The sequence below is a fragment of the Pelobates fuscus genome, chromosome 3, assembly GCF_036172605.1.
Source record: "Pelobates fuscus isolate aPelFus1 chromosome 3, aPelFus1.pri, whole genome shotgun sequence".
Classification (NCBI taxonomy): domain Eukaryota; kingdom Metazoa; phylum Chordata; class Amphibia; order Anura; family Pelobatidae; genus Pelobates; species Pelobates fuscus.
In genome coordinates this window covers 236020349-236154588 of record NC_086319.1, presented here as the reverse complement: position 1 = coordinate 236154588, position 134240 = coordinate 236020349, and the positions used below count along the sequence as shown (strand labels likewise).

General features: G+C 42.0%; 2 protein-coding genes across 2 annotated transcripts; one reads left to right on the top strand and one right to left on the bottom strand.

Moving 5' to 3' along the window:
- Positions 1-12849: 12849 nt before the first annotated feature.
- NUDT5 (nudix hydrolase 5) lies at positions 12850-28014 on the bottom strand. The gene is made up of 9 exons (XM_063448222.1): positions 27939-28014; positions 22474-22541; positions 21710-21762; positions 19437-19544; positions 16645-16740; positions 15325-15426; positions 14609-14617; positions 14465-14518; positions 12850-13158 (listed from the first exon to the last, which is right to left on the bottom strand). The coding sequence occupies exons 1-9, from the start codon at positions 27999-28001 to the stop codon at positions 13049-13051; spliced, it is 663 nt and encodes a 220-aa protein (XP_063304292.1). The 5' UTR covers positions 28002-28014; the 3' UTR covers positions 12850-13048.
- A 10443-nt stretch (positions 28015-38457) lies between these two features.
- On the top strand, positions 38458-104751 carry CDC123 (cell division cycle 123). The gene is made up of 13 exons (XM_063445455.1): positions 38458-38555; positions 39493-39564; positions 41027-41084; positions 48235-48267; positions 49505-49600; positions 53745-53851; positions 88889-88937; positions 93546-93621; positions 94779-94901; positions 96231-96259; positions 100886-101014; positions 101986-102123; positions 104011-104751. The coding sequence occupies exons 1-13, from the start codon at positions 38482-38484 to the stop codon at positions 104044-104046; spliced, it is 1020 nt and encodes a 339-aa protein (XP_063301525.1). The 5' UTR covers positions 38458-38481; the 3' UTR covers positions 104047-104751.
- Positions 104752-134240: the final 29489 nt, after the last annotated feature.

Sequence of the window (134240 nt, the reverse complement as noted above, 5' to 3'; positions counted from 1 at the left end):
TGTACCGTGACGTAGGAAGTCAATGGGCGAATCACGTGACCAGAACTGTCAAAAGGGGGCAAACATGCCCAAAAAGGGGGCATGTCTGTCCAAAGAATTGGAAGGCCATCCTGGCATCAGTGTCCCCATGTCGCCCAGTCCCCTAGTCTCCCAGTGTCTGTCCTCCTTTCTCCCCGTGTCCCCATGTCTCAGTGTTTCCCGTGTCACTAGGATACCAGGGAACACAGAGACATGGGGACACAGACTTGGGGACATTGGGAGACATGGGGACACTGGGAGACATGGGGCCAGTTGTGGATACATACATGTGGAGACATGGGGACACAGACATTTGGGGACATTAAGACACTAGCAACACAGATACTGGGAGACTAGGGGACACTGGGAGACATGGGGACACAGACACTTGGGACACTGGCTGGGAGTCATGGGGACACAGACACTCGGGGACACTGGGAGACATGGGGGCACATGTGGACATACATGGGGACACTAGGGACACAGACACATAGAGACACTGGCTGGGAGACATGTGGACACAGATATTCGGGACATTGGAAGACATGGAGACACAGACACTAGGGACACAGAGACATGGGGAAACAGACACTGGGAGACTAGGGGACACTGGTAGCCATGGGGACACTGAGACACTGGCTGGGAGACATGGGGACACTGGGAGACAGTGTGTCCCTAGTGTCTCTGTGTACCAATGTGTCTCCCAATGTCCCTATGTCTCACAGCGTCCCCATGTGTCTCAGCATCATCCCCCCCCCCCCACCATCTTTCAGCCTTTATCCCTGCTCCTTCCTGGGCTACCATACAGTCTCAAAGGCAACATTACCAAACTAGCAAATTTTAATGTGAAAAAAAATGAAATGCAAGCCTTATATTTGACTCTCTAACTTTCCAAAACACCATAAAACCTGTACATGGGGGGTTTTATTGAACACAAATATTAGTGTTTCAAAACCGTAAAACCTCTTACAACAATATCGTCAGTAAAAGTGCTCTTCGTGTGTGAAAAATGCAAAAAAGTAACTTTTATTGAAAATATCATCATTGTAATACAATTTATCATTTTGAAACACTAATATTGGTGTTCAGCGAAGTCTCCCGAGTAAAACAGTACCCCCCATGTACAGGTTTTATGGTGTCTTGAAAAGTTACAGGGTTAAATATAGTGCTTTGCAAATTAAATTCTCTGCACTTTCTGCCTGGGTTGTCAGCCATGTCAATCAAATTTTAATTAGTAAAAATTACATAATTATGTTAAAAGATTACTTAAATATACATGTAGAATTTTAATTTATATATATATATATATATATATATATATATAAATAATGTATAAAAAAGTAATAAACCCTTGCACTCCAACTCAAAAAAATCATGATACCCGGTGCTCTGGTATGGCCACTGCCCCGTCCGCACTGTCTCCCTCCCACACAGCCACTGCTCCCCTCCCCACTGTCATCCCATATGGTCACTGCCCCCTCCCCATGGTCATCCTCCTACACTGCCACTGCCCCCCTCCCCACTGTTTCCCTCCCACACTGCCACTGCCCCCTCCTCTCTGTCTCCCTCACACACTGCCACCCTCCCCACTGTCACTCTCCAACACTGCCCCGCTCCCACTGTCCCCCTCTCCGCTGTCATCCTCCCCCACTGCCACTGCTCCCCTCCCCCACTGCCACCCTCCCCACTGTTTCCTTACCACACTATCACTGCCTTTTTCCCTACTGTCTACCTCCCACACTGCCACTGCCAACCCCCCTGTGTTCCTCCCACACTGCCCCCTCCCCACTGTCACTGCCCCCTCCCAACCGTCTCCCGCCCACCCTCACACTATCACTGCCCCCCTCCCCACTGTCTCCCTCCCACACTATCACTGCCCCCCTCCCCAGTCTCCCTCCCACAGTCACTGCCCCCCTACCACCCTGTCACTGCCCACTCCCGCCCTACCACATTGTCACTACCCCTCTATCCAGCTGTCACCCTCTCACACTTCCACTGCCTCCCTCCCCCCTGTCACTTCCCCCCTCACCGCTGTCTCCCTCCTACGCCTGACACCTGTCCTCTTCCCATACGCTGCCCCCCAAATTGCCACCCTCTTAGCATACTGTCACCCTTCCACACACTGCCCTCTTCCCTCCTCACACTGTTACCCCACACAGTCACCCTCCCCACAAATTAGGCAGAGAAAAAGGTATACATTTGAAATAATAGCAAATATATAAATTACAAACACTTTGCTAATATGGGGGTACAATTTATGGAAATGGTCTGCCAAAGGGTACTCAAGTCAAAAAAGTTTTGAACCACTGATCTAGAGTATTTTTCCTTCTCATTGAAGACTGCAGTGATTTGCCATGGAGAGGTGAGAGATCCCTAGACAGGGGGTGGGAATAAGTCTTCCCAGATATTAAGAAATACTATCAGGCTACAACACTACAACGTATCCTCGATTGGCATTCCTCACGTCTACTGCAGCAGTGGCCTTCTCTGGACTGGGAGGGATTTGACATTCACCTTCATGCTGCGCTATGGTTGGGGAGGTGTGAGACACTGGACCGAACGGCAGCAGGATCACAAGTCAGTCATACACTCAGGACATGGAGGGCTTTACGAGGAGTAACTCACATATCTCCTATACCGAGTCCCTTGATACCTGTACAACAGAACTATCTGGGGGTTGGGGTATTTTACCACCTAGTGCTTGGGTCTCAATAGATAGGAACCCTTTCATCCCAATCCATAAGGTTTTAGGTAATGATTATATGCTAGGACTACGCGACGTCAAAATGGGAGGAAGCTCCGACACTCCTTACTAAAGTCCGACATACACAATTACGACACTACTATAAAAATATATCTAATAGGGCACTATTGCATTGAACCTTGACGTAGTTCAAAGGGATCTGCGAAGGTGATACTACCCTGAAGAAGGCTATTGTCGTCCTTTACCAACATCTACTGGTGGGAGATAAAAACACGAAAACCACTTACAAGAGATGATGGGAAGAACGGCCTGGCAAGACGTTCATTGACACTCAGTGGGAAAAAGTTTACATTTTAAACCACAAAAGCTCAATCAAATCTAGGTACCAAGAAACTCACTACAAACTACTATCGTCATGGTATCGAACTCCATCTCTCCTACATCATGATCTTCCCGCATGCATCCCTATTTTGCTAGAGGGGTGGCACAGGTGGAGTTATACCAAAATAGTACCATTCTTGGAGATAGTAAAGGAAAGATCTATCGACGTCTTCGGAGAACCACAACATACGGGGGAACAAACACTATTGCACCAGTCTCTAGATACAAAAAGTCACTAGACACCTTCTCAATGCAGCAAAATAACTAATACCTGCCCTCTGGAAACAAGTAGAGACCCCCCTACCAGGGAACAGTGGCTAGGGAGAGTGAAGGATCCACAAGCCATAGAAGCAGTGCAGGCAGCATTACTGAGCACCGGTGACAAACACACTGACCGCTGGTGACCCTCTTGTATGTATATGGCTGACCGATTGAGGGCTGGCAATGCAACTGCTGCAAATGTAGCGCTTGAAGTACCATTATATTTGGTTGAGCGTTACGCACCAGAGCACCCTACGGTTATCATCTACAACAAGCATGTCAAACTCGCGGCCCACAATGGGCATCTTTGTGGCCCAGTGAGCCGCGAGTACATGCTTAGTGTTATAGCAGAGTAGGTACCTGCTCTCCCCACATTGCAGGTGTCTGCTAAAACTAACCCGGCCAGGGAGGATGGCCAGCGAGGGAGCTCAGTGTTCCTGCTCCTCTCTGCTACCTCTCGCGCGCCGTCTGTAGTGAAGCCTGGCGCCCGAATATGACGTCATATTCCAGCAACACTAAACCGCACACAGATATCGCAAGTTTTGAGGGAGCATGCAATTGGCATGCTAACTGCAGGAATGTCCACCAGAGCTGTTGCCCGTGAATTGAATGTTCATTTCTCTACCATAAGACGTCTCCAAAGGTGGTTCAGAGAATTTGGCAGTACATCCAACCAGCCTCACAACAGCCCAGGACCTCCACATCCAGCATCTTCACCTCCGAGATCATCTACGACCAGTCACCCGGACAGCTGCTGCAACAATCAGTTTGCATAATCAAAGAATTTCTGCACAAACTATCAGGAACCGTCTCAGGGAAGCTCATCTGCATGCGCGTCGTCCTCATCGGGTCTCGACCTGACTGCAGTTGGTCGTAACCGACTTGAGTTGGGAAATGCTCACATTCAATGGCGTCGGGCACTTTGGAGAGGTGTTCTCTTCACGGATGAATCCCAGTTTTCACTGTACACGGCAGATAGAAGAACGCGTATGGCGTTGTGCGGGTTAGCGATTTGCTGATGTCAACGTTGTGGATTGAGTGGCCCATGGTGGCGGTGGGGTTACATAGCTGAAAAGAGACTTGCATCCAGACTTACATAGCTGAAAAGAGACTTGCATCAGCCTTCCTCACATATGTTTTTGCGGTTGATCCAAAAGAAGGCAAAAAGAAAACCTAGTCTGAAGCGCTTCCAATTTTGCAGCAAACCAGGAAAAAATTCCTTCTTGACCCCAAAATAGCAGTCAGATGTCTCCTTGGATCAAGCAGCTATTACGCCACTAATTAGAAATTATATCCCAGTATGTTATGTTTTTGTAAGTATTTATCCAATTGCAGTTTAAACATCTGTATGGACTGAGAAAACCACCTCTTCAGGCAGATAATTCCATATCCTTATTGCTCTTAGTGTAAAAAAAACCCAAAACCTTTTCTTTGCCTTAGATGAAATCTCCTTTCTTCCAGCCTAAATGTGTGACCTCGTGTCCTATATACAGCCCTGTTTATGAATAGATTTCCAGATGATGGTTTGTACTGGCCCCGAATATATTTGTATAATGTTATCATATCCCCTCTCAAGCGCCATTTTTTTCAAACTAAAGGGATTTAAATTTTTTTTTACCTTTCTTCATAACTAAAATGCTCTATTCCTTTTATCGATTTTGTAGCTTGTCTCTGCACTTTTTCTAGTGCCATGATATATTTCTTTAGAACAGGTGCCCAAAATTGCACAGCATATTCAAGGTGTAGTCTTACCAGCGATTTATAAAGAGGCAAAATTATATTTTCATTCTGAGAATTTATGCCCCTATTTATACATGACATAACCTTACTGGCCTTAGCAACTGCAGATTGACATTGCATATTGCTGCCTAATTTGTTGTCTATAACAATTCCCAAATCCTTCTCGTGTGTGGTTATCCCTAATTCACTACCATTTAGGGTGTAAATTGCTTGTGCATTCTTTTTTTTTTTTATTCTTTATTTTTGTGGTGCTTTGGGATACGTACAGGTTTACAGAGACATTGCAATTGGTTTCAGAATATTATCCAGTAGCATACATTACATGTCAGATGAGCAGCACTTTTTGTTTTTACAGTTTAACATTTGAATAATATCAGAGTGAACATGCTGGTACGGCATACGGTCAGGTTAGGTATGATTAAACGAGGAAGGACAATATGGTGCAACGTGGCAGATATTAACATTGTATGACCAGAGCTGTCTGATTACACTTTTTAGCAACATATTTCTAGTCTGACTAGGCATAGTGTGTGTGATTACATGGTGCGCTAAGCTTAATCTTGACAGATACCTAGTCTAACTAAGAACAGATTATACACATATGCATTGGGACTTAGCCTTGCAGGAGACCATAGTCACAGGATACATGAGGGTATTACCACCCAGAGAAAGTCCACCGGCTGCAGAATATGTGTGCTTATTAGCGGGCTTAGCCTTGTGCCCAGAGTCCTGTGGTCATCCATTTCTCGTCGCCAGCAGGTCATACTATGGCCAGTTGTCAGAGTCTTGCGGCAGGGGTTTCGATGCAGTGGATCTCTGAGCGTGATGGGAGTTGTTGAGGTGGGTCTTCAAGCCGGGGTATGGCTGCTTTCTGGCTCTTTGTTTCGGCTGCAGTGTTTGTGTCGCCGTTCTGTGCCGGAAGAAGGGCAGTTCGATACTCCGCCGTCTTCCCGGGCTGTTGCAGGGTTGGTGGTCCTTGCTGTAGGTCGTGCGGTTAGCGGCGGCGTGTATGGCTCGAGGCAGGCTTCCGTTTAGGCCTCCGCTGTTGATCGCTTGTTTCGTGGCGTGTGCAGTTTTGAGATTGCCTGTTGGGCAGCGGTGAGGTAGAGCCACCAGCTCCTCTGATCCCATGCGCCCCTGCTTAGCAGTCTCGCTGAGTGTTTTGAGCTCCGCCGAAAGGTAGGCCCCTCTGAGGACTCCGGCGCACGCGGCAGCCGCCATCTTAGGTGATGCAGTCGGGCCCTCGAGTTTGGTTGCAGCACCTTTGAGCTCCAGTGGTCTGGTCTCCGGGTGGGGACCGGGATCACCCCCCCGGCCCATGGGGGGGGAAACGGGGCCGGGTCCGCCCAGGTTCATGCCCCAGGCTAGGCGCTGTATCGCAGGATAGTGGGGCGGCGGCCGTCCGCCCCACTCACCTCCGGAGAAGGCCCCAAGTGGGACCACGAAGTTTTCTCCGCCAGGGGACTGCAGCTTGATAAGCCAGCCTCACCCTGGTTTCAGCCGGCCTTCTGCTTTGGGCAGTGTTGCTGTCGGTAGGTTTTGCTGGTGGAAGAAATCTCTTTTTAATCGTTTTTGGAGTTTTGTAGCAGGAGCTCCTTTTGCCTGCGACCGTCCAGCCAGGCAGTCCGGCCCCGCCCCTGCTTGTGCATTCTTAACCCCAAAGTGCATAACTTTGTATTTCTCTACTTTAAATTAAATATAGGAACAACATTTGGTTTCCTCCAATCCTCCTGTACAATACCTGAAATAAAAGAATCTTGAAGGAAGAAATACACAGAGAAATTAATACCCTGAAATCAGCGAAGACACCTGGCCCTGATGGCCCCATAGCTGAATATTACAAAACCCTAAAACTACATCTTAATCCGATCCTCAAAAATTTGTATAACCAAATATACATTGACAGTCTACCAATAGATACTCTCAATCAGGCCCAAGTCATTCTGATCTTCAAAGTAGAAAAAGACATAAGCTTTGGCCTCTTATCGCCCGATCTAATTACTTTATCAAGATGTTAAACTTCTCACTAACGTTATATCAATATATACAAACATTCCTACCCAACTTACTGACATCTCCCCAACTAGGCTTTGCACAGGGCAGATATGCAGGCATGGGAGTCCGAAGAACGCTGGCTGCAGTACCTAGAATTGCAGAGGAGAAGACGCTTGCGATCGAAGTCTCGTCAGACTCGACTGAGAGGGAGTTGGATAGCATCACTTGGCAACACCTGAAGTGGGTCTTGCAACTACAATACTTTAGTTGTGTTGTAGATTTTTAATGAAATTTACAAAGATGTGACCAAATTACTTGTGTTACTACAAATGGCCTTGACTCTCCTTATTTTCCTCTGGAGAGATGGGTGCGACAGGCCTGCCCATTCGCGCCGCTATTATTTAACCTACCAATCAATCCTTTACTACGAGCCATAGACAACCTTCAGGTATTCAGGGTAATTCCAATGGGAAAAGTCACCTTGAAATTCTCAGCCTTTGCTGATGAGCTATTACTCTTCACCTCTGATCAGCTAAATTCTTTGGTGGCCAGGTGGACTCCCCTTGAAATGGGAACTGCAGGCCTTAAATTCGTAGGAATCAAAATTCTCCAAACATCTAATTTCTATACAAAATGAACATACCTCCCATCTTAGTCAATATTTTCTCAGAAGTTGAGTATTGGCACAACTTACCCATATCCTACATAGGAGGGGCCAATTTATACAAATTAGATTCCTTAAACTACTATACCCCCTCCAAGTCCTTCCCCTGCTGCTCTTGAAACAAGAAGTACTGCTAAATAAGAAACTTAGACGATTCGCTTTGGCGGGGATTCAAACCTCTCAACAATATATTGATACATTAAACAAGGGGGACTAAACTAACCAAATGCTAGAGAATACAGTCAAGCAGCGCAACTTGGACCCACATTGGTTTGGATCCAATCCTAACACAAATACTGAACTACCTTTGGAGTCCTTTTTGGCAGAGCCAGACACATTGCCAGCTCTCCTCCACAGGCTTAACCACCTCCCAAACAAAATCCTGACAAATCCACTCAAATACCTCAATCTGAGCCTGGAAACAGGCTCGATATAAAGTACATACCTCTCATCCATAACTCTGACTTTACCCCAGGCACTCAATTCAGATTGCCACAATGGGCTGACTTTAGTCCTTAGTAGACTACATTGGTCAAAAGATTTCTAACGCTTGTGGAGCTCCGGGAGAAATTGCCTTCCAACACCATGGTTTGCTTACTTCCAGGTGTGGCACTACTACCACTCTTTCACCAAAACTTTCGCAGTGTGGCCCAGAGGAAGGTGCAGCCTGTGTATTTATAGGCTGGGTAACAGTATTCATATATTTCTAAAATAAAGGTACTTAAAACTGCTATAACAATCTTTATCAGTTTCCTGAGTGCAGATGTAATTGTGACAGTGAAATAATAGAGTCAATTCACTGCTCCCCTCTCCCTGACTGAGAATTACATAGCCCATTGAAACTTCCAGTACTGTTTGGAAACACAAGGTGAGCTTACATTTTCAGTGACTTTACATTCATGATCAGGAAATCTGGTAGAGAAACGTAATCCCCTTTAAGCTGCTAATCATTCCTAGAAAATTAATTAGAGCAATTGTGAAATGATGAATATCACATAAAACGACTGGAGTGATAGGCAAGTATAGCAGATTATAATACTCACCCGTTGTCTATAAATTTCTGCATGTTTCTCTCAAAAACAAAAATACATACATATAGTGCAACACTGTATGGCAAGTGAATAGATGACGTAAAAAGGTGTGCAAATTTAAACTCACATAAACAGAGCCTATCAAGTTGGCTCTGAACACAGTCACTTCTGTACTCTAATGGCAGAACTTTTTAAAAGGTGAGCAGAACCATTAAGTGATATACATTATATTTGTGTTCAACAGGTACAACACTAGAATATCCTCTTTTGCTTTTTATCATTCTGGATGCCCTGGAGTATCCACAATAGAAGGCTAGTGTACTGCCATAATAGTCCAAAAGTGTCTGCTTAGAGCCTGCTGGCTCCTAGCAGATAAATATAAGTTTTAAAATCTGAGCCCGCATTTAACCATTCTTGCAGCCACTAGTGCAAAATCCAGACATTGTTAAATACTGTTCACTGTTTGTTTGTGTACAGAGTCCCCGGGATTGCAAAATCCAGATTGTTTTGCCCTGTTTGGTACAGGGGCCTATTAGAGCTTTAATATGCCTGTTAGTTTTTATTACACCTCACAAATACATATTTGTTAAATACAGGGGTAACCAAAATTGTAAAAATCCTTGGAATTCATAGTGCCACTTTAAAATAGATGCAAACTACAATATGCAGTGCTATTAAAAGCAGGTACAAACATTCAGCAAATCTTCAATAATTAAGTTCCAAGTTATAACGGGAACAAATATACTGTATATACTCGAGTATAAGCAGAGTTTTTCAGCACATTTTTGTGCTGAAAAACCCCAACTCGGGTTATACTCGAGTCAGTGTCTGTATTATGGCAATTTACATTGCCATAATACAGACTGGGGGCTGGCAGCGAGCTCTTAACTCTCCTGCAGCTCCTGTCAGCTCCCTTCTCCTCCGCGCCGGTCCGTTCAGCACCTCTGTCAGCTCCCAGTGTAAGTCTCGCGAGAGCCGCGGGGTCATAGTGCGGCTCTCGCAAGACTTACAGTGGAGCTGACCGGACCAGCGCGGAGGAGGAGGGAGCTGATAGGAGCTGCAGGAGAGGTAAGAGAGGTTATAAAAAAAAAAAAAAATAATAAAAATAATAATAATTATTATATAACAAAAAAATTTAAAATATTAAAAAAAAATTATAAAAATGCCCACCCCCCACCAAAGCTCTGCAACACAAACACACACACTGCGCTCATTATATACACACACACTGTAAATAAATATTCAATTCATATAATTTTTTTAGGATCTAATTTTATTTAGAAATTTACCAGTAGCTGCTGCATTTCCCACCCTAGTCTTATACTCGAGTCAATAAGTTTTCCCAGTTTTTTGGGGTAAAATTAGGGGCCTCGGCTTATACTCTAGTATATACGGTAACTCATATGCACTATAGTCGTACGTTTGACATCTCCCAGTTTCAGTTTGCCTCTGCAGGAGATATACCCTACAAAAGGAAAGGTGTAGCTTTCTCCTCTAGGAGCCATTTAATATTGAAGCAAGATAAGTGTTCTTAACTCTGATATTTTATCAAAGGGTTGCAGATTTTTTTCTCCTTTGCACTACTTTTTATGTAGAACATTCGTTATCATTTGCACTTTTTTAGACTAGAAAGATAATCAGATTTGTGAAGAGAGGAAATATTTCCCTAGATTCTATGCCCAACCCAAAAAAGGGAGGTCTAGAGTCCGGGAAAAGAAGAGGGTCAGGGTGGTGGTACCAGTTCCACCTAATATGGGCTTGAACCCTGGAAATGTGAATACAGAGAAAACGCTAAAATCGGGTAGTACCCCTTTAAGGAGTGCTCCCAATTAACTGGTATAGATGTTAGTGGACATGCCTAAAACAGACAAGAAAAATAATAAAAAGATATACCAATAAGCTTAATCTGAGAGAATAAGGAAACAAATGAAGGGGTTATAGCAACATCAGAAATAAGGTACACAGAGTATATGGTAAACTCCCAAGTATCCTGGCTAGACAAATGTTACAATTAAACTTTATTAGCTGTTGCCAGAAGGATACAGTTGCCTCAGTGTACTCTTGCAGGTATTGTTGCTAATCCCTATAACGTTACTGGGAAACTGCTTCAAGGGCTGTGCAGCGATGAGAGTAGTTATCCTTAATGATTTAATAATCAAAGCAAAGGAAATAGGAAAAATATATTATAACCCTATTGAAGCAGACATGCCAGTAAAATAGGTGCAGTAAATTAGGGAGAGAATAATAATATAATATATCCTCCCCTGCTGGACACCTATCATAGATATACAGGTAGACACAGGGAAATAGGGGGGAAAACCTGTGTGAGAACCTAATCGAGTAGGGCAGCTATAGGTGCTAAATCGAAAGCCACGGAATGTCTGTCTTGGTCCTATGATAGCTCGAAGCACTGCTATGCTAGTTCCCTGCAAACTCCTTTTAACACCTTCGTGGGTGTTCTATGCTAATACTAGCGCTAGGAGTAAGGTCCCTATGCAAATCGACTACCTGTTGTGGTTCCTATTCTCCGTAAAGCACAATATTATCGGCTTAAAAAATAATACAAAACATAAGTGCAAAAGAGGATTCCCTTAAGTGCATAGTGAGTGCACGGTGAGTGCTCGAGTGAAGTGTAGGGATATCCTGAGGCGAAGACCCGACGCGCGTTTCGGAGTCTAAAACTCCTTCGTCAGGGGCTGACGAAGGAGTTTTAGACTCCGAAACGCGCGTCGGGTCTTCGCCTCAGGATATCCCTACACTTCACTCGAGCACTCACCGTGCACTCACTATGCACTTAAGGGAATCCTCTTTTGCACTTATGTTTTGTATTATTTTTTAAGCCGATAATATTGTGCTTTACGGAGAATAGGAACCACAACAGGTAGTCGATTTGCATAGGGACCTTACTCCTAGCGCTAGTATTAGCATAGAACACCCACGAAGGTGTTAAAAGGAGTTTGCAGGGAACTAGCATAGCAGTGCTTCGAGCTATCATAGGACCAAGACAGACATTCCGTGGCTTTCGATTTAGCACCTATAGCTGCCCTACTCGATTAGGTTCTCACACAGGTTTTCCCCCCTATTTCCCTGTGTCTACCTGTATATCTATGATAGGTGTCCAGCAGGGGAGGATATATTATATTATTATTCTCTCCCTAATTTACTGCACCTATTTTACTGGCATGTCTGCTTCAATAGGGTTATAATATATTTTTCCTATTTCCTTTGCTTTGATTATTAAATCATTAAGGATAACTACTCTCATCGCTGCACAGCCCTTGAAGCAGTTTCCCAGTAACGTTATAGGGATTAGCAACAATACCTGCAAGAGTACACTGAGGCAACTGTATCCTTCTGGCAACAGCTAATAAAGTTTAATTGTAACATTTGTCTAGCCAGGATACTTGGGAGTTTACCATATACTCTGTGTACCTTATTTCTGATGTTGCTATAACCCCTTCATTTGTTTCCTTATTCTCTCAGATTAAGCTTATTGGTATATCTTTTTATTATTTTTCTTGTCTGTTTTAGGCATGTCCACTAACATCTATACCAGTTAATTGGGAGCACTCCTTAAAGGGGTACTACCCGATTTTAGCGTTTTCTCTGTAATCAGATTTGTGGTTGTTTTCATCTTGGTGCATATGACATGCAAAAACCTGCACAATATTTGTGGAGGTAAAAAAAAAAATTTGTTCCAGTATATTAAAATGAGATATTCCTACAGATTCTTGAGGTGTACAGTTTTTGTTTTAGGTACGAAAAAAACCCACACAGTTTGAGCAATTGTATTTTGTAGGTCATATGCCGCATCAACAGACAGGATAATTAACGAATGAGAATTATCAGGAATTTCAAATTTAAGTCCGAAGCAGAACGGACAGTTGTTTTTCCTCTTCATTTCAACTAATGTGGTGTTAAATGTAAAACTCACTAGTCTGAAATTTGTGTTTGGATATAAAAAGTACTCCACTACACCTGTTCAAGGAGATACACAATTAAAAGAAAAAATATTCTAGAACAAAGAACATTTTATTTATAGATTGGGATACAAGTTTACTTTGGTTACAGTTATATTTGCATAACCATTTCATTTTATTTAAATTGAAAAAAAGTAAAGGCTCTCTAAAAGGATCAATTCGAGTTCTTCGATACTACATTAGTTTCTGAAAGGGCAATTATTCCTACAACAAAATGGATAGCACTCTAAAAAAGGTCTGTACCAAGATACAAGTGTTCTATAAAATTCCAGTGCTAACCCTTCAAAAATGGAAGCTCATAGGGCTTAGCAACAGCATGTTCCAAGGCCAGGGCATATGAATAAACTCTGGCGTCTACCACAAGTTTCTCTCTTGCGACCATTTCTGTAAAAGCAGAAAACATGCAGTTTAATTGAAACAAAAAGTCATTGCATACCAAAAACAGCATCTAAATAATGTTATTAAATGTGATTCCATTGATTTTCTGGTGCCCAATAAACAATTCAGTTTTAAAAAAATAAATAAAGAAAATCATTAAGACGGTTTCCTTTATTTACAGCCAAAAATAGGTGCTTTGTGGGACAAAGTGATAAGTAAGGGTTATTCTAGTATTCTAGGAGGTCTTTAAAATATTTAGCACTTTAGAGAAAGGACTACAAAAGTGGTGCAAATTTGTCAAGGAGATGTAATCACCAATGGTACTTTCCTATTGATTCTACTGTGGTGATTGACAGTTTTAGAAATTTGTTCCACGTTCCAGTATGACAACCCAAGCAGCCCCCCTGCATTAAGTTAGACTGCCATTGCAGAGGGCAGGGCTGGCAGTAGTTGGACTGCCTGGGTTGTCAAGCAAGCCCCCCAGATTGGGATCACAATGGATCGCTGAATGAGGCAAGTATGGCGGCTGGAGGGGCTCACGATCATTAGGGCGTACCATGCGGCTCTAACAGTATTTAAGCCAACTTTGTGCAGGGCGTTAACGAGTTGAGTCCCATACCCTCCTGACTTTTATTCAGTTTGCCTTGTGGACATCACTTTCCTTGGTGTATGCTGTATAGATTGAGTAAAACTTTCATTGCTTTATCTTTGTAAATAGCTATCCATTTATTTACACAAACCCATACTACAGAAGGCACTATACTGCTACCTCTGTTCTAATATACATACACACACACACACATCTATATCTATATCTATATATATATCTTAAAACAAGAATCATTCCTACCAGTAATCCTAGAGTGGGGGATCTTACTATTCCATGCTACACTTTAGGAGCCATTGTATATAGTCTCTATTTCATGTGTGTGCGCAGTTTATTATTATAATTTTATCTATACTATTCGGATATACTACATACACTATATGGTCATTTTGTGTATCTATTTTATACACCCCAGACCACCAATTGGAACCAAGGGACACATTAGCATGCTTAAGCGGGGATTGTACTGCTCATGTGCCTAGAAGTAGAGCTCTTCATAGCTCCATCCATCTGTAAATGCATTTCTTTCTTCATTTTTCCCCAGATGGTGTAAAATACTACACCATATACTTATCCATTCTTACAACTCTGTTTTGTTCCATTCATTGAGAGACACTACTTCCACCTCACACAATTATGTAGAAAAGCCCTTGTATCACTAATCACACATTAACATTGGGAGTACAAAGTGCCAACAAAACATACCATCAATGTTTTTACGGAGGTCATTCTTGGGTATAACGATTGACTCTGTAAATTCTAAACAAAAAAAAAAAAAAAACACTAGTTAAGAGTGCCTTGAATTTCATTTTAAATGTATAAAGTATGTTAATAAAGTTAATTACATACCTCCATTAGCTTAACATGGATGGGGAAAAAAGGGAGGAAAAAAATAAAAATGAATATGATAATCAACAAAACCAAAAAACTTATATTTCAATGCCTCCTATATGACATACAAGAACATAGTAAAAGAAAAACATTTATGGAACATATATTAAACTATGTAGAAACGCTGTATCATGTGCCAGTCATGTCAGAACCATAGCCACTACGAAACAGGGCTTAATTAAGTGGAGCTAACAGAAGCTCCTAGCAAGAGCTTCTGGCTTCAGGGGAGGCCCCCTGGATCCCAGGTAAGTTGTCAAACCACAGTCAAACACTAATTAACCTGGAATGACGACAGTGCACTCCTGGCAACAAACACTACAGCAGTTGGTAGTGATTATTGTACTTTGAGGAGGTTCCTTTAACTACATTTATTACATTTAAGTATAAATTTAAAGAAACTGTCTGAAGAAAACAATGCCGTCATAACACGCTGAAAGAGTCATTGCTCCGGTAACAGAGCTCCTGGTTCTTTTTGGCCTTTGTGTGTGGGTGGCCTGGACCACAATCATCCAGCCATCATGAAACTGTCAAACTGATGTAAGAGTAGGGCTAGCTGGAGCTTCCAGTAGAGCTCTGTTACAGCTTGCATTTAATTTCAGAAAAACTAAAAAAAAGAGCAAAAGCATTAAAAAAAACCCTAGAGACTTATTATGCAAATGGTTTCTTCTGCTTACCATGCTTTGGTTTGGGCTTATTGTTTATTGCGTAGTCTCCGTTAATGTGAACAGTCATTATGTACGTTGTACAATTGCTCAGACCAGGGTCCAGGCAAGCCACTAAAACAAAAAACAAAATATAGAATTCTTAACACCTTATTATACACATTTCCATACAAGTTTTTCATAAACCGAAATAAATTAATACATAGATCCAAAATTATACATCCTGTTAAAATGTAGCTACTTACTTCTCTGCGTATACCACTACATTTTAACATATGATTTAACAGGATGTATAATTTTGCATCAATTTATTTATTAATTTATTTCTGCTGGTTTATGAAAAACTACTCTGGAAATGTGGGAAAAACTGTAGAAAATTGATACTGATAAGATCTATTGCTGTGTATTTAGTTGAAGAAACAAGATCAGAGCGAGCAAAATATCATTCAGACAGAAAGTGAAAAACATTCTATTCATTTTGCACTTTACAGAAGCCACTGAGATGCACTAGACAAGATGTCAAGGGCCCTTCTCCTCTGGTAAGGCATAAAGATACATTATGAAAAGGAAAAAAAAGATGGATTAAGACTGTCACCTATCTGTATTTGAAGCCTCTGGATTTTAACTTAAAGTGGAACCGTAAGACTTCTGAAAATTACCCCATTGAATGAAATGTTGAAAGCCACCTAAACGTTTGATGTTTTATACATGGTTGTTTAAATTATAAAGATTTTACATATTAAATTATCCAGTCAATTTACAAATGAAAAATTAAGAGTATAAATGGAAACAGTTTCATTTCTCCTCTTCTTTCTAGGATTTCCTCTATTCAGACTGCCCGGTGTAAAGAAGAAAGCTTATAACAACAGACAAGGAGCTAAAAGAGTCACAAAGTTTCAGGAAAAATAAATAAATGTAGGATGTGTCGATTTCTAAACTTAATTTTGCTCTTCATATACAGATTTGTTAAAATGCTTGTCCAAATGGGTGGCAGGGCTTGACCGCCATGCCGAGAGGAAGCAGTGGACTTGAGCTCCCGGATACAACTCATTATTTAAGTGTTTTTGAGGACTTAAAATACCCTCTTCAGTTACATTCTTAACCTTGGAAAAGGCATCTGGCATCTCGTGGGCAACATTGGTGCTGATTCAGAGGCCAAATACAAATACCGTGGTACAACTGCGTCTTTTGTTAGGTTGTAGCTTGGTGCATCTGCTCTAAGAGTGGATTGAACATCCCTTTAGAATAAACATTGTTTTATTAAAATAAATAAGTTAATCCAACCACTCAAAACCAGATCCTATAATCGGCTAGCATGCATTCACTGGGCACCTGGGGAACATTCCATGACTTCGCCTTTGTAGCCAGTTTCTTCCTCAAGCTCCCGCAAGGCAGCTTGTTCTGGAGTTTCATTCTCATCAATCAGTCCTATTGGGCACAAAACAGAATTTGCATAGATTGATAAGAATAAAAATGCAAGCAGGTCTAGGCAATGGTTTAAGCTTATATTTCACCACTTTCCAAATGCAGAACTCAGATGAAGGTTCCTGACCCCATCAGTTGCATCCACACAAAACCTCATGGTGTTCAGCTAGTAATAGAAGCTCACTATGTTACATGCTACATCTCTACAGTTCAAACTGAAGATCTCCCTGTGCCTGCTTATGCACCGGGACATAACAAATTGAGGCAGCCTAATCATAAAAGAAATTTAAAAAAAAATTACAAGTCTAGGGTTGGGTGCATGTAATATCGGAGAGGGAAGTGGGAAAAATCAGAGTAAGCAGCAGAGAGAGAAGTCAGCATGGAAAGCAGGAACAAGTGAATGGAGAGAGTTGGCAAGTTACATGGCAGTAACTAGTCACAAGTTGAGGAAAAGGGCACAACTAAAACCTGCACTCACAAAAACACACTGGCCTTACGCCGATATACTACATTCATTTAAGCACACAGATCTAGCACTAATACATCCTATATTCACACATACAGGCAGGGCCACCGTTACGACAAACAAGCTACTTATGAATATCTAATTAGGCACACATGCATAAAGATTCATGCATGTGTGCCCAACTAAATTTACACAGATGCAAGTCAAACTAGTACATAACTAGTCTCACACGATCACACACACAAAATTATCAGCCACATTAAAACCACCTGCCTAATATTGTGTAGGTACCCCTCATTATACCTAAACAGCTCTGATGCATCCCAGCATGGACTCCACAATACCACTGAACATGCCCTGTGGTATCTGGCACCCCAAAAAAATCAGCAGCAGATCCTTTAAGTGCTGCAAGTGGTGAGGTGGGGCCTCCATGGATCAGATTTGCAATCAGAGATCCAGGGAGTTTGGAGCCAAAAGCAACACATTGAACTATTTGTCAGATTTCTCAAACCATTCCTGAACAATACTTGCAGTGTGGCAGGCTGCATTATAATGCTGAAAGAGGCCACTGCCATCATGAACCCCCATTGCCACAAAGGGGTGTACGTGGTTTGCAACGATCTCTAGGTAGGTTGTAGAATCCAAATGAATGCCAGAACCTACCCAGAGCCTAACACTGCCGCACAATCCACCAAAGGAAATTGCAAATGTGATCACAAAATATAAGATAGAGGGATGTGTTACCAAAGTACACCCAAAGTAAATTAAATCTCATATTTTTTATCTCTCATAATTTGCTCGGAGCGCTTTATGATCTAGAACAGGGGTCAGCAACCTATGGCACTCTAGGTGCTTTTGCACAGCACTCAAGGCTGCCAGAGACAAACAGGCTCTGGCCTACCAAGAGTACCAGTGGTACTTCAGACATCTGCTAGTGAAAACCGAGCACATTGCAACAAATAGAGGACCTTATCTCAGTTCCGCACTGGAGTAGAGCTTCTTGACCTGCATCTCGCCAGCCTTGTTCTCACTGGATGCCAGTGAAGCCACCCACACTGTTCGATATACACAGAGCTGCAGAAGAAGATGCGCCTACATACCAATAATACAAACCACCCACACATAATCCCTATAAACTTAGCATCATGACAATCATCATGACAATCCACAATCAGCCTCTCACATGCAATGCCACAAGCAGGCCCACACATACACACTTATCATCCACATACACAGTTCCACAAGAGTCTACGTCCATATGTATCCTACACAATATCAGAAACTACTCATGAACATATACAATATATACAACAGCCCACATGCACACAAATATAAAGCTCTAAAGCAACTGCATCGCCCATATATAACACAAGCAGAATATGGCAACATACACATCTCAAAAAAAAAAAATATATATATATATATATATATATATATATATATTATATATATATATATATATCTGGCACGCCAAGGGACTTCAGGATCTTGTTTTGGCACAGTACTAGAAGAAACAGTTCATCAGACTATTATTATTATAGCCATTTATATAGCGCCAACAGATTCCGTAGCACTTTACAATATTATTAGAGCGAGGATTTAACTATAAATAGGACAATTACAAGAAAACTTACAGGAACAATAGGCTAGGCAGCCTTCTTCCATAGCTCCATGGTTTAGTTCTGATGCTCACATCCCAACTGAAGGCGCTTTCTGGACATACATCAATGAGCCTGGGGCGTCCATGACCCTGACGCAGGTCCCCTTGTCGTCCTTCCTTGCACCACTTTTGGTAGATACTAACCACTGCATACTAGGAACACCCCACAAGACTTGCTGTTTTAGAGATGCTCTGACCCAGTCTAGTCATTACTATTTTGCCCTTGTGAAAGTCACTCAGATCTTTTCTCTTGCCCATTATTCCGGTTTCCAACACACAAAAATCACTGTTCACTTGCTGCCCAATATATCCCACCCCTTGACAGGTGCCATTGTTATGATATAATCAAATGGTATTCACTACACCTATCAGTGGTTTTAATGTTGTGGCTGATCACTGTATACATGCACATCCTAAAAGATTGACACATACGTAGAGATACCTTAACACACAGACACAACCTAGCACACAGACACAACCTAGCAGTACCTTGCAGATATGTACAGTGTGAGTTCAAAGTGGATGATCTGGTTTAAAAAAAAACCAAAAAAAAAACAAACAAACAGTAATAACCTGCTGGGAATTCCAGGCAGACACAGCCCAAAGGAGGTCGAAATTGCTTGATAAGAACCAAACATTCATAATGGAGCGTTCGCTGTAGAACTGGTATTATTGCTACACCTAAAAAAAAAAAAAAAGTACAGAGAGTCAAGATAAAAAGCTCAAGAGGTACATATTCATTTATTTGTATAAATAAAAATTAGGCATGGGAATTTTACATAGAAAACCATCATATTTTAAAACAAATTTACCGCTTGATATATTTAAAGGAATCCCCAAAACTCAAATGTTCCATAATTGGATATTATACTATACAATGTCGTAGCATAATGGTCTTTCAGGGAACCAGATTGACCAACAAATGGCCAATCATAAAAATTGAAGAAAAACTAAAATAAATCAAAATAAAAAACAAAAACACAACTCTACCATAAATATAAGTAGCATGTGGTTTGTGAGTAGATGACAGCATATTTTCTGGTTTTAACAGAATACACTTAAAAAATAAAATATTTCCACTCACTTTTGATTAAAATGCTGCAATACACCCCCTCTCCACCCATGTCTGACAGACTAGAAATAGACCTGAATATTTAAAAATCACAACAGTTCACTTTGTGCATCAGCCCTCAAACGGTATCTGCTGATTGGCTACATTCAGGGTACGGATGGTCAGCGAGCATTTATATCTGGAGGATTCTCTGTGCGATGGATTAGGTAAGAGGCCGGGCAGAATAGCTGTAGTTTATCAGAAAATATGTCCAGTATAGAGATAACATAGAATAGCACTATACCTGTGCATTGCCACCAGATCTGAAGGAAAGTGCCTGGTGAGCTCCCACATCTCCAACACAGGCCATATATCTGAGGGTGTATTCTTTGAAAACATTTTGGTGTCATGTACCACCATGAGAACATTTTATATGTAGGTTTCTGCGTTTTACTTGCTATGGCACAATGATGTATCCAATCACACATTTTCTGCCATTGGGATTCAAAGAATCTGAGGTTTCCCCTAGAGCTTGTTTCCCATTAGGAGAAGAAGGGGTGGGGGGAGAGAATTATGTGTTAAGTGAGGAGGGGAATGCATAGTAATAGTAAATGATAGTCCGAATTTGTTAGCTTGTGCGTACCAGATGGTCAGTGTTGAAAATGAGCAATGAAATGAGAAAAATAGTTGTCTGCTCATAGAGGAAATGAATCAGAGTAGAACATAAAGTGGTCTTCTCTCCTGGTGTGAGACTTGATTTCCAGAGTTTATGCCAACCCTTATTCTTGTGAAATGTCAGCAGTGAGAATTTGTTTCTGGGGGGCCTGGCACCCTTCCATATGAGCTTAATGAGAATGGTGCATAGTTATGTGAAAAAAAGCTGTACGGATGGTTATTGGCAGTTTATGGATTAGGTATAGGACCCTTGGCAGTACTTTCATTTTAATAATGGCAACCCACCCCAGCCTTGAGAATAGAGGCATTACACATTCTGCTTGGTTCTTGCTAATGGTGCAGAGCAGAGGAACAAGGTCAGCTCTGGTAGTGAGCTTGCAGGAGTGAGAGTCAGTCCGGCCTTTCTGCTTGGCCAGAGGTCCGGTTGAATGTCAGAGAGGATGGGTCAGACCCTTCCAACACTATCGCGCCTCTGGAATGAGGCAGCATAGGCGCCTGATCTGTGGGAGTCACCAAGTACTAAATACTAAGTACTAAATACGGAGCACATCGGCCCCTGTTTGGGCTCTTCCCCTAAGTCACAAGCTCTTGTTGACTTCCCCATAGTGCCAAGGTAGCAGGGTATGTCACACTTTTGTTAGGAGGCTCATGAGAAAGAGAAATATCAAGAGGCCATTTTCGTCAGCCGTCACATCTCATTCTTTTGCATGCCTCTGATACATTACAGATCTCTCCAGCAGATCCCCAGCCATTGGCAGCTCACTGGGGTAATTTGCTTAAGGGCCAGTCTAGATCTGGTCCCTCCCTTGTGAATAGAAATCTTGGCATAAATGTGTTCCAGTGATGTAGGAGAATGCCTTTACAGTTGATTCTTATGTTCTCAAGTGAGACTCATGCTTTGAAAGGGCTGCTTTAATATCTGCAGAGTATAGCACCACTTTGTTGGATGGAAAAAGACACGCGCACACACAATAAAATAAATGTTAAGTTTTTTTGTTTGTTTTTGTTTTGTATTCAAATGCTTTTATTTAAGCCTCTCTAATGCAAAGTTAGGCTTCTCATTTTTATGTAAGAATGTTGGCAAACCTGAAACCTGCAATTCTTGAATACGACTACTCACCATCAGCTGCATTACCCTCTGCACGTGTTGTACGTTTTACGGTTTCCCATGTTCTGAGATTTGAAAGGAAAGATTGAGGAAAACAAATGCTTACTGTGCCGAACAAACATCAAGTTTACACTAAATTATATTCAAACAAATCTTTAAAAATAAATACAATTTCACACTAAAATGGTCCAGCACTTACTCCCCTCCTAAAATGTTAAACACATTTTAGGTTCCCGGCCCCCCTTGCCTCCCATTCAAAGTTGCAACACAACAAGATGCCACACACACACACACACACACAAGATCTTGGCAAACTTTGCATTAACACATTAAATTTATTATAAATGCTTAGAAAGCAAATATATTTCAGGCACTATACACAAAAGTTAAAGCACAACTAGATGCACACCAATCGCAAACAAGAAAAATGTAGCCAAGGTTGGGGCGGGGGGAGGGGAGTTAAGAGCTCACTGCTGCATCTGTAAGTTAGTGATTTGAACAGGTTATTCACAGATCTTAATACAGTTAATACAGTACTCTAACACTTCTTACATGGGTCCAAAGAAGCACATGATATCAATGTAAAAAGCCCTTTCATAAACTACCGGTAAGATGTTTTGGGAATGATGAAAAGCCCACTTTGTTTATAGGAGAGGGCTCTAACAACTGCAAAGTAAATAAATAATTAAAAATAAGAAAAGCATATTCTAAAGGCTAAAAATAATTATGAAAATGGCAAGCAAATCAAGGTCAAAGGTTAACCATACACAACTAACCTGGTTTTTCCATCGTGATCAACATATGTTGTTTCCTGGAGCTGTACCCATTTCCCTTTCACAAGTGTCTAAAGAAAATAAATAAATACAAAAATAAAACAAAAAGGAACACGCACATAAAATGTAGACTACAGATAAATACAATATTCATAACCTCCAAAAAAAAAAAATAATCTAGCAGCAAGGTTATAGAGGAGTCTGTTAATTTACCAAACAAACAAAACATTTTCCGTTAGAAAATGATTTTTCATTTAGTGCCAAATAATATTAGTAGGTAAAATGTGTTACCAGACCCCCAAAACAATTTAAAGCATTTCCACAAATGTAAATTAGTTTTCTTTTACTCCTGTAGTTTGTACTTTCTACATTTCACAATAATTCCATACATGCATTAGAAAACCTGTCTCCATTTCATTTCTTGCTTTATATAGCATTCAGAAATGAACAAAGACAGAAACATTAATTAGTGCTACACCTTCAACATGATTTGTGGGAAGAGTCTTAAAACACTGGTCATGAATTCAAATAGCAGGGACTCTGAACTAATGCTGGAATGAGAGATCTCATGAATAATGGGTGGTTTCTTACCGGAGAGGACTAAACCATTCAGGAACGGTTTAACTCCAAAGGTTTCCTCCAGCGCCTGATCTGCATTTCCCACACTGGAATGCGGCTTCTGAAATTCAGTTTCAGGAAGAGCAGAGTGCCACTGATTCGCTATAGCGTTCAGCAGACACTGTAAGCAAGGGTGAGGCAACATTTCAGTAGTATTGTGCCAAAACAAGATTATGAAGCCCCTTGGTGTGGGACTTCATAAGTTTTTTTTTTTAATTGAGGTGTGTATGTTGCAGTGTTCCGCTTGTATTTTTTGGTGCTGCAGTTGCTTTGTAGTGTTGTAAGTGTGTATATATATTTATATTTTGTGGTACTGTGTATATCTATAAGTGTGGGCTGACCGGAGTGTTCCTTTTATACACATGAATTTTAAGCTACAATATTAATTCAAGTAATTTTTTTTTTTTTTTTAATTCTTTATTTTTGTAGTGTGTATAAATGGAACAAAGCGTACATGCGGTACCCCAAAGGCAATCCACATGTTTTTGCAAACATTAAGTACAGTGAGGTACATAACAGTTCTTGCACATTTTTAGTGTTAATTTGAGTAAGATTAGGATATAACAGGACTTTACATTATTCTAGGCGTAGTAGGTACAATCTAAACATTTGGTTATACAATAGCGTCTGACAACATTGGGTCTTTCATATTCTGTTGAAGTCAACGACTTCAAAGTGCATGCTTAAAACTATATTTAGGCTTAGTCTGCACGTCTGCCGATCCGTTTACGTCATAAATCATGCATGCATAAGGGTTCAAGTGAGTGCTATGGGTTGGCACTAAGAATTGTCTACAACTTTAAATAACAGGCTATAATGTGCCGCGTGTTTGTGAGTTCTAAGCCGTATCAGGAAGATGAAAAATTAATAAAAAAAAAAAAACAACAGGCTATATAATAACGTCTAACCACCTGGGTTCTATTACACACTGCTTACGTAATTGGCTTGAAGGTGTATGATTATAGCTATAATCAATATCTGTTCTGCTGACCTCATAGATTATGCATATGTTGAGATACATGTGAGTGCTGCAGTCTAGTACTAGGAACTGTCTGCAACTCTCAATTCGTCTCTCGTTTGTTAGACTTTTGCTGTAGCAATAAGGTTAATGAGTTTAAGAAAAAACGCAATGGGCTGTACAATAACATCTGATCACATGAATTCCCTTGTGTGCTGTTTACGTAATCGGCTTTAAAATGTATGTTGAAAACTATATCTAGACAATAAACATGGGCTGCCGAGCATATAACAGTGCCCTTCAAGTGTATCAGTTATGGACCTTTGTGTGTATGGCATACTCTGCTGAGCAGGACCTGCTTGGAGCATATCTAGCTACGTTGGGAATAAGGAAATGTGCTAGTCATCTAGGCGTCCGCCCCAGTGGCGTGGTAAAATTTTAAACAGTGAGGTGGGTAAACATAGAAGAGATCGCAGCTAACCTGTTAGAGGCAAGTGTTCCACTAGAGTGGGTAGTTTAGCCATGTTGGGTATCTAAATGAAAGACTAGGGGCCAGGGGTGACTAAAACATAGGATGCATTTGCTGGGATGCGGGCGTGCTGCCGTTGGGCGATCAGTTAAGGCAGGAGCATTCTAGTGCCATTGTGTTGGAGTAGGCGGTGGGCCAGTAACAAGGGGCGTTTTGATTAGCGCTCCCGGAGTGTTGAGCAACAAGTGATATGCGTCCCGGTAATGCCTTGGCCGCAGTCAACCGGCAGTGAGACATTAATAGGAGGCATGCAGGATAAACATAAACCGTTAAACAATATTAAAATTAAGATGATCAAAACAAAAAACAAAGAACTCATGCAAACATTAGTCAGGCCTGCGGTAGGTGGGTTGCTAGGCCTCGCGGTGCAGGTCACTGAGTCCCGGGCGGGGTGTTAATTCACCGCATTCCGGTCATGTGGTAACGGTAGCATATGAGTCGGGTGTTAGTCCCTGTGGTACAAATGGGGTTGTTCGGGATGGGTCCCAGGTGTGGTTAGGGGACGGAGTGCTCCGGCAGTTAGGCGGCGTGAGGGAGTCTCGTGGTAGGCCCAAGGCCTGCAGTAGCTGCGCTGCTTCGCTCATGTCGTGGATCCGGTGGGAGTCTGTACCCTGGTTAATGGTCAGTGTGTGAGCAGGCTGCCATCGATATTGGAGGTCCCGTTCTCGTAGGAGCGTGGTGAGCGGCCTGAAAGAGCGTCGCCACGCCAGGGTGTCGCTCGATAGGTCCGCAAAGAAAGACAGTGTCATGCCCTCAAATTGGAGTGGTGGCTTTCCCAGCATGGCGGTGAGGATCGCCGTCTTGTCTTGGTGTGTGCGGAAGGCCAGGATTATATCCCTGGAGGCTGAAGTTGGTGCTTTGGGTGAGATGGGGATCCTGAAGATGCGTTCAGGGCCCATTCTGTCAGCTTGAGTGTGTGACAGTATGGTCGTGATTAGGCGTGTGATGAGTGGTGGTAATGCCGCTGTGGGTATTGCCTCAGAGATCCCTCTCAGTTTGATATTGTTGCGCCTTCTGACATCCTCCTGTTCCGCCATGCGGCGCTCCATGCTCCGCTGCTGCTGTTGTAGGTCACTCATGTTTTTTTGGAGTTCCCCAATGTCTCGGGCGTTCGTTGTGGAAGTGTTTTCGAGGGTGTCCATACGGGCTGTCAGGCCTCTCAGGTCCCCCCTTAATGCCAATATATCTGCTTGCAAGCTAGTTTGAAGATCTGCGAGCAGTTGTTTCAGGATCAGCGTGGTTACCGGAGAGGAATCAGGTGAAGGTCTATTAGGCTGTGTAGGCATTCTTGGCGCCGGAGCTGGTGAGTATTCTTCCCCCGACATGTCATCGGAGAAGTCCGAACAGCCTCCGTGGAGCGCCGCCATGTTGTGCCCGCTGGCGCCATGCGCTTGTCTCCACATATCCCCTATCGTAAGCCCTGGGGTGGCTTTATCAGCTTGGATTTTCTTCGATTTGCGTCCCATGTTGTTGGGGGGGTGCCGGGGGTCCCGGTTTTGTTCTGGGGGGTACGCCGTTTGGGTATAATGTCTTGGTTTTCTCGTTTGGGCCCAGGAGCTCCGTTTTGGTGCGACTGCTCTCTGCTGCGGCTAGGCTCCGCCAATTCAAGTTATTTTTAAAGCAGCACCGTCATGCTGAACTTACCTTTCTTTAATTGATTCCTCTTCTCTCCCTCTGTTCTTCATTTCTTCCTGTCTGCTCTAGTTTTCTTTAAAGACATAAGACAAAGTAGGGACTTTGTTTTTTTTTTTCTGAGCAGCCACTGGCTGCTCACTGTCTAAACATGCCCCTACTCACAGTATAGCGAGCAGGGGCAGAATTTACTAATACTAAATAATTTTTACTTAGTATTAGTAAATTTGGCTGAAAGATCAATTTAGGTATTTCAGCCTTTTGGTAGATAACGCCTTAATACCGTGGGAATTAGGGAGCTATCTACTAAGCGGCTGCAAGATGCAGCCACGTCACAGGTAGGATCAGAGTTTCATTCATTAGAATGAAATACCGATCCGAACAAAGTCCCGTATTGCGTTCTAACACGAATGGAGCAACTGTTCTCATTCTGTTAGGATGAAATTCGGTAGTTTCGCTGGAGTTCTGTGTAAGTGACAGGACGTTTGGGAATACTGACAACAAGCATCGCAAGATCACGGATCAAAGGTGAGAATTGTGGGAAAATTGCTTTTATCACCGGAAACGAAGCACACTTTGCTCCTCCGCTGGTCAAGTGTAGGAAACCTCCAGAAGAATAAGTAGTCCCTACTTTGTCTTATGTTTTAAAGAAAACTAGAGCAGACAGGAAGAAATAAAGAACAGATCTTGACAGAGGAAGAGTAGAGGAATCGATTAAAGAAAGGAATGTTTGGCATGACAGTGCCGCTTTAAGGGACATTTTGCAAGATAGCACTTCACAGAGGTGAACCGTTATGGGTGCCTATAGTGTAAGGTGCCCTATTATGTTGCCTCTGGAGCCCATCCACAATTCTGAAAGTGAGTCTTCAGGAGTCTAACCATGGAAGCTTGCGTCCAAGTCTATGCAAGAATAGCCTACTGGTGGACAGAACAGGTGTATACAATTTCCTTGAAAGGTTCTTGCGAATACTAAAGATTCTGCATGAAGGAATGAGTAACGACAAAACAGCAGTGGTATAGACTTATCTCTTTGCCACAAAAGGGTGAAGCTTAGTTAGAGAGATAGACAATGATGAAGAGGTGGTTTTTGGATAAAAAATAAGGAGAGGATGGCACGAAGAGGAAGGGAGATCGTGGCATACGGCTGAAAGGAGAAGGAAAGAGGCCCATGAGACACAAATAAGACTAATTGAGAGAAACAAAATTGGAGATTATAGGAATGACAAAATTTAACTTTTTAAAAGAATTGCAATGGGGGTAAATAAAGAGAGTAATCTTAGGAAGGAAGGAATACTAAGGTATAGATTTTATTTATTTTTCTGCTCTTTTGTCCATCAGGATATAGGTTGACCGATAATGCAAAGAGACCTCCTGTAGAGTCTGTGTGAGGAAATCGCATCTGCAGGGTGCAAGTATTTACCCCATTAAACCCAACAAGTGGAAAGGATAGTGAAACAATCACGTTTCTCTCGCTGCTTTCAACAGCAAAAACACATGCAGGATGTGCAAATGGTTCCTATTCATCTGTATGAGGAATGTGCTTCAAGGAAGAAACAGAAAATATTCTTGATTACCAATGGTGTAGTGCTCTATAAGCAACGTTGTTGTCCATTTACATTACTTTTATGAGCAATTAGGATCCTGTTTGATATAGTACGAGATGGCTGCATTCTGCTCAGAACACAGGACATCAAGGGAGAAAATTACACTCCATCTCAATGAAATCCTTACCTCTTCCTTTATTATAGTGTTCTTGTTATTGACAGAGGACTCTTCAGGATTCACGTCTTCCATTCCGAAGTTGCAATTCACTGTTAGAAAAACAGACAATAGTTTTCAATACTGGCATTTCAAATACTTTACAGTACAGTTTAATGGTTATTCACAAATCTAACCAGAGGAGGGGGGAGGGAACCTGCAAATCAATAGCCATTTAAAGGACCACTATAGTGCCAGGAAAACATACTCGTGGGGGCACCCTCAGGGCTCTGGGATGAGGAAAGGGTTAAAACTTACCTTTATTCCAGCGCCGGGCGGGGAGCTCTCCTCCTCCTCTCCGCCTCCGATCCTCCCTTTCGGCTAAATGCGCATGCGCGGCAAGAGCTGCGCACGCATTCAGCCGGCCGCATAGGAAAGCATTTACAATGCTTTCCTATGGACGCTTGCGTGCGCTCACGGTGATTTTCCCAGTGAGAATCAAGAATGCACCTCTAGCGGCTGTCAGTAAGACAGCTACTAGAGGATTTGGAGGCTGGATTAACCCTTTTATAAACATAGCAGTTTCTCTGAAACTGCTATGTTTATAAAAAAAAAAAAAGGGTTAATCCTAGAGGGACCTGGCACCCAGACCACTTCATTAAGCTGAAGTGGTCTGGGTGCCTAGAGTTGTCCTTTAAAAAAAAACAAAAACAAAAAAAAACAACCCTTTCATTAGCAGCAGTCATGGATTTTTATTTTTCTTCCATATTTGCATTCATCTGAGAAAAAAAGGTAAGTCCTAGAAGATAAGGTTAAATATATGCAAGACATGTCAGGACATATAGTAATTTACCTTACATCTGGTTCTTAGAAGCAACAGGTAAAAGGAAGACTTACAGGCACCAGATAATTTGAATTAATGTAATTGTATTTATAACTTCATAATATCAATTATAAAGAAACATTTCTTTATTTTAATAGTGCCCTATTGGGCACTAGTTAATCTCTCCCAACTTAAAACTTTACCCCTGAAATATAACTCAAAAACTCACTTGGAATCCTGCATTGGACGAGGATCTTGCACACTTGTCTGTCATTACTCTGCACCACTCACTTCCTCCCTGTGGTTTAGTCAATGCTTCATAGAGAAGCATTTGATTGGACTTTTTTCACTAGGTCAAAGCACACATCCATATTCTAAACCAGGGAGCAGAGGGTGGACAAAGGGAGGGGCTTAGAAGGAAAACAAAAATAAATAGAAACAAAACAGATACATGGAAAAAATGGGAGGGATCACACAAGCAGTGAGGAAAGGTAGAAGCTTGCTATGTCGGTCTTCAACGTGCGTCCAGGGGAGGGCTGGTAGCCCTAGGCCTGGGGGGAAAATCCAGTCAAGTGGCCCATTGCACCACCGAATCACCTCACCATCCAAGCCCACCTTTTTTATAATGTAGCCAGTCACACCAAGTCACTCCCTCGCTCCGCTGGTGCTGCCTAGTGCCTATCCTCTGCCTCCAACCTCCAAGAAGATTGTCTGTGCGAGGACTGGGAGTTGTAGTTTCCTGCTGAGCTAAAGATGGGTTCTCCCCGCCCCCCGGGAGCGTGAGTGAGCCCCTAGCAGGGACTACAACTCCCGGAATGCATTAGCTCTCACTCCCTGTCAGCCAGTAAGCGGCCGTTCGTTTTCCCCTCCCTCTGACTCCACAGCCAAGCGACAGCCAAGAGATCCTGTCTCTGCCTCTGTGGCAGGCAAGCAGACAGAGACAGCCAGGGCCGGACTGGGGATACACAGCAGCCCTGGAAAAAAAATCTATGCCAGCCCCATAAGTCATTGTGCCTGCCCCATAGTAACTGGAACAGGATAGTAGAGTGTAGGAATGTTGGTGTGTGAATGCAGATTAGAAGGGGTTAAGTTGCCAGCCAGGTGTGAAACGTTATGAGTCATCTCAAATGCTTGTGCACAATATTTTCATTTTTAAAAATTTTTATTTATTCAGGTATGTACAGGACCGGTGCTAGGATTTTTAGTTACACAGGCGAAGATGCATTTTGGTGCCCCCCACCCTCGTTTAAAATAAGGTTCATACAAACACAGAAATAATCATACAGAGACATACAGACACAGACAGAGACAGACATGCAGGCATATAGACATACATACAGAGGCACACCGTCATACAGACACATACATACATACATACATACATACAGAAACATACATACAGAGACATCCAGGCATACAGACACATACATACATACATACAGGCAGGCATACAAAGACATACACGCATACAGAGACATACCGTCATACAGACACATACATATATACAGGTATACAGAGACATACAGGCATACAGACACATACGTACAAAGACATACAGGCATACAGACACATACATTTGTACATCCAGAGACATACAGGCATACGGACACATACATTTGTACATACAGAGACATACAGGCATACAGACACATACATGCATACAGAAACATACATAACAAAGACATACAGGCATTCAGAGACCTACATACATACATACATACACACATACAGAGACATACACAATTACATACTTACATCAGTTCAATCTTGTCCCCTGGATGCATGCTGTCTGGCTCCTTGGAGTCCTGTCCTGCAGCCCAGCCCCATCACAGGGCGCCAGCCGCGCTGTGTGGTACACAGGGAGCAGGGATATGATGTCATTCATATCCTCGCCCCCTCCACACAGCCTGCGGCAGACACCAGGGAAGGTGCAGTGGCGTACACATGACCCATGGGGCCCCAGTGCGCAAATTGATCCGTGCCCCCCCCCCCCCCGCGCTTACTCTGCGTGTGCCGGGGCCGCAACACATGGCGGCAGGCACCTGGTCGCAGGGGTTGCAGGGCTGTGACCCCTGCGACCGCGGTATGTACGCCAGTGCATGCAGATGCACACACACTTAAAGGACCACTACAGACACCCAGATCACATCAGCTCAATGAAGTGGTCTGGGTGTCAGGTCCCTCTAGTTTTAACCCTGCAGCTGAAAACATAGCAGTTTCAGAGAAACTGCTATGTTTCACCGAGGGTTAATCCAGCCTCTAGTGGATGTCTCACTGACAGCCGCTAGAGGAGCTTTCGCTATTCTAAAACACTGAACATCCATAGGAAAGCATTGAGTAATGCTTTCCTATGGGCGGTTTGAATGCGTGCGCGGCAAGAGCATTCGGAGCTGAGAGGCGGAGGGATCCCCAGCGCCAAGGGAGTCCGGCGCTAGTGAAAGGTAAGTGCTGAAGACACACACACACTCTCACGAACAGATGCATACACCAGCTAACAGACACACACATTTACTGACAGACACACTCACTTACAAAACATACACTCTCACTGACAAACACACACTCACTAACAGACATCAAACAGACTCACTAATACACACACAAACACACTCAGTAAGAGACACACAAACACACTCAGTAAGAGACACACAGTAACACACTCACTGACACTCACTAGCAGACACTCACTGACACTCACTAGCAGACACTCACTAGCAGACACTCACTAGCAGACACTCACTAGCAGACACTCACTAGCAGACACTCACTAGCAGACACTCACTAGCAGACACTCACTAGCAGACACTCACTAGCAGACACTCACTGACACTCACTAGCAGACACTCACTGACACTCACTAGCAGACACTCACTGACACTCACTAGCAGACACTCACTGACACTCACTAGCAGACACTCACTGACACTCACTAGCAGACACTCACTGACACTCACTAGCAGACACACTCACTGACACTCACTAGCAGACACACTCACTGACACTCACTAGCAGACACACTCACTGACACTCACTAGCAGACACACTCACTGACACTCACTAGCAGACACACTCACTGACACTCACTAGCAGACACACTCACTGACACTCACTAGCAGACACACTCACTGACACTCACTAGCAGACACACTCACTGACACTCACTAGCAGACACACTCACTGACACTCACTAGCAGACACACTCACTGACACTCACTAGCAGACACACTCGCTGACACTAGCAGACACACTCGCTGACACTAGCAGACACACTCGCTGACACTAGCAGACACACTCGCTGACACTAGCAGACACACTCGCTGACACTAGCAGACACACTCGCTGACACTAGCAGACACACTCGCTGACACTAGCAGACACACTCGCTGACACTAGCAGACACACTCGCTGACACTAGCAGACACACTCGCTGACACTAGCAGACACACTCGCTGACACTAGCAGACACACTCGCTGACACTAGCAGACACACTCGCTGACACTAGCAGACACACTAGCAGACACTAGCAGACACTAGCAGACACTAGCAGACACTAGCAGACACTAGCAGACACTAGCAGACACTAGCAGACACTAGCAGACACTAGCAGACACTAGCAGACACTAGCAGACACTAGCAGACACTAGCAGACACTAGCAGACACTAGCAGACACTAGCAGACACTAGCAGACACTCACTGACACTAGCAGACACTCACTGACACTAGCAGACACTCACTGACACTAGCAGACACTCACTGACACTAGCAGACACTCACTGACACTAGCAGACACTCACTGACACTAGCAGACACTCACTGACACTAGCAGACACTCACTGACACTAGCAGACACTCACTGACACTAGCAGACACTCACTGACACTAGCAGACACTCACTGACACTAGCAGACACTCACTGACACTAGCAGACACTCACTGACACTAGCAGACACACACTGACACTAGCAGACACACACTGACACTAGCAGACACACTGACACTAGCAGACACACACTGACACTAGCAGACACACACTGACACTAGCAGACACACACTGACACTAGCAGACACACACTGACACTAGCAGACACACACTGACACTAGCAGACACACACTGACACTAGCAGACACACACTCACTAGCAGACACACACTGACACTCACTAGCAGACACACACACTGACACTCACTAGCAGACACTCATTGACACTCACTAGCAGACACACTCACTGACACTCACTAGCAGACACACTCACTGACACTCACTAGCAGACACACTCACTGACACTCACTAGCAGACACACTCACTGACACTCACTAGCAGACACACTCACTGACACTCACTAGCAGACACACTCACTGACACTCACTAGCAGACACACTCACTGACACTCACTAGCAGACACACACACTGACACTCACTAGCAGACACACACTGACACTCACTAGCAGACACACACTGACACTCACTAGCAGACACTCGCTGACACTAGCAGACACACTCGCTGACACTAGCAGACACACTCGCTGACACTAGCAGACACACTCGCTGACACTAGCAGACACACTCGCTGACACTAGCAGACACACTCGCTGACACTAGCAGACACACTCGCTGACACTAGCAGACACACTCGCTGACACTAGCAGACACACTCGCTGACACTAGCAGACACACTCGCTGACACTAGCAGACACACTCGCTGACACTAGCAGACACACTCGCTGACACTAGCAGACACACTCGCTGACACTAGCAGACACACTCGCTGACACTAGCAGACACACTCGCTGACACTAGCAGACACACTCGCTGACACTAGCAGACACACTCGCTGACACTAGCAGACACACTAGCAGACACTAGCAGACACTAGCAGACACTAGCAGACACTAGCAGACACTAGCAGACACTCGCTGACACTCGCTGACACTCGCTGACACTCGCTGACACTAGCAGACACTAGCAGACACTAGCAGACACTAGCAGACACTAGCAGACACTAGCAGACACTAGCAGACACTAGCAGACACACTCACTGACACTAGCAGACACTCACTGACACTAGCAGACACTCACTGACACTAGCAGACACTCACTGACACTAGCAGACACTCACTGACACTAGCAGACACTCACTGACACTAGCAGACACTCACTGACACTAGCAGACACTCACTGACACTAGCAGACACTCACTGACACTAGCAGACACACACTGACACTAGCAGACACACACTGACACTAGCAGACACACACTGACACTAGCAGACACACACTGACACTCACTAGCAGACACACACACTGACACTCACTAGCAGACACTCATTGACACTCACTAGCAGACACACTCACTGACACTCACTACAGACACACTCACTGACACTCACTAGCAGACACACTCACTGACACTCACTAGCAGACACACTCACTGACACTCACTAGCAGACACACACACACACACACCAACACTCACACTAACACATGTTGTTTTTTTTTTTTTTTATTTAATCCCCCAGCCTCCTTACCTTTTTGGAGTGCTGAAGGGATTCCCTGGGGTCCAGTGGTGCTGCTAGGCTCCTTGGCTGGCTCCCTGGCTGGCTGGCTCCCTGGCTGGCGGGCGGGCGCGAGGGAGCACTCTCCCATGTGTGCTTCCTCTTCAGCTCCCTCGCACACCGCGTAGGGATGCCGGAAGATGACGTCATCTTCCGGCTCCGGTATCAGTATGCGGCGCGCGAGGGAGCTGAAGAGGAAGCACACATGGGAGAGTGCTCCCTCGCGCGCCAGCAGAACCAGGCGCTCGGCCACGCTACAATAGGTCGTCGGTTGGAGGGGAGCGCAGTGCGCAGCCTGATTTTGCGCCCCCAGGGCCGGTGCGCCCTAAGGCGGCCGCCTGGGCCGCCTTATGGTATCGCCGGCCCTGGGTATGTACACAACTTCAATTTGTGTGTATTCAGGGACATATTTGTATTGATAGTTTTATGTGTGTGTGTAAATGTAGGGCCATATTTGTATGTAGTTTGTGTGGATACAGGTGCATATATATGGAGCAGGTCAATGTGTTTGAATGTAGGGACGTGTGTGTGTGTTTGTGTGTGGAGAGTCTGTGTGTGAATGCAGGGACGTGACTGGAGGTTTGATGAGTGTAAAGGTGCATAAGTGTGTAGTGAGTCAAGTTGTTTTTGTGTATGATGGGCACTGTCTGCATGAATGAAGTGGTGAATTTGTATCCCTCATTGTCTGTAGCCCATTCCCATCTCCAATAGCTAGTAGCCCATTACTGCCCCATAGTGTGTAGTCTGTTTCTCCCCCATTTCCCATAGGTAGAAGCCTAGTCTCTGCCCTCTGTAGTTAGTAGCCCACTCCCTTCCCCCTATAGTTAATAGCCTATGTTCCTCCTCTTTTCCCATAGATAGTACCCAATGACCCCCGTAGAAGTAATCTACTCACCTCCTCTCCCCCATAGATAGTACTACATTCTCCTCCTAGTACTCAATTTTCCTCCTCACCCCATCCTCCCCCCCATAGATAGTATACATTCCACCTCCCCATAAATAGTACCCAATTCCACTCCTCATAGAGAGTGCCCTAATCCCCCTCATCACAGAGAGTGCCCCAACCCCCCTCATCACAGAGAGTGCCCCAACCCCCCTCATCACAGAGAGTGCCCCAATCCCTCCCCCATATATTGTGCCCCAATCCCCCTCCTCATATATAGTGCCCCAATCCCCCTCCTCATATATAGTGCCCCAATCCCTCCCCTATATATAGTGTCCCAATCCCTCCCCTATATATATATATATATATATATATATATATAGTGTCCCAATCCCTCCCCCATATATAGTGTCCCAATCCCGCCCCCATATATAGTGTCCCAATCCCGCCCCCATATATAGTGCCCCAATCCCCCTCCTCATATATAATGCCCCAATCCCCCTCCTCATATATAATGCCCCAATCCCCCTCCTCATATATAATGCCCCAATCCCCCTCCTCATATAAAGTGCCCCGATCCCCCTCCTCATATATAGTGTCCCAATCCCTCCCCTATATATAGTGTCCCAATCCCTCCTCCATAGATAGTGCCCCAATCCCTCCTCCATAGATAGTGCCCCAATCCCTCCTCCATAGATAGTAAACTAATCCCCTCTAAACCCACTCCTTTGGAGGGGTATTCTCCTAATTTCCCCCACTCCAGCCCTATCCTAGACATTGCTAATGAGAACTTCTCCTACCTGATGTAGAGCCTCATGAAATCAGTGTGCTGCCTGTACTGCTCATTATGGCAGCTCCGTGCGGCTCGTGCTGCCCTTTGACTCATGTTGTCACTTCCCCAGAACGAGCCGCACGGAGCTGCTCTGATCAGTATATCAGGCAGCATGCATGGAAGTCTGTGCGGCTGCGTACTCTCCCCCGACAGAGGCTCTGCTCATAGTGCTTCTGTCGGCTTTATTACAGCCAATGCTCCATTTGGCACTGGGATCTGTGTCGGACACTCGGTGCACTGAGCGGCTGGCACAGCTCACAGTTCCCCAATAGACAACGGGTTTTTTTAGCATGATTTAGGGCGGCCTGGGAGGCAATTGCCTCCCTGTCCCCCGTCCCAGCCCGCCCCTGCGTGCGTCAGATGTATTTTTTGCACATAAACATTAGGCAGTCCAGAATAGAGTTCTAAGCTTTCCAAGTCACATGTTCATGGGGTGAAAACTGCAAATCTCTGTAGTGCAGAGTTTAAAACAGAAATCCTGCCACATACAGTTTCTTTCCTCCATGATCACTTCTAAGAGCAGAAATGGGTATGGACTTTGGAGTAAACCTTTAAAAGTGTTACTGCAAGAGCCATGACTACTTCAGTGATTTGTAGAGGTCTGTGTCTGTATGTGCAGCATTTCACTATGAAAGTCTGCTCATACCGACTTGAATTACTTTGCTGCCTGATGCATTACCGAGGCGACATTTCTTTGCATAGTTTTATGCACAGAATGTCATGAATGGACAATGGATTAGCATCCAGCTTCTGTCTCTCTGCAGAAGCTACATGTTGTTCAGCCAGCACCAGTGGAAACCCAACCCTCGAATGGGACTCAGGTAAAAGGGCGGACCATTTACCCCATTACTGGGGAACAGGGACAAGAGGCTATATAGTGGTGATGCTTGGAGTAACCCTTTAGGAGCTGACGTTGGCGGGGGAGGAGAGGTCACCAGTGCCCAGGGAGCATGGCGCTGGATTAAGGTAAGTGGCTGAAGGGGTTTTAACCCCTTAAGCCCAGCGGGAGGAGGACCCTGACGGTGAGGGTCCCCCAAGGATTATATAGTGTCAGGAAAACAAGTTTGTTTTCCTGACACTATAGTGATCCTTTAAGGACTCAAAGTAATCACATGGGCTCCTGCCCCATGTATGATTGTACAAAAAAAAAAAAAAAAAATTTAAAAAAAAGCTATTTAGCAAGTTAATTAAAATTGTGAATTTCTGTCAGATTACTGGAATGGCTAGCATCAATTCACAAGTCTTTATGCAGCACCTTTGATGACCAACACTTCAAATTAAGTTTATTGAAGAAAATAAAAAAATCAATAAACTACCAACAGCACACTACTAACCTAAAGCAGACTCAAAAAATTATAATGTTGCATATGAACGTTACATTCTATAATTTACAGGAGGATATTATTATTTTATTATTTATATAGCGCCATCAGATTCCCTAGCGCTGTACAATGGGTGGACTGACAGACATGTAATTGTAACCACACAACTGGAAGTACAGAAACAAAGAGGTGGATGGCCCTGCTCAATCAGCTTACAATCTAGAGGGCTGTGGGGTATAGTGACACAGAGTAAAAGTAGGGGTACGAAGTAGGTGGTTAGAAAAGTATTCATTGAGGGCTTAGTAGGTAATTTTTTACAGTTGCAAGAGAGGAGTCATGGAGGGTGGGGGATAAAAACCTAACAGTTTAATTAATTTGCTTTCTTGAAGAAGTGAGGATATCAAATGTATGTGGTATATAATTTCAATAGAAGTAGTCGAATGTACAATATATGTCCTCAGGGTGGAGATACCTCATCTAGTGGACAAGGACAATTCCATAAAATGTTGGGGTGATTTCACTGAACCGAAATAGCTCTACATATTTATCTGGGGTGACCGCTATTATAAGCGTGGAGTTGTTATACATTCCATATATAAACTATTAGAATGAATAGGCTGAGTAATGGATGCCCCCCCTCCCCTCTCTGTGGCTGCTAGTGTAATGCTATGGAGCACACTGATTGCTATTAGATGCTACAGCCCGGGATTGGCGGTGACCAGCCGCCTCCTGGGGTTTTAATTGGCGGCCAGAGAGCCGGACGCGCGGCGCCTCCCATTACCTGCACAGTGCGGAGCTAGACACAGGACTGGCACTCCCAGACACAGGCACGGACTGGGAGCGCGCATCCTATAGGATGGCATCTATAGGGGCTAAGCCACGCCCCCGTATGGAAACCAATAGGTCACTCGCAAATCCAAAGGTGCGTTTCAAGCCTCCTTCACAGTACAAGAATAGCTTGTTTTAACATCCACGCTTTGGAACGCACACGGCGGAACCGCGTGATCACGTGACGGTGACACGGCTTAACCCCGTGGGTTCCAGTTTGATAGACTGTTATGGGGATAGTGCGTGTTTGCTAGATGTTTGGTTCCACCTGCTGGCTGTTCTCCTACCCGGAGCACATTAGGGACGGGACACTTCCTGTGTAGGCTGTTCCAGCATGAAGAAGGAGCAGGTAGTGAACTGCCAGTTCTCTGAGTGGTACCCACGGTTTAAGAAGCTCACTATCAGAAGGTGAGCATGTGTCCTCCTCTAGATCAGCCCTGTCACTATGATCAGACTCTGCCAGGGTCTGCTCCAAGTCAGATACACACATTGTGAGCCATCAGCAGTAACATCCCCTGTGTTCCTGTAATAATTGCCATACAATCCGTGTGACAGTGCTGGCCATATATATATATATATATAGATATATATATATATATGTGTCATCATGGTTTATTTTACTCAAGAAAACTTTCAAACCCATTTTAGTTAACTTGTATTGTAATTGTGTATCATTCCTATCAGATGAGTAAAAAGTTAGGAACCAGACCTAAAGCATAGCATACACATAAAGTAAACCCATTGATATATTATTACACAACAGTAATTATTAGATTAATTTAATATGAATAATTATACATGCGTCCGGGTGGTTCTTGACTTTTGACTATAAGTTCCTTATAAGCATCACAGAAGTGTATTCACTAAACAACGGATTGCAGTGAATGTGAACTAGAAATTAAAGTATAGAGCACAAGCTGCATTGATCAAAGTTTGGCTACAGCATGCATGTTGATATGACTTCTTAAATACAAGGATTACTGTAACACCTGCAAATGGTGTGCATTATGTTATACTAGAGGTTAGCTCCTGAGGTGTGAATCTAAAATGGCACGAGCACTTAAAAAGACTATGAAAGGTACCATTACTAAGTTGCTTCCTGCAGGGCACCACTGTCCTGAGTGCATTGGAGACATCATGCATGTTACAGTGTGGTGTAGGGCTTGGATATGTGCTACTAATGTGTTGCTTCTGGTTCACAGAGTAAAACCAGTAATCAATGAGTAATAAGTTAAGATGTAATTACTAATGTGTAGCTGTCCATTATTAAACTCTACATACATGCATTTGTTTAACGGAAATGTCTTTTGTTATACTCTAAAAGTTATCTTTTTGTGTTGTTTAGCATTGTAATCCCTCTGCCAGAAAATGTGAAAGACTATTTACTTGATGATGGCACTCTCGTGGTATCAGGAAGGTAATGCAAAAATACCTGAAACAATGATATTCCACAATTTGTACTTAATGTTATTAATGGTATAATATTTTTTTAACCCTCTTTTAATATGAATTGTAATTCTAAAACAAAGTCAAAAAGGCCAACACTGTAGATGTGTAGCTGATTGAGTATCCCTTCAGTTTTCTTCCATTTTAGAACTTTTCTCCAGAATTACTAATGGATAGATTGACAGCAATAGTCCATAATGCCCCCTACTCAATCCACAAGATTTGGGACCCTTGTTGGTTCAGTTGGTTGATGCTAATTTGCACCCCTTCTTCTATTACAAATGTACCACCCCTCAGCCCTTTACTAGAAATCCTTTCTCTGTAACCATTTCATCTTTTTTTTTCTTCTCTACGTCTCTCATTCTAATTTTTCTGTTTTTACTGCCATTGTTATCTATTCTGATTTTTATATTTTAGTTTTTTTCTTTTAATTCGGCATGCTTTTACACATGTCATACATTTCCATCATGAAGGACTCACTGATGTTACATGTTTGTTAAATATCTTTTTTGACTAATTTAATTGGTATTTTAAATATATAGTATGTCTGAGCGCTAAGGACAAATCCAGATATGTGCAAGTGAATTGATGGCAACAACATAGCTATAACATCATCATATCATACATGAAAGAGTTAAAATTAATTTGTATATCTATATTTAATGAGCAGAGGGATATAAATGGGTGTGATGACCCAAGCAAAGGTTAAAAACATACAAAATGCACACACAATGGTAGAAAAATGAACCTGCAGGTTAAAAATATTTAAAAAAAGATCTCAGAGCATATACTGAACTGTGGGGCGAGCCCTCCACCATTCCAAAGGGATGCTGAAACAATGTTCCAAGATGTGCAAGGATGTCAGTAGTGAAATAATTTCTTAATTATGTTTTTTGGAACTCCGTGAATAAAGGAATATTTAAAAAAAAACAACTTGTAAACACTCTACTCTGTAAATATTATCCCTGGGTTACCAATACTGTAGTGGTTATGGTGTTTGGAGTTTTCCTTTTTAAAGGGGCAATATAAGCACAAAATCAACTTTAGCCTAATACAACCGTTTTAGTGAATAGATCATTCCACCACGGTCTCACAGTTCAATTCTCTGCCATTTAGGTTAAATCGCTTTGTTTATACAGCTCTAAACACACCCCTTTTGCATGTGACCTAGAATTGTGTTATTTAGGTTAAATGAATAGAGCAAGCGATAGAAACTTCTGAGATAAGCGCACTGTGCTGTCACATCTGACTCAAATGAAAAAAAAAATGACTAATGCATGCAGGAATGCATTAACCCCTTGAAAACATACACATTCAAGTCACATTATGCAGCATATCACTGGTGACAGAATATACCTCATATGAGTAATCTAATAATAGGCCACACAAGGTGTGCATTCAAAATCTGGTTTTACTCCTCTCTGTTTCCTCAGGGAAGATACTTCAACGTGTCCTCAAACAGACCTTAACAGCAGTGAAGAAGAGTTGCAGGTAAATACAATGGGGGAAATTTATTGACGTGTTCTGAAAAATGCCTTTTTGGGGTGGTTCTAAATTTTTCCCGCTTTATTAAAGAGTTATAAAAACCACTTCAAAAGAATCACATTTCTTCCTTGTACAATGTGACATATTTTTGTGCCTTTGCAAATATGTTCCATTAATTTAAGAATACTTCAAATATTTAAACAAAAGACAGACATCCGTGGCAGAGTCACAAGTAAACTGTCACAAAGCACGTATTGGTTGCAGGGTATATTTAGGGCATAACCCAATATAGAAGTCAATAAATAGATTGGATCAAGTCTCAAAAAAAAGACACAATACCAATAATATTACCCACAAAAGAGTAAATATTCAACAAAAGCTCAAAACCAAAAAGTAATAATAATAAAGAAAAGAAAATAAGGAATAAAAAAAGATTACTTTATTGAATCCCAATTGGGAATAGCAGACATAACTAAGTGAAACATAAGTAAATTAAAGCAGCACTGTCATGCCGAACTTGCCTTTCTTTTATCGATTCCTCTTCTCTCCCTCTGTCAGGATATGTTCTTCCTTTCTTCCTATCTGCTCTAGTTTTCCTTAAAACATAAGACGAAGTAGGGCCGATTTGTCTTATGGAGGTTTCCTACGCCTGACCATCTCTGACCAGCGGAGGAGCAAAGTGTGCTTCATATCCGGTGGTCAGAGCAATTTTCCCACAATTCCCACCTTTCCTTTGTGTTCAGATAGCAACCTTAAACCGTGGGAATTAGGGAGTCATCTACTAAGCGGCTGCAAGATGCAGCCGTGGCACGAATAGGATCGGAGTTTCATTCATTAGAATGAAATTCCGATCCGAAAAAAAGTCCCGAATTGCGTCTTAACACGAATGGAAACTGTTCTCATTCTGTTAGGACGCAATTCGGTAGTTTCGCTGGCGTTCTGTCTAAATGACAGGACATTCTGGAAAAGTGAAAGGAGGCATCGCGAGAACACGGAGGAAAGGTGAGAATTGTGGGAAAATTGCTCTGACCACCGGAAATGAAGCACACTTTGCTCCTCTGCTGGTCACCACGTAAGAAACCTCCATAAGAGAAATAGTCCCTACTTTGTCTTATGTTTTAAAGAATACTAGAGCAGACAGGAAGAAATGAAGAACAGATCCCGAGAGAGGGATAGAAGAGAAATTGATTAAAGAAAGGCATGACCGTGCCGCTTTAAGTGAAGAAAACGTTAAAATTGGAAAGCTAATGGGCACTTATATATTGATAAATAATTAGATACTCTCTTAGTGTAGATATAGAGTTTATAACTGTATTGGTTACAGTGTTTTTCCAAACGAAACAGATTTAATTTTTTTTAACCTTTCTTCATAACTAAAATGCTCCATTCCTTTTATCAATTTTGTAGCTCGTCTCTGGACTTTTTCTAGTGCCCTGATATTTCTTTAGAACAGGCGCCCAAAATTGCACAGCATATTCAAGGTGTGGTCTTACCAGCGATTTATAAAGAGGCAAAATTATATTTTCATCCCGAGAATTTATGCCCCTATTTATACATTACAGAACCTTACTGGCCTTAGCAACTGCAGATTGACATTGCATATTGCTGCCTATAACAATTCCCAAATCCTTCTCGTGTGTGGTTATCCCTAATTCACTACCGTTTAGTGTGTACATCAATAGGTTTTGACAGAAAGTTCATAAAGTAGTGCATATCCAATCTATAATATCAATACTAATATACTAATGAAGTGCTTAATGCAAACACCCATTAAAAAGGTATACTGACCAAGAGCAGGAGAAATGAAAACCCCCAACGTTTCGGCTCTGGGGGACCTCTCACTGACTGATCTATGTTACCACTTATATACCTTGTCGATTCAACCTAATAAACCTTAATACGATCAGCTGGATAAAGGGAGGTACTTGCTACTAGTGTAATGATGTGTAGAATCTTCTGTATAATGCTGAAGGCTACTTCCGGGTATCGATGTCGTCATGACGCACATGCGTCAAATGACGTCATTACGTATGAACGTGATAACGTATTCTGGTAGTACAGAGCAATTACAGGAGAGTGAAATGGCCAAATTTGATATAAGTCAAAAGAAAAAAAAGTTCTACTGCATAACGGCTCACTTTATCCAGCTGATCATATTTAGGTTTATTATTTTGAATCTACAGGGTATGTAAGTGGGAAAATAGATCAGTTAGTGAGAGGCCCCCCAGAGGAAGGCTTCAGAGCCGAAACGTCTGGGTTTTAAGTTCTCCTGCTCTTGGTCAGCGTACTTTTTTAATGGGTGTTTGCATTTAGCACTTTATTAGTATTGTGGTATTGGTATTATGGATTGGATATGCACTTTCTTTCTGTCAAAACCTATTGATGTTTTTTTTTCAATGCATGAATAAACAGTTTTTTTAATGTGCAAACCTTGGTGTGCCTTGGGATCATTATTATATCGTGCGTGTGTGTGTGTGTGTGTGTGTATATATGTGTATATATATATATATATGTGTGTGTGTGTATATATATATATATATATATATATATATATATATATATATATATATATATATATATATATATATATATATATATATATATATATATACCAAAATGTAGAAAGTCCTTGCACTCACGCTTAAGTGAACTGTTTGCCGGCTGCTTGAAATCCAGGAAAATTCAAATATGTACAGGTAGTGATCAGCACTCTCGGACTTTTGAAGGTTAAAACTTACAGTTTATTAGTAATCCATTAAAAATAAGATCAATGTTTCAGTCCCAGCAGGGACTTTCATCAGGCATGCCTGATACTGATGAAAGTCCCTGCTGGGACTGAAACGTTGATCTTATTTTTAATGGATTACTAATAAACTGTAAGTTTTAACCTTCAAAAGTCAGAGAGTGCTGATCACTACCTGTATGTATATATGTATGTGTGTGTGTGTGTGTATGTGTGTATGTGTGTATGTGTGTATATGTGTATATATATATATATATATATATATATATATATATTTGGTGTGGGAACAGATTTTTTCCTTGAAGAGCACCCAGTACTTTTTATACCACATCACTTTTCACCCGCTTTCAGTTGAGCTTTTCTTATTATATATTTGTATAATGTTAGAACACTCGCAACAAAAGTAAAAGCATAATTGTAGTCAGGGTACATAAGCCGTAATAATGAATACAATAAGATATAATTAGAATTAAGCACCAGTCGGTTGTGGTGTGCCGGAACCGACGTATGGGTAGGCCTGTAATAAGAGGGCAAAAAGTAGATGTGAACAAATCACCTTTATTACATACTTGTTACAAAGCTAAACCTTTAAATGGTAATCTCAATTCCTGTTCTGGCTGAGGTATATAACTGGTATATGCTGCTGACTTCCATCGACCTAACCTTTTAATAATATGAACAGGGACATTGTGGCTTGAAGCAGCTCCAATTCTGAAGGAAGTGTTCTTATGTAGAAAATGAATTTAGTAGTGGTCATAGGTTTGCTATGTAAAAGGAGTAATGGCGTATTTGGGTTAAGACCGTCAAGTGTGGAACAATATGTGTCCAGTAATGTAATTGGACACCAGTGATTACCAGTGGGGTAATAGCATACTTTGGTAGGAGGGCCTAACTTGTTTGTTTTGGTGTGATCAATGGTAAGAATGTAATGGTCTGAATCTTTTTGTAGACTCAAAATTCTCAGGTGCAATTGGTTGGACGTGCTGTTATTGGTAGTGAATTCATTTGGCCTTAAGAAACCATAGAAGGCTAGATAAGCTGACGTTTTAATAACCAGATTAGTGCTGGTTTCAAAGCAATTGGTGTCTAGAATGTTCGAAAGTGCCTGAAACATAGGCTTGACAATAGGAAGTCTGGTAGTGGTTGTGGGTTTGTCCAAGCGTTGTATTCCCTTCAGAATATTTTTTAACGGGATAGGTAGACATGTAAGGATTCACACTAGGATAGGCACTTAGGATGTGATGTATTCCTGTGAGGTAGAGTTTTATGGTGTTTAATGATTTTAAGTTAAGTTTTAAGGCAAAAGGAGTTAAATGCCACTATGGAATCGAGGGAGTGAGTGTCGCTAATCTGGTAATCTAAAGTGAATTTAGTGTAGAGAGCGAATGCTCTATTGTAAGCCTGTGATGTATTGGTAGAGAGAGCCGAGCTGGCCAGATATCTGCTGTGCGCCAAGAGGCGCTCTAGTCCAAGATTAGGTCTTGATGTGAAGCAGTGCTGACTGATGTTGGATGGGCTCTGAAGAAAACCTGCAAATTAGAACAAGACAACGCGTCAGCGGCTGTATTGATGCGTCCTGGGATATGTATACAAGTGATGTGAAATTGCAGTGTGGCCGCTAACCATGTCAGTCGTCAAATTAGTCTCATGATTGTAAGTGATGAGAATCTGCCCTTCTTTATAATGTCATATGCTGCCTTTTTGTCAGAGAAGCATTTCACTGCTTTCCCTTGCCATAGGTACCCCTATGCTTTGGAGGCTGCCACTATCGGGTAAATTTCAAATAGGGCAGATGTTATGTGGAATAAAGGTAGACCAGGGGTCTCGACCGGCCAAGAATCTCTTAACCAGGAGTCACCAAAGATAGCTGCGAACCCCTTATGAGCTGCAGCATCGGTCCATTTAACTGGGAAAGATTCAGAGATGGGTGGAAGGAACATCGCTTTCCCATTCCATTGTGAAATAAATCTAAGCCACATATGTAGGTCAGCCTTGGCATGTGTATCTCTGGTTACAGTACTTTTGTCTCTATTGAGAAGAGGAAGAAGGCACAACAATCTGGAAATAAAGGCATGACCCTGTGGAATAATTCTCATGGCGAAGTTCAGCATGCCCAGTAAGGATTGTAGGTCCACTCTGGTACACATGTCGTTAGCCAGAAAACCTTCAACCGACTTTCCGATGTGCCGTACTTTCTCCATAGGTAAACTGGCTTGTCATGATTTTGTGTCTAGGGGACTACCCAGGAAAGTTAGGTTAGTTGTAGGGCCTACAGTTTTTTCCTTAGATAATGGAACCCCTATAACTGAGAATAGAGCAATTGTTTTGAAAATACTGACTGGAGTGGACTGAGGAGATTCAATAGTAAGAAAGTCATCTAGGTAATGTATGACTGATTGACATGCTGTATACGGCCGGGTATCGTGTACTATAGCAGGGAGAACTTGTCCTGATCAGCGGGGGAGCGAAGTCCTGGTGAGTGGACCTGAATCAGAAGTCAGAAGTTCTGGATATTACCTGAGGCAGTAGACTGCAGCAAATCCCAAGTTGATTAGATGTTTTACAACTGGAATACTGGCAGTAGTGAGAGTCAATAGACAGTGATAATTCTCATCAGAACAAAATTCCAGAAAAGCACAGATCTTTTCACCGATTCATTTATATATCAGTTTCCCATTGCAGGACTAGGGTTTGGAGAGACCTTGCCAGCTGCCAGGAGTAGAAGTGTAGGAGAAGGTGGGAGTAGGATTTAAATGTTTTGGTTGAATGTCTGTATTTTGAGAATTTAAAAGAAGTTGGAGGGGAAAGGGTGTATAGGTACGAGTATAGTGTATGGGATGAGCAGAAAGAGGAGGGAAATAAACCAGGAGCAATGAAGATGGTGTCAGTAGGGACAGGTAAGCAGAATGATAGAGAGATTTTAGTAATGAAAGAAGTGAGAGAGAGAACATTAAGTAGTGTTTTCTTATAGATGAGGACATTATAAAGGCAGCTAGGACCATAGGAGAGTGTGGAGGGTGAAGGGTTAACTGGTCTGTGTCATTGGAATGAAGGTATTACATATGAGGAGAAGATAATAGGCATGGCTGTTAATAGCCTTATTGACCCTGTGTGTGATTAACTAACAATTAATAAAGCAGGTGATAGAACCTTCTAAAGCAAGTTAACGTCTGATTGAAAATGGAACCTTTTTTTTTTTTTTAATGCTGGCAGTGCCAGTCACAGCCAGGGGAGGTGTGGCTAGGGCTGCATAAACAGAAACAAACGTTTTATAACTCCTTAATGGCAGATAATTGAGCAGTGAGACTGCAGGGGCATGATCTATACACCAAAACTGCTTCATTAAGATAGTTGTTTTAATGCCTACAGTGTCCCTTTAAAATTCTGTTGGAACTAGCTAAAAAAAAAAAAAACTAATATAAATCAAGGTTGCATCCTGCACAGCGTTATTCAGTTATTTGTGAAATGTCTGATATTCAAAATGTATTTTAAGTTTTAAACCAAAATAGCCAAATGTAAAAAAATCCAAAATTGGCATTGTTTTTAGTTTAACTTTTTTGGCCTAAAATGCAAAAAAAATATTTTTTTAATCCACTTTGAATTACAGTTACTCCAAATATTTTTGTCACTACTTTTTTGGTTTACAATAACCTATTGGGCATTACTAATAGGTCCATCCCTTAAAAACCTGTAATAAAAGTTTTGAAACTTACTTGATCTCCACGCTCTGTCCAACGTCAATCCTGTACTCTCATGGTACAATCGAAAGCTTTTTTTATAGAGAAGCCTTTGATTAGACTGTTTTGCTGGCTAAGAGCGCATGTGTGTGTTCTAAGCCAGAGAGAGAGGCATTTTTTAATAAAAAAAACTAACAAACACTATTTACTGGAGGGAGGCAGAAAGGACCACACCGAGGGTGGAAATGAGGGGTGAGTGAGTCTCACCATGCAGGCGCTCTGCCTAAAATGGAGATGCTCAATATGTTCATTACCCGTGTGCAGTACATGCTGGTAATGGACGTAAAATGCACAGAATTGATATTTCGCTATCCAGAACAGATGTCCAAAGTCACGTTTGCAGGGGTTATAACTAGCCATAGGCCTACACGTGTAAATATCTCTGAATATGCACTGTTTCATGCAGAATCATATCACTGAAGTGGTCATGGTAGTTGGAATAACTTTTTAACACATTAGTGAATTATTGTGTGTAACTTTGATAACTTTTATCTCATTAAAGTATATTACAGTTTAAAAAAAAAAAGGATAAAACGAAAGGTTACAATTTACATTCAATATACAACAAATTACATTATGCCTTTATTGTATCTTTACGTTTCTATAGTTTAGATTTATTTTTTTACATTTCATTGGGATGTAAATCATTTTCCCCTCCTCTTGTTTTCCATGGCAGTGGTCAGATGATGAAAACACAGCAACCCTCACGGTGAGTTTGTTATTTTTCCTACCAAGCTACTGTACAAAGGGGAGATGAGGAGAATACAAACACAAATCGATACATAATCAGAAGAAAAGCATGGTAATATATAAAGTGTCTTCCTTTGCAGCATTGAGTCTTTGAAGATATCTGTCGCCTGATATAAACCATTTCTGTGCTGGAATAATACCAACAAAGAGCCTGCATGATCCCCATGCTTGTTATACGTTTAAATAGCTGACATGGTTTATTGATTTTACTACTAAACTCCAAAACCCCAGTTTATTTCATTTTAGCTTAGCCTGTCATTTTAAAAATGGAGACCTAATCTAATGTCTGCCAAAGCCTGTACACATAAGCCGGAAGAAAATCCTCAAAAGAAAACCTGTATACACACACATTACTGTACCATTGCCATACCCATGCAAGTGCAGAATAACCAGTCCAGTGCTGGATTTTGGGTAACATAAACTGTTGGAATAGTTCCCATCCCCATTTACCTGTCACATATTCATCCTCGCCTTGCGGTATCTGTGCTTAGCGGCCATGCGTCAGTGTACCTGACTCCTGCAACATGTTGATGCAGATATAGTGGAAGCTTGCACTCAAATTTGTTCTCAGTGGTTCTGTGCTACCCCCACTGACCAATTTTTGTGGTACGATACTCAAAATGCTTTCCGATAGGTTGCTACCACCTTTCCCCTTCTCACTACAGTTGTTACCCCCACCTGCTTTCGCCTTTACATTTTCTGTTGTAAAAGGGACACTATAGTCACCAGAACGACTGCAGCTTAATGTAGTTGTTCTGATGTGTATAGTATGTCCCTGCAGGCTATAGCTGTAAACACTGTCTTTTCAGAGAAAAGGCAGTGTTTATATGACTGACTAGGGGCACTTCTATTGACAGACACTCAGACGGCCACTAGAGGTGCTACCTGGATTGTGCAGCACTGACGTTCAGCATCTACACGCTCTGCATGGAGACACAGAATTTTCCCCATAGCGCTGCATTAATTCAGTGCTTCTCGATAGGGAGATGCTGATTGTCCAGAGTGGTGTTTGGCTCCCTCCCCCCAATAGGATAGCTAGGTAGAGGGATCAATAGTGCCAGGAATACAGCTTTGTATTCCTGGAAATATAGTATCCCTTTAATATAGTAACAATTTTATTATACATCCTTTGGCCTAAATGGAACTTTATAGTAAATCGGTATATCTTCTAATTTAATTTTATTTGTTCTTTTCAGGCACCGGAATTTCCTGAATTTTCAATAAAAGTGCAAGAAGCGATCAACTCGCTGGGTGGAAGTGTTTTTCCTAAGCTTAACTGGAGTTCTCCAAGGGTAATAGCAGATCCAATTCTTTTTAATTCTAGATAAGTTATTTCAAACCTGTTGGAGTTTATTTACTGGATCTGTGTGAGTGTATATGTGACTGATATGGTGTATGTATATCACTGTGTTTATTTGACTGTCTGGGTATGCACTATATGTGTAACTGTATGTTTATGTATGTTGTGACTCTGCATGTATTTGTATCTATGTACACAAAAAAAGAAAGTCCAATCAATTGGCATTCTAAATCTTGACATAGAAACATAGAATGTGACGGCAGATAAAACCCATTCGGCCCATCTAGTCGGCCCAATTTTCTAAATACTTTCATTAGTCCCTGGCCTTATCTTATAGCTATTCCATGCATCCACTACCCTCTCAGTAAAGTAATACTTCCTGATATTATTTTTAAACATTTGCCCCTCTAATTTAAGACTGTCCTCTTGTTGTGGTTTTCTTCTTTCAAATAGAGTCTCCTCCTTTACTGTGTTGATTCCCTTTATGTATTTAAATGTTGCTATCATATTCCCCTGTCTCATCTTTCCTTCAAGCTATACAGTTTAAGTTCCTTTAACCTTTCCTGGTAAGTTTTATCCTGCAATCCATGAACCAATTTAGTAGCCCTTCTCTGAACTCTTTCTAAAGTATCAATAACCTTCTAGAGATATGGTCTCCAGTACTGCGTACAATACTGCAAGTGAGGTCTCACCAGCTTTCTGTACAATGGCATGAGCACTTCCCTCTTTCTACTGCTAATACCTCTCCCTATACAACCAAGCATTCTGCTAGCATTTCCTGCTGCTCTATTACTGTAGCGTTACTTACCTTATCCGGGGGCCGGCCGCGGTCCTCTCTTCAAGCCGCGCGCGGTCCTGCGGCTGCACGAGCCGCGTGCGGCTCATCCGACTCTCCTAACAGGTAGACGGGCAGTGACCGCGAGATGCGGTCACGTGTCCCGCCTGCAGCTAAGAGCGCGCCGCGAGTCTCGGGCGCGCTCTTAAAGAGACAGTGGGAGCCTAAATTGCAAAAAGGCTCCCATTGGCTCCTGTCATGCCAATCACCCCATACACTTACCTGTTGGGGGTGTGGAAGTGACAGGAGCCAATCACATTAGTTTGAAGGCTACTTATACTCACCCTTTTCCCTTAGTTCCTTGCCCTATCGTGGTTTCTGCTACAGTTCCCTTTAGTGCTTGTTGTGTTCAGTTGTGTTTCTCCGTATTTGACCTTGGCTTTGTATTCTGACTTCGTTTTCGCTTTATCCTTGTCTGTACTGTTTGCCGGCTTGCTGATTCCTGTGTACCAGACCCCGGCTAGTTCTCGTTTATGCTGTCTCTTTGTGCCCTTGACCGCGGATCGTTCCTGACTCTGTACTTCTCCTATTACGTCGAGTCCGGCCACTCTAAGGTCCGGTAGACGTATCTTTCCTCTGTGCTGTCTTCTGTTTGGCTGGATCCTGCGTGTAGGGGTATATACTCGTTACAATTACATTGTTTGCCTAGCTTTAAGTTATCTGAAATAATTACCTCTAAATCCCTTTCCTCAGATGTTGAGGTTAGAACTCTTTCAAGTATTCTGTACTCTGCCCTTGGGTTTTTATGTCCAAGATGCATTATCTTGCACTTATCCACATTAAATGTCAGTTGCCACAACTCTGACCATTTTTCTAGTTTACCTAAATCATTTACCATTTGGCTTATCCCTCTTAGAACATCAACCCTGTTACATATTTTAGTATCATCAGCAAAAAGACATAACTTACCATCAAGACCCTCTGCAATATCCCTAATAAAAATATTAAAGAGAATGGGTCTAAATACAGATCCCTGAGGTACCCCACTGGTGACAAGCCCATGCTTCGAATATACTCCATTGACTACAACCCTTTGTTGCCTGTCACTCAGCCACTGCCTTACCCATTCAACAATATTGGAATCCAAAGTTAAAGATTGCAGTTTATTGATAAGCCTTCTATGTGCAACAGTGTCAAAAGCCTTACTGAAATCTAGGTAAGCAATGTCTACTGCACCACCCAGTTCTATTATTTTAGTTACCCAATTAAAACAATCAATAAGATTAGTTTGGCATGATCTCCCTGAAGTAAACCCATGCTGTCTCTGATCTTGAAATCCATGTGATTTTAGATGTTCAACAATGCTATTCTTTAACATGGTTTCCATGTTAAAGTCCACAGATTTTGCAAAGGAACATAACACACGTAGGCAACATTCTATTAAAAAAGGCTGTCAATATTAAAATGCTGAGTGCCTGGACTTCATTGTTTTGTATACTTTCTATATCCGGAGATGGGGCCACCACCGCAGTTTGGAGCACCACATTCATTTTGCTTTATATGTCCTTCAAAAGAAATGTTCCTTACAGGATTGCAGGTTTCCTGCAATTGGAGTACAGTCCTGTTTATTTGATATTTATGTGTACATTATGTGATTGTGTGTTTTGTGTAACTTTGTGTTTGTGTCTTTGTATGTGACTATAGTTGTGTGGAGGACAAAAAATGTGTTAAGACATACAAGATGCAAGTAAGCTAAGAGACAAGATGGTAAAAGGAAATAAGAGGCACACAAGGTTGAAAGAGAGGATTAGAAGAGACAAACAGGGATGGTCATGAAAATTGCACAAGGAGATGAGGATGTGTAAAGCACCACACAGGCATTTATTCTTATCTATTGTCACCATGGTAAGGACTAACCTACTATGCCAAAACAGCCGAGCTGGAAAAAATCTCCAATTCAACTCTTTCCAGATCTGATATATTTATATTGGTCTAGATATTGCAATCCCCTTATTATTTAACAGGGCCAGGAATAGGTTGTGGCCACTATGAGGAATTTTCGCCCCAGACACCTAAAGACCTAAAACAGTCCCTGAGCGAGTACATATTGAGATGTTGAGTGTGAGATCCCGTATGCTTGTGTGTGTGTGTGTGTATAGGCTAAAAAGAGACTTGCATCCATCAAGTTCAGCCTTCCTCATATTTGTTTTTTGCTGTTGATCCAAATGAAGGCATGGGACTCCAGGCACTATAAGCAATTAAATTAAATAAAGTGGTAACAGTGCTTAGTGCCCCTTTAAGCAGACATTCATTCACACACTGAAACAAACACAGTAGTTTTCACAATATGCCATAATATAAACTAACAATTCTCTTAAAAATATATGGAAGGGATTATATTTAAAGGAAAACTATAGTGTCAGGAATACAAAAATGTATTCCTGACACTGTAGTTCCAGTGTGACTTTTAAGGTTCCCGGCCCCCTTAGATCAGTTTGAAAAGGTGATTTTAGTCACCTTTTTTCCCCCATGCAGCTGGTCTCAACTCTGTGGCTGAGATCATCAACTGTAATGATCTCAGACAATCCAATGCTTTATGGAAAAACATTGAGAGGCTGCTGCACATGTATAGCAAAACACAGCGCTACGCCAATTAGCATCTTGTCATAGAGTTGCATTTAATCAATGCTCCTCTATGGGTAACGTTCATTTCCTCCATGCACACTGTGCACCACTGAGCCAGGAAGCACCTCTAGTGGTCGTCTTGAGTGACTGTCACTAGAGGTGTTACTATGCAGCAATGTAAACGCAGCTGAAAAGGGAGTGTTTACATTGAAAAGCCTGCAGGTACATAGGCATCAGAACCACTACATTAAGCTTTAGTTGCTTTAAGTGCTGCTGTGAAGCTAATTACATTACATTTTTTCTATATATGCTTGGAACATGTACAGTTTGTAAAACACTCATAAACAATTATTTTTAATAGCATATATTTAATTCGTTGCTAGTATTTGGGTTATTACTTTGAGACATGGCAGATTTCTCTGCAAGAAAATCTAACTTCATGTTCTATCATGTCACCACCAGATGGTGGTAGTTTACGGTTTCAGTAAAAATGTCTATGTGCATTTAAAATAAACTATATTTGTATGCAGTTACTTATTAAAACCCTCCAAACATTAAATGCAATGTTAAAACCATAATATATTTGTGAAGCTTAAATATGCCTTTTTTATTTCTTTCTTTATTTATTTATGCTGTAAAAAAAACAATATTTGCTGTAAAAACTATCTGTGCAAAGTCGTTGAACAAACACATGAAAGTACATGAACTACTTTCCCTCTCCCTCATTTCTGCGTAGGATGCTTATTGGATTGCAATGAACAGCTCTTTGAAATGCAAAACTCTGAGTGACATCTTTCTACTTTTCAAGAGCTCTGATTTTGTAACCCACGATTTCACCCAACCGTGAGTAGCTTTGGTTTTAATTGAACATTTTCTGCTTGGTGAAGTGCACGGCCTCTTGCTAATAACTTTGGTTCTGTGCAGTTGTTTTGTGAAGATGAATTCTAAACTCACAGATGACTATACTTTTTTTACATGTTGGATTCAGCTGTTTAGACCTATAAGCTGTTGATATCCAGTGGCCAGTGCCAAATTGAATCCATTGTTGTAACGTGCACCTGTTAGTCTTTTAACAAATGTGCTAAATGCAAGTGTAGCCAGTGTTCTTTTGTGAAATTAAAATATTCAATACGCAAAAGTCTGAAGACCTACAGGAATCGCGCATACATTCAAATTACTGCATTGATGTTGATTTTAATTTACTCCTTGCCCTTTACAGTAGTCCAGAGAGTAAATATCACTCAGCACGTGCTACCTTCAGTTTATATTGCTTTTGGGTTCATATATATTTATTATTTATTGGGTAGGAATTGTATGGAGTATGATGTAAAATTAGTGTTTTTGCTTTTTTTTAATACTTTGCACATTGAATTAATTTAAATCAATCAATGTTTCTTCATTGGAAAAGAATTGGGAAATGCCTGAATCCCTGTGTGGTCTGAGCTCTTTGTTTGGAACCACTGGTCAGAAAGGCTCCTAGTGCCTGCTCTACCCATCACTGTTTCTTTTCATTTTTCTATACTCCTCTTCTTTTTTTTTTCTTCTTCTTGATAAAAGGGCTTGATTATATTTATGCTATGTATGATGTTTACCTACCTCAAAATATTGGACGATGTGACGATATATCAATATGTAAGCCATTGTATTTGAAAATGCAATTTCTATTATTGTCCAACCAAAAATAAAGAATGGAAAAAGAATATGAAGGCCCCGCAGTTGGAGGCTTGTTAGGCAACTGCTTAAAGGGACACTCCAGTCACCAAAACAGCTTTACCTAAATTAATTCTCAAATGGTTTGTTGCCTCCACTTCACTCCTCCGGCTTCTGAATTTTCAGTTTTAGGAAGCACAGAGTGCCACCGGGCATGGGTGCCGCTGATTGGCTGAAAGGAGTCAGCTGAATCAGCCAATCAGTGACTTCCTATTCACAAAACTGTCTTTGAAAAAATTACTTTCTGTCCAAGCAAGTTTTGCAAAAGAGGTGTCACTGAATCAGCGGCACACTTGCCTGTCTCCGCTTCAAAATTACAGAAGCTTGATGCCGCCTGTGGGGAAGTGGAGATCGACACTGAAGGCAAATTTGAGGTTAAACCGTTCAAGAACAATTATTATTTTATTTATTTTTATTTTTTTGTAAATTCTTTATTTTGTCAGACAGGTGAGTACAAAAACATAAGCAAACGCTACAACAGCGTACATGTGCGTGTGTATAAATTGAGCAATAGCTCTGATAATACAAGTGTTTGATCATATGCGATCCTGAATACTTAGTAGTCGTCAAGCGCCATAACGTTGAACAGGAAAATGAATACAACAGTAACATCGGTGCATAAGAACATAAGAACAAGAGCATTTATAAAACAGGAGCAAACTCTAGATTGAATAGCTTAGTAGAAACGTGGTAACACTTCCTCACTAAATCGTAGTATGCTGTTGTATCTCCGAACTAGCAAGGTTGGCAGGAAAAATAAGGCAGTAACATTGTAGTAACAACAGGGTTAAGACAGACCTATTACCTAAGGTCTGAATACAGGAGCAGTATTATCAATTGATATTTAGGACCTGAACTGCGAAGCTCGATTCAAGGTCTCATGCACACGTCTATTGCCATTATTATGGTGTCAACACTGGGATTCGGTTTCCAGTGTCTGATGCAGTACAGATCAGGGGATGCTTCCTAGAATCCAGGCTTCAGCCCGAGGTCTCCCATAGAAGTGAACCCCAGGGGAAATTATGAGGTTGTAGTTAGCCTAATGGGTTGGGTTCGTTTGTGTGTCCCCTCGGTCGGGTATGGGTTATGTCTGTGTCTAGACACCCTGAAAAATCGTAAATCTATTGTATAGCTCCTGTCCACTCAGTAGTGAGTTATGTCCTACCTTGATGAGAGGTTCCCCATGCGTCAGAACCTGTTCTGCCGCTGTCTTTCAGTCTTGTGTAAGTCGGAGGATTGTGTCAATGGAACTATCTACACGTCAAGGTTAGATCTTGTGCTTCAGCGTGTTGGAGCCCTCCCGGTTCCGACCTCCTCGGTCGCAAGCCACACCGGCCCCGCGGTGTCCCTTGGTAAGTTTATGCGCAAGCATTAGTTGTAGCAGGTATTAAAAAAAAAAAAAAGAAAGTGGGGGGGGGGAGGGGGTGTGAAAGGGTCAGTGAGCAACTTACAGCGGAGTGCGCCCGGGCATCCCCGACCCCTGGGTGTCTCAGTGTGCTCGCGCCTCTCTAAGCTCTGGCACGGGAGATATAAACATACCATGGGGTCCAGATGTCGACATGTCTGGTGCTTCTCCCCAGTAGTTCTGCGTATCGTGCCTCAGCTGTGTGTATTTCCTCAACTCTCTGCAGCCATTCTGCTACGGTTGGTGGGTGGATCTGTTTCCACTTAGCTGGTATAGACGCTTTCGCAGCATTGAGCAGGTGTCTCAATATCGATCTCTTATATTGGGCTATCGAGCTTTCCGTGAAGTGTAGTAGGGCCATTTCCATAGTAAATTCTGGTAAGTCGCCCAAGATTGTCGTTATCTCCCTCTTGATGTCTTTCCAGTATGGTTTTATCCGCGCGCAGTCCCACCAGATATGTCGTAGGGTGCCTGTTTGGGATTCGCATCTCCAGCACGTATCTGCCGTTCCCGGAAATATCCTGTGTAATAGAGATGGGGTTCTGTACCAGTGAGAGAGTAGTTTGAAGTTGACCTCCTGATACCTTGTGCTTATGGAGCTCTTGTGTTGTAGTATTAATATCTGCTCCCATTGCGCCTCTGTGTATGTCCTGGTCGTCAGATCTTCCCACTGCCTCTTAAATGCATTTTTACGTGTGCGATCCCCTGTGATCAACTGCTGGTAAAGGATTGATACTCTGCCGTCTGCGTCGGTGTTTGTCACACAGAGGTGTTCGAACCACGTCTGTTCTCTGTGGATCGCTTCGCGGTTGGGGAGGTTGTAGTAGAAGTGTCGCAATTGTGCGTATCTAAACCTGTGCATCAGCGTGTGTTGTGTCGCCGATTATTTTTATTTTTTTTGCAGTGCATGTGAGGGTAACATACAGGCATGTAGTACCCCAAAGGCAGTCCGCATGCAAGTTTCAGAACAATGATAACATAACATTGAGAGCATTGGGGACTGTGCACTAATTTTATATTTAGGTACAAGCTTGAATCATGCTAATTCGGCATATATGGTATAGAGATGCAAGTTAAACATTTTCAACTAGAGATGCAAATAGTTACGAGTCTGGTAGATAATCATTAGTGACATGCTAGGCTGTATATGCATATAATCTCTAATATACTTCGCTTAAGATTTTGCTCATGAGGAAATATGTAAAGAGTCTAAGATAGAAGATCGCTTGAAATACAACAGGTATGGGAGTTATGCTATGTTGGGCGGTAATCGCATGTCTATGTCTGCCTTGCTATGTGTGATGTGTGTGCTCCCCAAGCCTTGGCATGGTGGGGATAGACAGGAAGGTGCTTACGATTGATCAAGTTTAAGTTAATGCGATTATCTAACTATGTAGAATCTGTGCTGGCTTACACAAGTACAATGCAACAAGCAATCTGATCATATAGTTTAAACTGGGATGCTGTTTGCCTCCGGCTGGGTGGAAAGAAAGTCTCTGCGGTATGAGCAGGGTCAATAGCCGTGGGCCTCTTAAGGTAGCAGTCCTGGTTGCATCATCCGATGCCTGTTGCAGAGGCTTTGTTAGCGTGCCTGTATCGGAGGTTGGGGCTTTTCTGTGGGCTCCGTTGGTGTTTTGCGAAGCTATAAGGCTATAAGGGGACAAGTCCGGGCTGTGGTATACGGTCCCTTTGCTAGGTATGACAGTCCCCTAAAAGGCTGTGGATGCAGAGGGCCCCCTGCGTGATAGTTCGTTCAGCCGATACCTTGTCTCCAGGCTGTCTTTGAAGGACCATGAGGTTGTTTTCTTGGAGGTACTTGAGGAAGCTTGTGGGTGCCCCTGTTATGGGCTATCGCCCGGTGGTAGGCATGCCACGGGTCTGGCCTCCGTTTCAGCTGGAGTTTAGGTCGCGGAGGATGTTGACTCCGGTCCAGTGGGAGCCGATGCGTCGGGCTGGCCGGGGTGTTATTTTCCCGCGTTTGGAGGCTTGTGAGGGGCTCCCCCGCTTGCCAGATTGATTTTCCGTAGGCCCGGCCGGCTGATCATGGAGATGGTGGGTTGGGGGAACGTTAGTCCCAGTTCCCTTGTCACCTGTTGCTTGTGGTGGACCGCTCTGTCTCTTCCTCCCCACCCTCTGTAGTGTACCTTTTGTGTGCCGAGGGGGGGCTTGTGAGGAGTCGCTCCAGTTTGACCCAGAAATGCTGGAAGATCAAGTCCAGGCTTGTGGGTTGTGGTCGTGTGGGATCAGGCTTTAGTATTTGCGTTGCGTCTGCCATGTTGCTGGGCCCGGTGCGCCCGAGGCCCACGCTTGGATGGGTTGTTGCAGCCCGCAGGCTTGCGTCAGTCAGATTGGCGGGGACCGCGATAACCCCCTCCGGTCCATAGGGGGGGGGGAGACGGTGGCATTGGCTTCGCTTTGCAGTGTGTTGGGGCATCGGGAGAGTGGCTGTCTCCCCCACAGCCTCCATGCTTGTAGGCCGCAACAGCCGGCCGATCAGTGCCGGTGCCTCGATCCACTTGTGTGGTCTCCTCTTGCTGCTCTGTGTCCCTTGACATCTGGTAGCTACCATAAGCTGGGTCACCGCCCCTGTTCGTCGAGAATCGACAATATGTGAGGATAGACACGGGAGCTGCAGCGACATGCGACCGCTCCGTTCCGCGGTCAGGCCCCGCCCCCTGTTCAAGAACAATTATAATAAGGTAAGGTTAGCATGTATATCATGTACGTGAAAAAAGTAGGTTACTGGAATAGTTTACTGCAGCGGTTGTCAACCTGGTCCCTACTGCCCACTAGTGGCAATTAGGGCTTTCATAGTGGACGGTGGCTTCTGCGGCACAAGCCCGGTCTGACCATTGGGTGAATCGGGCAAATGACCGATGGACTGTGATGGCCATTGGCCAAGGGCAGCAGGGGAGATCCTTCTATTTCCCCTGCCGGCCAATGCAGACCCAGCCTTGATGTGAGCCCTCTCGGGCCGGTGAGGAGATCTGGCAGGCTGGTCGGAGCGTTGCCGTGCATTACCATGGCAATGCTCTGATGCTCGGTGCTCGCGGGAGAACAGGAGAGTCAGCCTGCAGCCAGAGATGCTGCAGGCTAAAGTAAATGTGCCACTACAGGACCACCAGGAATTGAAGCGTTATATAATATAATTATAAGAATTTTAAATTGAGCCCTATATCTTATGGGAATTCAGTGTAAGGACTGACAGAGGGGAGAGGCATGGGTGGTACGGGCAGTCAGGAAGATGAGCCTCGCTGCCGCATTTATTTTGGACTATAATGGGGCCAGCTGGGAACAGGTAAGAATACCGAGAAGTGAATTGCAGTAGTCAAGGCAAGCGATGATAGTAATTGTACTTGAGCTCTGCCCACATCAGGAACCTGCATAGTCAATCTGGAGCCTCTCGTTCTGGGCTGTGGAGTCCGAACTGTTGGACATTTTTGACCTAGCAGTATAAGGGTTAAACTGCGATTGAGACGCTATCTGTTTAACTCTGTTTGCGGTGATCAGAACTCTTTCAAACTGGCTGTTTGTCTGCACAATGTGTATGTGGCAGGGGTGACTAGCATTCCAAAACTCTCTGTGCACAAACCCAGTACTGCTTAGAGCTTGGATTTCACTGACTTGTATTTCAGTTATCAGTTTTCTACTTTGGAAGTAGAAGCCTTTGCTGTGTTTTCTGATGATGTCCTCTGTGGTATTTGAACAAACAGTGCAGGTTAGGAATTAGGGATAGACAGTGGGAGTTAATGTAGCTGTGACATAGCATAACCAGTACAATAACAAGAACAGAGGTTGTATGGTTAAAATTGTTCTGTCGGGGGCGGGGCCTGACTGCCGAGCTAACTGGTCGCATCAAGAGACAGCTCCGAGTGAGAACCTGCTAAAAATATCGCAAATCGACTTTTAATAGGGCACCTCAAAGAATCTGAACCCCAGAGAGTGTTGGTGAACAACGGAGCTACGCCCTGCAGAACTCTCACATGCAGCCAAGAAACCGGACCGCTAAAATGACCTGCGGCCTACCAGTGGGGGCGAGCATGGGAGAGGCGGCCGATCTCCCTGCTAGCTGGCAGACACGCTGCGGTAGCTGGAAACCCCGTATCCCCCCCAGCCGGTGGGGGTTATCCCGGCATACTCAGACGGGCTATGCCTCCAAGCTATGGGACACATCAAGCTACTCACCCGTGCTTGAGGCCAGTGCTCAAAGCGGAAACTGAGACCAAAATGGCGGCTGCCGGATCGGACATCTCAGCACGAGGCCCGCAGGGGACACTTGAGGAGCGGCTAGAGGCTATATTCAGCGCATTTTGGCAGAGGCTGCGGGATAGAGGGGAACAAAGACTACAGAACCTCCTTCCCTCCCGGCAGGAAAAAAGCGGGGTACTTCCAATATCCCCAGAGAAGCCGGGGAGAGAGAGGACTCACTCAACGGAGACCCACTCAGGTCCCACACCGCCTAGAGTCCTCCACAGCCTCCCTGGACGGAGGGCCCGGAAGGGGAAGACCCCGGCGCTAAACCCGCACACTCGTAAGGCGACACCTCAACCCAAAGCGATGACCCGTAACCAAGCCCTGGGAAACAGAAATTTTACCACCAAGCACGATTCCCCTGCCATGGCGTCAGTCCGACACTCACCCTACATCCATCCTGCACTGCTGAGGCCCAGGGGAACACAGTGGGGAACTAAGCGACAGGTCTCTGAGCGGAACCCTGCAACGACAGACATCAGCCCCCGGCTACACAAACATAGCAGACCCCATCTTGGATCAGCAAGCACTATTGGACTGCACTCGGATACCTACCCCGAAGGCATTGATGACCCCAACTCCAGTTGTCCAGCTAACCTGTCACCACTGCCAAGTGAACACCGACCACCACACAGACAGGGCATTGGATGAATGGGCAAGATACCCCGGACTTTCTCAAGGCACAGGCACTGATGGCACTGCAGCCCTGGTCTATCCTAGCGGACACCCGACGAGTTCAGGCTTTCCTGTGAGCCCCTGGCATTCCTCTATCTTAGCCTCTGGGACTGACATATGGACACAAACCCTGTTTAATAAGCTGAGCGGCGACATGCAGAGTTCCACATAAGGTGTACCACACATTGAGCAATGTACTAATGTCCATTTATTTCGCATTTGCAGACCATAGATTGCTTTAAGGTACTGTATAGATTGCCCGGTCTGATCACACATCTAACCTGTCCTGACAAGCAGAACATAAGAAAGGGCTTGAGAGGCAATACCATTACATAACAGATACAGAATTCGAGCTTGCAGTAATGCTAGTTGATGAGCAAGTGTCAGCCACATGTTTGTTATTACTTTTATTATTCCCTAGCATGTACTTTACATATCATACTATAAGCTTAAACATAGCTAACACGGTCATGTGCATATTAAATATCTAGCCTAGCTTACTCACCACAAAACTGCTGGAAACTCATAACCTAACTCTGTATGTTATTTCACAGTTCAACACTAGTTAGTAACCCAGCGTTTTTTTTTTTTTTTTTTTTTTTGTCTTTTATACATAGACCTATGATGCCTTGTAGCAACCGCCTTTTGGCTCTGAAGCGGCTAGTCTATTGTCGAATTATTGCTTACTGACATGGTTTAAACGTATCATTTCCTTGCTATACACCTAAAAATTGTATCTAGCTTGATCCAACAGGAAAAAAAAAGGAAAAATGTGCAGATTCCAAGTGCCAAATTGAATGTTTGTTGATTACTCTGAGTGCTGTTGTGGCACTTCGCATATATCTGTATTTACTTTGCACAGAAAAATAAAGAATGTAAAAATAAAATAAAAATTGTTCTGTCATAGTTTTTTTTTTTTCCTTCTTTTACATTTCGTTTCCTTATGCCTGTGTATCTTAATGATTACCGTATATACTCGAGTATAAGCCGAGTTTTTTAGCACATTTTTTGTGCTAAAAAACCCCAACTCGGCTTATACTCGAGTCAATAGTCTGTATTATGGCAATTTGCATTGCCATAATACAGACCGGGGCTGTAAGAGAATTTACTTACCTCTCCTGCAGCTCCTGTCAGCTTCCTCCTCCTCCGCGTCGTCCGTTCAGCACCTCGGTCAGCTCCCAGTGTAAGTCTCGCGAGAGCCGCGGCTCTCGCGAGACTTACACTGGGAGCTGACAGAGGGAGCTGCACGGACGGCGCGGAGGAGGAGAGAGCTGACAGGAGCTGCAGGAGAGGTAAGTAAACTCTCTTACAGCCCCCACAGCCCCCCACTGAACTGCCCATGCTGGACCACCAGGGAAGGAGAGCCCCCCTCCCTACCATGTATCAAGCAGGGAGGGGGGACGAAATTTTTATTTAGTAATAATAAAAAAAAGAAATTAAATAATAATACAAAAATAATAAAAAATTTAATTAAATAAATAAAAATAATAAATAATAATAAAAAAATATTAAAATAATAATAAAAAACTAAATTGCCCATCCCCCACCAAGGCTCTGCAACACACACACACCACTCATACACACACACTGCATTCATACACACACACACACACACACACACTGCATTCATACACACACACTGCACTCATACGCTCACACACTGCACTCATACGCTCACACACTGCACTCATACGCTCACACACTGCACTCATACGCTCACACACTGCACTCATACGCTCACACACTGCACTCATACGCTCACACACTGCACTCATACGCTCACACACTGCACTCATACGCTCACACACTGCACTCATACGCTCATACACTGCACTCATACGCTCACACACTGCACTCATACGCTCACACACTGCACTCATACGCTCACACACTGCACTCATACGCTCACACACTGCACTCATACGCTCACACACTGCACTCATACACTCACGCTGCACTCATACACTCACGCTGCATTCATTATACACACACTGTAAATAAATATTCAATTAATATATTTTTTTTAGGATCTAATTTTATTTAGAAATTTACCAGTAGCTGCTGCATTTCTCACCCTAGTCTTATACTCGAGTCAATAAGTTTTCCCAGTTTTGGGGGTAAAATAAGGGGCCTCGGCTTATATTCGGGTCGGCTTATACTCGAGTATATACGGTACATTTTTTTTCTTGTTACTTGTTACCTTTATTTATATTTATTATGTTTTCTTCCTTGTGCTGGATCATTTTGTTATCCTCTGCCCTTGTGTCGAATTGTTTGGACCTATGGATTGAGAGTAAATTCGCGTCCACCCATTGCAAGAAATTGCAGAAGATCTTGCTCCCCATGAGAAAAAGTAGCCCCTACTTTTCCTAAAGGATAACCCAAAAAATACCCTAAACTTCCAAACAATAAAAAAAAAAAAAATCAATGGAAAAATAGGACTTAAAATAATTTAAAAACAAAACCTGGGGGCGGGGCTGGGCCGCCGAGCCGACTGGAAGCCATCTGCACTGGCTCCAGTTCCAAACCCATGGAAATCACATAAAACGATGATACCGACCGACCCAAAGCCTGATATTCTAACGCCATTTAACAGAGAATATACCCAGCTTCAATCCGATACCTGGAAGGCACCCACTGCACACCAGATGAGCTAAAACAGCTACCCCCGGCCTACTAGCCGCCATAAGCCTAAACAAACGCGGCCGCCGAGATGACTCTTAATGCGATGCCAAGACGGGAAACAGTTTCACGAAGGAAACCTGGACACAAGGAGCCCTACCGCGGCTCGGGGCACGGCCCCGCTCCCCCCCCCATAGCCGGCGGGGGTTATCCCGGCCACATGGCGGCAGCTCACACAGCGGCGGGGGTTCCCGCGTTGGTGCCACGCGAGTCGCCTGAGCTTGCAAAGGCTGTCTGAAAAGCAGCCCGCTAGCAGACATGGACGCTGATGAGGAGGGAAGCCTACACTAATGTGAGGAAGCAATTGCACGCTGCTCTGGGGATCCCAAAGGCAGCTGCCACACAAAAGGACCCTTGGTCGCCCAGCTCCCGAGAGAAGTCACGGACCCGGCCTTTGGGTTCGGGGGTGGCCCTGAGGAGATCTGCTCCCGGCACTGTGAGCCCTGTGGGGCGGGGATACACCTACCTTTCCGGTATACCGGTCGCCGTGAGGAGGTAGACCCAGTCCCAAGTGTGTGGCCGGCGCTCAGTGGGGCAGCTGGATCCAAACACTTCAAGGAAGCATATGCGGTGCTGAGGAGGTGCAAGAGTTGGCCGGGGCATGGACATCTTGAGGGGGGGGGTCTGGTGCACTGAGCCGGACTCTGAGTGCCCACGGTGCCGCAGAACGCCACGCGGGTAGGTTGGGCCTGACCTGGGGAAGACTGGTGGAGGATAGACAGCCTAAGGAACCCTCAACAGCAGGCATGACAAACGCTCCCACATACCATTGTTTACTTTTTTGTCGTTCCACTCTATAGTGATATCTAAGGCATGTCATGGAGTACTCCTAACTTTATCCTTTACCATGCTGTCAGTTTACTATGTTTCACCCTATCCCATCTAGCAATGCATCTTATACACATGTCTATATAATCTTGTGAATTTGCTCCACACTACTGTTACTGCTATAGACGTGCCAGCCTTGCTTGTTCCACAATTTAAAACAAAATGTGCTGTTTCACACGCCAGTCTTAAACATTGTATGCTAAATTGTAAGCTGTACAGAGTTCAATTAATGATGTTTTATAATTACTCAAGCGAGAATCTACACTGTTGAAATACTAATCCTAATAACTTAAAAATGTGCCTGATTAACATATGTCACAACCTGTATTGCAAATGTTTTCTAAACTTATCCTGATGCCCCTGTTGTGGCGCACCAGAGCAGTATGTTACTATTGTGCACGACAAAAATAAAGAATTAAAAAAAAAAATAAAATCTTGGCAGTATGTCCAGGTACACAAAAAATAAAAATAAAAACAAAACCTGCAAACTGACAGAGCCGCTTTGAGATGTGAACAGCTATATATTTATATATTTGTGCTCGGAATCTCTATTATATTATATTAATGGAATGTAGAGGAGGAGCAAAGTTGGTTGAGGTGTGCCGAAACCAACGTACCAGTAGGCCTGTAAAAAAGAGGGCAAAAAGGAATTCAAAGTAAACACACTTTATTGCAAGTTTAAACTGCGAGATTTCTGAAAGCCTGCCTGAGCTCCCTTTCTGGTCGAGGGATGTAGGAGTTGTATATTGAGGATTTCCAGTGTCCCTCTTAATGGTGTACCGGGGTGTTAGTGCTAGAGGCTGATGATGCTGCGCCGATGCGAAATGAGTGACCAGAGAAGGAAGCTGGGTTGTAGCCTAACCTAGACAATAGAATTCTGATGTGTGACACAAATGTAGCTGTGGTGAGTGGGTGTCCTTGGAGTAGAAGTAGTGGAGTATCTGGTGGGTGCGTGAGGTGAGAAACCAGGAGTATATCCAGAACATGTACAGGGCACCAAAAATTCTGAGGAACCCATAGAAAGCCAAAAAAAATGGCAGATTTCATGACTAAATTGGTATTATGGTCAAACGGTGATTTGTCCAATAAGTCGCTTAGGAGACTAAATATTGGACCGTCTATTGGTAGCCTAGTCGTGTTAGGGGGGACTGTGACCTTGAAAATACCTTTGAGGATTTTCTTAATGGGGTAGGAAGTCAGAAAAGGAGAGTTATTAGGGAAGTTAGTGAGGATGTGGTGGTGTACTTCGGTGAGGTAGAGTTTGATGGTATTATGAGAAAGTTTAAGGTGTAAATGGCAAAAGGAGGCAAAAGCCACCATGGTTTTGATGGAAAGGTCACCTTGTAAGCAAAACTCAGCTGTGAATTTGTTAAAGATAGTCAGTGCCCTAGCGTAAGAGAGAGTGCGTGGTGAGTGTTTGTGCGTGGAGTAATAGTTCGTTTAAACCAGGGTTAGCCGTAGGAATGATGGCGTCCTGGCTGATTGAAGGTGTGCCGGAGAGGGAGCCTGGCCAGAGACTTGCAATTTAAGAGTATAAAAGAGTGTTAGCAGCTGAGTAGAGGAGGTGTAGAGAAAGAGGTGTAAGATATATCTATCTTGCTTAAGCATGTATCCCTACATGCTGAAATAGTAGAATGTAGGCAAATTACAACAAAATTATACATTGGTATGACTGAAACTTTTCCATGATCTGGAGGAAAAAGAAAAAGGATACAAAAATGTCAAATCACACTATTGCTTGGAGTGCAAGTAAGCAGCCCCCCGAAATGAGTAAGGTTGCGAAAGTAATGGGCCATTATCAGGACGTGGTGTCGTCGTATAATTTTTATGTGTGCTGAACCAGCTTATTTGTTAGGTGTCAGACGGGCCGGGCACATAGACTTGGTGTGGGCTCTGAAGCATATGGAGCAGGTGTGCAACAACCTGCATGCGCTGTAGCTGCATATGCCTGTGTTTAAGTTATTGCACACCTGCGCCTTGCCCAAGAAGGTGATGGGTCTGCCCAGCTTGTCTCTCTGGACACCTTCCTGTCTAGGGAGTGGGGTGAGGGAGTGGTGGGGTGAAAAAGTGGAAGTGGAAGGGTCTGCGTCCCCAGGGCATAGATCGGTGGAGTGTGAAGTGGAACCACAAGAGGCACAATATGGGGGCCTCAGACCAGCAAAATGACGGCAGAATAACTCAGTATCTATCTGACACCAATCAATTCTAATATTGAATTGTGTCAGATGAGTAGCTGCCTTGGCCGAAACTGATTTGTGCTAATCGTAAAATGAGGACCCTCCATACTTGATGCCCAAATCAACCACCTTGTGCATATATAAATCAACCTCTTCTCTCCTATGTGGGTACACCGTGCAGATAACGTCGCGATAACAAACTGTGGGATGGTTAGTTTTTTATTCAAACGTGGGTCTCTGGCTCTTAAGACAACCGAAATGTCCCCGTAGTTATAAGCTCTATTTTCTAAGACGTCTTGGGAGGCTATGAGGAGGAACATTAAATTGACGTCTTTTCCATCAATAATATCTTTCTTGATGGAAGCCGGAACAGAGTGGGCTGGTGAGGTGTGGGTAGTGGGAGTGGTAGTGGCTGGTGGGGGAGGGGAAATGAGGGGTATGGCAGTCAGAGTGGTTGAGGTTACCGGTGTAGGGATTGCTGGGGCTGTTAAGTAACCTGGAGTGGCTATGGCTGATTCCGCCTTCAGCAACCTGCTGTTAATGGATTGCAGATTGGCCAGTATAGCTGCCAGAGTTTCCTGGGTGGAATCAGAGAAGCCAACTGAAGGCCCTTGTGAACTCGTGCCGGGTCTTGGTTCGTTGGCCTGAGTCGTCAGCAGTTTATAAAGTTCTGCTTTTTTGGCGGTGGCTGGAAAGGGGATTCCCCTGAGCCTAAGTTCAGCCGATATTTTTCGAATGGTCCAATATGTTAGGGATCTGGGAGTAGAGGTGTGAGGGATTCCACCGGAGACCCAGGCCTGGCTGGCGTGCTGGGTATATCGTCTGATGGGGGATTGATGATTGGTTCTTGAGAAATCCTGAAAGGAATAATAATATGGATAAGTAGGGTATAGTGGAGGTGGGATGAAACCTCCGGAGAACTGGCCTGCTAGCTAATGCCGAAGTGAAGAATTAAAATTAGAACCAAGTGACAGATGAGGCCCTGCTATTGCCAAGCGGCGGTGAGAGGCTCGAACTATGATTTGGGCCGAGGGGGTTTTGTGGTCACCAGAACGAGGTGGCATGATGTCGGCCTCTCGGTGACTGTAAGAGATTCAAAAACGTGTGGCCGTGACATGGGAAGCCCTGACTGTAGCCCTAAAGAAGAGCGAGCGAGGTGGCTAGCTATGATTTGGTTGTGGGGCTGAACCTCCGTGTATGAGGTAGGGGTGTAGACCTCGTGGACCGCAGTAATATTGGGGGAAGCTAGGGCCAGCACCTGACCCTGAAAGCCAGTTCTCTACCCTGACAGGGGCTTGTCTCTTGAAGGAAGTATGTAACGTATGTAGATACTGACCTTGAGTGTTAGTTCTGTATATTTGGAAATTGCTCAGGGCGACGTCTATATATACTTTGTAGAACAGGTCCAGTCCAGGAACCTAAAGGTAAGAAAGATGCTAGTAGACCAAAGGCGTGCCATTGGTAATCCAAGTGTAAAAATGTAGAACATATGGAATGGTGTGTAACAGAAAAACTGTATCATAAACGCTTGTGTAATCAGATGGACCTGAACTTGGTCCAAATTTTTTAGACAAGCCCCTGGGATCCCACAACTGAGCAATATTTTTATTTGACAAATATGAAGGCGAAGTGAGACCTTAGAAGGACGTAATAGTAGTGAGTAAGATTAGGGATACCTACTACTGGAACGTCGGGAACCAGGTAGACTGATGGTCGTTGAAGGTGTAGTAAATCTGCGCAATGGTGCAGGTCTAAGTAATGATATGCAGAAATTAAAACAGAATTTAACATTTAATATAATGGTAACCTGGAGAGTGAGGCATCTTTTAACCTGGTGTGTTTAAAGTTTTGAGCCCACTTTGGGAGGTGGGAGGGTATTGTAAAAAAGGCAGTGGAGGCTGAAATAAGGCCTCAGGAGAAACATAAAATGTTTTAACCTTATTTACCTGATACCGTGATACTGGATACTGGAACCACCTCCTGGAGTCTTCTTGACAGAATAAGTAGTACAACCTAAAATATTTTTAAAATTAAGGAACCTGAGTATAGTATTACAATATAAACAGAGAGCTACTGGAAAAGTGAGCGTGGGTTTGATACTTTAATAGGTTTTGTGGGGCTAGGCCCTTTAACCGTAAAGGGGAGACTGTTACTTTAAGAGAATATGCCTGGGATATATACATAATTAAATGTGACAAAGTGTGATGAAAAAAATGCCATATAGAATAAGGGAAAATGTAGGTAGTGCCGTGAACAAATATAAAATCATACATAGAGTAACATACTTAAATATAAAAATTTTCAAGTGCATAGAACCTTATGCATTCAGCTACTGAACGTGCGAGAGAAATATAATATGACCGCGTGTGTTTAGATTAATGAAATGAAATGCTAGTGACCCAGCCGTTCGTATGTGTTTTGTCTAACGAAAGTGAGAAACAGGCGAACGTAAGGTGAGTATAAGCGTTCGGTAAAATTTTGTAACGTAAGAGAACGAAATTCGTGTGTACTTTGCGGTCGGCTAAAAAGTGCCCAAGCGCAGAAGTACATGAACGGCGGATTAAACAAGCGGGTACATAATATATATCGATATATATCGAGGGAGCTTATCCCCGCATTTTAGGCCCGAACATGGGAAATAGCTGAACGCTATTCCCCACGTTGAAGCTTACGTTTGTGTGCCGGTCTCGTGACCGGAAGCTCGGCAGTCGGGAAAGCCGCGGGGCAGCCTGGAAGTCTGCGGTAGGTGCTGCTGGAGGGAGACTGCTTGCTTGCTGCAGAATTTGCCGGGAACAGCTGACAGGAAATGCAGGTAACTATGGTGACAGTCAAAACAGCTTGAACGGCAAAGGTAAGTAGGGGGGTGGGGTTTATATAGGGTCATAACTCCTCCCACAAATTCAGGCCAATTGGCCTTCCAACGTATATTACATGTCCTGAACATGCAAATAAATAAATACAGGTAATTGTAACCTGTTTCATCAGGCTGGGATTGGGAAAAAGTTAAAAAAGCACTGTGGCAGCTTAAACCTCAGAATCTTCGGACGTGGACAGTATACCCGTCACAATACCCACCATCTCCCAAGTGGGCATCTACAGTTGGGGACGCAGCACCTTCCACTACAGCTGATATAAAGGCACTATTACATTAAATCCAGGAGGATATGGCAGTGGTGCAGGAGAGGGTGTTGATTCTCACTGGCAGAATAGTCGCTGTGGAGAAATATTTGGGGAGTGTGAATGGGGAGTGTGAAGGTGGTTCTGACAGCTATTGATACAAAAATGAACGCCCAACAATACCATTGCACAGACCTGACCAACTGCATGGCAAGCATGGAGGATTGGTCCAAGCCCAGAAATTTAAGTCTCAGGGGGTTCCTTACACCATCTCCAATGAGGTGCTACCGCCCAAACAGGCCAAAATAGTTCTCTTGGACTGCTGCTTTCGCCTTCCAGGGGCTTTAAAGGCACCTCCTAGACGCCATACAGGATGTCTTAATTAAATTTGTGTGGGACTCTCACAGGGGGGTGCTTATGGGGAAAACCAGAGAGTCTCCTTGTGTGTCTTTTGAAAGATGTCAACTCACCTTTTACACCATCAAGGTGCAGCAGTCTTTCTGACAGACCACTCAATGGCTCCGAGCGCACAAGATCCGTTATAAATGGGGTCCTCAAAGGATTAGGGTAGAGAGAGGTGGCCAAACTTGTCGGTTTCCAGCCTTTCAATATTGGTCACTATGGCTCCCTTCCGGTATGATAGACCAGTGTTTCCCAACCCAGTCCTCAAGGCACACCTACCAGTCCAGGATTTAAGGATTACCCAGCTTTGTCTAAGGTGTTTTTAGAAAAAAAAAAGAAAAAACACCTTAGAAAAAACTGGGTAATCCTTAAATCCTGGACTGGTAGGTGTGCCTTGAGGACTGGGTTGGGAAACACTGTGATAGACGATACCGACAGACGTCTGCTCCCGCTCATTCGTGGCTTATAGCATTTAGCATTTATTGTTTTATAGCACTTATAGTTTTTGGTGAACAGTGATCCCTTTGCGAGTTTACTTTACTGTTTCAGTTAATTATTCTAGTTGATAACTTAACTATTACTAAAATAATTCTGTGTCCTAAGACCAAAAGGGCACTGCATAAATATTGAAAAATAAATGCGACAATGACAAAAATAAAAATAAAATGTGTTTTGAATGGTTATTACAGACAGAAAAAATAATAAGTAAACAATCTTACCAACAGAAATGATGTGCCAACGAAATGTATGTCTGATGAAATGAGTGCAAGAATGAGTATATATGACAATTTTCAGCTATCCCTTTGCTGATTATATAAATGTTTCCTTTCTTTCAACAAAGCTCTTAACTTGTTCCCTTCTATGAGGTAATGTGCTGTATGGGTATGGTAAGCAGATACTTTAATTAGCACTATCTATGGCAAGGCTTAACAAATCCCAGGTCAACATGGTGCCTAGGAATTCTGCCTTGGCATCTGGGATATGTAAGACCCTTACCTCCAAGGAGGACTGCAGGCTGGTGATTGTGGAGGCGGGTACCAGGCTGGAGCACTGTGGAGGTGTGCGGCAAACTGCGCCTATTTTTGCCGGTTGGTGAGGGAGCTGTGATGTCCATGCACTGCTCCCCCGCGCGCCACTTAGTGAAGAGGTGTCACTAGGAAGTAATGTAAACACTGTGTTTACATTGAAAAGCCTGCAGGGAGAGGCTTTAGACACCAGAACCACTACATTGAGCTATAGTGGTCTCTAGTGTCCCTTTAAGAATTTTATTTTTGTCATTGAATAAAAAGGTTTGTAAAAAAAAAAAAAAAATGTAAACCTGACTCCTAGATTCAAAGCAAATTTTTAAGCCCTGATCTATGGTTAGCTCCAAAAAGGGTACAAGTAGAATTATAAAGATTTCTTGTTGACCTTGTTATTGACAGGAAACACATGGCTTTGTCCTAACTTAAATCTTTAACCATTCCATTGCTGAGTTAACCTTGTAGAATGTCATGAATCTGTAATATATGTTCCCATACAGCTAGAATGTGTATGTATACATTAAATAACATTCCATACTCCACAAAACTTACCCTATTACTCACCCTTCTGAGGCACCTCTTATACTTCAAGAGATGGAACTGCCAACTGTCCCCATACAGGCAATGAATGGTCATGGTCTGTGGACAGGATAACACCTTTCGTGCCAAGATGGGCCACCTCAAAGGCTGGCAAACTACCAACTTGACTGGCACTGATCATGTCAAAGTTCTCTTATTGCAGATCTTACTGTGTCTGTCTGTTTTACGTGCAACTTTTCTTCCCTTTCAAATTGGCTCCGCAAGCTAACGTTCACTAAATTGTATACTGCTTTATCTCTCATTACCTTACTCACACGTGCCGATAGGCATTTCATTCCCTTGGTTTATGATATGGCACATTACTGCAGCTGTTAAGCCCACACAGGCTTCTTTTTTTTTTTGTCAATCTCTTTTTATTGAAATTTTTTCATATCAATGCATTTTGGGATACAGAAGAGAAAAGGGTTGGGGAGTACGTAATCATACATTACAGGCATATGTGCGGGACTGGGTTGTCGTACGCGTCCCCGTAGCCAGTCCGAGTGCATTGGTATTCTGTCAATAGTATAGTTAGCTTAGGGAGATCAGTCGCTAGCGTGTGCATGAAGGTGTGTACCCCATTCGGGGTGGTGATGGTGGGCTGTCTTCTACATGTGCCCCTAACCAAGGGGGTGTCGGGGGGGGGGTGTTGCGTTCGGTCTGCGGTTTATGAGTGGTGTCTGCACCATTTAAGCACTGCATTTTGTTATGTTGTCACGTAACTGTGTCCGTCTGGTGTGTGTTATGTCGCCATGTCTGCTATGCAAAAGGAATAACTGGGGTTAACTGGGGTGAACTTTCGGTGCTTGTGCCTTATGGGGTAGGTATGTTCCCTTGAGAGTTCAAGTTTCTAGTTGCCGGGTCGGGTGTCGTTGAGGGCACTTCTGCTCTGGCTCTGAGGTGTCGCTCAGGTTGAGTCTGCGGGTTCTGGATTCCCAGGGCTTTGTAAAAAGTAGATGCATCAGCCAGCAATGAGAGTTTATGCACAGTCCCTTTATGGTTGACCACTAGGAACCTAGGGGATCTCCAGTGGTATTCCACTCCGGTTGCTCTTAGGTGGCTAGTGACCAGTTGCAGGGATCGTCGCCATTGCAATGTGGACCTGATGAGGTCCTGGTAGAATGAGAGATTGTGCCCCTCGAAGGGTAGTGGCGTCTTGCCCTGCATCGCTGTCATCAGGATTCCTTTGTCATGTGAAGTGGAGCATCGGACTATCACGTCTCTCGCCACTGTAGAGGTGGGTCCGCCAGCAGCCGGTAGGCGGTATATCCCGTCTATTAAAAATTTCTTGGCTTGGGCCTGGGGCAGTATGGCGGACACTAGGCGCCTCACATAGTGGGGCAGTTCGTCCGGGATCCCTCTGATTTTCAGGTGGTTGCGCCGTGACCTGTCATCAAGAGCGGTGTAATGGAGTGAGAGGGCCGGTTGGTGTGTTTGCATGGTTAGAACTGTAGCTTGGAGGTCTGAGAGCCCCTGTCTGAGTGATGCTATGTCCTCTTCCGAGGCCTTCATCCTGGTGTCCACTGCCTGAATGTCTGCTTTGATACTTGCCACGTCTGTCGCCAGAAGCGTCTTAAGCTCTTGGACCAGATTACGGAAGTCCCGCTGGGTGACTGGTGCCGACCCCTCTGCGCTCTCTGCAGTACTAGGTACCTGTTCTGGCTGGGGGTCTGGTTGTGCAGACTCTGTTGGAGTTTGAGGTGATCTGTGATCCGCCATTTTTGCTGCCTGGTTTCTCTGTAACAGGGCCCCTATATCCCTGGAACCTGATTGTGGCTCCATGGGGGGCTTCTGGGTCCGTTTACCCATCTGTGCTGGGTGTGATTGAGGGGTGTCTTGGAAGAAGTCAGCCTCCGGTGCCCCTGGAGGCTGCCAGCAGTCCAGCCGATCCGACCAGGTCGGGTTCAGAGTGGGCTTGTAGGCCTCAAGTCTTCGTTTCTGTCTCCTGACCCTTGCCGGCTGAAAAAACGGCATAGGTCCTCTCCCGGTCGTCTGCCCTGTTTGGTGACAGCCTGTAGCAGGTAGGGAGAGATGATCTGTCCCCTATTGTCGGGTTTTTTGCGGCTGGGACACACGGAGCTCCGTGAAATGGCGGCCGTTCGCGATCGCGGTCAAGCTCCGCCCCCCCACACAGGTTTCAACTATGTTTTCTTAATGTTTGTCTGATAGAAGGCTTACCTGTAAACCGTTTGCCTTCCATCTTTTCTAACCTATTTTAAAAAGAGGCCCACTGAGTCGAATGTTGGCGGCCATGTCTCTGTTATGTTTTATTTCTTGTTTTCTCCTCTTTCTGCTGAAGTGTATTAGTCAAAAATGTCTGAGTGCCTCTGAGTAAAAAGAGATTGAATAAAAAAAAGTGTGCGCTTTGTCCAACAAAGCATGCAAAAGAATATATCAAGAATTGGGGGGGAATTGCGCAACCAATAACTAACTTTTAGTGGCCTATTATTTTGTGCTAAAATTGAGGTAGTGTCAGTTTCTCTTTAAAGGAACACTATGTGTATTCCTGACCCTCTAGTGTTAAAAACACTATCTAGCCCCTTGGCCCTCCTAAATATAGTAAAATCATACCTTATTTCCTGAGTGCTAGTGCTGACTATGCCCCTGATCTGCCTCCTTGGTCTTGGTGGACATCATCAGAAGTGATGATCTCAGGCAATCACAATGCTTTCCCATAGGAAATCATTGAATTGACTGAGATTGTCAATTCTAACGATCTCAGCCAAAGAGGCAGGCTGGGGGTGGAGCCCTGTCAAATCATCATCTCCTCATAGAAATGCATGGAATCAATGCATCTCTGTGAGGAGACTAAATGCAGTGTCTAAATGCAGAGGATGGAGACACTGAAAGTCAGAAGTGTGCAGCACTGCGCCAGGAAGTACCTCTAGCAGCCATCTGAAAAGACAGTGTTTACATAAAAAGGCCGGCAGGGACTGACTATAGTCACCCGAACAACTTCTTTAAGCTGTAGTTGTTCTGGTGACTATAGTGTCCCTTAAAGTTTACCCAATCATTAAGAAAATAAAATGTCACATACACTCATTGATGGCCTCTGCTATGTGCATGAATCAGTTCTAACATGTAACATCCAAAACATGTCTGTAATTTATGATAACTACAAAACAAATACAGATTGTTTTAATTTACTGTAATATAAGTCCATCATTTTCTGACACACTGCAGCTTTCTACTGCACCAGATATTGCCCTAATGTATATTCAGAAAATTGCCAATGACTACAAATCTGATTGTGTTGAAGAAATAATTTGCAAAGTCACAGTGTTCATCAATCATAGTATTGATTTTTTTCCTCTGCAGCATAGCTCATTTAGAATTATAAGAATATGGGAGAAAGTGATGACACTATGAAAATGTAAAAATGAAGTTTAAGTTCAGGATTTAAGCAGTGGAAACTTAAAGGGACACTATAGGCACTATAACAATTTATATTATTGAATTGGTTATAGTGCCTGGAGTCGGTCCCTCTATTCAGTGTTAAACAATTTTCAACTGGTTTAAAGAGACTATATAGGCTCCCAGACCACTTCATCTCAATGAAGTTCTGCATGAACAGAACTGTTTTTCTTGCAGGGTTAACCTGCCTCTAGTGACTTTCCTGCTAACAGCCACTAGAGGTGCTTCTGTGAAATAGTGGAGTAAAACTTTTTTGCTGCCCATACACACTAGCCTCCAAATTCTTTACTATAATGCCTCATTTCCACTGAGCGGATCGGTTCGGGTTGGTACAGTTTGGAAGGTTTAGAATGGACCAGCCCATTCTGGTGAGTGTTTCCACTGCAAGTCAGACCTTCAGGGCCATGCAGGGTTTAGAAAAAATGCTCTTCCTGTCCACCAATCAATGGATTGTATAGTAGATCCGCCCTAACCGAACCATTCCATTTCCTATGGCCCTACATCTGAAGCCGGACCCTGAATGGATTGGTACGGTTCGCTTGTATGGACCACTTTCATAATGGAAACACCCAAAATAGCGAACCGTACCGAACTGAACCGAACCGATCCGCCCAGTGGAAATGAGGCATATGAGTATTTTTTGATGTTGATACACTATGTCAAAGGGTTCCACCCCTGATCTAGCCAGCAGTGATAGGATGCAAGTTCTTAGTCAGTCCCAAGTGCTTTCAGCCTATTACCAACTGTGCACAGATAATACCCCCTATTATCCAGGTTTCAGGTGAGGGTCTGGGCTTGGGAGCTATGTGAGTCCACTGTTGTTTCTTTTGTCAGAGCATTTTAAAATGGTTTTGGTAGAAATCATGAAATTGATCAAAGAGTGCAATGAACAGTACAATATGCTTTAGTAGTTCTGGACTTTCTTAGTGTGTCCCTTATAAGAGCATTTGTGCTCCTGTTGCAGGTGTGATCACAGATGGGAAAGATGTATGGCTAGCAGTTTTATCTCTGAGTACAATATCTGAAACATTGAAGCAGGAAATTGATAGGTTTGTGTTAACTGAGCAAAATAGAGTTAGGAATACAAACCTGTATTCCTAACGCTATAGTGTCCCTGTCCCTAGTAGTGGTAACTCCCCATTTGCCATAAACATTAAGAAAATAGAAGTTTTACTTGCCCTTTACTAGTGCTGATGTTCCCTCGGCACTGCTCACCTCTCTAATGCTTCTCCTAGAGGAACATTGGGGACCTAGTGAGCATGCTCGATGAGTGCGGTGCACCCATTCAAGCTTCCCCAGAGGAAAATATTGTATTCAATGCTTTCCCGTAGGCTTCCACGTCACATGAGCGAGTTTTGTATGTATGACACGTCTGGAGATGAATTCAACCCTGATTTTTAAAAATTGCAGTTATTTTTTTTTTTTTTTTTTTAAATAATAATAATAATTGCAGAGTTACAAGGACATGGCGATAAAGGTCTGTGTGTCTTTAGTGGACCTTTAACTTTGGACTAATGGGAGTGCTGTTCAAAATAACAAGTCTATTAAAATTATCATCATTTCTATAGTGCCAGTACATTCTACCATTACCATTATAGAAAGGGGTCACGAAGAAGGCCCTGCTTAAACATTTTGAGAATTTGATGTAGGCATTTATATTCTGTTAGTTGTCTTGTCCATGGACACTTATTGGCAAAATGTATTTAATGCAAGCTGTAGCCAGTTCTGATGTGTTCTATTACTAGATACGGACAGGTCATTTTAAAGAGTTTAATGACTTGCTGCCCTGGTATATCTGCTGGTAACAAGGGTCACGCTGGCATGACCTACATGTGTTTATGTCCATTCTGTAAGTACAGAAGGAACTGCAACTCCCTGAAAAATGGTGCAAGACAGATTTAATTTAATGTAATTACTGATCCTCTAACGACATAATTCAACACAAGTCTATAATTAGACCATGAGCTATGCAGTAACTCACTCCTGGCTTGTCAGCACAGTTCATCGAACTCATTAAGTAGTTGTGAATCAATCTCTGAATACTACCGCTGTTCCCACAGACTGGCCCAAGGCAAAATGTGCAGCAGTTCGACATAAAGACCGATGTTTCCTGCACATGTTCCTGTTCACAACATGGATCATGAATAAAGAGATGGGTCTTATCAACAGTAACCCAAATTATTTACAGCAATTCAAAATCTACTCTAAAAGATAGGCATATGGCATAGTATTTATTGCTTTACAGTTAAACAGACTAGTAAGCCCCTCCCCTATTTTTATTTGTATAATATATATATATATAATATGTATTGTAATTAAAACCACAATGCCAACATTGATATAACTCAGCAGCCAGAATGGCAGTGGTTGAAATATATCAGGCTCAAATTTTCCTGAGATGGACAGAGATTTCCACCCATGTGAAAAGGGAATCCACCCCAGGAAGTCTCTCGTTAGTGGGACACAAGATGTAAGTGCTGACCACACTGGATAGAGAAGTATCTCTGAGGCTGACTGGGCCTAACTGTGTATTACACTGAGAAGCAGCAACTTATGTGTTGATATTTGAATTTTATGTTCCTTTGTTTTTTATTCTGTTTCTTTTTTTTTTTTTTTTTTTTGACAATTTTTATTGAGACATGCGAGCATATTTTAGACATGTAAGTACATTCAGTGTATACATCATGTTTGTACACTTATCAAGGTGCCCCGCTTAACTTTAGAGCAAACATTTATGTCTTGTTATTTCCGGTTACCGATAAGTTCACATAACAATCCCAGGACTGGAGACTCTACTTTGAGGTACTACCACACAGAGCCAGCCGAGAACAGTGCCTCACGCATCACTGACCTCTCCAGACTTCATTCCTTGCTATGGCACGCCACTCTCAGAAGCTGAATCCCGCGGCTGACGGTAGGGATATAGGAGCCGTGCTCAGGAAGCCTTTGCAGCCCAGGCTGACTCCCATGGAGGGTCAGAGTACTGACACCCAAACGCACGAGGAGCAAGAGCCTGCACTACACACTCATTCGGGTCTTTCTACAATCTTTTGAGACCTCTGACAGGTCAGTTCCCACTACCAAACACGACCCAAAAATCCTGCTTGCTGACATCCACAAACTTTGGGCAGTTAATGTAACGCTTTTAAGGACTTGCATACAGGCCGTTATTGACCATGTGCAAGCCTCTGAAGAGGACATACTCTATGTCGGAACAGACATCTCCGCCATTAAAAAGACAGTGCAGATCCCACCCAATTAATCACACCACATCCACCACCAAACACACACTGTTTGAAAAAATGTGCATGACTACACCAATACAAAGGGGACAGATCTCCACTATCTATGGGATCTTGCACCTCACCAACACCAACACCCCCAACGCACTAACATATACCACAGCCTGGGAACGGGACATAGGCCCACCCGGGGACCCATCCGACTGGCAGAGCATATGGGAAACCACTGCGGCTGTCTCCATATGCGTGACCCACAAAGAACAAGCGTATAAAACCTTGTTCCGCTGGTACCTTACTCCCCTGCGATTGAAGCAAATGCACGCTGCCACCTCTGACCGATGTTGGAAGGGCTGCGGCGCACAGGGCACATACATACACCTGTGGTGGCAATGCCCACCAATAGCACAACTATGGCACGACATAGCCCACACAGTCAACAGAATACTACACAGCAACCTTCCACTTGACCCTTGGATATGGCTCTTGTCAAATCCCCACGACTCCCTCACCAGAGCCCAAAACAAATTGTCGGCGAGAATCGCCCTGGCCACCCGAAGAACCATAGCCCAACACTGGGGTAGCAACACGCTCCCATCCATGCCGGAGGTATTGAAAAAAATTAAAGACGCAATGGAAATGGATAAGCTTTCCGCCCTCGCCCACGACACCACGAGATCTTACCACAAGATATGGGACCCGTGGCTCATCGGGTCCACACTGGCACCCTGAACCCACTAGGCCCGCAACGGCACTCGCCCACCTGGACCCCCCCCCCTTACACTCCCACAGAACCCTCCCCACACCATCTCCTCTACCCACAACCAGCCCTCCCCCCCCCCCCCCACAAAAACGCTCCGAATACACAAACAGGGACAGAGGAAAAGCCCCCCCGATCTCGCCAACAAAATGGTCCCATGAACCCAAACTGCTGGGCGCTGACCCTTCCACCAGATCCCCAGTAGGGAATGGACGGGCATGCACCTAGCAAAAACAAACAGACAAGCATACTAACCTATTACGAAAGGACTCCGCGACCAACACGCCTTGCAGAGCACCATACACACCCCCTAGAAACCCCACTGCCCACCCCCCACGTGATTGGACCCCCCACCAAATTCCCACAACATAGACTCACGAGGCAATAACCTCGTAAAGAGCAAACGCCCCTATACAATGTAAAAAGCTCACTATCACACAACCCACCACACCCACACACTTCTCAACTTGGCACTATATACAGACCCCACACCCGAAGTTACACACCCACCCCAGGTTCTCCCTCACCTAATCCCCCCCTCGGATACACACCAAGAACGAACGACATAGCAAAGAGCCCTTAGGGCAATGACAGTGCGTGCCTACGATCACGCTCACAACACAGGACCCTGTACGCCCAACCTGAAAGAACCACTATACCAGAACACCTATACCAGGGCGATCAGCAGTGCACACACTCCTGTACCCCTCTTGGTGTGGATTCCTCCACAAACCCTAACCTATGCGAAATCCTATCACAACAAACATCACCTGTATTTCACCGAGATGACGAAAATGTTTGTATGCAATTTTTTGATACCCCTCTTCTTTTCTGTAAACCCTCCTGTATTTTACCAAAATTGAAAAATTTGAAATAAATAAAGAATTAAAAAAAAAAAAAAAAAGACAGTGCAGAGATGTCCCTACAACTAACGGCCCTGGAGGACAGACCACGCCGGAAGCACATTAAGATCCTCGGTATCCCTGCTGATGTGTTGGCCAAAGAGCTCCCGCTTTATATCCGCAGCCTTCTGGCATCCATCTTACCCCGCACAGCTGCCAAACAGGTGGTCATGGAAGGAATATATCGCACTGCTAAATTATCACCTAATATAGCCTGGGACATCATCCTCCAATGCTTAACTTCTTAAGACAAAAAAACTAATCATGATGGCATTGAGAGGCAAGACACTTCTGGCCTCAAAGGATCCTTCCTAACCTTTTTTCAAGACCTCGCAAAGTACGCTCCCATGTCTCAAATCACTGGGGACTGCCACTCTCAACTCAGAACCGTGGCCATGGCCTGCCGCTGGGGAGCTCCTGGAACCCTTTTAGTGACCCACAATGGAACCAATTACACACTCACCTCGATTGAGGGGGGCACTACTCTTCTCGAAAGCACTGGGACTGACAGATCGGAACAAGGGCCCACCATCATGCACCCTTATGGAAAAATGGGACCCTGCCTGTGTCCCGCCTTCAGTCCAGAAAACCGGCGACTCTTACACCTGACTACACTTGGGGACTATGCTGACCCACCAAGTTTTAAAACTAGAGTGATGTCATTGGACAATATGTGCAAACCTTTTAAGATTCCCCTTTTGTTCGGGTGTCCATACCCTCCTTGTTCGACCACACCTCATTGTTAACCACAATTAAGATATCAACTCAAGTGCTTTCCCTGGCCATTTTGTCTTCTGAACACAGGCAGTGGTACATGGTCGTCGAACATCTGAAACTATTTTCTGCCACGCAATCCCATGAACCCGGGCAAAGATTGTACCACTGTTCAGCTTCCCAACAAACTAGACCAACGACGTTCGGGAGATAGGAACTACCGACTGGGGGGAGCATTTGCTCTCTGAAAGCCAAGGGGAGCGTTCATCTGTGTTCGCACATGAACCCCCGAAAGCAGACCAGCTGTTGTCCTGTTTGTCTGGAACTGTTTTGGGCCATCACCTCGTGGCCGGCAGGTCAGAACTTTACCCGTATGGCGATTCCGTTCTACTGAACGAATCTGAGCACTATTTGGACAACTTGGGCGCTCTGATCCGGGCTATTTTGAGCCCAGATCTGTGGGGTTCCTGTAAAATATGGCTGGTTTGGGGGTGTTTTATGTATGTTTCATGTATTTTCTTGTACCTTTGAGATAATTAAGTTACTCAGTTTTGACTCCATTATCTCCCAGAAACAGGGACGCCTGGAAGGGGCTTGTGTATATTTTGAATGGAGACCCCATGCTTAAAGGCTGAGTTTGTGCTGAATAAACCAGTTGTACTCCCAGAACTGTGTGTCGTCCAGTTACTGGGGAGGGATAGAGCTATTCATTTCACAGCGCCTTGTTCAAGAGTTCCTGTCTTCACGGATCCAGCATAGGAGAGTCCAGGACTAGCGCTCTGCTACATTCTCTTTTATTTTAATTTTTTCTCTTTTAAGCATGTTTTTGTTGACTATTGTGCGATATGAGCTGGCTACTACTGCATCTGAATAATGTACGGTGACTTCTACTTCCAAATAATTATTGGAAAGTTTTTCCAGAATAGTACATTGCTTTTCATATGTCTGTAGGTTATGCAGTGAGGAAATATTAAAAATGCAAACTACACAGAAAATGAGAGACCTTTCTTGGGAGGTGAATGTGGAAAATGTCAGAGAAATGTCTGGGAGAGGATAGAGAATACTAAGGAAAAAGACAATCTGCATGATGCAACTAAAAAGCAGAGCAGGGTTTTGAACACTTTTTATACTTTAAAGCAGCATAATTTGCAAAGACCCCCAACGGTAAACTTGCCCTGGAGGTTTGGGGGGCGCGCAGGCAAAGTGAATTTAAATCACCCAACCCTGTCCCTAGCAAGTGCTGCCATCTTCTTTCAACCAGTCCTATTCTGCTCCTGACACTTCAGCACCAGGAGCCAAGGTCATTGCTGTACTCTTGCATATGTGAGGGTCTGTGAGACAGCGAGATCTTCCATAGACAGAGACAGTTTAATGCAGCTGTCAATGGTGACTGCAAGGGGATTTACTCTTTTAGACAGCAGTAGCTCTACATGGTGTCTCGAAGTGTCAGGTGTAGTAAAAATACTAAAACAAACTAGTCCTTATTTTGTCTCAATATATCTTTTGAAATTCATAATTTTATCTTTATAAAGATGTCACCTCTTTGTCAGAGGTGGTGGTGGGGGGGGGGGGCCGGTGCTGCTTTAATAGTGCTTTTTTCTGTTCTTCCTGCTATAAAGGGAGGAGCTTACCCATTAGCTAATGCTAATGAATGTTCAGAGCCAAATCAAGCCAGATCATGAAGTGTTTTATTTTAGTGCATGGCGATGACCACAAGCAGAATGGAAATTCATTTACAGGTATGACCGGGTAATATAGACCTTGATTTGCAGTTGCTTGAGTAACTTATTTTTAGACATTGGTTTTAAAATGAGTGTCTCCGCACCAATGCTGTTTGACCGCACCCGATTGGAGAGATGTAACCAATCCGTGTCCTATCCCTAAGAATGCTGGGAAAGTGCATTGGGAATGTCTGCCAGGTTTACACATGTACAGTTGGCAGATCTCTTCAACTTGCAACATACCGACTGGGAAAAGAGAGGGAGTCTGATCAGTGTGATTAATGCCGACCAGACTCCTGGGTCAGGTCCTCTCTCTTGCGGCTGCACAAAGATGCCCTATTTGTGTCATTAGTAAACTAGTCTGGGTGGATAAGAGGGAGGTGAGGGGAAACTGAAGAAACTCCCATAGCTGAGAGGCATGCCCAATAATGCAATCTGACCAAGTTTATAGTAAATGTATAAACATTTATTACATACTTCTCCAAGTTTTACTTTATTTTGGTTTGCACATTAGTTTAAATGTATTTGCTTACTAGTTTAAATAAATAATTGTCAAGTGATGCATGTCCTTTTAAAAATCCAATATAGTTACCAAGAGTATAAGAAATACATTACATTTGCTGGTTTATTAAAATACAATGTCCAATATAGACAATTACAAATATATATTTCTGGAATTAAAATGTCATTATTTTTAGCAAGCTGCATCACTTTTGCAATATTCATATTTAATTGCTAAAACTACGTACTTTTATTACTTTATTATTTTCAAGTTTTTGCTATTTTACACTGATCACTGCTTGAAACATTTGCTTTGCTGCATTTTGCATTATACATTTATTATTACTTTAATCTCTTTTTATGTTTCATGCCTCCTTATACTATTTAAGCAATGCATACATTAATGTTCCTAATTTTATTAGTTTCGTTGCTTGTTTATTAATTGCCATCCATGCTGAGAAAACACTTCATAATTAATTATTACAGTTATTATAGTCATAATTGTTCTCAGTTTTATATGTAATAGTTTTGTATTTGAGTTTTTTGCTATTAAACACACTGCATTAGGAGGCAGTGATGTTCTATTGAGAACTCTGTATAATCGAGAAACTGTGTGACGAGGGTGATGGTATGAAGTAACCCATAAAATGCATGCTTGGTGGCTTTATTGATTTTCTGCACATTTATTGTCCTCTCCAATTAAAAGTGTTGATGCTTTTGGAACAATGGATTACAATTAACTCATGTATAAACATTTTATTTGTGACGGAGAAGATATGCAACATTGATTGGTAGTAGAAAATATTTTTAGTTTTTTTTTCTCTTATTTCATTAATAGTGGTTATGGTGCAAGGACTCTACATATGCAGTCCTTTTCTTTTGTAATGTGTCTTCAGTTTTCACACATGAGCCAAGTAGCCTCTGCTTATGGTTGGTAATTGCAAGATGAGGATGAGAGGGTGACTGCAGTTTAAAAGACCGGCCAGATGAGTTTTCACATATCTCGTCATTCGTGCACGAAAATAAAAGCAACACTTGTGCAATATACAATTGTTCTCTTTTCGAAGCGCTGGATAATCTGGCATGTTATTGCGCATGCTCACTCTGTCCTCAGTACTTCTGAATGAGAAGCATTTGATTGGACAATGCACAGTAAGTTAGTGCTGTGCAAGCAAAGGTCCATCTGTCATTAACTGCAGAAATCAGTTCTTCAGCTAATGGCACGCGCGTTACAGATTAGGGAGGGAACTTCAGCAAAATAGTCAATTATTTTTTCTTTACAAATGCATTGCGCATATCTATTAAAAATATGCATAGCCTAGAGGCTTTCTTTAATATCTTAAATAATAATTATGTAGCTGTTATTTTACAACGCTTCCTAACATTCTCTTCCAACACTTGTGGGCATCTGCATGGATTATCACATTCAGCTACGCCGTACAAACAAGAAAAGGGTGTTAAATATCAGTGTTCTATAATGATAAGGTCCTTGACCTTGCAGAAGCAAGATTTTAGTTTGTTTGCTTATTTGGAATAACTTTGTTAAATGCATGCCGTTATCAAACAACCAAAGAAGCATCTGATCAAGTTGCAGAAGGTCACTGTCAAAGCTAGCACGTGCTCCTGCCAATTGGCAGCAGTGGCTATTAGTGTGTTAATATTTTATCTTTACAAAGGGAGAAAACATACTCTTTTAAACTGTTAAAAAAACAAAACGAAAAAACCTCCCCCAAAAAAACATTAAGATAATTCAGTGCTTGTCTATGGGAATCAACGCCTACTGATTTGTGATGGGGCACAAAGCATTCAGGAGGAGAACCCTAGATCCTGCCTGACAAATAAAAAAAAAAAAATCATCACTTTTATCTTTTAATTAAATGTAGATATTCTGTATAGAATGTTGGTATACCTGTCCACATCAACATCAAACTCACAACTTTTTAATCTGATAGTGTAATTAAACTTTTGTCTTCTATTCAGTCCAAAACACAAAATTCATCACCAAATGTGATATTTCACACAAAACACTCCCAATTCTCTATTAAAGGAACACTGGACACCATAACAACATCATATCAATGAAGTTGTTTTGGTGCAAGGAGGTCCTGGGTGCCATCTGACCTTGAGGAGTTAAAACATTTACGACCGGTGTAGATTTAGCCAGACTGCTCTTCCTTATGGCTTCAGGATCATTCCAAAACTTGAGTGTGGAAGCTGAGAAGAAGCTTAGGACGGGCGTCACGATAGGAGTGACAGCTGACTTCACTAACTCGCCATTCACAAGTCTGCTTGAAAAAATGTCTAGAAGAAAACAGGAAAAGCTTCAGATTAACTTAATGAAGAACGTCCTTGTTTTACGCTCAGTTATGGACGATTACACGTCCTGTAATATTCAACCATACTGTACAAACAACAGTAGGTCCATCCTTTGGAAATGAAATATCTAATCAGAGTACAAAAGTCATTATTTATTGATTATTTAAGTATTTGGTAAGCTCTATAACATTCACTATTAGCACATACAAGACATCATCAAAGGGTGGAGCTAATTAACTGGGAAGAAAGGTCAGGTAAGCATTGATGCCTCCAATAGGGTAAGCGCTTGTAAAAGTGACAAGAACACTTGACTGAAGCACAGTAGCCCCGAGGATTGGTTTATAGTTGCTGCTCTATTAATTTCATAGAGCAAGACAAGAAAACATCAGCAGTGAGTGTATTCATCTTCATTACCTCTCCATGTATTTTGTACGCCAGAAATACAGACCTTATCCCAGATTTGTCAGTATGACAAACTGCGCTAGGCTCTGTCAGGCGGCCGTGTTAAATGGATATTAATAGAGTTAAATAAAAACAGCATCTTTATTTCTGAAATAATTGCTGTGAGTATTGGAGTTTTGGAAGGATAAACATATTAATATGTTCCATTTGTGTCTGCTTCTATAGTCTTTGGATCATATATATATTTTTTATATTATATATATTAAAACAAACACACTATTTAGGTTAACAATGTGCTTATCCGCTTAAAGGGTACTCCAAGCAACATACCAACTATAGTGATCTGCACATACAAAGTTTAGCCTTTGCTGCCGGAGGTGTAACTCCACCTCTGACTGTGTCATTTGCCAGCCATGTTAATTCTGTGCATATTCCAATATTCTTTCTTCAGTTCCTGGTGCTCTATCCACCTGGAACCTAATGGCCCCCCCTACCACTTGCACAAGACTGCCAACCAGAAATCTATAAGGGTTTCTCATTTCATCTTCCATAGATCAACTCTCATTATGAAAGACAGTGTGAATTAGTAAAATTTGACAACGGGATCAACTCCTTTTGTCAACCTGGTCCTTGTCCATAAGAAAATGTGAGATTCATACGCAGTCTTTAAGATTATTATTCACTATGACTATATCTTTATGAAATGCTGACGTGCCACTTTAATGGACTCTGCGGAATGAATTTATCAGCACTTTCAATGATGTTATAGAACTAAGACATGGAACAAATGATAAAAAAAAAAAAAACATACTCGTGGATACGTTAGGTTGGCTTGTTGGATTTTAGTTTTTTTAAAGTTGATCTTTCAGGGAATTTGTCATCTCCTGTTCCTTTTAACTGAAATCTATACTCATAAGTGGCCTTCCCAACAGAGGTGTACATTTTAATAACACAAAGCAAGTAGGCAAACATCCTACAACAGAAATTTATTAGACTGTTAGTCCAACTGTCCTGTGCCCCCTCCTTTCTTCAGCCTTGTGATGTCAGTAAAGTAACCACTGTCTTTTGGAATCAAGCTCATTTGTCACTTACAGCTTATTTACCAACATGAGAATCGTTGGGAATGCAATGTGAATTTCAAAGTTAAGGCCAATGTAGCAAAACTGCAAGCATAGCTAACATGGAGATTCCCCCCCAGTCTGGATTCACTTTGAATTACTAACAATTCTTACTTTAGTAAATAACCCTGTAAGACTTTTTTTTTTTTTTTTTTGTCTTTATATTTCTGGATAATAATATTAATCCCAACACATAGGATAAACCTGCAAATCTGGACATATGACTGTGCTATCTCATTACTACCCAGGTTGGTCAAGTTTGTATCTCCACATTATCAGCTTGGTTGAAGAGGTGATGGGCTCTGGATACCTTGGAGAGCTCAAGTCCACTTCAAAACAATTTGATAAAAACCAGAGGACGGTGACCATACACCTAAAGCACAATAACCAATAGAATGACTTTTAATTGTTATGGTGCTTAAAGGATCTCTCTGGGAACCAACATAAATTAAGAGCGTTTGTTAGGTTTTTACCTCCTACTCGTGCAGTTTTTCTCACTATTCAGATCTCCGTTTTGCTTTAAGAAAGAAAATTGTTTTAAAGTTTAGCACTTTGGCCATGCTCATAGCAACTTCTTTATTCTATTAAGTACATACTCAGCTTAGCCAATGACAGATGCTGTCTTGATTCTGCCTAAACACACACACACACACTCATTTCCCTCTTTTTGTTTGTATAATATTTAAAAGCCGTGCTAAGGGGGATGGGTACAAATAATAAAAGGACAGTGATTGGCTTTGGAGAGACCTGGATTAAGGTTGCCCTAGGCAGGGTACCGGATCGTGGCCCCTGAATGGGGGGAGCCTGTGGCTGTCTCAGCATGGGTCCTAGTGGGTAATCCTCCCTGGCTATGGAACTGAGTGACCTCATAAAGTTGTTGCTTTGGGAAAGGAAGGAGCATGACTAAAGGTACAGGGTTCATGCTGTTGTTTTTTTTTTGTTTGTTTTTTTACTTTTTTAGCAGAAATAATAAGATGAAATGTGACGAATAATATAACTTGACTATGAGGCCACTAAAACTGTGAACGGGTTGTCATTTTTTCTTTATTTTGTGTGATGTTGCTTATTGTACTGTCTAGTGTCCAAATACGTGATTTCACTTACCTTCTGTGTGTCTTACTTACCTCCTGCTCAACAGATCCAGTGCCACCCTTAGCTTGCCTTTGTGAACCACATTCTTGTCTCTTGCACTGCCCCTGTTTGGGAAGGCTCATGTGGCTTCCTCACGCCTGGCACAGCACCCCGATCCGTTCTTCTTTCCTATTGAAGTAGCCAGTTTGGTGCGTTCTCATGCAGATAGATATAAGCATAGAGTCTATGACGATAGTCAGTCTGACAGGACAGGGGGAACTCTATTTTCATTGCGGTTTTGTTGTAAAATATATATATTGGCGTGTGATTTCGATAGACTCAGAAGAGGAATTAATTTTATGCAAAGAGTAAAGTACCGTTACAAGTACCCTTTAAGTTATGGTGTGTGCCTTGCATATGAGTGCAATGTCCTGTGTGCCTGGAGTGCTCTATGTAGCATGTTATAGAGAATGATATACAATCTATGCATTATAGCATCTGGGTTGTATAGATGGCATTTTCAATTTGCTTCTGTTTTATTTGCATGTACACATATACGTATAAAATCGTTCCTCCATTTTTTTTTGTTTTTTTACTTTGACATCTGATATTATGGAGGACTGCCATTGAGGGTAGAGCAGTTCTTATTTCTCTACAACTCCGTATAAAAGTATTCGCAAGACATGTTAAATAATAAAACTTGATCGCACACAATGATAAAAAACAATATTTTGCCACAAACCACCTAGCTTGCTAGTAAGATCATTTTAAAATCTTTCAAGGATTCTGTTTTATTTCTCGTAATCTGAATGTATGCACTTAGCTTTACTGTTAAGTGTAAGTTTTTCATTCTTTTAATTTCCATCTTTTCCAGGTTCATTCATTGTACGGATGACTCTCCTGATCCTAAAGTCAAATATGAGGTAAACCATATTCTTCATTTAGCTACGAATCTTACATTGAGCAAAATATCGAGGGGGGGGGGGGGGGGGTGAGTACTAATAAACACTATGTACGATAAAAAGTACACTTTGGTGCGGCAAACTGCCTTTAGAAATCAAATAACTAGCTTAATAGTCTCTAGTTGTTTGCACTTAAAGTTTCACTTGATCTCATGGTACATAAACCAATGTTTGAAGGGCTTCAGAATTTCTTAGAAACCACACTAAAAGAAACAATATTATGGGGGAAAACGTAGATATGAATGAGAGCCCAGAATAACGTTCTGAAGATTAATGGGTTAATTGAAGTGTTGGGTTGTAAAAGAAAAAATATATATAAATGCAATCTTTGAGCTTTCTCCTCCCACTCCCCAAATCAGCATTAAAAGAACTCAGAGCATCATTATTGATAATCTCAGCAAATCAAAGGTTAGTGCTCAAGAGTGGCTAAACGGCATACTGCGCCAATCAAATTCTCTGAATGAAAGTAATGGGAACTATTGCAAAAGTTTAACTTTGTGATACCAAAAAAGGCCATATCATATACTCAAATATGAATAGTGTATATTCAAAAACTTGTTTTCTGATATTCTTGAAAACGAGAGAAATCTCAATGTATCTTTCCTGGTAAAATATTTTATAAATAAAATATAAGAACCAACCAAAAATTTGTGTCATGTGTTAACCAATGTAATTTAAGTATGCAAGGATTCTTAAGAGGTTATTGAGTATGGTGGTTAAGAAACACCTAAATAAGCATTATCGTTTCACAAAATTATTAACGATCTTATGCACTAAAGTGAGAATTAAAGGAAATACAAAGTGAATTTAAAATTTTAGACCAAAACAGCCAAAATGTAAGTTTATCTGACTTAAAAAATCCTGGTGTTTTGGCTTTAAATTTGAAATTCCTGACCGTTCTCACTTTTGTAAATAACCCTGTTCATGTTCATCTATCTGTGCACAAGCATATATCATGCTGCTGAGTTTGTATACTTTGGGTAGATGGAGATATAATGCTGACTGGGCATCCCAAACTGTCTTTAAATCGACATTATAAGAACAAAAAAAGTTTTGCTTAGTTGAGTGGTTTTGGTATATAGTTCATGCTCCTGCATTTAAACTACTCAGTTCTCTGTCATTTGTAATTTAAATCCCTGTTGTTTCTATTTATGCAGCCCTAGTCACGCCTGCATTTGATTTGAAAAGCCTCTTTACACACTTACGGAATAGAGAGATCGAATGTGTTAACTTCCCTTATTGCATGTTGTGTTTAATTTAGCATTTCTTATGTCCTGCTTTGTTAATACCCTGCAGGGTCCTCCTGTGTGATTACACTTTAAATAACAGTGCAAGAGATGATAACTTCTAAAGTAAACACACTGTGCTGTAAGATCCGATTGACATTTTGAGCCAATTATTTCACGTTGGCTCTGTAAGTCACAGAATGGATAAACAGAAATAAAAGGTTTAACTCCTAAATGGTAGAAAATTGAGCAGTGAGACTGGAAGCACATGATCTATACATCAAATCTGCTTCATTAAGCTATAGTTTTGGTGAAAGTTTCACTTGAACCCAAATACAACAAGTACTAATACATGGAGTAGTCAAGTCACAATCCTAGACCTTATAACATTTAAAGGGATTCTCCAGTGCCAGGAAAACAAACTAATTTTCTTGCCACTAGAGAATCCTGGAGTGCCCCCATCCCACATCGCTGAAGGGGTTAAAACCCCTTCAGCCACTTACCTGAACCACCGCCGATGTCCCTTGGCGCTGGGTCAGGCTCCACCCACCCTCCTCCCCTGTCGACGTCCGCAGGCGAAGAAGACCTAATGCGCATGTTCGGCAATGGCCGCGTGCACTCATTAGACATCCCCATAGGAAAACATTATTCAGTACTTTCCTATGGGGATTCCGGCAACGTTGGAGGTCCTCATACATAGCGTGAGGACATCCAGCGTCATTTAGACGGACGGAAGTCCATCTAGTGGCTGTCTGGTAGACAGCCACTAGACGAGGACTTAACCCTGCAAGGTTATTATTGCAGTTTATAAAAACTGCAATACTTACACTTGCAGGGTTAAGGGTGATCGAAGTTGGCACCCAAACCACTTCAATGAACTGAAGTGGTCTGGGTGCCTACAGTGTCCCTTTAATTGAAAACAGTAACAGCTCATAAACAATGCAAGTTATGGACCAAGGTTCGTCATCTGCTCAGTTTAAGCCTGTAAAGATGATTCTCCAGAAATACAGCGTATTCACCTGCTCACAATGCCAGGATCCAAAATTTCCTTATAACATGTTCTATTCAGTATATAGTTTTTTGGACTGTATTATTCCAAGTTCTTTATGGGATTTTTATTGTCAAGGTGTTGTATTATGTTGACAGCTGGAGTGGAGTAGTGTGCAGGTGTCCAGCTAATTGAGCTTGTAAAACAGAGCAGCAGAGTAGCATTATTTTCCATAATCTAGTACACTTCAGTGACACAGCACCATATTGTACAGCAAAGAGAAAAAGCAGCCTCCACAACGAGATGCATTTTATGCCAAAAAGGAAGATACATTTGTGCATTTAGTGTAAAAAATTAATAATTTGAAATTATTTATTTCAAATTGGGTTGTGGAAGTCTCACATATTACAAATCATCCCTGGGGCAGTGATATTTGGTTATGTGAACAGGTAGAGTGCATAATTGTTTGTGCAGAAAGATAAATTGCAAATATCAGTTTGTTTTAAACGCTGTATCATTTGTGAACAGGTAAAGTGTTTGGTGACCATGCATGTAACATAGGGGATAAGATGGGCTTAAAATGCCTCTATGTTTTAAAGGGGCTATTTGGGCACCATAACAGCATAATGTCAATTATGGTGTCATGGTGCCAGAAGGTCTCGAACACCATTTTATTTTATGAGTTTTAACTCCAAACTTTCATACACCGTGCATTTTCTCTCTGCAAACCCAGTTTTATGTTTGGGGAGCTAGTGGGCTGAGAGCATCAGTTGATGCTTGCAGCCTTTCAGCAGTGCCCAATCCAAGGCTTGCTGATTTAAGCTATAGACCAATGGAGGAAGTTGCTATGCAGAGCAAACAGGTACTGTCTTCGAATGTTTACGAACAGTTTAAAACCCTAAGGTAAGACAGCATCCCGGACTTCATAGCAACTTTATTCATAAAAGTGTCAATTTTCGTAAAAAGGAAAAAAAAAAGAGGACACACTCTCTTTACCCATAAAGCATGGCAGCAAGCTAAAATGTTTTACGTGTTTTTGAAACGCTGAACATAGATTAACCCCTCTGCTGCCAGAGCTGTAACTCCACCTCAGGCAACGTCACTGGGGTGTCATCAGCTAGATCTAGAGCTGCACACGAAAGTTGCACAGAATGAAAGTCATTGGCTGAGAATCGTCAGCTGATGCTCTTATCCAATGAATGGTGACTGCCGCAGTGTCCGGCTTCTGCAGCTCTGCAAAAGCCATAAATGTGTCACTGGAACACCAGGCAGCGTCAGGACCTGGCAGGGCTAACCATTGCTAAAAGGATTACCACATTACTGGGGAACCAGGCCAGGTGGTTATGATGCTTTGAGTAACCCATTAATAACTAGCCATAACATACACAGGTACACATGACATATTAAAGCAAATCTAATATGTATATATATATATATATATATATATATAACTGGTAAATAAAATGTACACCATGGCATTTTATATGTTAAGAATGAGAATTTGATAATATTCATGCAGAGTTTTCATACCATGTGCAAAAATCAAAAACTTCAAGGTATGCAGGATTCAAGACTCTTGTAGCTTTAACCTGTAATTGAGCAGATGAATTTAAAACCATTCTACAGAAAAAAAAATATATTCATTAATTCATTAACATGGGCAATTGCAAGCATGAGATGTTTAGGCTAGACTGCCCATTTCCAGCATCCGGATATACTGTAATTTATTATTATATTTAGAATATAATACTTATATTATTTTATTATTACTACTGTTTGATTTCTCTATATAAAATATACATTTTAAATTAGATTATGACCCTCACTACCTCTCATCCATGTAAGTCAAATTGTTGTTGCAGAATGTAGGTGTATTTTTTATGAACCCATTTAACAGCACTGCAGAAAATGCTGACACTTTATCAATTAGAATAACCTACTTGTACAACTTTTTTTTTAATATGTATATGTGACTAGTAGCCACTTTCCCTGGAACTGGTAAAGCTTACAGCTTTCATTAAGCAGTGGGTACATTTATGTGTATTTAATGCACTTGAATTATATATAAAAAAAAATTCTGTACATTCTATAATATTTACGTAACTACGCAAAGAATAGAAAATGATGCCAAATATAGAAACTGGCAAATATGTTAAGAAGTAGCAGTGAATAAAAAGGAAATGCTTCATGGAATGCAATTTCAAAGGAAAATCAACAGAGGTATACCCTGAGTTTAGACAACGTGACGCCTGAGTGTAAACGAATCATTTCTCAGTCTATTGAACGTATTATGAGTAAAACATAATCCCCAGCACTTTACACATCCTAAACTTATCTTCTGTTATGATGTTCTAGCTAGTTCTCAGGAAATGGTGTGAGTTGATACCAGGTGCAGAATTCCGATGCTTTGTTAAGGAGAATAAACTTATAGGTAAGTCATTTTTCCTTTTTAGTAAACCCTGGATGAATGGCATGATGAGATTAAACAAACATTTTTCTTCTTCACCTTTTAGCATTGACATTTTTTTTTAATATAGATTTGGATTAGATGATAAAAGTCTGTCTTGTACAGACTTTCATGTCTTCTTTTTGCTACTATTTGTCCAAAAACAAGTGTATTCATTAGTACAATGTCCAGTTTAGCTTCAAAAAGGAAGCAAAGTATTTTTTTGGACTCTAAAATGACAATCACTCACTGCATTAGCTAGCTGTTGGTAATAATGCTTATGTAAACTTTTATTTCCACACGTTTTTGCTCAGAAAAGCATTGTCACTATTGATGGAACAACCTTACCAAGCTGTAAATTCCATATCTCTATAGCACTTACTGTAATAGAAACTCTTTCTTCAAGACTGATGACAAAAAGGGGATCCACTAGATTCATTAGTGCCTTTTTAAATGACTGGATCACTGATTGCAAGGTTATGTAATTTGTTAAGCACCTTTCTTAAGCACTATAGCACTATAAACAACATATGTAAAAAAAAAAAAAACAAGTTACGGTATATGATTTTTCAGAAATAATAGAATGTGAAATACATGAGATGTGCACCCAGTGTATTTAGCTCTCCTGTATGTGGCATTCTGTTGGTGACATATAGTTTGTAATATGGATAATTAGATTTTTCAGTCCATTGTGTGCATGTTGTTTAACTTTCTATACTTGTTTTTTATTATTTGTACAAATCACATTTTAATAGACCTTTTTCCACTGGCCATGTTTGAGTTAGTTATCTCCTGATCTGGACCTGTTAATTTTGGTTGCTGATGATGGGATCCCCGGTGTAAATAGCACCATTTCATGATCACCAGGAAACCTAGTCACATCATTTAGAGCAAATCCACATTTCCCTGGTATTGTCATCTTAAAACACACTGGTTTTTGTACCTCACCCCTTTGTTTCAAACGTTAACACTAGAAACAAATTATCCTTTATCTATCTAGAACTTACTGCTAAACCTCTGCATGCGTCATTCATTCATGGCAGTCTCCTGTTTAATATTTATTTATATATAATGAACTCATTACATTATGCATTAAATTTAAGCATAGTCATGCATTATTAAACCTTTACTTACTATTTCAGGTATATCCCAAAGAGACTACACACAGTATTACGAACATATTTGTAAACAAGATACAGACATCCGTAGATCAATACAACATTTCTTCCAGGGTCACATTCAGTACAATTTCCTGGATGAGGACTGTAAGTAAATAATCTTAAATGAATGATGGAATTTTTACTGCAGTGGTAAAGTTGGATTGAACACGCTCTGCTTTCCTCATGTTAAAGGGACACTCAAAACACCAATGCCAATTCATCTTATTGAACTGGTTTTGGTAAAGAGTACATGTCCCTCATTTTACAGACAGTGTAAAAAATTGACATTTCTGAGAAACGGCATTGCTTACGTTCGTCAGAAACCACTTCTCCAGTGCATATCATACTGACAGCCGCTAAAAGCGCTTCTTCGTTGAGACTTTTAAAAATTGAAGGTCTTTACAGCCAGCGTTATCATGCCAAGCATGATAATGCCAAATGCTTTTAATGCTTGTGACTCATCCAGCACTGGATTACACGTACATTGTCTAGCTATTTATTTGGTGTAATAAAAATAAAACATGTAGGGGGCCAGTATCTAAACACAAATGTTAAAAATACATATTTTTATTTTTATTGCTAGAGTGTTTATTTAACCATGGGTATCTTATCTGCAAAGGGACCATGTCTCCTATTAACAAAAGCAAATCCCTTTAACACATTCAGTTTTTCTCCAGTGTCTTGCTCCAGATGAGAATCCCTATTACATAGCATTTTGAGTCCCTACCAAAGAGATCACCAGGGTAAGAACAAGATAAAGGAGACTTTGGTGCCATAGAGGGACTGGGGCTCTTGGGAGGGGGTTTCTATGTAAATTCTTAACCGAGACATTAGATTATTAGTTTCAAATATATTAAAAACCTAATTTTTACATACATTTACATCACAAAAGATTATTTAAAGTTAATTATGTATTTGCTGTTCTGCTGCAATATGCACGATCATTTAGCTTGTTACTTTTTGAGTGGTTTCCATGACAGTTGAGGTCTGGTTAATAATCCTTGGCAGGAATATCAGGGTGAAAGAGTCAAGAGGTCATCTTTAGATGCCTTCCTTATCAGTGGCACAAATGCCATATGGGGCAGTATGTGACAGACATGTGATGCCTATTCCAACTTTGCAGTCATTTATTGTTGCCACATTTATTGTTGGAGATTGAACCTTTCTGATCCAAACTTGAAGTCATTGAGTATCATGAAATCATAGTATTTACTTTCACTTTTTTAATAAAGAAAAACAAGAGAGGATCCAATTAATTTCCGATTTATTCCATCTTATCTAAAATGACAACCGCTCTGAAGGAAGTGGAGCTAGGAATAAGGTGTAATCATTCTATAAATAGTAGAGACTGAGTCTAAAATTACCTTCAGGGATTAGCACAATATATCATAGGTACAGGTACATTTTAATGACTTCTTTTCTTTTCTCTTCTAGTTGTTTTTGACATATACAAAGATAGCCAGGTAAGTAATGTGCACAAGTTTTTATAAATGGGGGGGAAGAATGTAATAGAAATAAACTAAATCATGTAAATATCACTAACATATTCCAACACAAACAATGTAGGTGCTGAAGTTATGATTATTCACTAGCAAGCATGCCTAATTTATCGTACGATATTCATAAAAATACATGCCTCTACTACAAAATGTATCATACTCTTTCACTTAATCATCATACAGTTCCTGAGAATATTACTTTATTGATCACACGGGTGTACTATTTTGTTATTCAGGTTTTATTTGGGCCAAAATATATATACAACACAAAACATGAGCAAGGCCATTAACGTCTCTGCAATACAATTCCTTGTCTAGGTGCTAAATTCCAGCCAGAAGATGCAAAAAAAACGAGTGCACTTACAATACTTCTTCTTAAATATGCTGCTGCTTTTATTGAAGCAGACTCTGTGCAAATACAAATAAACATAGAAACATAGAATGTGACTGCAGATGAGAACCATTCGGCATGTCTAGTCTGCCCAATTTTCTAAATATTCTGGCTGTATCTTACGTCTAGGATAGCCTTATGCCTATCCCACGCATGCTTAAATGTCCTCATTGTGTTAACCTCTTCCACTTTAGCTGGAAGGCTATTCCATGCATCCACTACCCTCTCAGTAAAGTAATACTTCCATATATTATTTTTGAACCGTTGCCCCTCTAATTTAAGACTGTTCTCTTGTTGTGGTAGTGTTTCTTCTTTTAAATATAGTCTCCTCATTTACTGTGTTGATTCCCTTTATGTATTTAAATGTTTCTATCATATCCCCCCTGTCTTGTCTTTCCTCTAAGCTATACATGTTAAGATCCTTTAACCTTTCCTTGTAAGTTTTATCCTGCAATCCATTAACTAGTTTTGTAGCTCTTCTCTGAACTCTCTCCAAAGTATCAAAATCCTTCTGGAGATACAGTCTCCAGAACTGCATTCAGTACTTCAAGTGAGATCTCACCAGTGCTCTGTACAATGGCTTGAGCATTTCCCTCTTTCTACTGCTAATATTTATTCCTCTACAACCAAGCATTCTGCTATTATTTACTGCTCCTCTACTGTATATTACATTGGCTGCCTACCTTTAAGCCATTTGAAATAATCACCCCTAAATCCCTTTCCTCGGATGTTGAGGTTAGGACTCTATCAAAGATTCTGTACTCTGCCCTTGGGTTTTTACATCCAAGATGCATTATCTTGCCCTTATCCACATTAAATGTCAGCTGCCACAACTCTGACAATTTTTCTACTTTATCTAAATCATTTGTCATTTGGCTTATTCCTCCTGGAACATCAATCCTGTTACATATCTTAGTATCATCAGCAAAAAGATCTTCTGAAATATCACTAAAACAATATTAAAGAGAATAGAAGCATAGAATGTGATTGCAAATAAGAACCATTCGGCCCATCTAGTCTGCCCAATTTTCTAAATACTTTTATTAGTCCCTGACCTTATCTTATAGCTAGGATAGCCTTATGCATATCCCATGCATGCTTAAACTCCTTTACTGTGAATGGGTCCATGTACAGATCCCTCAGATCCCAGATCCACTGGTAACAAGACCTTGCTTAAAATATGCAGCATTGACTATAACTCTCTATTGCCTGTCAGTGCGACTGTGTCAAAAGCCTTACTGAAATCTAGGTAAGCAATGTCTACTGCACCACCCTGACCTATTATTTTAGTTACCCAATCAAAAAAATCAATAATATTAGTTTTGCATGATCTCCCGGAAGTAAACCCATGTTGTCTCTGATCTTGAAATCCATGTGATTTTAGATGTTCAACAATCCTATCCTTTAACATGGTTTCCATTACTTTCCCCACTACTGAAGTAAGGCTTACTGGCCTATAGTTGCCCGACTCCTCCCTATTACCTTTCTTGTGAATGGGCACAACATTCGCCAACTTCCAATCTTCTGGGACTACTCCTGTTATCAATGATTGGTTAAATAAATCTGTTAATGGTTTTGCTAGTACACCACTAAGCTCTTTTAATAGCTTTGGGTGTATTCCATCAGGTCCCATTGACTTATTTGTCTTTACTTTTGACAGTTGAAATAGAACTTCTTCCTCTGTAAACTCACATGTAACAAATTACTAATTTGTCCTTTTTCCTAACTAAGGCCCCTTTCCTTCATTTTCATCTGTAAATAATGAACACAAATATTAATTGAGGCAGTCAGCTAGACCTTTATCCTCTTCTACATACCTTCCTTCTTTTGTTTTTAATCTAACTAATCCTTGTTTTACTTTCCTTTTCTCATTTATGTATCTAAATAAATTTTTATACTGACTGTGCGATTTTCTCTTCTGTGTGTGATTTGGAAGCTCTTATAACTTGCTTAGCCTCTTTCTGCCTAATCTTATAGACCATTCTGTCTTCCTCACTCTGTATTTTTTTTTTTTTTACAATTACTAAATGCTAACCGTTTTTTAGTATTTTGGCCACATCTGCGGAGTACCACAGTGGTTTCTTGAATTTTTTGCTTTTACTGACCAGCCTAATGCAATTTTCTGTTGCCTTCAGCCGTGCAACTTTTAAATAATCCAATTTCTCTTGGACTCCATTTAAATTGCTCCAGTCTGATAATGACTCCTGTACGCATATTCTAATTTTAGAAAAATCAGTTTTTCTAAAGTCTAAAACTTTTTTGTTTTTGTGTGGTGTGACTCAGTCACTGTTCTTAAATTAAACCACACTGACTGATGATCACTGGATCCTAAACTTTCACCTACAGTAATATCTGATACCAAATCTCCATTTGTTAACACTAAATCTAGTATGGCCTCCTTATGAGTTGGCTCCTCAATGACTTGTTTTAGAGACAATCCCAGTAGGGTGTTTAGAATATGTGTTCTCCTGGCACAAGCAGCTATTTTTGTTTTCCAATTCACATCAGGAAGATTAAAGTCACCCATGGTGATAACTTCCCCCTTTATTGTCATTTTAGCTATTTCCTCAACTAGTAGATTATCTAACTCTTCTATTTGTCCTGGGGGCCTATAAATCACACCTGCACGAGTTACTGTGTGATTACGAAATTCTAACGTAACCCGAACAGACTGTTTGTCTCACTAATTTTTATTAGGCTAGATTTTATGCTATCCTTCACATACAGGGCCACCCCTCCCCCTTTCTTGCCTTCCCTGTCTTTTCTATATAAAGCTGGTATTGCTATGTACCAGTCATTTTTCTCATTATACCATGTCTCAGTAACAGCGACTAAATCTACATTATCAGTTGCCATTATTGCCACAAGTTCATGGATCTTATTCCCTAAACTGCGAGCATTTGTAAACATGACTCTAAGCTTATCATTTTTTAACACACCTTCTGTCCTTGTTTTGGGGGGCAATTGGATTGATGTTTTATTACCCTTTTGCCTCCCCTCCCCTCCTCCTAGTTTAAATACATCCAGATGGTAACACCTATTCCATCTGTTGTATGTTCAAAATCCAATGTCTGCATTCTGTATCCTTTTTGTACTGCATTAATTTAATCTATTATATCATTGATTTGTATAGTGCCAACAAATCCTTTGGTACTCAATCTTACAATCATACTTGGGAGTGATTACAAAGCTCAACTGACAGAAGCAAACAGAGCAGGCTTTGAGGGCTACGTCTAGGAAATTTCCCTTGCACACATTAAAATCGCTATCCATTTACAAATTGTAAATCTGCGATATAACAAGCTCAATGTTCTTTTTTTAAAATGTTCACCTCTGCTCTACAGATGCATGTCCCTGTGTCTGTCTGGCTACAGTCAATTGCAAATGTAGAAATAATAGTTTAAAGGTGCTTTCTCACTTTGGAAAAGGCTCATTATATGCGTAGTACTTTTTTTTTCTTTTCTGATCCTATGCAGTTATTACAGTCTTTTCATGCATAATAACAAATCCCTTGCGTTTGACACAGTAGCCTGAGTGCACAGCTAAGAAAGTCAATTGTCAACAACCTCTTCCAGACTAGTCTCTATAGAGGATTCACCAGTCGTACATTCTGCTAATTAGTATTCTTGCATTTCATTCCCAAACGCATAACTTTACTCCTATTATAAAGGCTATTGACAAACACATTAATGACTACTTTGAGATGTCGTTTCCTTACACTATCATGTGAAATGTGCCAAGTCTTGTTTTGTTTGCCATGGAAATTAGACTAACCATTTCATAAGAAAGTAATAACAATGCAAAAATATAAGCGGAAACATGTAAACTCTATGGATAGATACAAAAAGGCTTGTGTTTGCAGCCAAGTCTTGTTTTTAAGGCACAATAAATCAAATAGGCTTATTTGTTATATAATCCAGGGTCCTTTTAATATGTGGGCATGTGTGCATTATGAGCCACTGAGTGATATAGAATCTAGAATCATTTTTGTATTTATGTCTGTGCTAGATCACATGTATTTCAGGGGATTGATACCAAGGCAAGCTGAGCTGTATGTGTCATTACTTGTAATTAACTGTATTTGCACTGTTAAAAATAAATAAAAGCATGTGTTTTTAAAGGTTGAACTTCATTAATAGGAGTCTTTTTTTCAATCAGAGTTGGTGTGTAACTGTGTTAATATTTCCATTACTTTGCAGGGTAAGATATGGCTAATTGATTTTAATCCATTTGGTGAGGTTACTGACTCATTGCTTTTTACTTGGGAAGAGTTAATGAGCGGTCGGACCCTCCTTGCAGCCCATGGAGATGGTGAAGCTGTGGAGCAGGTAAGTGTATAACTAGAACCTGATCTGCCAGTCATATTTAAACTATTATTTTTTGGCCTTGTATATATTTTAAAATGTTTATTGTAACGATGGGGGCTGTTTACATTAATTTCTCAGATGGCCATATTTATATATATATATCTCAGGGGGTGTGTATATTATGTATGGTTGTTAGAATACACTCCCCATTTTGAAAATTGGAGAACCGAGCACAACTTTGACAATTAGTCCTAACGTAATGTCTACTCAAAATATTTTACTTTCAGGATGACTATTTAAAAGTGCACTCTAAGCACCAAAACCACTACAATTCATTGTAGTTGTTATGGTAGAAAGAGTCTGTGGCTTACATTCCCCCAGCTTGTGTGAAACTATTTTGGAGTGGTTTCATAAAGTCCTTAACCATGCAGGCACCCACAGCCCAGTCTTCTACTTCCAACTCTGAGCACTAATAAAAGGCTCTGCACAACTAGAGGGATGTCCTGCCATGGCACAAGAAACACGGCAATGACCTGTAATGGTTATGGTGCATAAAGTTGCCATTTAAACAATGCCCTAGCAAATTGGCAAGCATTCTGTTTCAAAGTGATAGATGGTATAATTCAGGCTTCCCCAAACTCCGGCCCTCCAGATGTTGCTGAACTACAGCTCCCATGATTCTCAGCCTCTATCTATTTCATTCATAGGATCGTGGGAATTGTAGTTTAGCAATATCTGCAGGGCCGGAGTTTGGGGAAGCCTGTTATAATTGATTTCCTCAGCACTGTAAAATGTACTGTGGATACTGTCGATTGTATGGAAACCCAGTTTTAATGTATAGATTACAATTGCTATTTATATAGTTACCGTATATTTCAGTTTGACTTTGTAATATTGCAGACTAGCAATAAAAGTAGGTAATGTATCTAGCCATGTCTATATCCACATCATGCATGTTATTTTAAATGTAAACAATACTATTCTTCTTACAGGATTGTCCTACATTTCGATATACAAGCAGTGAAGCTACTGTCCAGCCCAGTCCATACTTGAGTTATAGATTGCCAAAGGATTTTGTCGATCTCTCTACAGGTGAAGATGCACACAAACTGTTGGACTTTCTTAAACTGGTTAGTAATCTTCTTTTAGTGAAACTTGCAATGCTAAGTGTCTGTCCTGAAACACAATTCTGTATATAGGAAATATGATAAAGATGGTGATAATTCTGATTTTACTATCGGCTTAATATATGCAAGTAATAGATCTAATACAATGTGCTGTTTGTCACTATGGGATTTCCATCCAAAATTTAATCCATGACTACTGCATTTTATTGATAGGAGGGGCAAGAACCTTGGGAAGGTCAACCTTAGTAATACTGTTTCTTTGTTTCCAGACAGCTCTAATTCAATCTCTGTGTAGGATGATATAGTACATCAGCATTGCAAATCTGATCTTTATGGTCCTCATCTATACTAAGTAACCGTGGGCTATGTTACATTAGATTCATATATTCTCTCACTAAGGGAAACCTCTGTTACATAATCTTTTCAGAACATCATAATATTGCTTTATTCTTTCATTTCCCAGAGGAGATTTTCATTTTGGCACAGGTTTGATGAAACTGATCTTTGAAGTTCAGTAGTGGATAACTGGGAGATCCAGTCATGGAAACATGATTTAAAATGTTTTCGGTATCAACATAGTTATTCCGTTTGTTGACCTAGACTTTTCTGAGATTTCCAGTGATTGGGACCAAAGCCTATTGTTAAATGTTCGACAGACAAGAATTGATTGCTTTCACTTTAAAGGTATAAATGCTGTATGTTTTAAAGCATACACAGGGCTTTTTCAAATATCACATATGTATACATAACACAACAAGAAGTCTGAACATGCTATTAATAACTTTGAGAGTTTTTTTTTTATCATAATTTTACTCATAATTTCTTCACAACTACTGCAATTAAACTGAAGACTAATTTATTAGTTTAACTATTTTTAAATAGAAAGTGTAATTGCAACACAAGAAGACATTGGACGTTAAGGTAGATGGCAATACAGTGGAACCTCGGTTAACGAATGCCTCGGTAAACGAAAAATTCGGTTTACGTATAAAAATTCATTTAAAAAAATGCCTCGGTTTACGTATTTTTTTCACAATACGAAACAAGTGTCCCAGTTTATAGCTCCGCCCCCTGCATACTGAAGTGTGGGTAGCACGTGAGTGTGTAGTGTGGAGGTGTTGGAGAGGTTTTGGAGCCATTTGCAGCAAGTTGTGGAGCCTTTTGGAGCCATTTGCAGCAGGTTTTAGATCCTTTTGGAGCCATTTGCAGCAGGTTTTAGATCCTTTTGGAGCCATTTGCAGCAGGTTTTAGATCCTTTTGGAGCCATTTGCAGCAGGTTTTAGATCCTTTTGGAGCCATTTGCAGCAGGTTTTGGAGCCTTTTGCAGCAGGTTTTGGAGCCTTTTTGGTGCATCTCAAGAAGTGGAAAGGTAGGGAGCTGAGCTTGGTTGTTTGCATGCCTTTTACTGTGTGTTGATGTGTGATGTTTTAAAACATAAAGTTGGATGTTTGAAATGTTATTGCTTGATTAATCATGTCCCTGTACAGTATTTATGCCTTTAAAGTGCACTTTATAAAGAGTTTTGAACAGATAAAATACTTTATTTGACTTTTTTCTCACCTCCGGAACGAATTAATTGGTTTTCAATGCATTCCTATGGGAAACCGTGTTTCGGTTTACGAATTTTTCGCAATACGAAACATCCCGGAGAACGCATTAAATTCGTAAACCGAGGTCCCACTGTACGCACGCTAATTTTCTCTAATTTGCTTCTGTCGGGTTGTAATACATAGCAAATGAGAACTGTGTTCTCAGAAAATAAATACAGGAAATGAGTAGTCACAAATACATTTGGAGAGAAAAAATAAATCTCTTTGAATACACAATGGCTGTAAAATCAAGATTAGTAATTTCTGTGTGTTTTTTTTTTTTTTTTAATCCCTGTGACAGAAAAGGAATCAACAAGAAGATGACTCGGATGACTAAAAAGATAATGTGTTCTCGATCAGCTGCTCGGACATTTCTTCCATCTTATTCCTTGCATGAAACCAAGACACATGAATATAACTGTGCCTGTGGCGCAGCCCAAAACACAGTTGGGAGGTACAAATCACTAAATGCAGTGGAATAAACACATCCATAACTCTGCATCCCTTGGCACAAGGAAATGAGGACATCACTGTAATACCAAGAGGAAAAAAATATTTGATGTTTAAATTTGATGAGTTCTTTATTCACTGTTGTACATTTAAAGCAAATGGGACCTAAAGTATGGACATTGGTAACTTCATCTTTTTGTTTACGATCCAGCTGAAGTGAGTAGGAATGAACTAAACATAGCTGTTGAAATTCATCGCACAATTTCTGAAATATACTGCTCTCCGATTAACATTTGTCAGTCCATAGAAACATAAATTCAAAATGTCAGGTTATAAATATTTTGTTTCAGAATGCGGAACACTTCCCAACCATGCATAATTAATATTACATTTTGGTGAAATACCACTTCCGCGGCAAGTAAAGATAATGTAGCCTGGCAAAATTCGATATGCCACATCACGTCATCAAAAACTGATATATATTAACGTTTTTATTCAAACATTGAGTTCTAAGTAAAACCTTACAATTCCATTCTGTAGATTGTTTTTTCTTTCCCATTCTATTTCTAAAAGTAATATATCATTAAATACATCCTGCTGTTTGTTTGTTTATTATTTACATTACTTATATAGAACTCTTATTTGGTAAGTGTAAGAATTATCATTTGTATATTGGAAGCTCATTAAAATCAGCTGACTAGGAGACATGACAGTCAGTGGTCTGCTTGATTGGGTGCACTGGAATGGAGGTGAGAATAATATAAGCAGATTAGATCTTTGGGGGTTAGAGGGACTTTGAATTGGGCAGACTAGATGGGCGGAATGGTTCTTATCTGCCGTCACATTCTATGTTTCTATTACTTCTTTGGATCAGCAGTGGGAATGAACAATTGAAGGCACAGGGATGAATTTGTGAATAAGTGAGTTAACGTGAGTTTGATAAAAGTCAAGATGTAAATGGCTGAGCTGATGTAAAGGAGGAGATCAGACTAAGAAAAGAAGAGCAAAACGTAATCAGGGAACGAAATGCACAAGAAACTACTACTAGACAAGCCAGACGATCTCTCACAGCAGTCAGTAATCTCATTTTATTCATGTGTCAGAATAGTTGATCTTGTAAATAAATGGAGGGTATACACATACTATACACTTCTCAGAAAAAAGGAAGCTTTCTTTTGACAGACTATAAGTCTGTCCATATCACTTTACATCATTTTGTATTCAAACATAAGAAAAACAACAATGTGGTACTGTATGACAACTATTTTAACATTTATTATATCTTTAGAAAACTGAATTTAACCCCTTCACTACCAATCACTTATTAATTGGGAAAAAAATATTAGCTTAAGATTTGTTTGATGCAAAGGATGCGTAGCTAGCATATTAAAGATATAGAACAGCAATTTTATATATATATACCGTATATACTCGAATATAAGCCGAGGCCCCTTATTTTACCCCAAAAACTGGGAAAACTTATTGACTCGAGTATAAGACTTGGGTGGGAAATGCAGCAGCTACTGGTAAATTTCTAAATAAAATTCGATCCTAAAAAAATTATATTAATTGAATATTTATTTACAGTGTGTGTATATAATGAGTGCAGTGTAAGTATGAGTGCTGTGTGTGTGTGTGTGTGTGAGATGCAGAGCCTTGGTGGGGGGTGGGCATTTTTATTATTATTTTTTTAATTATTATAATTGTAATATTTGTTTTGTTATATTATAATTTTTTATTTTTTTTTATATTATAATTTAATTATTGTTTTTTATATTTTATTTTATTATTATTTATTTTTCCATCCCCCCTCCCTGCTTGATACATGGCAGGGAGGGGGACTCTCACTCCCTGGTGGTCCAGTGGCATTGGCAGTTCAGTGGGGGGGGGGGGGGGGGGGCTGGCAGCGAGCGCTTACCTCTCCTGCAGCTCCTGTCAGCTCCCTTCTCCTCCGGTCCGGTCAGCTCCTCTGTCAGCTTACACTGTAAGTCTCGCGAGAGCCGCACTATGACCCCGCGGCTCTCGCGAGACTTACACTGGGTGCTGACTGGACCGGCGCGGAGGAGAAGGGAGCTGACAGGAGCTGCAAGAGAGGTAAGCGCTCGCTGTCAGCCCCCAGTCTACATTGCCAGTCTACATTGCCATAATACAGACAATTGACTCGAGTATAAGCCAAGTTGGGTTTTTTTAGCACAAAAAATGTGCTGAAAAACTCGGCTTATACTCGAGTATATACGGTGTATGTATATATATTTGTAGTCGGGGCACTTGCCGTGATAATAGTGTAACATAGCATATTATAACTAAAAGACATATTCAAATGACACCAGTCGGTTGTGGTGTGCCGGAACCGACAGTGCAGTAGGCCTGTAATAAAAGTGGGCCCACCTTAGAGGGTGATATGAATAGAGGGAGCGGTGGGAGGGGTGATTGGCCAGACTGTCCACGGCAAGGTGGGAGAGGATTGGCCGCCCTTTTAAAGGGAATTCAAGCCCCTCCCACAACTACAGGCCAAGGCCTTACATATATATACATATATATAACTATTTGGGAAATTAAAATCTTTAGACTGTATGCAGTGTACTAAGCTTGAAATATTTGGCACAGAGTCTGAAATGTTACTATAAAAACGAAAATATATATTTTTATCACATACAGTAAATGTAACAAAAACAGTTATTAAACTAATACTTTAGCAGTACAGCTTACTTAACCCCTTAAGGACCAAACTTCTGGAATAAAAGGGAATCATGACATGTCACACATGCCATGTGTCCTTAAGGGGTTAAAATGGCAAAAAAAATGCTCAAAAGAATGTCTGCATTTGAGCCCAATGCCCTCTCGTAGTAAATATAGTTAAATCATATATTTCAAAATATATAGGTACATAAAGCTGCTATAGCAATCCGTATCAATCTCTATACTGCTAATGTAATGCTGATAGTGAAATGTAGAATCGATTCACCCCTTCCTGACTGTAAGATCCTTTGAAACTTCCTGTACTGTTTAAAAGCAGGGAGTGAGCTTACGTGGTTGGCAGATTTTCATTCATTATATTAGTGACTAGTTGTTACTGGCAGATAAAGGCATTCCTCCACAGACTGGTAAACAACTCGAGTATACATGAGGGTGAGTGAGGCTTTATGGGCTAGCGTTTATACTGCAAAACATTTTTAAACTCTAATTGGGTATTAAAGGGGTTAAGAACAAACCTAGCAAATAATATCCCGAAAAGTTAGTTATGGCCGTAAAATATCCATAATGGTTCAGAAAGGTAATCAACAGGTTGCTGAAAATTATTTTTAAAGGGACACTATAGGCTCCCAGAACACTTCCTCTCAATTCAGGTTTTAATGCATCTAGTGGCCTGCACACAGACAGCCATTAGAGTTGCTTACAAGGAAAAAGCAGAGTTAAACTAAATTTGTATCAGATGCTCTCAGAGAAACCATCTGGTGCAGTACAGTGTTTTGCCACGAATGCACTATAGTCTCCCAATTCTTTCCAATGGGAAAGCATTGGATTGGCTGAAATCATTGATGATCTCAGTCAGTGAAAAGGCCAGCTGCAAGGGAGGAAAGGTTAGCAAAGCAACTTTTTTTTTTTGTAGATAGGGGCTGGTCACCTAACTAACCACCAGGGAACTATAGTGTTAGGAAAATACATTGGTATAGTGATATAGTAACACTATAGTGATACTTTAACCATAATGTAAAGCAGCTCTGGGGGTCTCTGTTTATTTTACAAAGACCAACAAAGGTGATGTCCTAGGGTGGTGTGTGGCTGCCCACGGGTAAATCTGGTTATAATTGTTCAAAGCTTTTTGTTGTGAATGTTTCATCTCCTGGCACTTTTGCTGCCAAAAACCTGTGTCACTGCTGTAACCTCATGCATCAGCAAGTGTACGGTATGGAAGACCCGGCTGGATACTCCATAGAGCAGATCTTGTCTCTTTCCCACAGACATTTCTAGGGTTAGCTTTGGGAATTGACAAAACTTGATAACAAAATGTGGTCCATGTTTTATTAAGTTTTGTCAACTTGAGACCTGTACAAGAGGGCTTTACTGTGTCTTTATCCTTTCTTGATTATGTGGGAATGCAAAAAAAGATATATCTTTGGCACAGGTAAATAAGTACAAAATGTGTACACACAATAAAATGCAAATGTGCACAGATTTGTTACCTTACAGAAATGGGAATACAGATTGTTTTGTTGAAGTATAGCACTCTTGGATGGTGTATGCATAAAGAAAAATACAAAATGTAGAACAGGAAAAACCAAAGAGAGAAACTTATAGTGATATTTAATATAATATTAAAAAATACAAAAACAATAAGGAGCGACACAAGTATAAAGCACAAATAGAATTGTGCTAAAATAGCATTGTCCACTAGGGGGCCAGTTATCTGTGTTTTAATCTGATGAAGTACATGACATAAACTATACTTCAGCAACAAAACAATCTGTATTCCCAATCCTGTAAATTAACAAATCTGCCCAGCTTGAGAACTGAGCGGGGACCCATCGAAGGGCAGGCTAATTGAGCTGTTGTCTGTTCGTAGTACTCTCTTGCGACTTGCTTTTGACCTCTTTCTCTTTATGTCCCCAGCCACCCTAAGAATGGAGTAAAATGGTGTTTTACCTACCTTTTCTCCATTGCCATGCTGATCTTGCTGCAGCTGGCTGAGATCATCTAACTAAGCCAATCCAATGCTTTTCCATTAGAAAACAATGGGGGGCTAGTGCCCATGCGGGTCAAAATTCCACACTGCACCAAACAGATCCTCAAACAGATCCATTGAATCAGTGTATCTCTATAGGGAGCGTTCAGCGTCTCGGTGCTGCACACAATGCAGGGCTCAAATAGGAAGCACCTGTTGTGGCCTTCTGAGTTACTACCACAAGAGGTATTAATAGGCAATAATGTAAACACTGCCTTTTTTTCTGAAAAAGACAGCATTTATATTGCTGAGCCTGCAGAGACATAATATAGGCACAAGAACCACTACATTAAGCTGTAGTTAACGATTATAGTGTTTCTTTAACGTACTGTATATTTCCTTTTGAAGTACAATCTAGCTAAAATCGGTGATCATTTTAAATGTATGTAATAGTTTCTTAATATTGTTTCTATATACTTGGCAGTCAGTGACACAAAATAAAATAAGCTTGCGTTTAACTTGAGGAAACAAGAGTCAACAAGCCTAAATGCTTCCAAAACAATTATAATGAAAGCTGCTAACTAGATTTACAGCCTGATCAGTGTGCCTTTGGCTCATGCCTAATAATGTAATGGCTGGTATCCAGTTGAATAGCAATTTGTGTTTAGGCTGACAGTTCTATATGAATCATAGTCCCTTAAAATAACTCACGATAAGCCAGTGAGGTGTTAGTACAGGATATCAAGTAGAATTATTAGCAAGTCACTAAAACTACAAGAATTGTCAAACTGGTTTTGTATCTCTATAGGTGTGCTTTATTTTTGGCATATAGTTTGGACTGTTTCCAATCAAGTAAGTCAAAGTGCATGTGCTATAACAACATTTGACAAACGTGTCTTGCTATTCTGTTAATGTTTACAAAATTATTTCTTCTCATTTGAGAATATTACACTAGAAAGAGAATGGAGCGCATTTTGAATGCATTTAGTTGGCAGGGATATTCCTTCCATCATCCAATATTTTCTTTTTCTCGTATATTGTTAATTGCACTCAAGACTACTGAGCAAAACAAGGACGCAGATCTAATGAAAGTGTTTACAGTTAGCACTGAAATGCTGATCATATTAATGCTACAGCTAGAATAGATTCGTTGAGGTTGATGGTTTCTAATGGTGGTTAAAATCGACTTTAGGCAGCATAATCACTTCATCTTACTGAAGTAGATATGGTGCAAGGACCTTTGTGTGTGTGTGTGTGTGTGTGTTTGTGTAGACCCATCTCCCTGAGCTGTTAATCAACCAGCTGGAATACTTTCTTCCGGGCTAGCAATATCAATTTTGTACAACTTTTCCATCTGGTATCATCACACACAGCATGCTAACCCCAGACACCTTGGGCAGATAGCCCATGTCTGGGTGAGTTATACACACTTTGTCAAATCTTCTGCTGCCTGCCAATTTAATCATCCCATAAATTGGATTTGGTTTTTCCTAGATGCAGTGGTCAGAAAAAAATAAAAAAACATCACAAGCCGCTCTGTTGGGAATGTTTGTCTTATCAAATTAAATGCAAGAATTCGTATGGCCCTGCAACTCCTGTCATGCTCAGTGAGATTCTGGTCCAGTAGTTGGCTGAACGTGATAAGAATTCTGGTCTACAAGAACTATATACAGGGAGTCACCATTTTAATTTGCACAAAATAATTTTTGAAAACAGCCCTTGAACTAATACAACCCTTAACTATTATTTTGTTTACATATAAATGTTACAAACCACTTAAATCTATGAGAAGTTTTGGACTAGAGATTTGTCCTCTGTACCTCTCTATAAGAAGCATTTTATTGGACAATGCTCAAAATTAACAAGGCAGAGGTAGGTGGATCCTCATTAGCCGCAGAGGCCAGTTCTGCAATTAATGAAAGGAATGCTTTTAGGGTGGGCTTCGGAAATATTTGTGCAAATGTTTGAAAATACAACGATTTATTAGATTCCTTAAAATAAATACACATTTTTTTTACATATAGTTTACCTTTAAGCTGTCCTTAAAATCATAACTTATCTTTTCCAGATAGGTAGTCCTTTAGCAGGCACTATATTTACATGCACACTCCAGAAAGAGGGAAGGCTAATGTAACTGGTTACTTGTGCTTAGTCATAGGTATAGTGCAAGGGCTAAATAAACACACTCTATACAGTAAAGTGATTCATTTAAAATAATTTGAGTGTAGAATGTGGGTGGTTGATAACACCCAGGTCTGGAATACAAAACCACAGTTATGGTAGCATAAACGTTTGCTGTCATTACTATAACCTTTTTTTTACAAGTGAACCAATCAAATAAAGAAAACATATTTGTGCATCTACTAAAAATAATAATATAACACTAGCTCCATTTTGTGTGTGTGTGTGTAACAAACACACAATATAGAAAAGAGATCGCTTGGGGTTAAACAGACATTTTGATAAAAGTTCAATGGATGGTGTAATTGTAGAGGTAAGTGGGAAATATTACAATATACATTTTATTTACAATTTAAAATAACCTCTAATTGTGCTTTTATCATATATAATAATTATATATATAATATATCATATGTTACAAAAAAAACACTATTGCACGTAGGGGTTTAGAAAAAAACCTAGCATAGCGTAACTTTTTAAAATATTCTTATTACGGTGTTTTTTAAAGATATATGTACAAATATGTTTTATTCTAATAAGTTGTAAATAAAATGTATCTTTTAATATTTCCCACTTACCTCTTTCATGAAATAGGCTTTGGAAGTCACGTGTGATTGTTTGCAGATACAAAAGAGGAAGGGTAATACAGTGTGAGCCAGAGTGGGATGAAGATAGATTAGTGCTGTGCTCCTCAACCCTCTCCTCGAACCACACCTAACAGTGCAGGATTTAGGGATTAACCGACTGTGTCTAAGGTGTTTTTATTTTACTTTTTTAAACACCTTAGAAACACTCGGGTAATCCTTAAATCCAGGACTGTTAGGTGTGCCTTAAGGAGAGGGTTGAGGAGCACTAGATTAGAGGACTGAATATAAAGTTATGCCGTTTGGTGTGTGTATAATGCACAAGCAATTTATACTCTAAAGTGTGTGTTACTCTGAGAAAACAACACAAGAAGGATTTGAGGGTATAAGAGACAACCCCAACATCAAGGGTATCCAGGTGGGGGAGGACAATCACAAGATCTCTGCATTTGCAGACGACGTCATGTTCACACTAGCCTACCCTACTACGACATTGCCCCATTTAATGTCAGAAATGACACAGTATAGCAATATCTCAAACTTTCAGGCAAACCTTAGCAAATGCGAAATCCTACCGATCCTGCTGCCCTCAGACACTAAGTTACAACTCCATGTAAATAGAGTAAGGAGCACACCAAAAATCTTTATATATATGAAATGAATAAAGTCCCATAAAACTAGCAGTGACTTACATTAGCAATACCAAAGAGATCTTAGCATAGGGAAATAATAAGGCATGTACTACATACACATAAGAGACATCGCACTGATCAACTGCCAGCCGATCAGAGTGTAATCTCGGTCCGTCCAAAGCGAAACCGAGGCGCGAGCAGCAGCGTGCGTTCCAAAAGCCGAACCCGGAATTAGGTAGAGTGAAATGGAACGCGTGCGTTCCAATATATGCATGCGTTCCAGCAAGAAAAGCCGGTCTCTATCTAGCGCATGCGTTGAGCAAATCACAGCCCTGGAAAGGCTATATCACATACGAATAATGAGGAAAATCAAATAAAGCTACAACGAGCTAAAAAGGTCCCAGGAAACTATAAGGGCTGCTGTATGAAGCAGAAAAATAATGATAAATAGAAGAATAAATGAATAAATAAAAATACCTGAAATAATGCATACAGAATAAAGCAACAGTAACCAGATATACCCCCAAAATACTGAAAGTCAGTTCTTAAAGGAGCTATTAGTCAATGGTTGATGTGGTAACGATCTGAATGTCGTAATATTAATAAAGTCATCTAATAATATATCCAGAGATCCCAAGTAAGCATGATAAGTGTCAATATCCGTATAATAGTGGATGACCGAAATTATTGAAAATTATTGAAGAAGCAGGGATGCATGCATATATAGTCAATGCATCTCAAGTAATATGGAGAAATCACGATTATGTAATCACATCGAATAAGAGGCAGTAGATGTAAGATATTACAGCATATTCACCACATGTATTTACAGACAAAACTCAAAACACATACAGATCCTGGGAACAGGCACAATAGGAAATATATATAAATGTATGCTAATAATGTCGAAAGAATTCTTCAGGCGAGAAGTAGACCAAAGAAGTCAAAGTCCATAGATCTTCATAAGAGGTATCCAATCAGTAGGGGCCACCCAGATATGAAAAACCCAGCGCAAAATTGAGCTGGAGACAGAAATAAAATAAAATCATTAGTAATGAATCATAAATCTGGCAAGTCACAGGCAGAAGCAATAGACTAAAGAAAGTAATACCAAGCATCCCAATGTGTTCCAAAGAGAAATATCGCACCAAATGCAATCCAAGGTACATAACCCATTCCAAAGTAACAAGTAACTGTTTTACCTAAATGGATTGAAATCACAATCTTCGTTTAGCCCGTAGGGGAATAGTGTGTTCAAGCGGTAGATCCAACGTAATTCTGCACGTTTAAGTGAGTCTGCAAGGGAATAGCCAGACAAAGGTGTCTTAATACGTTCAATGGCCTGGAACCGTAATTGCGCTACAGAGTGGCCTAAATCGAAAATGTTTCGCAAGTGATATGTGTTGTTTCCTGGTGCGGATGGTGCTTTTATGCTCACCAATCCGCACAGTTAGGGGTCTTGAGGTTTGCCCCACATAGCCTAGACCACAAGGGCATTTAATGTAGTAAACTACACGGTCAGTTTGACAATTGAAGAACTCATTGATGGCAAACCCTTTACCTGTTCTAGGGTGTGTGAACTCAGGGCCAGTGGTAACATTGTTGCAATTAGCACAATGCCCACATTGATGCATTCCCTTGATGGGTGCCAACCAAGTCAGTTTAGAAACCATCTTGGTTCTGGATGATGAAAGCAAGTTTTTAATATTTCTAGATCTCTTATAGGCCATCAATGGTCTCTCTCTAAAAAGGCCAGCAACCGCTGGATCACTCTGTAAAACATGCCAACAGGGCCGGCCTTAGGGGTGTGCGAGCTGTGCGGCCGCACAGGGCGCCATGGTGCAGGGGGCGCCCTGCGGCCGCATAGCTCACACGGCATGTCTGTTAGCCGCAATGCTAACAAGGCATTTGCCTTGGGCGGCATTTTCCAGGGGGCGGCAAAAAAAGCCGCCCCCAAATGCCCAAGGCAAATGTCTTGTTAGCCTTGCGGCTAACAGACATGCCGGGCTGCTGGGCGGTCGGGCGGGAACCTACCTTTGGGTGGGAACATACCTTTGGGAATGCTGGGGGGGGGGGTCTCTTCCTCCCCGGTGGTCCAGTGGCTGCTGGGCTGGGCGGGCGGCTGGCGAGGGAGCACTTCCTCTGAGCTGTATGCTCAGCTCCCTCGCGCGCCGCAGAGTGAGGGTGGGAGCCGGAATATGACGTCATATTCCGGCTCCCAGCCTCACTCTGCGGCGCGCGAGGGAGCTGAGCAAACAGCTCAGAGGAAGTGCTCTCTCGCCAGCCGCCCTCCCAGCCCAGCAGCCACTGGACCACCAGGGAGGAAGAGACCCCCCCCAGCATTCCCAAAGGTAAGGAGGCTGGGGGGGGGGGTCTAAATAAATGTAAAAAAATGTGTTAATGTTAGTGTGTGTCTGTGTATGTTAGTGTGTGTCTGTGTATGTTAGTGTGTGTCTGTGTCTGTTAGTGTGTGTCTGTGAGTGTGTTTGTCTGTTAGTGAGTGTGTGTGTGTCTGTGTGTGTGTGACTGTTTGCCTATGTGTGTGTGTGTGAGACTGTCTGCCAGTGTGTGTGTGTGACTGTCTGCCAGTGTGTGTGTGTGACTGTCTGCCAGTGTGTGTGTGTGACTGTCTGCCAGTGTGTGTGTGTGACTGTCTGCCAGTGTGTGTGTGTGTGACTGTCTGCCAGTGTGTGTGTGTCTCTGTCTGTCTGCCAGTGTGTGTGTGTCTCTGTCTGTCTGCCAGTGTGTGTGTGTCTGTCTGTCTGTGTGTGACTGTGTGTGTGAGGCTGTCTGACTGTGTGTTTGACTGTTTGTCTGTGTGTGTTTGACTGTTTGTCTGTGTTTGTCTGTGTGTGTGTGTGACTGTGTGTGTGTGTGTGGCTGTTTGCCTCTGTGTGTTTGGCTGTCTGCCTGTGTGTTTGTGTGGCTGTGTGTGTGGCTGTCTGCCTGTGTGTGTGTGTGTGTCTGTCTGTCTGCCAGTGTGTGTGTGTGTCTGTCTGTGTGTGACTGTGTGTGTGTGGCTGTCTGACAGTGTGTGTTTGACTGTTTGTCTGTGTGTGTTTGACTGTTTGTCTGTGACTGTGTGTGTGTGTGTGGCTGTTTGCCTCTGTGTGTTTGGCTGTCTGCCTGTGTGTTTGTGTGTGGCTGTGTGTGTGGCTGTCTGCCTGTTTGTGTGTGTGGCTGTCTGTGTGGCTGTCTGCCTGTTTGTGTGTGTGGCTGTCTGCCTGTGTGTGTGTGTGTTTGTGTGTGACTGCCTATGTGTGACTGTCTGGGCAGACTAGATGGGCCGAATGGTTCTTATCTGCCGTCACATTCTATGTCTGTGTGTGTGTTTGTGTGTGGCTGTCTGTGTATGACTGCCTGAGTGTGTTTGTGTGTGTGTGTGTGTGTGTGTGTGTATGGCTGTCTGCGTGTGACAGGGTGTGTGGGAAGGGGTAAGGAGTGGAGGAGGGGGGGGGGCGCTGTGAAGATTTTTGGCACAGGGCGCCCAAATGCCTAAGGCCGGCCCTGCATGCCAATGTTTATTAATAACATGTTTAACATGTCTTGACTTAGTAGAATATGTAGTGACACACGGAATGCGATTGGGCCTTTTTCTCTTGTTCTTACCCAGAGTTCTCAACAGCGAGGCCCTCTCCCTATCTTTCACCTTGACCAATGCTTCTTGTAAGGAGGTTTCCTCATAGCCACGTGAACGAAAGTCTTCCAACATTCTCCTTGCCTGGGTATCAAAATCAGCATCTTGTGAAACAATCCGTCGCACGCGTAGTAGTTGACTAAAAGGAAGGCTTCAGATCATACTGGTAGGATGAAACGAGTTTGCCTGTAGAAATGCAACTTTATCAGTAGGCTTACGAAATAAATCAAAGCATAAACCATCATTGATTTTACTCACCCGAACATCCAAAAAATGTATAGTGTTGGTGTCGTGTTCCATAGTGAATTTAATGCTTGGCACACATTGATCCAGATCCATTTTAAATGATAGAAGCTGTGCTTCTGAGCCATTCCAAAGAAAGAAAACATCATCGATGTATCGAAACCACACCGAAGCAAATTTAAACAAAGGATGTGTATAAACAAAATCCTCCTCAAATTTGGCCATGTACAGGTTGGCGTATGATGGAGCCATATTGGCCCCCATCACCGTGCCCTGTATCTGTAGAAAGAAATCATTTCCAAAGGTAAAATAATTACATGACAGTACCACATCAAGTAGCTGCAATATGAATATATACAAGTGGGCATCCAACCCCAATCTATCCAAAGCCTGAGCCGTGGCATCCATACCACCACTGTGCGGAATGGATGTATACAAACTGCATACATCCATCGTGCACAGAATTGTGTCTCTGCACAAGGATCCCACACTATCCAATTTGCTCAGAAAGTCACTGGTATCCCGTATATAGGATCTCATCTGTACCACCAACACTTGGAGATAAGCATCAACATATTGGGCCAAGGGCTGTAGCAAAGAGCCACAGCCAGACACAATCGGTCTGCCCGGAGGATTCATAAGATCCTTGTGAATCTTGGGAAGCAGGTACAAATAAGGCACCCGAGGGGTAAGTGTGTTTAAAAACTCAAAGATCTTTTTATTAATGACACCCTGGTTTAAAGCCTCAAGGGTAATGACCCCAATCCTGTCCTGAAACTCTTTCGTTGGATCCCCCACAAGTCTCCTGTAATGAATCTGGTTGGATAACTGTGTCATAGCCTCAGAATTGTACTTATCAGTATCCATAACAACAATGGCCCCACCCTTGTCCGCCGCGCGGACAAGGATGGAGTCATCGCTGCCAAGTTACAACTCCAACAGGAATACTCATTCACATGGACCATTTTAAAGATGAACTTACTTCCCAGAATTCTATATTTAATTCAAGTCCTGCCAATAACACTCCCCAAACAGCTGTTTGACACGATTCGCCATATCTTCACCTCCTTCATCTGGGCACACAAAAAACCGAGCCTACTGTATGCACTACTCAAACGACCAAAAGAGGAGGGAGGTTTGGGGCTCCCAGACATAGTACTATACCATAAAGCCTCCCTGTTAACCAGGATTTATGAATGGTCCAACCCGCACTCTGATAAACAATGGGTAAAACTTGAAGACGCATGCTTTACCACACCGATCTATACCATCCCCTGGCACAAATCTGGCCAAACACTACTCCGAACCCACGGCCATCCCACAATTACCCCAACACTCAGGCTATGGTCGCATATACGCAACTTCCAAGCGGTATCTCCATACCCCTCCCCATTATATCCGGTCACACACAACCCTTTATTCCCCCCAGGGGCAGACGGAAAACTGTTTAGGCGTTTCCGCGAACCATCACCATACCTAACCTTAGAGAGGGTTGCAAAAGGGGACGAGGTCACACCACTTAAGGAAATGATCCCTGAAAAGGAGATCACAGCGATCCATACCTTCTGCCACACCCAACTCACACACTTCCTGAAAAAAGGTCCCCTAGCACAGGGTAAAGTCAGAGACCAAACATCCTTCGAAAAGATATGCCAGAAACACTCGATCCAAAAGAAACTTGGGAAAATGAACTAAATATTTCCTTCTCACCAGACACCTGGAAAAAAATCTTCACCATAATTCATAGATCCACACGGAACACTGAAGCGCAAGAGAGTAATTATAAGCGCATAACAAGATGGTACTACACTCCAGCTAGGCTCCACGCAATCTTCACTCAAACACCCACATGCTGCTGGAGATGTCACCAACCCAACAGCACGGCAACCCACATCTGGTGGATGTGTCCAGAGGTAAAAAAATTCTGGACACGTATATCAGGCCTTATACAAACAATCATTGAAGAAACTATCGCACTTACCCCCGACACCTTTCTATTCCTCCTCCCGCCCCGCAACATGCCCAAAAAGAAGGCGAAACTACTGACACACCTAATAACAGCTGCCAACCAACTAATTCCGCAGTTCTGGAAAAAACCTAACACACCGAATATCAGAGACTGGATACAGAAAGTAGAAACTACGAGGAGTATGGAAGAAATTTGCTACTCCTTTTCTGACAAATACACCACATACACAGAAACATGGGCCAGGTGGTGCGAGTACATGCAGGAAAATGCACCCCACCCTAATTGTCCATTGTAGACGGTGCGAAAGCTAGTATGTACAAGAGCTATTTCAAACACAAAATCTATGAGAATGTTAACTATATGATCTGATGACCATAACTGCGGTTAGACATGGTACCTTTAAGATTGTTGCGATATGTACTCACCTTTGTTCACTTCAATTCATGTGTAATGCTTTGAAAAATGCAAAATAAATAAAAAAATAAAATAAAAAAAAAGAAGCATTTGAGAATTGCTATAGACAACATGCTAGGCAACAATGCCCAATATCATTCAGCAGTTGCTGAGTTCTGTAAGATATTGTCATGAATAAAAAGGGGCATTAGTTCTCAGGTTAAAAATATAATTTTGCCTCTTTAAAGGTAAATGGTGAGACTACATCTTAAATATGCTGTACAATTTTGGGCACCTGTCCTAAATGAGGATTTTATGGCACAAGAAAAAAAGGCAGAGGCGGGCTACAGAATTAAGAAGGGGAGTGGGCGATTTTAGTTATTAAGAAATGCTAACAGATTTCATACTGTTCAAGTAGAAAAACAGCACCTCGGAAGCAATATGATAACACTATACAAATATATGGGGCAATACAAACATTGTCTGGAAATCTGTTCATAAATACATAGGACACATGGTCATCCATTTAGACTGGAAGGTGTTTTTTTTTTTTTTTTTACAGTAAGAACAATGAGGATGTGAGATTCTCTGCCTGAAAAGGTGGTTTTATCAGAGTCTGTACAGATATTTAAACAGCAACTGGAATAATACTTGCAAAAGCATAATATCCAGTGATATACTTTTTAATATGTGGGGTAGCAGCTTCTTGATCCAAGGAGTGATCTGACTGCCATTCTGGGTTTGAGAAGGAACAGTTAACTAGTGTGTTGCAAAATATGAAAGCACTTCAAACTGTTTTTTTTTTTTGTTGTTTTTTTTTTTTTAAATCAACAGCAAAAACAGATGTAAGAAAGGCTTGATGGGCGCAGCTCTCTAATGATCAGCATTCAGTGATGAAAGATTTGTAAAACAAACACCAACATTTGAAAATAATCAGTTTGCCCAGCTACCATAGCTCCTTTTATGTTTAGAGGGGAGTTGTGTTTTAATTTTATATGGTAGACTGCCTAGCCTCGAAAAATGTACCCTCAGTTTAATCAGTAGTTTAAAATGTCATTCCGTTTTACTGATCTCACACCATCGTGCCAGCTTGGAATTTTCTGATATGTTTGTGTTAGGATATACAATTATTTATTATGTATACAAAATACAATATGTACATGTATACAATAGAATAGTTCTGTTAAAGGTCACCTGGAAGTAATGTCATTTTTACTATTCACTAAGATGTGGAATTCTCTGCTTGATAAGGTATTTTTATCACGAGTCTGCAGCAACTGGATGAATTCTTGCAGAAGCATAATATTAAGGGATATAATATTTAATATGTGGGTTAACAGCTTCTTTATCTTAGGATAAATCTGACAGTCATTCTGGGGCTGAGAAGCAATAATTTCCTAGTTTGTTGCAAAATTTCAAAGAACATCTAACAGGAGCCTTGAATTAATTTTTTTATTTTTAAAAATTGTATTTTATTGAGGTTTTTCATAATATGTATATTCGGTACATAGTAACATCTCAGTGAATGCGAACATGAATACAAGTCATTGACACAGTAAGATGAGGTAGTACAATTTGAGCAACTGAGGACTATAAACAGAAGGGAAGATTGACTCTGAGTCGGAGAAGAGTCACGTCTGTTCCGAGACCTTAATGTAACCACATGTCAATATATATATATATATATATATATATATATATATATATATGAACTATGCATAAAGATAACATAAAAAGTAACACAAGTATATAAAAAAACGTAAGTAAGGCATGAACTGGCTGATATGGTAATAGGCATCTGTGATATTCTCTTCTTCGCGTCTGTCATGGGATAGTACTTGGTGTCCATTTCAAGCCCCCCGGGCACCCCAATCGGTTGAGCGTGTGTTGGCCCGTGATTGTGTTTCCCGGTAGATCTCTCTCCCTCTGCCATATGTCCCCTTCATCCTGTGTCATTTCCCCTCTTCCTTACCATTTTTCCCACCTATCCCTAAACTGTGCGGTTGTACGTGCAGAGTCAGTGGGCATTTTCTCATACACATAGAACTGTTGCACTTTATCTTTTAGCTGCTGGGGGGACGGGCAAGTGTATTTCTTCCAGTTTAAAGCTATGAGATTTCGGGCTGCCATGAGAATTAATGTAATCAGCTGTCTGTTGTTCCGCTCTTCCCCCCGCGGGAATAACAGAAGGAGGCAGGTGGTGATAGTCATGGGGAAGTCCAAGATACCCAATGATTCCAACAGGTTCCTGACTTCACCCCACAGAGGTTGGATACCCCTACAGTGCCACCAAATATGTGGCATAGTGCCTTCTTCTGAAGAGCATCGCCAACACTCTGTGGGGACGGTGGGGTGTCATACACCTATAAAGACATTTTTGTATGTGCCTCCACGTGGGAGTAGCACCTAGTTCACCTCTTTATACCATTTAGGGCCTGCAACCAGTCTTCCATGTCTACCCACTGGATTTCACCCCTTGGGCATGTAGGGCTATTCCCGCTGCTAGTGGTGAGGCCTTATAGTACAGCCCTATATTAGGCATACCTATGCCCCCCGCAGGCGTGGTCTTTTGTAAAAGGCTCAGGGGCAGCCTGGGCCTCCCCCCATCCCATATGTAAGAACCACAAAGGGATTGCAATAATTTGCAGAGTGTCGCGGGGACCCCTATTGTAAGCATCCTAAAAATATACAGCAATCTCGGTAGTAGCATCATCTTGTAGGCATTAACCCTCCCTAGGGATGAGAGCTTTGCGTTTTTCAATTTAAGGGTTTCTGTTTTACACATCTGTATAAGGGGTTTGTAATTCAGTTCCAATATATTATCGATGGAAGGGGCGATTTTAACACCTGGGTAGGTTAGGCATGATTTCCGCCAGTCTAATTTGAATGAGGTCTGTAGGGTTGTTATGTTTGCCGAAGGTAGACCGATTGGCAGGGCCTGTGTTTTCTCCTGGTTAAAGCGATAATAAGATACCCTGCCATATTCTGTCAGTAATGACAGCAAGGGGGGCAGTGATCGTATCAGGTCTGACAGGGCCATGAAGATGTCATCAGCGAATAGAGTATGTCTGGATGTAGCCTTATTTTCCAAGCTAGGGGCTCTAGGGAGAGAATGTAGAGTAAAGGGGATAGTGGGCATCCCTGGCGAGTCCCATTAGAGATATGAAAGGTCCTTTAAGAGAAAACCACCGTGGGAGACCTTGGCGGCGGGTTTGGCATATAGTGCCAGTATACCCTTAATTATTTCCGGGGGAATTTGTATTTGGTGAGTACTTGAGACATATAGTTCCAATTCATCCTGTCAAAGGCCTTTTCGCCATCTAGTGCCAAGAAAAGACATCCAATCCGCCCCTGCTCCAGCCACCATGTTGAACTCACCTTTCGGGAGTTGTCGGAGCCCTCTCGACCCCGAACGAACTCTGATTGATCATTATGAACCAATTTGTGTATTAGCGGGGCTAGTCTATTACTAAATAATTTGCATAGATCTTGGCATCGCTGTTGAGCAGAGATATAGGCCTGAAGTTTTTACATTGGTCTATTGCCTTGCCTGGTTTGGGTAATGTTGAGATGTGAGCGAGCACCATCTCCTCTGGTAGGGAGCCCTCCACAGCGCAGTGATTAAACAGGTCTCGGAGGTGTTGTGAGAGGATGGTAGAGTAAGGGTGGTAATATTTCTTGGACAGGCCATCAGGGCCTGGGGCCTTATCGGACGGGAGCGAAGAGATAACTGAGGAAATCTCCTCCGTGGAGAAGGGGCATCGGAGCTGCTCGATATCGGCAGCCAACAAGGTCCGGAGGTTAACGTCTGTGAGAAATGCATCTATGGATCCTTGGAGGGGCTTACTGTCTGTGGGTCATCTTTCAAGTTATACAGTTGTTCATAATACCGTGCAAACTCATCCACAATCCCCTGCGGGTCTTTTATTTTGTTATCCCTAGTACCTGTAAGGGAGGCAATCCTGGAGGCCGCGACCCTTTGTTTCAGTTGAGAGGCCAGTTTCGCCCCTGCCTTATTGCCAGCGGCGAAGAATTTATGTTTGAGCCTCCGAATGAGGAACGTAGTCTTGGCCAATTCCATGTCTCTAAGCTGTCACCAGAACAACTACAGCTTATTGAATTTGTTCTGATAAGTAGAATAATTCACTCAAAGCTTTTTGCTATAAACACTGTCTTTTCAGAGAAAATGCAGTGTTTACATTACAGCCTAGTGATAACTTCACTGGCCACTCCTTAGATGGCTGTTAGAGATCCTTCCTGGGTTATGGCTGCCTAAAATGCATCCAAACATTCAGTGTCTCCTCCCTCTGCATGCAGACACTGAACTTTCCTCATAGAGATTCATTGATTCAATTCATCTCTATTAGGAGATGCTGATTGGCCAGGGCTATGTTTGAATTGTGCTGGTTCTGTCCCTGATCTGCCTCTTTGTCAGTCTCAGCCAATCCTATGGGGAAGCATTGTGATTGTATCAGGCCACCACTCTGCAGGTCTGCAGGAAACAGGACAAAGCCTACAGCTTCAGACTTGAATACATGTAAGATATTACTATTTTTAGGGAGACAAGAGGGGCCAGGGGGGCTAGATGGTGGTTTTAACCCGATAGGGTCAGTAAGACATGTTTGTTTTCCTGACCCTATAGTGCTCCTTTAAGTGTGATGACTCCTTCTGTAATGAATGCTGCAGCTAAACTGATTTTCCTCTCCTGTCGCTCCTCTCACACCTCTCCCTTCTGTCAGTCCTTACATTGGCTTCCTGTATCCTATAGGAGTCAATTCAAGGTACTAATCCACATCTATAAAGCAGTGAACAATTCTAGCCCCTCCTATATCTCTTCACTGATCCGCAGGTATGGCCCTTCTCGGTCTCTCCGCTCTGCCCATGACCTTCTCCTGTCTGCTGCTCACACCTGTACAGCTAACTCACGCTTACAGGACTTCTTGCGTTCTTCATTTCTTCATTTCCTTTGAAATAGCCTGCCTACGGCCATCAAGCTCTCCCCTAGACTTCAATCATTTAAAAAGTGCCTTAAAACCCATCTCTTTAGGAAGGCTTATGGCCTCCCAGAGTAACCTCTACCTTACATACCTGTCCCTTGCTCTCTCCTAAAGGGCAGCACTTTATTCTCTCCTCCAGCTCGGCTTCACTCCCACTTTATTTGATTGATATTTCCTGTCCTGTTGGGTTTTATGCCCCACCTCCTATAGAGTGTAAGCTTGTTTGAGCAGGGCCCTCTGCAACCTATTGTTCCTATAAGTTTTTGTAATTGTCTCATTTATTGTTAAAGCTCCATCTTTGATAATATTGTAAAGCGCTACGGACTATGCTGGCGCTATATAAATACCAGTAATAATAATAATAATAACATAGGATTACAAAAATAATTATCATTTCATTAAGTTAATAAACCATGGGTATTAAAAATAAACAATAAACATGAACAGAAAATGAGGTGTATTCTCTTCAGAATGTGACCACCCTCCCTGGACATAAAGCATTTCTAATTGCATACCCTATCCTGTCTGGCAAGTGTTCCTAGTGACAATCTTCCATGAATTTCCCCCAAGAGATATTACCTAAAAATGTTGTTCTCTATTAGTCTATTAGCAGCCAGCTGAGCTCACAATGGACTGATTTCTCTACATGAATAGCCTGGAGCAAATGGACATGATGATGATATTAGTTTAGAAAGTTTTTTTTGCAGAACCTGGTCATGCCTTTTGGCCCATCCTATCACTGTTAATGTGAAAAACATCTCAAAAGGCACAGGAATGATCTTGCTGTTACTCTACATCTTGCTTGCATTCTCTAAATGCATATTTTAAGCCTTTCTCATCTTTCCTGAAACAGGGTTACTGTACCCTAGAAGGCTATTGATGCCCAAATACATCATTCTTTGGGAAGTGACAAGTTGGATTTTGAAAAAAATAAATAATATTTAAGTCCATACAGATGTTCAAACAGCTACTAGATGCATACTTGCAAAAACGGAATATTCCAGGATATAATCTTTCAATGTAGGGTAATAACTGCTTGATCCAAGGATAAATCTGACTGCCATTCTGGGGTCAAGAAGGAATTTTTTTCCTAGCTTGTTGCAAAATTGGAAGTGCTTCAAACTGGGTTTTTTTTTGCCTTCTTTTGGATCAACAGCAAAAAACAAATGTGAGGAAGGCTGAACTTGATGGACGCTAGTCTCTTTTCAGCTATGTAACTATGTATAGAGCATGGAAATCTTATTGTCCCTGTGCAGGAGTAGCCCTCCCACCTTTGTCAGGACAAGACTATTGTCCAAGTAATGGAAAACCAATATGCCTCTCAATTTCTGCAGTAAGGGAGAACATAACCCTTGGTAAAGGTCCTGGAAGCTGTACTTAGCTTAAATGTTAGCATTATGAACCTTAATGCTACTGGACTGCAGACTTTTAGACTGACTACCCCTAGAGGAAAATTGTCCCTTTTTCCAGGATTGAGTTCAGGAAAACTCTCTTACTGAGAAATGTTGTCTGTTGACCCAAAAGGAACCTGGATCATGGAAAGGCTGCCATGAAGACTTGTTTAGATATCTATCCTGTGGCAAAAAGGCTTTTTTCACGGTTTTTTTTTTTTTTTTTTTTTTCTGTACTCATAGAAATGTTTCCAATCAACATCTCCTCCTGAAAGTGGAGTGTGCAGAGGCTGCTTTTTTCCTGCGGCCTCCTGAACCAAGTGAACCAGATGACTTCATGTAACAGAAAATCAGAATTCATTTTCAGAGGCCTGTGAAATGTTTGCTGGACAAAGCTTCAGCCTAAGCTGTCTTCTAGAACCCACAAACTTTTGCAATAAACATCCCCACTTTTATTCAATCAGGTCCTCATTAGCTGAAAGACAATATCCCACTTCCACCGGAGAAAACTCTTCATCTCCTGAACTGAACCCAGACTAGGAGGTTTAGATCTCTTGTAGGACTAGCCAACCTCTTACAACCCCTTGTTGTGCACTCATGTGGTCATGTCAAAGTGTATGCCAACATAACACATCTGGAGAAAAAACTCAGTTGGAGGATTTTTACTATTTTGCTATCTTTGCTTGTTATAATATTTAAATAACCTCTTTATCCTACAACTGGGCACCATCTTAAATCCCTGTCAGTCAGTGTTATTAGTTATGTCTTCTGCACCTGGCAGTCAGCATAGAGAAAGTATATAGATGAGAGAAGAAATAAAACAATGCGGGGGCGGGGCCTGACTGCAGAACACAGCAGACGTGTGTTGCTGAAGTTCCTGCAGCCCCATACAAACTACGCTGAATCCCACTAAGCTGAACCTGTAACCCGACTCATTCTGGCTTCTAAGTGACTCGGGACACCGACACCTACAGGATGACACCCTTCCCGAGGTTATACGCCAGGGTCCCGATCACTCAGCCACTGAGGCCTACACACGAGGCGGACATGGGGGAGACGGCCGCTCTCCTGTTGTCCCACAGCACTGAAAAGCACTGCTCAGACCACCGTTCCCCCCCTTATGGACCGGCGGGGGTTTTCCCGGTCCCCACCAAGCTGGCAGGCAAAGTTACGCAGACTGCGCCTGACCACCCGGACTGGGCCTCTGAATATCCTGAACCCAGCAACATGGCGGATACTATATTCAGGCCTGTGCTCACACTGCCCCAGCCTACCAGTCTGGATTTAATTTTCCAGAAATTCTGGGCCCGTCTGGAGCAACACCTAACCGGGTCCTCCCCAGTTCACGGAGCGGGGACAGAGGAGAAGATGAGGAGGAAACGGAGGGGTCAGAGCCCGGGTAAAGCCTGTTCTCCCACTCCCGCTACTACCAATGTATACCCACCCGGGCCGGAGGTCCCACGGAGACGTCTTCCGAAGCTTCAGCCACCACGCCGGAAACCTGCCCGCCGCTGGCAGCGGCGAAACACCGGCCCACTCACGGCGCCCACACAGGGAAAGACCCGGCCCACATAGACGACCGAGTCTGTGGCAAACAGAAGCAGACCCGACATGAGGCATGGGGCTGGGGAGAAGCCCCCCTTTCCTCGAAACTACTCAGCACCATCCACTGCACCCACGCTCCGACAGCCTCACGACCCGATGAAGGCATTGGCTGATGCGGTGACCTGAACACCGGCCTCGCACACACGACCGAGCACCGGCATGGACTAACAAATGGAGAGAAACTACACTACTAAAGATGAGTACTGCTTACTACCCGGGCGGTCAGTGACTCTCAGTGACAGTATCATTTGACTCAAAGCTGTACCACTTCGAGCACCATTTACTACACTGTGACCCATCTCCACACCTCAGATATACCCAACTCCTTTAGCTCAGAGTTGTATCTGCATATTAGCTAACTCAATGATGATCTAATACCAGCAGTTGCCGGGATCATAACGCCACATGTGTGCCCCCAGTCCATAATCTTTCTCAGGGGACTATCCCCCCTAAGCTTTAGACCTTAGCTTGCTGCCTGGTACATATTTGTGTGAAAAGCTTAAACTACTCAACGCAAACTAATCTTATATCAAAGCTAGTTCCAGCCTCTATTAGCCTGTTACCTAAGGACAATCACACTGTTTAACTAACCTGTTTAAATAATGCTCTCTCTGATATAACTGACCTGTTAATATATTTAAAAATGTGCATGTTTCTTGTATGCCCTGCATGTTAAGTGGGAAGAAATGCCTGAGGATTGCTATTGGGGCACCTTAAGCCTGCTTGTACTATTATTATGCACCACAAACAGAAAAAAAAATAAAAATAAAACAATGCTTCTGGTTTTCCTCGTCACTTGCTCTAGCTTTGCTTTGTTTTAACTGGATCAAGATATAATTTATTCGAATTTTAAAATAAATTAAAACGAAAATGGAGCACCTCAAAGCTTGTCCACATGGTGTAAATTTCAAAGAAGTGATAGTTGCCCTTTAAACATTTAGATCCCAGCAATCCCTGGTTTAGTGAGTAGCCCTCAGTGTGTACACCTTTTTAACAGTACTTTCCTGGTGTTTTATGTTAGAAATTTTACTGTCATTCCAAGCCTGGCATCCACAGCAACCAGGCATGTTGCCAGTTAGTTCCAGCTCTACAGGTTTCCTACATTCTGCTACCTGGGGTAAAGGAATGTTCACTGTTTTAAATCTCTCAAACACAAGAATAAATACTGCTTCTGTATCTAGCAGGATTCTTATTTATCTTAATTATAGCAAATTATTTTCTTTATAGTAAGTAATCATTAAGGGTAAAGCACACACCATGTTCATTGATAAGTGGCAATTGATAGAATGTCCCTGGAGCTCTGAACTTTGATTTCCGCAACACTAACATTAATGTTCATAGATACTACTGTTAGCCATAGGCGTTTATTACACTTTACATTTGAATTTATCCCATTCATTGGCATGTTTGACATAGGTCTCAATATTATAACAAGGATTCTGAAGATACTTACGTTAGCTTAGGTAGCTATTGGCACATGTAAACCTTCTTCAACAATTAATTTTCTGATGTTAAAATGCCCTATTGGGAATTACTATTTGATCCCCTGTTGAAATTCTGTAAAAAAGTTTTTAAAATTACCAGCAATCCAGCTCTGGGCACATCTCCTGGGCTAATCTCCCTCCTCTGTCTGACGTCAGCCAGGTGCAGGGCTGCCATCAGAATCTTTGGGGCCCCTAACACAGCTCAAGGTCAAGGCCCCCAAGGGACCTGCTTCCAAGCCCGCTCTCAGGGTTCGCCTCCAAATCCTGCCCATGGGACCCACCTCCAAATCCGCCCAGAAGGAAGCAATGTTTGTAGTGGGTACAGGGTGTGTGTTTTGTGGATGTAGTGTGTATTTGTGTATTGGCTGCAGTGTGTGTAAAGTGGATACGGTGTGTCATAGTGCATGTGTAGGGATGCACTACGTGTATATTGTGTGTGTGTGTGCAGGGCCTGTGCAAGGATTTCTGCCGCCCTAGGCAAAGATCCATTTTGCCGCCCCCTTAATGACAGACACACACGGGCAGACACACACACTCACTTACAGACACACACACTCACTGACAGACACACACTCACTGACAGACATACACTCACTCACTGACACACACACACACACAGAAACTCACAGACAGACAAACACTCACTCACTGACAGACACACACACACACAGACACACACTCACTCACTGACACACACACACACAGACACACACTCACTCACTGACAGACACACACACTGACAGTCAAACACTTACACACTCACACACACACAGGCAGACACTCACTGACATACATACACTTACTCACTGACAGACACACACACACAGGCTTACACTCACTGAGACACACACACAAACACTCACCTCTGTGGGGTCCAGTGTGGGGCACCTCCTCACTCCTCCCGCCCTCTGTTTAGTATGCCGGGGCTGGAATGACGTCATATTCCGGCTCCCGGCATCACAGAGGGCACGCGAGGGAGGAGTGAGAGGCTGAAAGAACAGCCTCCCTCGCCCCCTGGCTTTTCCATCCTCCTCTCCTCCAGACGGTGACTGGCATTTGTTGGCAGAGCAGGCACCTGCCATCAAGGTAAGCAGGTGCCTGCTCTGCCTTACCTAGCAATACTTCGGGGATGCCCTGAGGTGACCAGATGGTTACTTCCTGGCCCCCTTATGACAGGGCTCCTCTCGGCACGCCCACCTTCGGGCTCCTTGAAGATCGGCCTGACGCTGGGGGGCGGCTCAAGAGCCGCTCGCCCAGCGCTGCGGCCCCAGACAGGGGCAGGCTGCCCAGCAGAAAAAAAATCCCTTTGGGCGCCCCCAGCAGACCGACACCCTAGGCCAGGGGTGGGGAACCTTCGGCTCTCCAGATGTTTTGGACTACACCTCCCATGATGCCTTGCCAGCATTATGTGTGTAAGAGCATTATGGGGGATGTAGTCCACAACATCTGGAGAGCCGAAGGTTGCCTATCCCTGCCCTAGGCGAATGCCCAGTTCACCTAACAGTTGCGCCAGCCCTGTGTGTGTGTGTGTGTGTGTATTTCTGTTTGAATGTAAGCATGTTTTTGTATGGAGTATGTGTGTGAATGTTGGTGTCTGATACACAGATACACACACTGACACACAGATACACACTCACATATATACCCACACAGACACAAACACAGATACACAGACACTCAAACATTGACACAGAATACACACACTGACACAAACACAGGTACATGCACTGATACAAAAGGGCACATATACACACACACACACAAAGTAACACAGATACATACATAAATACTGAAACACACATACATACTAACAGAGACACATACTGAAACAGACATACACACACATACAGGCACACAGACATACATGCATACGCACTGACACACAGAAACATATTAACATACACACACATGCACAAAGACATACAGACACACACATATATACATACAGACATACAAAGAGACACATACATACATACATGCCTACTGACATACATACTGACATATATACAGACACACAAACATACAAACATACATACTTAAAGACACACACATACCTACTGACATACATACATACATACACACACACATACATACTGACATACATACATACACACATACTGAAACACACATACATACATACTGACTCACATACATACATATTGACAGACATAGACACACATACATACACACTGACACACACATTTGCAGCTCATTTTTCAGCCACCCTCCTGTTACTTACCTTTTTGGTGCAGGAGGGTGGCTGGGGCCTATGGGAGTTGGCTTGGCTATCCTTCACGGCCTCCACTCTGCCTCTCCTCCCTCCCACGCAGAGTGAACGGCTGTCACTTCCCAGCACTTCTTGCGGCGGACATTTTTAATGGGGTCCAGTCGTGCTATTAAACGGCCGCAGCGCTGACCGGGTGGCCCTAAGTGCAAAGCAGTGCACTTACAGATGTCTGTATGAGAAGTCATTGTACTGCATGAGGCCCCTGGCCAGGGCCGCCATCAGGGCAGTTCCACCTCAACACATGTGTTGTCATCAGGGGCGGGCTGGGACAGGGGACAGGGAGGCAATTGCCTCCAAGGCCGCCCTAAATCATGCTAAAAAACCCCGTTGTCCATTGGGGAACTGTGAGCTGTGCCAGCCGCTCAGTGCACTCAGTTCACCGAGTGTCCAACACAGCTCACAGATCCCCAGTGCCAAATGGAGCATTGGCTGTAATAAAGCTGACAGAAGCACTATGAGCAGAGCCTCTGTCGGGGGAGAGTACGCCTGCTTGCCTGCCACGGAGGCAGAGACAGGATCTCTTGGCTGTCACTTGGCTGTGGAGTCAGAGGGAGGGGAAAAGGAACGGCCGCTTACTGGCTGACAGGTAGTGAGAGCTAATGCATTCCGGGAGTTGTAGTCCCTGCTAGGGGCTCACTCAAGCTCCCGGGGGGACGGGGAGAACCCATCTTTAGCTCAGCAGGAAACTACAACTCCCAGTCTCCCAGTCCTCGCACAGACAATCTTCTTAGAGGTTGGAGGCAGAGGATAGGCACTAGGCAGCACCAGCGGAGTGAGGGAGAGACTTGGTGTGACTGGCTGCATTATAAAACCAGGAAAAGGTGGGCATGGATGGTGAGCTGATTCGGTGGTGCAATGGGCCACTTGACTGGATTTTCCCCCCAGGCCTAGGGCTACCAGCCCTCCCCTGACTCTACCCAGAAATTAAAACAAGACATCAGCCATAATCTGTTTTTAAACAGAGATTTAAAAAAAAAAATGAATAAATGCATTTTCCCACCAAAATAATTTCCATCAATTCTCAGATTTGTACTACTTTCTCTAAAACAGCATCTCATACCCAGGATTTCTGAGCTCATTGATTTAGTCCTGTTTTCTAAATTTAGTATACTTTTATCAATAAACTCATATGATCCCTAAATGTAGTTGTTAACAGGATGACAGTGTTTTATTGAACGCTTTGCTTTTTCTTTACACATACTGTACATCATGTAAAATTTAACAGCAACAAAAAAAAAATCAGGTTTATAAAATCATTAAACTTTTTTTCAGTTAAATCAGTTTTGATCTTTATTATTTGATGTTATATTTTCTGTATGTATGTCATGAACAAAAGTGCTATTACTGTAATTTACTTAAACTATATTTAACCACGTTCCCCCTGATTATTACCATTAATATAATGAAATAATTAGACTTGGAAAGTCACTTTGTGACAAACTGCAGTTTGTCAGAATTTTGCCCAATCCGATGATCGTAGAAATTCCCATACACTGAGCAGAAATTAAGCTGGATTACAATTCTGAATGTGATTCTGAATTCTGGCAGTGGCACTAAAATAAGGGATGCTTGATGGGAAAAGGAAGATTACTGATGGTTAGGGGACAGCCACTGCAGTTACAATTATTTATATAATGCCAAAATATTCTGCAGTGCTGTACAATAAATAAACCAAGACGAACAATTCTGACAAAACACTTCTAAAATACGACAACAGCAGGTGAAGATGGCAGTGCCCAAACGAGCTTGCAATCTAAACAGTCATTTTATACATAGATCAAATGAGAAGTGACGAATACAGGGGGAAAAGAGTAGCAGTAAATATATAAACATATAAATATAGACTTTTTTCCTATTTTTTTTTTATCAGTGTATTGCAAAAGATGTACATTATGAATATATTTTGTATATACCGTGCAGTGCACTGATTGGCCCATTTTCGCACCCGTTTGTCTGATCTGTATTCCCAAACCTTTTTTCGTTTAATGAATTTTGGATGAGCAGAACTGCAATATTGCCGAAATAAATCCATCCCAATTATTTATTTATTTTTTTCAGACAAAGTGGTTCAACCCCAATTTCTATTTTTTTTTTTTTTTGCAGTGCACACGTCTAGAAATAATACGTACGTGTAATAACACTGAAACTGTTATTAGATAACACCTCCATCTTTCTCCTTTCCCTATATTTGTCTCCTGCGCATCCTACCTCTCTTCCAAGTTTTTGTGTCTCAAAGTAGGTAGAATATTTGATCCTAGTATAACATAGTTAAAAGTTTAAATCTTAGCTCAGGAAATGTAAAATAGAAAATGAGTCATAAGATGTAGAATCCAAGTCTTATTTATGACTCCATGTTTCCATGCACGTATTGAAGCAACTTAATAAAAGGTATCTTTCTTTAAAATTGGTTATGTGGGCATAAATAGTTCTCATCTTGTTTTCAAATAAAAAATGCAATGAAAGTGATAGTGATAGCAAATTCATTATTGTTGAAGAATGGATGCTATAGATGGAAACACGTTAGGAGAACCTGTGAATAGACAGTGACTCATGAGAGTTACTCATGACTAAATAAAGCTCGCTGACACTTCTCTGCTGTGCTGGTACTTCATACATATAATCAGCAGACAGAAAATAACTCTTTCCTAGCCTAATCCCATTCTTACAAAATTAATACTTGCTAGTTCGTAATTTACTTCAATAAAGCTATTACACAATATCCCATTAGTCTTACTAAACACACACTGGGCAATCAAACAAATAAGATTTAACGCTCGTTTGAGCAAGGTCCTCATGAACCTATTGTTCCTTTCAAAATGTGTAATAGTTTGTCTCATTTATTGCTAAAGTCCCCATAATAATATTGCAAAGCCCTATGGAATATATTGGAGCTATATAAATGCCGATAATGATAATATATTTTAGGTCATTTAGAATATATACACACAAATGTAGGAACAAAGAATAGTGCAATTATTTCCAGCAAGATATAACCCATATTGACAATTCTTATTGTCCTGCACAATACAGAGCACAGTCAAGGGTGCAGAGGGGGTATGACTGTCATTTGTGGGTATATTGAATTTGCTATGATTTCCAATGGATAATACTTAGCTACCAAGAGGCAAAACAAAAACACAGTAAGTGAATAGTAGTGTAGTACCTTTGTAAATTGTACAGTCATGTTATCAAGTGTTGTTACTCCTGTGTCTGTCTCCCTCCAAGTCAACGGTGCTACCACCAGCTCCACCACGCAGGCTCGCTGCCTAGGTGTTCCCTTTGACTCCGACCTCTGCTTCAAGCCTCATGTTCAATCTATCGCCAAATCCAGTCATTTCCATCTCAAAAACATTGCGCGCATCCGTCCCTACTTAACGCCAGATGCGACTAAGGTGTTGGTCCATTCCACTGTCCTTTCTCGCCTTGACTACTGCAATCCGCTTCTCAGTGGTCTTACGTGCTCCCAACTTGCGCCAATACAGTCCATAATGAATGCGGCGGCGAGGCTCATCTTCCTGTCCGCCCGCACCTCCCACGCCTCACCCTTCTGTCAGTCCCTACATTGGCTTCCTATAAGATATAGAGCTCAATTTAAAATTCTGGTTCTTGCTTTCAAATCTCTACATAATGCTGCTCCCACCTATCTATCCTCCCTTATACACAAGTATGTCCCGTCTGATGACTTACGTCTATCTTCTGTTCGTACTTCCACCTCTGATGCTCGCCTTCAAGATTTCTCGAGGGCTGCACCCTTCTTGTGGAACTCGCTTCCCTCCTCCGTTAGATGCTCACCCAGTCTCCACTTCTTCAAAAAAATCGTTAAAAACCAACTTCTTCATAAAAGCGTATCAATTAAACTGTTAATAGCTCCCGACTGATTCCTCTTCTGCAACTGTCACTAGTCTAATACTATCCTTACCTTTTTGTGTCATTTTACCCCACTCCATTGTAAGCTCATTGAGCAGGGCCCTCAACCCCTCTGTTCCTGTGTGTCCAACTTGTCTGGTTACAAATA

What these genes read in the sequence shown, in the direction of transcription:
- NUDT5 (XM_063448222.1), bottom strand. Translation starts at nt 28,001, where the DNA reads ATGGAAGACGTGAATCCTGAAGAGTCCTCTGTCAATAACAAGAACACT. An exon ending in ACACTATAATAAAGGAAGAG is followed by an intron (nt 22,542 to 27,938) that starts GTAAGGATTTCA and finishes TATTTTCTTTAG; the next exon opens with ACACTTGTGAAAGGGAAATG. An exon ending in AGAGGGTAATGCAGCTGATG is followed by an intron (nt 19,545 to 21,709) that starts GTGAGTAGTCGT and finishes TTTTTTTTTTAG; the next exon opens with GTGTAGCAATAATACCAGTT.
- CDC123 (XM_063445455.1), top strand. Translation starts at nt 38,482, where the DNA reads ATGAAGAAGGAGCAGGTAGTGAACTGCCAGTTCTCTGAGTGGTACCCA. An exon ending in AAGAAGCTCACTATCAGAAG is followed by an intron (nt 38,556 to 39,492) that starts GTGAGCATGTGT and finishes TGTGTTGTTTAG; the next exon opens with CATTGTAATCCCTCTGCCAG. An exon ending in GCAGTGAAGAAGAGTTGCAG is followed by an intron (nt 41,085 to 48,234) that starts GTAAATACAATG and finishes TTTCCATGGCAG; the next exon opens with TGGTCAGATGATGAAAACAC.